At 39.3% G+C, this 144,179-nt stretch overlaps 5 protein-coding genes and 1 pseudogene across 10 annotated transcripts in view; 2 read left to right on the top strand and 4 right to left on the bottom strand.

The window, feature by feature from the left end:
* Positions 1 to 5,888: 5,888 nt before the first annotated feature.
* LOC128745743 (uncharacterized) lies at positions 5,889 to 10,497 on the bottom strand. Its single transcript, XM_053842820.1, has 4 exons — positions 10,393 to 10,497; positions 9,701 to 9,894; positions 8,215 to 9,544; positions 5,889 to 6,371 (listed from the first exon to the last, which is right to left on the bottom strand). Exons 1-4 carry the CDS (start codon positions 10,495 to 10,497, stop codon positions 5,889 to 5,891), a joined length of 2,112 nt encoding a protein of 703 aa, XP_053698795.1.
* Positions 10,498 to 29,265: 18,768 nt separating this feature from the next.
* LOC128736537 (3-hydroxy-3-methylglutaryl-coenzyme A reductase) lies at positions 29,266 to 99,370 on the bottom strand. 6 transcript variants are annotated; one of them, XM_053831038.1, is made up of 6 exons: positions 99,299 to 99,370; positions 71,240 to 71,923; positions 32,990 to 33,077; positions 31,828 to 32,400; positions 30,014 to 31,693; positions 29,266 to 29,929 (listed from the first exon to the last, which is right to left on the bottom strand). In XM_053831038.1, exons 2-6 carry the CDS (start codon positions 71,571 to 71,573, stop codon positions 29,842 to 29,844), a joined length of 2,763 nt encoding a protein of 920 aa, XP_053687013.1. In that variant the 5' UTR covers positions 71,574 to 71,923; positions 99,299 to 99,370; the 3' UTR covers positions 29,266 to 29,841. The 6 variants fall into 6 exon arrangements, with proteins under 6 accessions (XP_053687013.1, XP_053686999.1, XP_053687005.1 ...); XM_053831024.1 differs by having other exon boundaries at positions 99,019 to 99,347; XM_053831030.1 differs by having other exon boundaries at positions 99,219 to 99,347.
* A 4,936-nt stretch (positions 99,371 to 104,306) lies between these two features.
* Positions 104,307 to 105,853, top strand: LOC128745742 (putative nuclease HARBI1). The gene is made up of 3 exons (XM_053842819.1): positions 104,307 to 104,464; positions 104,527 to 104,797; positions 105,173 to 105,853. The coding sequence occupies exons 1-3, from the start codon at positions 104,307 to 104,309 to the stop codon at positions 105,851 to 105,853; spliced, it is 1,110 nt and encodes a 369-aa protein (XP_053698794.1).
* A 3,249-nt stretch (positions 105,854 to 109,102) lies between these two features.
* LOC128745741 (ATP synthase mitochondrial F1 complex assembly factor 2-like) lies at positions 109,103 to 109,726 on the bottom strand (annotated as a pseudogene).
* Positions 109,727 to 123,274: 13,548 nt separating this feature from the next.
* On the top strand, positions 123,275 to 132,148 carry LOC128736579 (T-complex protein 1 subunit alpha). Its single transcript, XM_053831072.1, has 3 exons — positions 123,275 to 123,465; positions 123,891 to 124,579; positions 131,003 to 132,148. Exons 1-3 carry the CDS (start codon positions 123,393 to 123,395, stop codon positions 131,912 to 131,914), a joined length of 1,674 nt encoding a protein of 557 aa, XP_053687047.1. The 5' UTR covers positions 123,275 to 123,392; the 3' UTR covers positions 131,915 to 132,148.
* A 7,905-nt stretch (positions 132,149 to 140,053) lies between these two features.
* LOC128736500 (structural maintenance of chromosomes protein 3) overlaps positions 140,054 to 144,179 on the bottom strand; it is a 4,446-nt gene continuing 320 nt past the window's right edge. Inside the window, exons 2-4 of the mRNA XM_053830988.1 lie at positions 144,050 to 144,179; positions 143,902 to 143,981; positions 140,054 to 143,849 (exon numbers count right to left, since the gene is read on the bottom strand). The exon at positions 144,050 to 144,179 is cut by the window's right edge and continues 149 nt beyond it. Coding sequence (XP_053686963.1) covers positions 140,168 to 143,773 — 3,606 coding nt within the window. The 5' untranslated portion in view covers positions 143,774 to 143,849; positions 143,902 to 143,981; positions 144,050 to 144,179 and the 3' untranslated portion in view covers positions 140,054 to 140,167. The remainder of the gene's footprint in view (positions 143,850 to 143,901; positions 143,982 to 144,049) is intronic.

Here is a 144,179-nt window from a genome sequence, read left to right as displayed (position 1 = left end):
TAATGGTTTTTCTACGAATTTAAACCAAATTTACTGTTGACACTCAAAAACCAAGATTTGTTCTCATAAAAGTGGTTCGTAAATTACCATTTTTACAAATTCAGCGATTTAAAAACATAGAGAATGTTGCCAAAGGCTATCAGAACACATTGAGTACATAATATGCTAAAACGATATTGTTAGAAAAGCAAAAACAATATTTTTCGTTGGTGGCAATATAGTTGCCACTGCCTTATAAAGGGTTAACTGATCGAATCGAACACAAGCAAACAAAATGGCAAGCAGTTCCTTCTCTATCTGGGCGTAATTCTTCTCCGTAGCAGTTAGTGTTCGGGAAGCGTATCCGATTACTCCGTCTTCTTGAAAAACAGCAGCTCCCAAACCGAAACAACTGGCATCACACTCAATGGTAATCGGTAAGTTCATATTGTAGTAGCGAAGCGTGCCAATGTCCGATACTAAATTCTTGACGCGTTTGAATTCCTCCTCCTCTGTCTCTGTCCACTGCCAAGGAACGGAAGTAGAAATCAATCTTCGCAAGTTTGTAATGTTCATGCTAAGATTTGGGATGAAGCGACTCAAGTAATTGATCATACCGACAAAGCGATGAACTTCTTTTCGATCCGATGGAGTAGGAAAGTTTCGTATCGTAGAAATTTTACTTTCATCTGGCTTCAATCCCTGGTCAGTGAGCACGTGTCCGTAAAAATCAACTGAAGTTTGGCATAATTTTAGTTTGGAACGGTTCAGTTTAACATTCCGTTCTTCGAGTCTGGATAGCAGGTTTTCTAGATTAGTATTGTGATCGATCAATGCTTCTTCAAATGTACCGCCTTTTCCATATAGCAAGAGATCGTCGGCAATACATTCTACCCCTTTAAGGCCTTGGATTACTTCCTGTAACTTCATTTGGAAGATTTCAGGCGCAGATGAAATACCAAAAGGAAGACGGGTCCATCTATAACGACCGTAGGGGGTCCAAAAGGTTATCAACTTACTAACCCTTATTCTGCGAGGCGAGTGACGTGACTATGTTGCAGTCACCACGAATCAGGTGACAATTGTCACCTAGGTGACTCGCCTTGTCACTTAGGTGACAAGGGTTTCTTACCTAGGTGACACGATTGTCACTTAGGTGACTCGACTCGCCGTGGCGAGTCACCTAAGTGACAATTGTCGTATTGAGTCATGTGACTCGCAGAATAAGGGTAACTGCTGGCTTCGTCCAATTCGACATGCCAAAAGCCCTTCTTGGCATCCACTGTCGAAAATATCTTCGCATCACCCAGTTCAGGGAGTATCTCATCAAGACTAGCGAATTGTAAATGGGGTCTTTTGAGCGCCTTATTTAGTGGAATAGGATCTAAACAGATTCGAATGTCTTTCGTTTCAGAGTTACCCCGTTGAACCAAAACAAGGTTGCTAACCCATTCTGTGTGTTGTGGTTCCTTGACAATAATGCCGTCCTTTTCGAGAGAGACCAATTCATTTTTCAACTTACCTCGCAAAGCGATGGGTACCCGACGAGGCTGTTGAATCAATGGAGGGATGTTTTCGTCACACTCTAGAGAGACCTTTCCAGCGAATTTTCCATAACCATTGAAGAGTTCCTTGTGTGCGTCGACAATCTGTTCTGCTTTGACGCGGTATATATTAAGTAACTTTGCAGATTTGGGTTCTGTTACAGAAACTGTTTTACAAAACGACGAGCTTCAGCACACGACACATATTTGCGGATAGCAGCGGACGGTGATTAACGTCAACTACTTGAAGCACTAAAGAATACTTCTTTCCCGCTCGGCGACAAGGTATTTTCACTTGACCCAAAACATTGATCGGGTTTCCGCCGAAACTCTGCAAACGGAACTGAGAAGGCAATAATGGTGGACTAGCGTTACCTGTAAGCTTTGACAAGCAAGCATGACCAATCAGGCTCGTGTTCGCTCCAGTATCCAATTCACACACAACGGGTTTCCATGAACTACCAATTTTCAAATCTAACTGGGCCGACACACCTCCACCTCGGGCACTGTTGTCAAAAATTCTACCGATCTCATATTCTGGTTCTGTTTCTTCCCCCGATCCGTCTGTTGAGGAACTTACGTCAGTTTCACTGTTTTCTTCGTCAACTTTCTTCACTCTTCGGGGCTTCTGGTTACGTGACTTCCGACTCGATTTGCATACTTTCTCGAAATGGTTTTTGCCATTGCAGCGACGACACTTTTTTCCGAATGCTGGACAGACACCTTTAACAAATTCATGACGATCACCACAGAACTTGCAGCGCGATAGTTTCGATTTTGCCCTCTGCACTTTGTTCACCTCTACATCTGGAGTCGAGACACCTAGCTCAGAGGAATGCTTCGTTGTTATCTCCTCCGCTCGGCACATATCAATTGCTTTCATGGTATCAATATCAGGCATAGCTATCATTTTAGAGCGAAGGCTAGGCCATTTATTGGCAGTCACAAGCTTAAATGTGACAAATTCTGCTTGTAACTCACCCAGCTTAGCTGTTTTGGCTAGAATCTTAAGCCGTGTAGCAAACTCATCGATAGACTCTCTCGGACGCTGAGCTGCTGAGAAATAATCCAGCCGGTCTATGATGATGTTTCGCTTTGTAACCACTTTTTGCCTAATAGCACACAATGCCGCTTCAAGGTTCAATTGCTCTTCCGCAGTAAGCTCGAAATTGAAATATTTTTTCCTAGCTGGCTCACCGATAACGGACAAAAGAAAACTCACTTTCTGCGGATCGTCGGCTGCTGGCCACCGGTCCATACCAATGGCTTTTGCGTAGTCTCGCCAGCTTTTTTCGAAAAAGTCGAAATTTTCTTGCATGTCTCCTTCCAAAGCGAGTGGAGACGGCTGCGGAACTGTTACACTTGCAGCACACGGCTGACGACTAGCCGACGTGTTAGCGGTATTCGTTTGACTCACTGCGGTTGTCAATCCACGACATAGTTCAGCAAACATTCTGGTTTGGTGATCCAGAAGCTGCTGGAACTGAATATTATCCATCTTTATGGCACAACGTAAAACACGTGACAAGGACACGAAAACAAAATGGCCGCCAACAAACTGCGACTTAACGATTCACACGTTCTACTGTGTTACCTGACTCACTGCGAATATGCGTTGTGTTCGCGGGATCGTGTTGGTTCGAAAGGTTTCGAAAAATATCGCCTTTGTATCGAAAATATCGTTAATTTTGATCACTAAAAATAACGTACTTAAACGTTATATTTCAAGTGCGAGTAGTACGCAATAATTGTATTGTGAAACTGAATTGTTATTTATGCAACTTTTTACAAATTAAATACTATAACAAAAGCACAACTTATAAAAAATCGTTTATTATCGATATTAACTGCACATGCGTTATAAACGAATAAAACGTATGGTTACGTTTTATTTCAATAATACGCATATTCGCAGTGAGTCAGGTAAAACAGTAGTTTTCGTCCTTGCTTCTATAGTCTTGTTTGTTTAACACTGAATTTTCCCGCGATATCACAAATGACGCCGAAACACTTTCAGAAACAAACTTTTACTTCTGACACCATGTTCTATTAAAGGAAATACGGTTTGAAATTTTCCACCTTCTTTTATTCGACTGTACTCTACTACAAGCGGATACGGAATGAACGATCTTAAAACTAAATACAAAGTACATAAGGATATGGGTCTAAAGCTAAACGCAAAGAGATAAAAGTAAAGAGCTAAACACGAGGGGTACATAGCTACCGCAACAACTGGCACATGAAATATAACGTTTAAGTACGTTATTTTTAGTGATCAAAATTTACGATATTTTCGATACAAGGGCGATATTTTTCGAAACCTTTCGAACCAACACGATCCCGCGAATACAACGCATATTCGCAGTGAGTCAGGTAACAGTAGTCAGTAAACCTACTGTTTTACCTGACTCACTGCGAATATGCGTGTTATTGAAATAAAACGTCACCATGCGTTTTATTCGTTTATAACGCATATGCAGCTAATATCGATAACAACCGATTTTTTATAAGTTGGCAGTTGAGTGAAACGCCGTGCTGACATGCTATCTCATTTTCGCACGCACGAGATGTTGGCAGCGAAAACATGGTTGCCTGCCGATGGGGTGATTATAACCGTCGCGGGCGAAACCGTCGCCAGAATCGTCGCGGGGGAGAATATCGTTTATTACACCCCATCGGCAGACAACCATGTTTTCGCCACCAACATCTCGTGTGTGCGAAAATGAGATAGCATGTCAGCACTGCGTTTCACTCAACTGCCAGCAGTCTGATTTGGGCCCGCTGTCAAATTTTGAGCCCCGGACATGCTGTCGCTGACGTTTACTGCAGTTCGATATAGAGATGTCGATGGGTTGGTTTATTATGTCAAGTAAATCAATAGCTTACGTGCTAGATAAGCATAATATATGCTTATAACTTACATACAGCCAAGCAAATTCTTTTTGCGACGATTGCGCAAAAAGTTGCGCGTATTTCCATAGCTACGTAGCGACCGTGCTCAGAACCGTGCGTCCGCTGCTTCAGAAGCTGAAGTTTATGAGCCTCGAAGCGATGATCTCGCTCTAAACTAAACGGGGTCAACCCTATTCAATTCTGTGGACTTCTTTACACAAAATAATTAGGTTTTTCATGTTTTGTTTTTTCAAAACCTGGCTTGGTATAGTCCAAAAAGGGTAAAAATGTTAAAAATAGGGGAAAATGAGCAAAATGGGGCACTTCCCGATGACAAACAGGAAAGCGGTAGGCATCATGCGATTTTCCGGAAAATTTTACATAAGATCACCTACATTTTATCAGCCTGCAGGCCATATCTTAATTGCATCCGTTTTTTCGGCTCGTTTTTGCCCATAGTGCAATGGTATAAGATAAGGCCGAACCCGCACAATTGTGTAGGTTGCTAAATTTAGCAAACATTTATTGCAATGTGTAGAATACACTGGTTTTGGTATCTCGAGCGATAAAAAAAATTTATATTGATCCAAAAACCAAAAATATCGTAACTAAAACCCTCCGTGCTTAAAGGGATATACAAGGGATGTAATAGAAAACTTGATTTTATGTATTGATTTAACATCATTTGTACATCATGACATTGCCCAAGTAACAACGGTAGCTGAATTGCAAGAGCAATGGCTGTTGACGGGTTGGTTTAAGGCGATCAAAGCTGCATAAAGTAAGCACTAAAATGGTGTTTCAATAAGCGATGTTTAAGCTACTTTAAGTTTTTCAAATCAGTTCTCTCCCAAAAGCTAATAAAAAAGCTTAATAGCGGATTTTTCTGCTAAACAATCTGCTTCTAAAAAGCCATAAACATCAAACCGGTGAGTGCTTATGAATCAAAAGATGGCGTGTTAAATTCCCGGAAAAAAGACATGCATTTTAGCTACTTACGAATTAAAGATATTCGAAATTAAAAATATCGAAACATGTTCACAGCAAAATAAAAAAGGCCGCGTTCCATTTTTTAAATTTAAACATAGATTTTTTTTGGCTGCATAAAGGTTGACGAAGCGACTGGAAAAGCAGATTGCAAAACTATTTCTCGTTCTAAAAATAGAATTGACAGCATTGCGCAAATTGGCAATTTAAAAGCGCAAAAAAGTTTCTGTTAGGCTTCATTGCAGCTTCGAAAGCAGCTATTAATTAGCCTGAAGCTTGATAAAATCACCAGATTTAGATGTTTAAGAGCCGAAAAAAGGTTTTTATTTCTGAACCTAAACCATAGATCAGCCACAGGTTGAATAAAATCAGCTATAAAAGCGTTTGATCAGCCTGAAATTGTTACTTGGGTGACACTTCTCTCTAGGCTAGACGATCCTCCGAACAGGCACAGGGCGTGGATGGGTTTGGCTTTCGACGACGAATTTAGGTAGCGTGTGAGGTTGAACGGGCTCGTACAGTAGCGCAATCAACACTCCCCCCCGTAATGGGCTTCGGGTCCTCCTGAGGTGCATTGCTACCAACGCCTACATCGAGCACGGCAAGCTTCACTGTTGGTTGCTCGTAGAAACCACTGGAGGTTTGCACGGTGGCGCTCCGCACCTGTCCATCCGATCCTTTCTTGATTCTAATAACTCGTCCCTTAGGCCAAGTGTTTCGAGGAAAATTTGGATCTACGATGATCACGATGTCATTGATGCTGATGGGCTTCGTCTCCTTAAACCATTTTGTACGGCGCGTGATTGACGGAAGATAGTCTCGGAGCCACAGCTTCCAAAATCGATTGGCTAGTATTTGCGACAGTTTCCAGCGGTTCTTAAGTACTTCCGAGCTAACGCCAAATGGAACCCACGGGCGTATTCCGTTGCTTGATCCCAGCAGAAAATGGTTGGGAGTTAGTACTGGTGACTGATCGTTATCGAGAGGGATAGTAGTTAACGGGCGGGAGTTAACAATGTTCTCCGCTCCTGCTAGCATATTTTCAAGAAGATATTTTATCTATTGTTTTTAACTTTTATTTATTTTCAACAACGTTTTATCGAATTTCAGCTTTCCAAGGTTTTACTTGACAGTTCGCACGAGACGCTCCCATGCTCCGCCCATATGCGGTGAGGCAGGAGGGTTGAAATTCCACGAAGTATGAGACGAGCTGAACTCTGCTGCAAGACGCTGGGAATCCAAATTTGCTATAGCTTCTTTGAGTTCTTTGCTTGCTCCTCTAAAGTTCGTACCTCTGTCGCTAAATATGACAGCTGGTTCCCCCCTCCTAGCCATAACGTTTCTAAGTGTCATTATACAGGAATCGGTAGTCATAGAGTGAACAATTGGCAAGTGGATGGCGCGAGTGGTTAAACAAGTGGCAAGAAGTACCCAGCGCTTTTCGAGGCGACGTCCAAGAGCAATCATATATGGCCCAAAATAGTCCACCCCCATATAAGTGAATGGACGAGCGTAAGCCGCCAAGTGAGGCAGAGGCAGATCACTCATAGTCGGTGGTTGTGGTAGTGCTCGATCGTTTTTGCATTGCTGACAACATCGCCGGATTTTATTGTGAGTAGCTTTCAAACGAGGGATGCTAAATCGCTGCCGCAGCTCGTTATAACTACTGTATTATGGTTCTTATGATGGTATTGGACGTGGTAGTGAAATACGATTAAACGGGTAATGTGGTGATCTCGAGGAAGGATGATGGTTTTTTTTACATGTGTGGACTCATTACTGCGACCAGTATAGTTGATCCATTGTATTATCGCCCGGGTGTTTGCTATATGACCTGCACTGCATTTCTTTTAGCTATAATCGCTATTGAATGAGCGATATGCTTATTAAGTTTTATGCGTGCTTGTGTGTATTGGGGTTTACCCTTCCTTCAAAGCTTGATCTACCCACTTATTCTTCGTTGCCAGCACTATCCCATATTATTGCCGTCCCTGGCGAGGACTCATTCGTACCTCTGACCAGTATACTTAACTATAGGAGGGACATTTGCACTGTCAAGAGGCGTCAGACGGTAAATATAGAATTCAGCATGAAGGAAGGGTAAATGGTAGGGCCTGAGAATAAACCCAGGCTAAAGTCACGACACCGAATGGCTTGATTCTACTAAGATTCAAACCCACGACCACTCGCTTGTCAAAGCAGACTCGATAACTTTGCGGCTACGGAGCCCCCCGGAGGGGTTTACTGCATCATTATTAATAAAGGCACAAGCGCTGGTTCTACCACGTACGCGAAGTACATCATGTTCATCTAGGAACGGACAGAGATGATAGATTGAGCTACTTCTTGGAATAGACATTGCGGGTTTTTCGGACGCTCGCATATTGGATAGCAGTGCAATCTCATCTGCATAATAACTACCTTGAGTAAGCCGGTAAAGGTAATTTTCTGCGGTACATAACTCACACTTGGATAAGATTCCTAAGCTTCTCTCGTCGGGTCGAGGTATTCTCACGTTTTTGATGAATCGAAAAACATATGCGATCCGCCGTAGGAGCGGAGTCCATGTAGAGTAGTTTTGCGGATCGATGATTGACTCTGGACGCATTTCCTCTGTAGTAGCGACATCTGTATGTAATTCCGCTGGCCAATTTTCTGTGGGTTCTTTGAGGAAATCGGGTTCATTAAACCACCGACTATTTCTGGTCAAGTCGGGCACTCTCGCCCATTTTGTTCCCTCATCGGCGACGTTCTGTTTCGTTTGGATCCATTTCCATTCGGAGACTTCTGAAGCGTCGAGGATCTCGCTCACATGGACGGCGACAAATGGGCTGTATCTGCGATGATCAGATTTGAGCCAACTGATGACATCGCTTGAATCTGTCCAGAAAAACCGCCGATTCACTATAATAGCCAGGGACTGCATAATGGTACTCGCCAATCTGACTCCGATGACGCAGGCTTGAAGTTCCAAACTCGGAATGGACAGAAATTTGATCGGTGCTACACGAGTTTTTGATCCAACTAACGCAGTTTCGATGATTGATCCTTCCTCAAAACGTAAATACGCCACCGCTGCAAAACCTTTCTCACTGGCGTCAACAAAAATATGCATTTGCACCTCATTCAAACCTCCAACAGATGTAGCCGTCCTATAGCCTCGAGGAATTTCCACCTGCGCTGCTTCAGGAAGAACCTTTAGCCATTGCATCCACATCTTGAATTGCTGTTCTTCGATGGGTTCATCCCAGCCTACGGAAGATCTCCAGATTTCTTGCAGTACCACTTTTAGAAACATTAAAAAATGACCAATGAGCCCTAATGGGTCGAAGATCATCATTAAGGTCCTAAGAACTTCCCGTTTCGTTGGTTTCCGCTGCCCTGACATAAGTTCGGGATCGTACCGCGGAGAGACCTTGAAGGTGAAACAGTCTGTGGTTGTATTCCACCACATCCCAAGTACCTTCTTAGTTGATAACCCTTCAGTCATATTCAGATCTTTCTCTTCCGTTGTTCGTTCATGTAATACTTCCAGGACAGCCGGACAGTTTGAAATCCAGTGTCTCATTTCAAACCCAGTCCTCGCGTGAATTTTCTTCACATCCTGTGCGATCTTTACCGCTTCTTGTGCGCTTTCCACGCTTACAAGCATGTCATCAACGTAATGTTGATCTACGATGGCGCGAACTGCTGCCGGGTAATCCTTTTCAAATTGGCGAGCGTTGGCAATTTTGACATACTGCGCAATGCTTGGAGCGCACGATACGCCGAACTGTAAACCCAACATGCAAAACACACCAGGATTCGCGTTCTTCTGCTCGTCATTCCAGAAAAAGCACAGTTGGACGTCTTGCTTCAGTAGAATCTGCAAATACATTTCCCGGATGTCTCCACAAATTGCGATCTGGAACTCTCGAAATTTAATGGGGACGACTAGCAGTGACGTGAGAAGGACAGGGCCCTTGAGTAAAAGCGAATTAAGTGAAACACCGTACGCAGGGGCCACTGCATCCCATACAAGCCGCGCCTTTCCTGGTTTGTTGGGATTGACCACAGGGAATACAGACAAATACCATTCCTTCGACGTACTCGTTTTGAGTTCAAGCTCTGTTAGCTTCCGGACATATCCCTTTTCCAGATATCTGCCATTTTCATCTTTACTATTTCACTGAGCTGCTTATCGTGCTTCATTCGTCGATCTAGACACTGCCATCTTTTAAAAGCAATTCCTTTGCTATTTGGAAGACGAAATCCGTCGTATCGCCAAAGGAGTCCTGAAATCAGTATCTCTTAGCCACCTTCGCACTTTAGAGGCCTCTTCGGATCCCATTCCATCATCACTAAGGATTGTTTCATCGCCGTCCTCTTCGTTCAAAATACGGTACTTTTCGTCCAAATATTTTTGCTCTAACTGCTTCTGCTCTTCCAGCTTCTGAAGCATCTGTTCGACTTTCCGGTTGCTCCGATTACTGCTTGACTTTCCAGTGGACCTCTATGAGCCGACATGATTAGGGGGTGGAGTTGGGTGGTGTGCCTGCTGTGACAACAGCGTCTGATGAGTTTGGTTACTCGTTTTAGAATTCAAATGCGGACATTTTGGGCAGATCCAAGAGTGATTTTCTATACCACTAGTCACTTCAACGCAAGAAAAATGGTACCACTTATCGCAACCATCGCACTGCACCATTCTACTAGTATCACGTTCACTACATAATTCACAATGACTGTACCGAGTTACGTACACGCAGTTTCGCATTGATCTTCGCTTTGGCGACGTTTTTAGCCGATTGGGCAGGATTGGGAAGAAGAGAGATTATCTTCATCACAGCCGAATCGCTATTAGAGGTTGTTATCCGATTAGCTTCGCATTTCGCGTTGTGCCTTTCTATATTTGACTATTGATTAGAATTTACATTGGTACCATCAGCTTTATTTTAAATTTGGTTCCTTTCTCTCGGGACTGACTATGGTTGGTAACGTTAACAATTACCTGCGAACTAGGAGGGGGAGAAATTTCTGTTACCGCAGCTGCATCGCTCTTAGCGTCTGTTACCGTTGTCATCAAGCTCTTGGCTCTGCCTTCCGCGTGAGTCATGATAGCAAGATTATTAATTCTGGTAACTAAATCTGCATCGGTAATCAGAGTTCATGCGTTCCTGTCTGCTTCGTCACCTACGTTTCCCGTATCGGAGAGTTGAATCACAGAACCCCCTTTAGCTGTGGAACCAGCTCTCGACCTCTTGTCCGTCATTTTACGATGCACCGAACAAGAATTTTGTAAGATGTTGTGCGGTATCAAAACATCGTAATTTTGTTAATTTATTTCCACGGATCGAGAAGAGAAAATTACAAAATTTCTGGCAAAAGAATATTTTATAACGATTGGGTAAACATTATAATATGAACTGTCTTACTCGTTGTGATTCTATACCGCCTGCAATGGATTTACTCTACGAATTATTTGCAGTTTGAACTATTTAACTGTCAATAGAATCTTAATGTATTATTTAGCTACTCTAATTTAACAAAATATGTTACCTTCAGTATGAACTTTAACTGTGAAAAATTATACAGTTTGCGAACTGTTTATATCAATTATTAAGGGGGCATAGTACTTTTTCAGTTTAAAAAAATCGAAATTTTTTTTATTGATTATTTCGAAAGATTAACATTTTGACCATACGTGCTTCAAGTCATTTCGATGAATTCCAAAAATTGACATAGTTACAGCTATTTGTACCGCGCATGTCTGGAGCGATTACACAGCGAATAAAAACTTCAACGTCGTTTATCTCGAAACCAGGTTTTGAAAGTCGGTACCATAAATATCTCAAGAACGGCTCAAGCAATTCTCATGATTCTTTTTTTGTTTTAAAGCCAACAAAATTATCTAGTGTTTGACCCATCCTTTTTTTGATATTACAATTTTTGTATTTTTTAGAAATGTTTGAAGTCAATTTTTTCGACTAAAAACGTTACTTTTATGTTTGAATGTCCGCCATTTTGTTATGCGTTCGAATTTTAAAAAAAGGATGGGTCAAACACGAGATAATTTAATATAGTTGCATGTCGTTTTGGAATTTTTCAAATCGGATAAGCCCCCCAGCGCCAATCCATGGTACCGTAAATCATGTTTTTTTCGAATGATCATGTTCAAGGAGCCGTAGGGGAGAGGGGAAGAGGTTCACATTTGCAAACAAAATTGTAAATATTAGTATAAAGTACAATGTTTTGAATGCAAAAAACCCGAATCGATTCGCTTTTCGCGTTATCGAGAAAAAAATATTTGAAATAAGGCAAAAAATATGGTGTAAAAAGTACTATGCCCCCTTAAGCAATAAATCTCCAGCGCCTCTGTGGTTCAAAGGTACACGGGTACCAGTGAGCGACACGCCCTGGCAGGTGTTGTGGGTTCAAATCCGGTTATAATCTCTGATTACAGCTTGGTTCGACCCATGCACCTTCCAGCATTGGACAAGAGATAGGAGTCACAACGACAACTTGTTAACCATAGCTACCTATTACCCCCCCCCCCCCCCAGTGTTGCCACATGTACAGATTTATCTGGAAAAGTACAGATTTTTTCGAATTTTTTAGTACAGATTCTGTACGGTACAGATTACAGATTTTTGCAAAAAGGTACAGATAGGTACAGATTTTTCTGAATGTCAAAAACTCATACTTTTTTCTCAGTGCTGTTTCTTGAAATCGATAGAGAAACAATTCTTAGTATGAATGAAATTAATAAAAACCTGAATTAATCCACCTAGCGGCGTGACCTAGCCTTTCTACTGCCACAATAATCATTTAATTTCTCAGAAACATCTGAACAGAACAGAAAAATAATGTTAACACAAAAGATAATTTTTGCAGACTTGAATGAATATATATATATATATAGAAAATTAGAAATTAACCCTCTAACGGGTCTACAGACGGCCTTAACTTTCGGGCTTCAGAGCCACATACGAAACTTGTTTTGAATTGATAAAAAAGAAGAAAAACAAAAAGTTATTTATATTCTTTAATTCTACTACTGTGTTTTATTGATTTCGGTCTCGACGTGTGACCTTCATCAGTATCTAACTAACTTAGACTGTTTTGTTTTGAATTGACAATATGAAATATGTGTTCATAGCAGATGTTTTGATATTTTGATATTAATACCATGTGTTCAAAAGTTAGCATCTTTGAAAAACAAGAATTCAGAAAAATTATTGTTATACTTCACTTTTGAAGAAAAAGGATATCTACAACAAAATGATTAATCTGAAAATTTTACTATTAGTTTGTTTGGCTTCAATTTTGCAACATATCTGAATTAGAAAAAATAACTGATTAGAGCATTAGATATGAAAAAGAGAAATTTCTTAGCTGGTGCTCCTTCAGATAATTATTTTTGCATAAAAATCAAAACTTGAGCCTCTTTTGAATGTACTTTCATGAAAAGATAGTCATTAGCCTGATCGCATCGTTTTTATAATGTTAGAGGGTTAGGAAAACAAGAAGAAGTCGAAAAATAGTGCAAAAGCTGCGCCATAAACATGCTTGAGAATGAAAAATATGTTCGACATGATTTCCAGCTAGGGCTGTCGGTATTGGGCACTTTTGGTGAAAACCGGTATTTCGGTATTGGAGTAGAAAATACCGGTAATACCGGTAAAATACCGGTATTGGCAGATTATTTGAAATCAATAGATATGTCGATGTTTTTCAGTAAATCTTTTTATTTTGAAACTTTAACTCCAGTATTGTTGCTTAGCAAAGTAGAATTTGAGCATCTATAATACTCTTAGCGATTTAATTCCCTTACTAGAACGAATTTTATTGCTAACACTTCCAACAATTGGGTATTTTAGCGGTATATAAATTTTCACATATTATGGTAACATATGATGTCACTGTATCGTCACATGAAGACTTTTTCAAATTTGACGAGTGAAAGTAATAGAAAAAGCATTTTTTTAATTTAAAAATTTTTTTTGGGATAAGACGATAGCTGAAAAGTAACCCACTTTTCTTCTCAGCTCACCTCAGACAACACAGTGCATAGATAAACTATGGTCATCGGACGATACAGATTTCATACGGGAGCTGTCAAAAGCTCGGTCAAAATGAAGAGCTCTATCAGAAAGATAGAAGGGAGGGAGAGAACTTCTGATATCATTTCAATCAATCAGCTTTGTTGATATCTGTCAAACAGCAAATCATTCTATTTTTGATTTTTATTAATTTTTTCATTAAATATTGACCTAGTTGAAATAAAAAAAGAACTGTTAGATGCAGAAAACGACGAGCTATCAAATAAGGTGAAAAAATCCACTTTTTTGGGGAAATTAAAATACCCAATTGAAAAACACATCAGGAATTTTCCATTCATTTCTTCAAATTTATAGTAGGGAAAGCCGCCTTTAATTATTTACAAACTATCTTGTATTGTAACTTCCAGCATAATTAATGCCCCGGTTTCCTACAGCCTCTCAACAATTTTTTCTCCATCCCCAAATCAGAACTCCTGCATCTCGTCATCCTCTTCATCATCTTTCTCAAATACCTTTTCTTCTCTGTTATCAATCACACTATTCGAAGATTGTGGGATGCAGATTTCATCTCCTTGTTTAATCAATGTATCACACGAAAGACTTGAAAAATATTCCAAATTCTTTCCTGGCAGATCCTTTGATGGTAAGAATGCTCAAAAAGCGCAAAGATCCCCGTGTTGTGATCAGAGCCCGGCATCGTCGAAACAAAGAAATGAAGCTAACTTTCCCTTACCTTCGCGTCATACATGAAGCGACTTGTTTCATTTGTTGAACAGAACGTTTCAAGCCAGTTTCAGCTGAAGCTACTGACTGTGTCGAATGACGACGATTGACAATCAAGCACGATTTGTCGATGTTGAGTAGATTAATCATAATATGCGTTAAATTGTAGGAAATCAATTCAATTGCATTCAAAGTCTAGGCTGACTTTTTTCTGAATATTTGATAGAGAAATACAAATGAAACTTTAAAACCGGTCGTCATGATGAAGTGAAAAACGTCATTGAAACGCTGATTGAAGCCAGTTTTGAAACGAAACTGCGCTGCTTCTGTTGAGTCTAAAGCTTCATTACTTCATTCTTGAATAACAATTTACTATTGTAAGTGACGTTTCTGGGCCCTAATCTTGTTTCCTAAATTCGTTTTTTGAGAGCTTCGAATAATTTGGTGGTTTTTGAACATCAAGTTGTTCAAAAATAAATTGAAACGCGACGTCTGGCTCATACAATGAAACATTTTTACAACAAAGTTACTCTACTGTGCATTAAACGGGTTCAAGAGCTACAATTATTTAATCCACAATTTCACTCTCTTCTCTTTTATCAAATTTAGTTCTTATTCGAATAAAGAGTTGTAAAAAACAAGTAGATTAGAAAATACCGGAAATACCGGTTTTTTGCCTATCCAAAACCGGTATTTCGGTATCCAAAAATTGGCCGGTATTACCGGTTTCGGTACTACCGGTACTACCGGTTAGACAGCCCTATTTCCAGCGCTTGTCATTTTGGATTTATTTATTAAAACATGATACATGACATAAGACATCTGTCCTTTAAAATGTCACTAACGAAAACAAATCGTACAAAATTACTACCGTGCACCATTTACTTCCTATTTTTCAAATAACATTTCTAATCTCTAATATTTAATGATTGAAAAGAGCATCTATTGATGCGGAAAATTTGTTTGAAATTAGTATAAATTTATTTGGAAAAATCAACTCATTAGTATTTTTAATCCTATACACCACTTTACCGACATGCTTAAATTAACTGCTTTTTTCGCTTTTTGCTTTTCTTGTACAATTGTGAGTAACAGCAAGTGAAGAAAATGACAATTGAAATCTTAAATCAAAGAAAGAAAAAACTTTTCGATTGAATTCCACTATTTAATATTTATTAGCAACAGATACGTAGTTCGCCTACGACGTGCAGGCTTCATCAGTGTCTTATTTCGAAGCGTATACGTATCTGTCGCGTATGAATATTAAATAGTGGAATTTAGTCGGTAAAAGTTTTTTCTTTTCTTTAATTTCAGAGTTCGTATTCCACTAAGAGGTTTCAAAAACTTCAGACAATTGAAATGTTTCTCACTTTTCTTGAATTTCAATGCAAATTAGAAAATTGCAAATTGTCATCACATACACACGTACATACATACATACATACATACATACATACATAGATACATACATACATACATACATACATACATACATACATACATACATACATACATACATACATACATCTAGGCAGTTTCAGTGTTAGTACACCGTCGTACATAGCATTCCAGAGCGATGGGCCGAGAAGTGAGCCTTGTGGAACCCCCGCGGTAACCCTGAACGCCTTCTGGCCGATGTTCGTTTCATAAACCAGAAAGCGGTTCTGGAAATAGCTATTGAGGATCCTACACAGATAGGCAGGGACCCTCATTGCGTACAGCGCTGCAGCGATAGCTTGCCAACTGACGCTATTGAAAGCGTTCTTAACGTCAATCGTGATTACGGCGCAGTGTCGATTTCCTCTTCTTTTCTGGTTGGTTGCCTTCTCAGCTTTTTCGATCACTGTACGTATGGCGTCTACTGTACACTTTCCTTTCCTGAATCCGAATTGCCTCGCTGACAGTCCATGTTCGCTCTCCGTGTATTTTGTAAGCCTGTTGAGAATAATTCTCTCCAAGAGTTTACCGAGTGTGTCCAGCAGACAGATGGGTCTGTAAGCACCTGGATCTCCTGAGGACTTTCCTGGTTTCGGTAGGAGTACTAACTTCTGTGTCTTCCATGGATCTGGAAAGCAGCCTTCCTGCAGGCATTTTTGTAAAACCGGTCTAAACATGTCTGGAAATGCCTGCAGTGCCGCTTTCAGCGCTACGTTGGGGATTCCATCTGGGCCAGGCGCTTTCCTAACTTTCATACTTTTCGCGGCAGCTACGAGTTCCTCGTTGGAGACACGTCTTTCATCGGCGTCAACCTCCTCAACTTCACCGTATGGACAAGGTGGCCAGATCGTTGTATCGTGCTCCGGGAAAAGCTCTTCGATGATGATCTTTAGCCTCTCTGGACACGTTTCTGTGGGCGTCGTCGGACCTCTTATCCTTGCCATTGCAACTCGATATGCGTCACCCCAGGGGTTAGCATCAGCATCTCGACAAAGTTCCTTAAAGCAGTTGGATTTACTTTGAATTATTGCCCGTTTCAATGCTGCCTTGGCCACCCGGTGCACTATTCTCCGTGCCTCTCTCTCAGAGGTGTTCTTTGCCCGTTGAAAGCTTCTTCTGGTCCTAAGGCATTCAGCACGAAGTTCCCCGAGTGCGTCATTCCACCAGTAAGCAGGTGCCCGTCTGTTTCTAGGCTCCCGTTTTCTAGGCATTGTGACATCGCATGCCTTTGCTAGCGTTTCTGTCAGTTCATCCGCTGTCAGGTCCAGGGAGTCACTATCGACACGTAGAGCCTCGACAAAAAGTTCTCTGTCAAATACTTTCGTTTTCCACTTCCGTCCGCAGTCCCTAATTCTTCGTGGTACCACGGGATTCTTGCGACCAATGGTATATCGAATCGCCTGGTGGTCGCTGTACGTGAAGTCCTCACTGACTCTCCAGTTCATGCTTACTGCTAGCGGCGGGCTGCAGAAAGTAACATCGACAATGGATTCATGCCCATTCCTTCTAAATGTGCTAGTGTTACCTACGTTACACTGTGTAACTTCTAGCTTCGTAAGAGCTTCTAGCAGACTGTACCCTCTTGCGTTTGTACATCTACTTCCCCATTCCGCTGCCCAGGCATTGAAGTCACCTCCGATGATGATTGGCCTCCGTCCGATAAGCTCTTCGGTTAGCTCATTTAGCATATAATTAAACTGATCCATAGTCCATCTTGGTGGAGCGTAACAGCTGCATATATAGATTCCATTGACTTTGGCAACCACGAACCCCTCATGCGATCTGTCTATTACCTCCTGGATCGGGAATTTCCCCATTACATGAATTGCAGTGGTAGCTGCTTTGTCCGCCACCCAGTTGCCGTTATCGGGAGGAACACGATATGGCTCCGCAATAATTGCAACATCGCACTTTGCTTCTGTCGTCGACTGCCACAACAGTTGCTGCGCAGTGTCACAATGATTGAGGTTAATTTGGACTACCTCTATCATTTCTGGCACGCCGCCGCCTTCTTAAACTCTGGGCATCTGAACCCTCCCGTCGCGTGGTCTTTTTCTGTTTTGCAGAGCAAACACCTTGGTGGGTTTTTGCAATTCAGAGCAAAGTGTCCCTCTTGACCGCATTTCCTGCATAACTTGGATCTATCAGGTCCATCGCAGCTGCTCGCTAAGTGGCCAAAGCCCATGCATTTGAAGCATCTCTCCGTTTCTTTACTCGGGCGAGGAATGGCTTTGAGTGGGCACACAGACCATCCCACTTTCACTTTACCCAGCTTCAGGACCCTTTCAGCTGCCATCACCGAGAGTCGTATCGTTGCCGTCTGCGTGCGGCCATACGTTTCCTTTAATCGGATTGTCATTGGTACACCCTGAAGGTCACATTTTTCCGTCAGCACCTTCCTTAGCTCTTCTTCTGTTGTAACCTCGTCTAAGTTCCTACATAGGACTACTGACTCCTGAGACAAGGCTCTCACGTTCGCCTCTTCGCCGAGAGCCTTTTCAATGAGCTCTTTGAAGGCTGTACTCTTGACCGTAGGGTCTTTCTTTAATTCGAACAGCATTTCACCGTTCTGAGTGCGCCTAGTCTTCATCACCTTCTCCCCAAGCTCCTTCAGGTCAGGGTCGGCTCTTACTTTCCGGAGGATGTCGGCATATGTCAATTTACCCGTTGCACCAACGATTAGGGCATCGCCTCTTTTTTTCTCACGACGCTTCTCCTTTTCCTTTTCCTTTCGCTCTTTTTCTTTCGCTTTTTTCTCCATCTCTTTCTTTTTTCTCTTTTCGACGGTCTGCCAGTCGCTGTCCTCCTTCTCTTCTGCTGGGTTTTCGGGTTCGTCAAGGTCTTCCTGTACGTTATCTCCCTCCTGGTCGTCCTTACGTTTCTTGTCCGCTGGGGATTCCTTGTCCCCTGGTGAGTCACGATCTCGTTTCTCGGTACGCAAGTTACGAAATGCCCGAGGTGTAACCTGTACTCCGACCTCTACCATCTCGGCTTGTTCTGACAGCGCTAATTCAGCAGTTGCGGCTCTGTTTATCAGCGCTAAGTACTCCCTTTTGGCGGCATTCAGAACAGTTTGAATACCAATCACTTGCTGCTTAATCTCATTGTGGACGTTGCTTCTCGCTTTAACGAACTCGTAGAGGTTAGTGACCCTATCCATAGCCTGTGCCAACCTCGTGTTTTTGAAATCATCTCCTGGAAGTCCTCTACTAGACTTCGGTGTAAGCATCTCGGTAAAGTCGCTACCGTTTATGTGCGCATCTTGCTGCTCAGCATTAACACCGCTATTGGTGAACATTGTTGACACCGCACGTTCCAACACTGGCGATCGCAATAATTTTCCGCTTTTTGCAAACACATTTGCATCACTGTCGGTCGTGTCCATCTCACCTTCGTCGTCATCTCTCTGATATTTTCGATTATTTTCCATATTGTTGGGTCCCCCCTTCGGGCCGCTATCTCCGCTCGTTGTACATAGTCGCCTGAATGTGATCCCATGGTTATCTATGCAAGCAGGGAGGCCATGCTAGGGTTGACATGGTCCTTTATGGGAAACCATGTTCAGAGCCAGATCGGCGCAATCAGGAATGTTTCATCTGATCCTAGTACTACCAAAGCACCACTTTGGAAACGAGTTTTGAACGTACCCGAAGGCCTGCCAAGGTTTTACCGGGACTGAGGCAACCAAGTCATTAGCCCACTCGCCATTTCAGGGAGGTATCACCCTTCCTTACTCAGAGAGTAGAATGGCTCAGAAGCCAGCTTCTTAGCGTCAAATCCAATCGTGCATTCCAGTAACCAGTATACCATAATTAGGATCTTACTGGCGTTAATCCTAATGTGCTCACCGTACGTAATTGATTAACGTCACAAGCACTATCAGGACGGGGCAAGACACTTATAGCGGTGTCAGATCGCATTGACGAGCTGGTTTCGGAATTTTGTGGCATTTTTTAGGAGACTCGCCATGCCCAGGGCTCGCCCCACCACACCTATCCAACTCACCGGGTGGATCAACCGGTAACGCCATGGCGCTGGATGGGGTTCCCATTCCCCTACCATAGGGGAATACCATAGGGGAATACGAAATCGTCGGTTTCGCGGACGATATCGTAACGACGGTAATAGGCGAGACTTTGGAGGAGGTTGAAATGCTGGCATCCCAGACAATAGACGCGATCGAAACCTGGATGAAAGGAGTAAAGTTGCAAATAGCCCACCACAAAATAGAGGTACTATTAGTTAGCAACTGTAGAGCGGTGCAACGGTTGGTACTCAACGTTGGTGAGCACACTATAGCCTCTAAGCGTGTGCTGAAATACTTGGGTGTGATGGCCGACGATCGGCTGAATTTCAACAGCCACGTTGACTATGCCTGCAATAAGGCTGCCAAGGCATTCAACGCGATCTCCAGAATCATGCCAAACAGTGCTGGTCCAAGCAGCAGCAAGAGGCGTCTTCTGGCTAGCGTATCCTGCTCAATCCTAAGATACGCGGGTCCAGCATGGAACGCAGCGCTGGAAACCCACCGGAATAGGACAAAGCTGAACCGTACCTTTCGGTTGATAGCTATACGAGTTGCTACTGCCTACCGAACCATCTCGTCGGAAGCAGCTTGTGTTATCGCCGGAATGATCCCTATTTGCATTACGCTGGCCGAAGACAGTGAATGTTATAGGCGGAAAGGTACTAGAGGAATACGTAAACGGATGAGAGCGGAGTCGATAGCCAAGTGGCAACAAGAGTGGAACACTGCTACGAATGGAAGATGGACACACAGGCTGATACCGAACTTGGTCAGTTGGGTTAACAGGAAGCACGGAGAAGTGAACTTCTACTTGACGCAATTCCTATCAGGGCACGGCTGCTTCAGGCAGTACCTGCATCGGTTCGGGCATGCAAGGTCCCCCCTATGCCCCGAGTGTGATAATGAAGAGGAAACTCCAGAGCATGTAGTTTTCGTCTGCCCAAGATTTGAGTCTGCGCGACGCGAGCTGCCATCTCTTAACGTAGATAATATTGTCAGGGAAATGTGTAGAGATGAGAACATATGGAATGTTGCCAACAGGGTGATAACACACATCTTGTCCGATCTGCAGCGAACATGGAGAGCCGAACAGCGCTCCAGCGGCACCAGCTAGCGTCAGAAATCCAGCAGTGCTAACATCCAGTCGGGGTGGATAATGATGACGATGCAGCCAATCGAACAAACGCCCTTGGGCCGCAAATGACATCTTAATCCAAAGCAACGCGATTCTGGGCGCGGTAAAACCCTTGACCGGACTCATATGTGTGGGGATGGGCTTCGTACCCTAAATAATCCCGGTACCCATTTTGTGCAAATGTTCATAACTGGCGGAGATCCCTGCGAGGGTGGCTGTGACGGAGTGCGCGTCGTGATGGAGGGCACTTACCAATCAGTACACGTCTCGAAGGGAGTAAAGCACCACGAGGGTGGCCGTGACGGGGTGCACGTTATGAACGTAGGCACTTTCCAATCGGTACACGTCTCGATGGGTGAAAGCATCCATCATTAATGAGAAATCCTGCGAGGGTGGCTGTGACGGAGTGCGAGTTATGGTGAAGAGCACTTCCCAATCAGTACACGTCTCGACGGGTAGCAATACCCCGCGAGGGTGGCCGTGATGGGGTGCACGTTATGATGACAGGCTCTCCCAAATCGGTTCACGTCTCGATGGGTAGCAGGTGCGTCGTTATTGGAGCAGTGCATAAGCACAGCCTCTCCCCGAAGTAGTCGCCTTGTAGCGGTCCCGGGGGGATTTTGAGCTAGGAGCAGTGAGGTTTTTAGTGGGTTAGAGTCCCACACCGTGCCACGTGATGAATACCATCATTAGTGTGCCAGGCATAGAGCGTTTCCTCACTTAAAAAAAAAAAAAAAAAAAAAACATACATACATACATACATACATGCATACATACATACACACATACATACATACATACATACATACATACATACATACATACATACATACATGCATACATACATACATACATACATACATACATTCATTCATTCATACATACATACATACATACATACATACATACATACATACATACATACATACATACATACATACATACATACATACATACATACATACATACATACATACATACATACATACATACATACATACATACATACATACATACATACATACATACATACATACATACATACATACATACATACATTGAATACAATCAACATTTGATTGATATGTTTTGATTTCACACGTTTTAACGGTTTAATATACGGTGCTCAAGTGTTAAAGTTTGAATAACTTTTGAATGAACCGTCCGATTTTAAATAACTCGGTTTCGTTTGATAGATCTCAGCAGTAATTTTCAAATAATAATAAAATGTGTGATGTTTTTCATTGAATTAATGATTATATGTTTCAAAAATATGTTTTAAATACTATTTTTTCACATTTCTTTATGTAACTTTCAAACTACAAGGCCAATCGTCATGAAATTTGGAAGTTAAGGGTTTGCAAGACTCCTCTTTCATATGCAATCAATTTTGTTCAAATCGGTTAAGGGACCTGTGAGATAATGAAGTCCCATATTTTTCGTATTTTTATACATAACTTTTGAACTAAAAGTCCGATCAAAATGAAATTCAATAGCAACCAATGGGACACCTAGACCTTTCATTTGACACTAAGAACATTAAAATCGGTCCAGCCATCTCCGAGAAAAGTGAGTGAGATTGAAAGCGTTACATACCCACACACACGCACACACACACACACATACATACACACACACAGAAAATGCTCAGTTTTCGAAACTGAGTCGAATGGTATATGACATTCGGCCCGCAGGACCTTCTTTCCTTTTCCGGTTTTCCAAGTGATTTCTATACCTTTATACTATATATTTATATAGTAGAAAGGCAAAACGTATTTATATCTAAGTTTAGCAGAGATATGTGCAAACATCATCAAACAAATAAATGATTTGAGACTCGTGCATTTTTTTAATGCTAACAAACCAAATTTTTCTATGCAATAATTATTTTTAATGGTACAGATTTTGGTACAGATTTTTGGAAGAAAAGGTACAGATTAAAAAGATTTTTGCCGCTTGCAGTACAGATGAATATGTGGCAACACTGCCCCCCCTTCCTTTCCACCCTTCCCCTTCATTCCCGAAAAAATCCTTCTTCATTACTTTCCCTTACCGTCCCTTCATCAATTGTAGAATCATCGTTTCAAAAAAATATTAATATATGCCTGACCGCATTTCAAGGTCATGACTAAAGTCACGAGTTTGGTCAATAAATCTCCTTATATAAATGAATCGCACTTAAAGAGCCGAACTTCTAAAAATTATGTAATAGAAAATTGATGTTATGTAGGTATATTAAATTTTATATAATTTACTTTAAGCCTCAAGCAGCATCCTATCCACGTTTCTAAGTAACAATGATTGATTCGGTCACAACAGTTTGGTTAACTTGTACATCGTGACATTGACACTTCTCCCTAGGCTAGACGATCCTCCGAACAGGCACAGGGCGTGGATGGGTTTGGCTTTCGACGTCGAATTTAGATAGCGTGTGAGGTTGAACCGGCTCGTACAGTAGCGCAATCAACATGTCACCGATAACGATTTTCACGTCCCGTCGCGGACAGCCATCATACACCTGCTCCAGCTGCGCGTAGAACGCCTCCTTCTCGTCATCGGGTCTCCCTTCGTGTGGGCAGTGCACATTGATGACATTGATGAAGTTTCGTGTCCTTCAAGGTTGGCATTCCCTTGAAATACAAAGCTGCGGCTTTGGCCCCCGACTGTTGGCCACAAGGAATCGCTTTTAGGGAATTCGACGGCGCTCGCTCGAATCCAGCGGTATGGCTTCCCCCTATCCCCACTGTTCCACCTGCAACTCCAGCCGTTAGACCACCTGGTAACCCTGCTGTTGACACCTTATCCGTGACTCCGATGGAGCTGGACCCTTGATGGTTACTATCCGTCAATAAATACGTCTTGGACGTGACTAGTGCATCACCGATCGTTTACTATGATTTCGCCCGTGCGGACTTCAGGGAAATCCAAAGAACCCTGACTAGCATCAATTGGGATGCAGTTTTGGACAAGGATGATGTTAACTCTGCCGCAATGACATTCTCCAATATCCCGAACTACGCTATCGATAGACATGTCCCAAAAAGCACCATGCCCGCTCTGAAGCAGATACCCTGGGTAAACGCTATGTTACGACGTCTGAAATCCGAGAGAAAGACCGCTCTCAAGAAATTTTCAAAATATCGAACGTTGCCACTCCGTAACCACTACTTGTCGATCAACACGTGTTACAAACGATTGAGTCGCTCCTGCTTCCGGAACTACCTGAGCAACATCGAACGTAGACTGAAAAGGAATCCCAAATCCTTTTGGAAGCACGTCAACGAACAGCGGAAGGACAACGGGCTTCCTTCGGTAATGTTCCTGGGTAGTGAAACTGCCAGTAACACAGAACAGATTTCCCAACTATTCGCGCGGAAATTCTCCAGTGTATTTACTGACGAACAGTTAACAAGAGAAGAAATTTCCGCAGCCATCCAGTGCGTCCCCGTATTTTAGCAATTGTTTAACTCACGTTTCCATCGACGACACGGTGGTCATATCAGCTGCCGCGAAGCCAAAATCCTCTCGTTCTTCTGGACCGGATGGTATTCCGTCTCTTCTGCTGAAACAGTGTATCAACGCCTTGGCTGCTCCGATGAGCCACCTGTTCAGTTTATCAATCAGTACAGGTGTCTTCCCAACAGTATGGGAATCGGTTTACATGTTTCCATGTTACTGATTATAGCAAAATGGTGCACAGTTAACCGCATGCTGCTAAATTCCGACAAATGTGAAATAATTACATTCTCAAGGAAATTGAACCCTCTCGTTTTCGACTACATGCTATCAGACGTGCCTTTACACCGCGAAAACTGTGTCAAGGACTTGGGAATACTGCTTGACTCCAAGCTTGACTTCAAACAGCACATCGCATATATTGTCGATAAGGCCTGCAGGAATCTGGGATTTATCATGCGGATCGCCAAGAATTTCAACGACATCTACTGCCTCAGAGCTCTCTACTGTGCTCTTGTCCTGTCCAACCTTGAGTACTGCGCTCCTGTGTGGAGTCCTTACTACCAAAATGGAGTTGACCGAATCGAGTCAGTGCAGCGCCGATTCATACGTTTTGCACTTCGTAGATTGCCCTGGGTATGAAATGGAGAGAGTTACCTGGAAGGAGCGTCAAACATAGCTCTGGCTCTCTCAAGCTCCCACCTGGCGCCTCCACGCAGATCTAAATCAAATGATGACGGTCGATGGCCTTACCCGGAAATGCTTCATGTACTTAGTGAAGCAGCTAAACTAGGAGGTGCGAACTAGAGCGCCTGTTCTCCAGATGAGGGGCGGCTCACACTGCGTCTGTCTCGTAACGGGCGGCTGAATATGAAATGCTGTATCCCGCAAGCTATACCTAAGATTGCAGACCCATCAGCGGGATGCAGGTATCGCGACCCCGATGAGGTAGTATACCGAAAACTCAATCACCACGAACAACGAACAAAGAAAATCAGGACGGAACAATCGGTATAGGACACGGCAAGGGACAAGGAAACGATTAAGGGATAACGATTGGAAACTTGGTACCTGGAATGTCCGAACTCTCCACGAACCGGCACGGGCTGGCTTGCTTGCTCGAGAGCTGCATCAACTCGGAATGGGGATCGCTGCTATTCAGGAAGTTCGGTGGCCAAATTCCGGAGAAAGGGAGTTCCGTGCAGTAGACCCTATTGCAGGCACTTCTTTCAAGTACCACATCTACTACAGAGGCGGTAAGAAAGCTGAACACGGAGTCGGTTTCGTAGTTTTGGGAAAACAAAACCAACGAGTTATCCGGTGGAGGCCCGTAGATGACCGTATATGCGTGTTTAGGATTAAGGGCAAATTCTTCAACTATAGCCTAATCAACTTATACGCACCGACAAATGATAAATCCGATGATGCTAAAGACGAGTTTTACGACAGACTTGAGAGGACCTATGGAGAGTGCCCAAAACACGACGTGAAAATCATCATCGGAGATGGAAACGCGCAGATCGGGAGGGAAGAATTCTTCCGTCCAGTTATTGGAAGACATAGCCTCCATCTGTCGACCAATGATAACGCTCTGAGGCTCATAAATTTTGCCGCGGCCAGAGGGATGGCCATCTGTAGCACCTACTTTCCGCGTTTGAATATTCGGAAACAACCCTGGAGGCATCCAAATAGAGACTCTAGCTCTCAGATCGATCATGTCTTGATTGACGGTCGACACTTTTCGGATGTTATCGATGTACGGTCTTTTCGTGGACCAAATATCGACTCTGACCACTATCTCGTAGTGAGTAAGATTCGCGCAAGGCTGTCGAACACGGCGAAAGCTCACACTGAGACGACGCTGCGGTTCAACATTCAGCGGTTAACGGCAGACGGCGTAGCAGTGGAGTACGCTAGGAAGCTTGACCAGCGAATCGCAGAACAGCAGGTAGAAGAAGATATAAATGGGCTGTGGAGGAACATCCATGGTGCCATCCAAACAGTCGCGAGAGAGGTGGTAGGCACGAAGCGTGGAAGACAGCGTAACAGCTGGTTTGATGCCGGATGCCAGAGAGTGACAGACGAAAAGAACCAGGCCAGGAGTCGCATGCTCACTGCAGCAACGCGCCAAAACAGAGAGAGATACAGAGAGACTAGAGCTGCGGAAAAAAGAATCCATCGTCTAAAGAAACGCGAGTACGAGGAGCACGTGCTCGCCGGCGCAGAGGAGCGACACACGGAGTTTCTATAAAACGGTGAGATGCAGGAATTTTGCCATGCCTGTGATGTGCAATGATAATGCTGGCAACCTGCTTACCGACAAAACAGCGGTAGCAGCCAGGTGGAAGGAGCACTTTCAGACGCTATTGAATGGAGAGGTAAATGCGGAGATCAGCAGGGACAGAATAGAAATTGTAAGCGATGGTCAAGCTATGGAGCCACCAACACAGGAGGAGGTTAAGAAGGCAATCAGTGAGCTGAAAAACGGTAAGGCTGCTGGAAAGGACGGTATCCCGGCTGAACTTCTAAAAGCGGGGAGCGAGCGGCTGTACGAAGCAATCCACCGGATCATTGTCAGGATCTGGGAGGAAGAACAAATGCCGGAGGAGTGGTTGGATGGCCTCATTTGCCCAATTTTCAAAAAGGGACATCGAATGGAGTGTAAAAACTATCGAGGAATTACATTGCTCAATTTTGCCTACAAGGTGCTTTCCCGTATCCTATTCTGCAGACTGAGACCGTTAGCGGAGTCATACGTCGGCGAGTACCAAGCGGGTTTTCGTGAGGGTTGCTCCACGATGGATCAGATGTTTACCCTGCGTCAGTTGCTAGACAAGTTCCGGGAGTACAACTTGCGGACACACCATCTGTTTGTGGACTTTAAAGCGGCGTACGATTCAGTTAAACGAAATGAGTTGTGGCAGATAATGCTAGAACATGGTTTTCCGACGAAACTAGTTACGCTGATTCGTGCGACGCTGGACGGATCCAAATCATGCGTTAGAATAGCGGGTGAGACCTCAGCTGCTTTCGTGACGTTGGATGGACTGAAGCAAGGGGATGCACTCTCTAACCTGCTATTCAACATTGCCTTGGAAGGTGCATTACGAAGGGCAAACGTGGAAAGGAATGGAACTATCATCACGAAATCTCACATGCTTCTTGGTTTTGCGAATGACGTCGATATCATCGGAATCAACCGTAGAGCAGTGGAAGAGGCCTTCAGGCCCTTTAAAAGGGAAGCTGCGAGATTGGGACTTACCATAAATACCGCCAAAACGAAGTACATGGTTGCTGGTAGGGAACGTGGGAGCCCAAGTGGTGTTGGTGCCGAGGTGGAGTTAGATGGGGAACGATATGAAGTAGTGGAGGAATTTATATACCTTGGTACACTCGTGACATGTGACAACGATGTAAGCCGCGAAGTGAAACGACGAGTTGCAGCCACAAATCGGGCTTTCTACGGATTACGTAGCCAGCTGAAGCCCCGTAGTTTGCAAATTCGCACAAAACTGGCGCTCTACAGAACACCAATCCTCCCGGTGACTCTTTCCCGGACACGAATCATGGACGTTAAAGGAAGCTGATCGGCGAGTGCTTGGGGTTTTTGAGCGTAAAATTCTGCGATCTATACTTGGTGGCAAAATAGAAAATGGAGTGTGGCGCAGACGCATGAATCACGAGCTGTACCAAGTATTCAAAACTATTTTCAGCAGAGAACCAAGAAGAGGCCGTAGACTCCGAGGCAGACACCGCACCCGGTGGGTGTGTGCTGTCGAAGACGATGCACGTTCAGCTGGTGTTCGTGGGGATTGGAGAACGGCAGCCCAAGACCGACGGTACGGAAGGACCATAATTCGTTCGGCGCAGGATCGGTAACGGACCGTTGCCACTAAAGTAAAGTAAGTAAGATTGCCCTGGAACGACCCCTTTCAGCTGCCCTGCTATGAACAATGCTGCAGACTCATGAATCTTGACCTGTTGAACACTCGTCGCGACGTGATCAGAGCAATGGCTGTCGCCGACATGCTGACCTCGAGAGTGAATTGCTCATGTCTACTCGCGAACCTCAACATATACGCCCAAAGTCGTGTTCTACGCAACGGTCCATTTCTGCGTGTACCGCATCGGCGAACCAACTATAGCACATTTCGCACAATCATCGGTCTGCAACGCCATTTCAATCGATTTATACATAGCGTCGATTTAAACGTCAGCCGCGAGGTACTGAAAACTCGTTTCCTGGCACTAGCGCGTAGATTCTAGTTTAAGTGTATCAGTAGAGCCAGTAGGCCTGTTGATATTTTTATACAAATAAACAAAAAACAATACTGTAATTGAAGAAACGGCCCTTAATCCTCAACTTGCAAATCCTTGCGTTGATCGGTTGCCAACCAATCACAAGCTGGCGCATCTTTATAGTACGCCAGTACTATAAAGCCGGTTCCCAGCTTGTTAGTGGTGCCACAGCTCTGGTAGAAAGTAGCCGCTCGATGCACGCTTTTCCATACCTTCTGTCCTGTCCAGCAAAGTTCCTGCAGTGCTACGACTTCGAAGTTTCGGGGATGTAGTTCATCATATATTATCCAATCGCAACCCGGGAAGCCGAGCGATTTGCAATTCCATGTCCCGAGTTTCCAATCGTAGTCCTTATTTCGTCGCGTAGGTCGACACCGATTGTTTCGATCCCTATTTTCTTCTTCATTGTTGGTAACGTTTTGATTTACCAGGGCGGCTTTTTGGGCCTGCCCCTAACCCCCTGTCTCGCCGGAGGACCATCGTGCACAGCACTGTTTAGAGTCCCTGCTGGCACGAGGACGAGTATAATAATCAGCCGCCCCTAACATGGAGAACAGACGCTGCTTGGGCCGCACCTCCTTGGTGAACAGACGCTCGTGTTTGACGAAGCATTTCCTCTAACGCCATGCTATGGTTACCGCGCCAGTATTCGCGTAATTTTGTCATATAACATTTGATAATTAGGAATTTTCTCTTTTTTTTAAGTAAGTCAAGTCTTCCATCCTACTATTCTTAGTTAGCACCATATATTCATTCAAGTAAAATTATAAATAATTTATTTTAAAATCATAAAATGCTCAGCAAAGCATACTTGTCTCGTATGTGTATAGGTTCGCACATTTTATCGCTCTCGGCAATTCCTTTTTTGAAATAAACATTGCATGCATCATATTCAACAAAAATTTACTGCTAATTTTGCGCAAAAGAATTTTGATTTGTCATAAAAGATCAGCTATTTGAAATGAAGTGATGTTTCAATTTCGTAATTATATACATTAGAGTGAATGGTAAGTGTATGCTCCTAGCTGCTTCTGTTCTAAACGTTTGCCTCATTTTATGAAAGAATCTTAGTATTTCGAGAACGTTTGCATTGCATTATGCATTACACGCTTCTACCTTCCTTTCGCCAGAAGACACTATTTTGTTTACACAATCAATCATCGACATTTTTATACTCTCAATGTTATTGGTACAGTATTGTTACAAAATCACTTGGTTTGCAAACAACAAATCTACATGATTTTAAGATTCTAGACTTTGTTGGCATTTCTATCTTTTTCTTCCGCGCATCGCTGAGGTAGATTGCATAAAAAGTAAACATCAGTGGTTTGGTGAGCTCGCCGCGGCCGATTGGCTAAAGTTATTTGGGATGGATCCCGTCACACCAGGGTTTATCACTACCGAGGATCTGTAAATAAAAAAAGGGTTAGAAATTTGAAAAAAAAAACAGGAATTGATCTACCGCTAGAAAACGAAAACATGTCAATCGTACCTGTTATGACGCATATGGCTCTTGACTAGATCGCTATTGACTAAGGCAGCCATCAAACTGAGCTCTCCGGCCATAACGGTAGCGCAAATTACACGAGCTAGTTGTTTTGAATTTTCAGCTGGATGCGTTGGATGCGCTCCTCTTACACCAAGCATATCAAGACAAGCACTTTGTCCAGGTAATCCTGTACCACCTCCAACAGTGCCAACTTCCAGTGACGGCATAGTACAAGTCATGTATAAATCCTCGCCACTTTCTCCATACAATTCCATGTTCGTAGAGCAATTACTACTCGTTACATTTTGAGCCGGATCTTGACCAGTGGCTATATAAATAGCAGTTACCATGTTTGCTGCATGTGCATTGTTTCCACCGATACTTCCGGCTGCTGCTGATCCGGTCATATTCTTTAATTTATTACACTGTACAAGAGTGCGAGCATTTGTTTTTAAAATATTACGCAATTTGTCAGCTGGAATAATTGCCTCACAAATAACCCGTTTTCCACGGCCTTTGATCCAATTTATAGCTGCTGGTTTCTTATCTGAGCAAAAGTTTCCACTTAATGAAATAATCTGCATATCTGGAAAATATCTTTGAACCTCACGAAGAGCCATTTCCGACCCTTTGGAAACCATATTCATTCCCATTGCATCACCCGTTAAAGCACGAAATCGGGTATATAACACTGGACCATCCATAGCTATGTGGCACTCCTGTAAACGAGCGAACCTACTGGTAGAATCGAAAGCCTTCTTAATGATAGCAAAGTTCTCTGCTGTCTCTATCCATCGTTTAGCCTGAGCGGCTCTCAGAACATTGGGGAATTTGATACATGGAGCACGTGTCATACCAATATCCTCGACAAAGCTAGTTACACCTCGACATGAAATGGCTTTACAACCCCGATTAGTGCTTGCAACTAATGCACCCTCTGTTGTTGCCATTGGAACATAATAACGAACTCCATCCAAAATCAATGGTCCTGCATAACCCACAGGAATTTGCACATAACCAAGCACGTTCTCACAGCATACGTTCATGACTTTAGAGTAGTCATAGTTTTTATAAGACAAATGTTTAAACGCATTTGCTGGGAGACCGGCCTCTTTCTGAATCAAATCTCTTCGAATTTTAATGCCCCGTTCAGCATCATTGATGATACTCTCAATCTTATACAATGGGCAATATCCATTGCCAGCTTTTACAATTAATTTTATTTCTTCATCAGTCAAGGTAACTGCCCCTTCTTCAATATCGTTCAAAATGCTTAAACAGGTCTCCAACGGCCTGGGTTCTCGTTCTACCAATTCATCCTCTAGATCGTCGAATTCAAGTTCATCATCTGCCCCCATACTTTTGACTCTCAATCGCCGGTTTGGCATTAAGCTGAGCTCGCTCTGAGTGGCCTTTTCAACTACAGGGATAACTTCTGCTAGAGTGAAAGTAACTGCGGGAGTGTATTCCTCGTATTTGGAAATAACAGTTGGTTCCAATTGTTGTACAACGGAAAGTTGCTTCTGGCGTTGCGCTGCTGCAGCAGCGGCGGCGGCGGCTTCGTTCGCTACCGATAGCAAAATCTGATCAGACAGATTGTGACGGTCGAAGAAAACAAACTTAATGCCCAATGCAAAGATCAGGATGTACATCACGATCTGCTCAGTACTGATCGAGAGCCACCTGTAATTAGGAAAAATGCTTACAGATAGAGTATATTTTCATTTGATCTGATATGAACCTAAGTTCTTGTTTAAGTCAAGTCACTGTTTTTTAAAGAAAAGTAAATGCGAAGAAAATATGACTATTGATCTTACCTCATAATAAATTCAGAAATGTCGTTTGGTTCAGTCTTGTTTAGTGCCGCTAAGTGTTCCCGACTATGAGAAGCAATGATCTGTTCAGCTGTGTCGGCATCTTTTTCGGAAATCGTTAATCTGCTAAGTACATGTACAATCATAAGTCCGCTAGACATAATTAGTTTAACTCTCTGTACAACTGGATTCGGTTTCTGGTCTTCTTCAGTTAGCACACGAGCCAAAAGATTTTCTTTCTTATTTTTCTGAATGAGATTTCCTGCATTTCGTGAAAGATCCAGTATAAGTGATAAACATGCAGGATAGAATGTCATGAAGACGATATAATTCACTATAGCGGATAAAACAGCAAAACCACTCAGTAGTTCAAGACGTTGAACACCAGACAGTGTGCCAACTCCGATGACTAATGTTTCGACTAGCGTATCTAGAGATATAGCAGGTCCAAGAATTTCCATACCTCTCGCAATGTTTGTTGTAACTTCTGACTGACTTGATCCGCATAATGCCAACTGTGCCAAAATACCGGCTTTCGATAAATCGATTAGAAGTAGGAAGAAAAATAAGGCATCCCTAAAATAAATAATTAAGTTTTAATTCAAATCAAATAATTTTTAATGTTTATGTATTTTAACATTATTTTGCCAATTACTCGAACGATAGAGGGTAGATTATTAATTTATGAAAAATCGAGAAAAATGAATTCTGTTTATATTGTTGGTAAAATATTTATATAAAATAAGAAATAGGTAGGTACATCAAAGAAACGTTTATACACAAACCAAGCAATAATATATCAAACTAACACGTGTGTAATTTGTCGAAATGTTTAAATTACATACCAATAAAATGAGATTGATCTTGACCCTGTGCTTCTAACTTATGCTTAAACCACTCCACTGCAATCAAAGCCATTGAAATTTGGAACCGGAAATGACAACTCAGGTTGTTAACCACTACCTATTGTGAACAGTTTACTCAACGAAATTCATTGCAATCAAGTACATAACAGCTATTGGCTTTAATTGGATACGGTATAAAAAACTTCCTGCGCTTGAGCCAGTCACACAAACTTAATACCTTGATGAAGGTCGCCGAATAGCCAATATCTAAGCGTTGTAAAACATGCATTCGAATAATTGACGGTGGCAATTATACTTACTTAAGATCGGAAACTTCACTGCCAAGGAAGTTGATCACTGTCGAGGTGAAAATGAAGCTAGAGAACACCGTAAAAAGTCCGGCGATACCTAGAAAAAGAAACAAGACGTAATGTTAAATTATCGTTTTACAGCTTTGTTTCATCTGTACACATTGCAAAAACTGAATATTTTATATGAATAATTCAATCGCTGTATGTGTTTCGTTGCTTCCCCAATTGTTTACATTTTCAAGCAGGAAAAAAATGTAGAATATACCTAGGTATATGAGCGCCAAAGTGACTTCCGGAATTTCAACAAATATTTTTAGATGATTCTATTTGCTTGTAGTTAACCAATCTGCATCAGAGCAGTTTAACAAAAATGTTATAAAATTGAAGTAAATTTAGTTGAAATCAATATAGACTCAACTCTCTTTATACATGTTTTTTATGATTTTTGAAATAACGCGGTTTTTCATGACGATTTTTGAAATAACACAGTTTTTTTACATCATTTTTTAAATAAGCGCAGTTTTTTTAAGCAGTAGTTTCACGCGCCACGCATCCCCTGTGTAAAAAAAGACTTAAGTGTAATAAGTTACAATATAGTGTTATGTAAAAACGCAGTGAATGTATGAATTTAATGTATTAGGCCGTATGAATAAAACAGTTTGCTTTGCTATTCCCGTGTAAATCTTATGGGAGAGTTTGCTCTAACTCTTTTATTCATACGGCCTATTGTATTGCAATATATTTATTACACGTAAATTATGGATATAGTTGACCACAACATATGACAAACACTTATTACTGAGTTTTTTAATAAGTTGCACCTGCTACCTACAACACAAACACATTACATAACAACATCTTCCAAGGCAACAAAAATGGTAAATAGCAAGAATATTCCTTATTCTTACATGTGGCGATTTCAATGAAGGGGTTGTTTACCAAACGACAAACACGGCAACGGCGCTGTTAGAAATCGAATGTGATATCGGCCGATCATCGTAGCAGCCATTGACGTGGCGTTTGTGACGCATATCGAATTTTATATGGAAAACTTATTTTTCGGTAGTGAAAACGAACACAATCAAATAGAACAGCTTCTCTTTGAAACTGGTTTTGCCATAAATAAACCAGACAATGATGTTTTGCATTAACGGGAAACTAGCAGTCATTAGCTTTTCGTCGAAGAGTCCAATTTCGGAAGCAGTTTTTGGAGCCAAAAGCAGGAGATTGTTTATAAAAAAGTAAATACTACATTCTTCTTACCAATCTGAACACAGCGAATATATTTTCATGAAAAGAATTTTTGTTTCGAACAAAAAAACTGCTTTTGATATTGTCAGAATCGATAACGACTAATTTCACCTTAATACACTATATACTATTAATGATGACGCTGGCTAGGCTGCAAGGAATTACTTTCTTATCCTGGTGCGGTGTCCCTCAGGATTTAATATGCATAATAATTTTCCGCTAACAAACTCGGTCCATGGCTGTCTGTCCATATTTTCTCGATTGTCGCACACTTTCCACGTCAGGCTCAACTTGGTGTAACCATCGAGCACTCCATCGTGCCCTACATGTTAAAACCCGCCCGTTTTATAACACCTTCTAGCGCGATGTTGAACAGGAAACAAGAAATACCATCGCCTTGTCGAAGTCCCCTGTGTGTTTCAAACGAGCTTGATAACACTCCCGATATCCCCACACGGCACTGAACACCATCCATCTTGGCCTTAATCAGTATTGCCAACCTCCCGAGAAGACCATTTTCGTCTAGTATTTTTCATAGCTCTTCACGGTTGATAGTATAGTAGGCGACCTTAAAATCTATGAATAGGTGGTGCGTAGGGACTTGGTATTCGCGACACTTTTAGAGGATCTATCACAGCACAAAGATTTAGGACGATTTCGATCGCCGGTCCATAAAACCGGCTTTATAACTTTCCACGAATCTACTTGCTAGCAGCGATAGACGGCGAAAGATGATCTGAGAAAACGCTTTATACGTGGTGATCGCTCGATAATTCTCAGCTCACATTCCAACTGATCGCCCTTCTTCCGTTGTAGGCATTATTCCTGCTGCCTTCGTATTCCGTCCCTATGCCATTCAGGTGTTCATTGTAGTACTGCTTCCACCTTTCGATCACCTCACATTCATTCGACAAGAACCCTCCGTCTTTATCTCGACATGTTGTGGCTCGCAGCACAAAGCCTTTGCGGGATACATTCAGTTTCTTTTAGAGTTTACGCGTTTGCGTTTCCAGAGAACGATACAGCTTTTTCATGTCCTCGCACTCTATTTCTTCCAGCGCAACCTCATGGCATTGCGTGTAAGACCTGCACCTATCCCCTGTGTCGCCGGAGGAGCATCGTGACAGTACTACTGTTTAGCATCCCACACTGATACGAGGACGAGGACTCCCCTTTTACTGTCAACATACGACCTTAGTTTTCACCGGGGCTGGTTACCCGACCTGCGCTAAGATTGCTCGTATTCCGGCTGGTACCACGAGGAGGTAGGGATAGGAGTTAAAAGCTGGATAAAAGACTGAGAACCACTATGGGGTTTGTTGTATATTCCATACGTTGTACGTTTACTAACCAGGCTGATAGTAGAGCTGCTATATGCCGTTTATGGTACTGGCTGCTAGTGACGCTACTGAAGACACTGGAATATCGAGAATCAATAAAATGGAATGCTTCGAAAATAAGCTGCATTGTTTGGAATTTTCCTAGTGTATAGTAGTGGAATTCAATGGAACTAATCTTCCTTTTTCCTTTTTTCGCTGCAGATGGTGTTTTGATAACCAGCTACCACAATTACGCAGATCCTCTTTAAGCTCCAATTTTCAGAAAAACTTTTTGACCTGAAACGAGTTTTGTGGTTGAAAGTACAGACGGTATATAAAGTACAGACGCGCAAAGAGCGTGGCACAAAACACCAATCAAACCGTCAAATCGAGGCTCCAAACGAGCAAAGTAAACAAACTGGTTCGTCGTTATGTTTCGTGTAGACAGGGAAGACTATGTTTCGTAATCCACCTAAAATGTTAAAACTTAAACTCTATCAACATATGGATCAGTTACCCTTAATATACCATATAATGCTTTAAAAACTTCAATAGGATTATTTGCGATGCAAAGTATGCGTCATAGTTTGCTAAGTGCCATGGAACATATCTCGCGATTTACGAAAGCTACTGCTGATCATAGAGAGATCGATCTAATTCTGACTGGTTGCCAGAACTGTTTAAATAAAATAAACAAAAAAAAGTGTTGCCGTATTAAGTAGTTTTTCCCTTTGCGCGTCTGTACTTTTTCTACCGTCTGTAGTTGAAAGTTAGTGTCTCGCCAATGCCCATGTCTATAAGGTATTGAACATATATAGGGGAAACAAGGAAGACTTGATCCCCATTTTGTTTTATGTATATTTCTCAAAAGTCTACTAGAAAAAAAACCTGGGTTTTTAATTTTTCGGCAGTTTACAATACAGCTGACTACCTACAATTTATCAGTTAGTGATACGTAGCGCTAAACAAAAGATATGAGATATTTTGGAAAGTACAGAAAATTGTACATATTCAAAATATGCGGGAGGCTTGATCCCCCGCTTAGGCACAATTGATCCATTTGCAAATATATATTTTTAAAGCTCAACTTTCATTTGGAAGTTTTATTAAAATATGCCTAATTCATATAGCGTCATTATTTAGTGTACAACAGTTTAATTCAAAAATATAAAAAGTATTTAGAAATCGTTAAGTGCATCGATCTGTAAAAGTATAGCTTTGGACATCTTTTATAATTTGCGACGAGAACTTTTTCATTGGGTTTTAATTTTTGAAGCATTATATTTTTCCTGTTTAATAATCAGAGCGGCCTCCAGCTTCAATTTCGTTGGTGCATCTATAAGGATGTGTATCTCCTCGTTTTCTTACTTTTCGCATATTTTTACGTGGTGATGCTTTTGGAAATGGTTTTATATTTTCAGGTGTTTTGATAATTGTATTGTACGGAATTATCGATTTTGGTATTTGATTAATATAATTCTTCAAAGAAGATGAGTTGTTGTTCAGATGAATTCTTTGTCCGAGCAGTCTTTCTTCATCCTTGGAAAATGCACAGGTGGCTCCTCCGTAGTCCGGTTGGTAGATGAACTTTTCAGAAGCATTTTTTCGCTCTCTCACATATCGCTTAAGTGTCATTACATTCAAATTGAACATTTTTGCGGTCGTTCTGACCGGATTTCCAGACTATTCGTGATTTTTACATAACGAATGTTTACGATATGGAGAATTGTTCATTTTATTATTTACGACATAACGGCCTCCAAGCACTTCATTTCCTAACAAAAGGATCAAGTGTCACTGAAATTATGTGGATCAAGTGTACCTGTCGTAGTAAGTTTTACTGAAAATTAATTTTGTAAAATATATACAAGTTTTATTGTAAAATGTATACAGCATCAATGAATAAACATGTTTAGCTAATTTTTTGTTTGAAAAGTAATTCAAAAATTTCAAGGCAGTTTTCCCTAGCCAAAAAGTTGGACTTCACTAAAAAAAGAAGTATAGAGAATTATTCCGTTGCAAATCTTATTATATTATATTTTCCTTGCAATGTAAAAATTCATTACATTTTTGTTTTGCAATTTTGTTAGTTGAATGAAATGTACAACTTTGTTTTTTTCTCCATAAAAACAACGTTGTATTTACTGAGAAACAATGAATGGATCAAGTGTCCCAAGGGATCAAGTCTACCTGGTCTCCCCTATGCCTTAATAATTTAATTAAGAATGTGCAATACAAGGTTTACAAGGGTATTCAAAAAACAAATTTAATGACATTACAATTTTCGTAAATAAAAAAATTAACGGAAGCTATTAACAAATATATTAAATTAAAAGGAATTTTTAACCTTTGATATACTTGTTAACAGTTTTCGAGCGATAGCCTTTTTGCTTTTGGTTACATGTAATGATGTCATGAAATTTCAAGAATTCGAGAATTCTACTAGGACCCTCAATAATAATATATAATTACATATAATTAGCTGTTGTAGATAACTCAATGTTACAGCTTACGCAGGTTATTATAACAACCCAGATTGCTGGCGAAGGTAACATTAATAAATATTTTCACATATGTTATTCGTTTAATTTCTAAATTATATAGGTAAATGTATTTTATAGCAGTAGAACCGAAACCAATACTTTTCTCTCTTTCTACTCTTCGGTATTTATGACTTGAGCGATATGTTTCTCACATTTATTGCAAAGATTTTTTCTCTACCTACTCTATTGAATTCATTATTATTTAGCTTCCTATTTCCCCCCTGATGTTCTAAGACAATGCGGTATATAAATTTTTGTCACTAATTTGGAAGTCAACATAACGATTGCATGTAAAGCACTGAAGCATTTGTACTCCTGACGATGAGTATGCAGAAGGCAAGGCTCGTGAAGTAAAAACAATCACGTGCAATATTACACGTTATGCAATCTATTACTAAACAGATAATGCAACTGACTCGTTCGGTTACTAGTACATATAACATTTATTTTGCGGTTGCCACCGGCTTGCATATACGTTGCCACAATCGAGGCTTTAAAGCTTGCCTCGAAAACTGTTAGTGGCAATGATCATTGAACATGTATGTGTATGAAGTAAGCATTGTTTTCTTTACCTAATAATTGTTCCGTTGCTATTTAGCTGTTGTGTCACAGAAAGTCCACTTTACGAATGGGTTGTTAAATGTTACGCCTACTTATGATCAGAGAATACTGACCATGATAATGATCATTGAGTTATTATTTCTGTTACACTGAAGATTAGCACAAGAAATGATAACTGACCAAATGATTAATGCACAGAAGATTAGACGTTCCACTCCGCATGTTTGCCGTACACGTTTTACTGTTACAAGTCAAGTTACAAGTGCTAACACTGAATAACGAACTAACAAAAACTGATTGTGCTTGTAACATATTATGATTCAAACATCATATTTAAAATGTATAGCTTTACCGACGCACAATGACGTTACAACAAGACTTGTAGGGTAGGGCACAGAAAGTTGATCGTACGAATGAATTGATCAGAGTCAATCACCGCTATTCTATATTTCAAACGGATTGGTTTTTCGAACGAACGTTTTTTTGAACGAAATTTCCGCCAGAAAAATCAAATGAGCAAAACATCTCGCTCGAAATAAGTCGAACGAAATAAAGATTCGTTCGAAATACGAATAGGGGTGAATATTGTCCGCACGGGAGAAGTAGTAATCGAATTAGGTGCGGTATAACTGAATTATCCATTCTAGTCACTTCCTGAAAAATAATTTTTAAATATTCTTTTTGGAATACTTTTTTAGTAAAGGTACCTTTTTTTTAGGTACCTAAAGTCATCGATTGCTGGTGGAAGTGTTCAATGCTTCAATCAAAATAGGCAGTTACAACATCGAGCACAAACAGTTCTTTGGTCAAACACACATTTTTGAGAGCAGAGGATTCCAAAGGCATGATGACAGGGGATTTTGCATGCCTGAAATGCACCTCCGAATGCTATGAAAAGTCGAATAATCATTATTTGAAAATTGAAGAACTAACAAAAGGGCGATTGTCGCAAGCGTAAAGAAACCGAGTGAGGGTTGATTTTCCTATGCTGGTCCAGCAAAAAATAACTCTCACTCGTTTTGTTCACATTTGCGACATTTTTAATTCTATCTAGAATTGTCGTTGGCGACTAAACATAGATTCTTTTTGTCAACCCAAAACCCAAGAAATCGTATAAGAAACCCTGCTAACCAGAATCACCGACAGCAAAACCAAATATGGTCCAGAATATGTAACTAGGTATAAGTTCGTGATTTTTCATCAAGACAATATTCAGTCACGTGTTGCCTGGTTAAAATAGTTAAGAAAATATAGTCGCTGTGTACACACAGTAGGATACCATATTATATCGCTAATGACATTTTTACCTTTGTTATACTATATAACAAAGGTTTAGAAATTGGTCGAAAAACACGAAATTGATCCGAGGCCCGGAGGGCCGAATCACATATACCAATCGATAGAGCTCGACGAACTGAGCAATGTCTGTGTGTGTGTGTGTATGTGTGTATGTGTGTATGTGTGTATGTGCAGCTCATTTTCTATCGCCTGTTTCTCGAAGGTGGCTGAACCGATTTGACCGCTGTTACTTTTGTTTGAAAGGTATTATTGCCTAGTATATCACTATTGAATTGCTTTGCGGTCCGACGTTTCTTTTAAAAGTTATAAGTAATAATATGAAAACTACGTGACACGCGTTTCTCCGGAACTACGCAACCAATTTTAACGATCTTACTACCAAATGAAAGCTCTTGCTATTACTAAACTTTTTACCAAATTTTATTGGAAACGGACAAGCAGTTTAAAACTTAGCCTTAAAAAACCACTTTGAATAAGGTTCAAATGATCGCCTGTTTCTCAGAGATGGCCAAACCGATTTATGCGCTATTAGTTTTATTTGGCAGGTAATATAGCCGGATAGATCACTATTGAATGGTTTTTTGATTGGTCGTTTAATTTGAAAGTTATGAGCAATCGTATACACCACACCAAAATTAACAATAATTTATAATGATTTTACCCAGATAATTTACCTGATTTCAATTATTTTAATATCAAACGAGAGATTTTGACACTGCGAATATATATGCAAAATTTCATAACAATTGGTTTTACCGGTAAAAAGATATTATTCCTCGAACGCTCGCGCCAACTTTTGCAACAGTTACTCGCGCGCACAATAGCCCAAAACCAAAGAAAACGTGCGCACTAGAGTTTTGACTAGGAAAACTTGGTTTTAAGTTTATCGAACCTTTAAAAGAGTTTCTTGAAATTGAATGCTCTGTCATTTGGTAGAATTTAAATTTTGATTAATCCCCCTAAAAGTGAAATAAAAAAATTATTTTTCTTCAGTTTCAATATAACACATTGATGTGTTCTGCAAAGTTTTAGAGCATATTATTACAAGAAATTTTGCTGAAGACTGTAACCTTCTATCTCTTCAGCGAAGACAGAGAAATCTTATTTATTGTTTCTGAATTTGTAAAATCAGTTTTTCTAGTTTAGCTCTTTTTGTAATTGTTGTATGACTTTTTCATGTATTACAAAGTTATACAAATAGTAAAAATACACAACTTTGCTGAAAATAGTATACCTCTATGTTTGCTTGTTTAGGAACTGTAGAACTTTGATTATAAAAATACCCTGATTTTAACCCCGAATTACTCGACTATTAACTGACGGATACATTTTAAACATTTTACATTTGCTGATAGTTTTGCTACATACAGACGGCATTTTGCCATATGAAGTAACGTGAAAAATTTCCAGTTGGGGCCAATAGCGATACACCTCACATGCTGCTTGCTTCGTTTCTGTGCTGTCGGCTTATGCTGATCTATAAGTATTATTACTTTGAATAATTCAGACATTTTGCTCATAACAAGTTTATTGAAGAATACACGTTAGTTAAACAACGATTGGTAAATATGGCATTCAAAAACCTACACATGTTGTTCAGAATACAACAGCGTGAGTAACCGAAGGTTAATAAAAATTGATGAAATTTTTTCAAGAAAACTTTATTGATGTGAATCGAATAGAATGGCATTACAGGAAATTATGCATAGTTCAAAAACCTATAAACTAGACCTTTACTACGCAATGTATATGTTAAAGAATAACATTTCTACTTACAACTTACTTTTACTTGCACTTACCCACATTAGTAACAACTTACTCAGCAATTTCATGAGAAAAAGAACTATCAAAATTTGTAAGTGCTTCTATTTTGTTCAAATTTTGTAAGCTTTTCAATTTCCAAAATTTTTATGTAAACCAACGCACAATGCAACGTTAACTAATAGATGAATTATGTTCCGAAGACATGTCGATTTCTATCTCATATAGCAAGTAAGACCGTATAACAAAGGTTCCTTTCGCCACTAGGTGGATTAAATCAGGTTTTTTCTTATTCATACTAGTCTTCGAAATTTCGTACAGACAGTTGTTAGTGATTACTTATTCTAAGTTTGAAAGTAGTCCAAGTAACATTAAAATCATAATCGTCAGAAACAGTATTAAATACGTCAAATTGCACACTGTTTTGAGCACACTGAGTACGGTGCAATGGAAGCCTTAAAAAACAGCTTGTCGAGTATGCCTTCGGATCGGATTGGTTAAATCGGACTCGACGTAGGAGCTCCGGGCTGTCGATATTACCTCCTAGCAGATCATAGATGAATAGTCGTTGTAGCAAAGCCCTCCTATTCGCCAACGTTGGTAGACTTAGTAAAGCGCATCGATGTTCGTAAGGAGGCAGTCGAATTGAATCATCCCAGGGCAGCAACCGCAGAGCGTACCGAACGAAGTGACGCTGGATTCGTTCGATCGATATAGGACACTGCCTCTAACTTATGATAATAAATAACAGAAGTTGGCGCAAGTGTTTCATCATGCGCCATGCGTGGGAGTATGCTTGAAACTATCAATGTTTCCCTGTTGAATACAACAGATGTCGTTATTTCGTAGCGCATAGTGTGCATTTCCATAACAGCTGAATTTTGCGCGACAATAAGTTTACTGAACACAACACCCTTACTCTCTCATGCATCGCAATATAACGTTTGACACCTGAATTAATAAATAGTTGGTAAACATTGTTTTTATTTATTGCGTTCATGCTGCGAAATTTAATTTTTTCGAATTGAAATGTCGCAAACAGGGCTTTTCATAAAGCCCTATAAATGTACCTTTATAGGGCTTTAGCTTTTTAGGGCTCTCGGATGACTGGTAGTATAAGATGCTATGGAGAGTAGAATCAATATATATAGAATGCCAGTGTCGCTGCAGTGCTCGTGGTAAACATCACACATTTGAAAATTACGTATTTACACTGTATGCGCTTATGTGTGAGTGATCGATTCGAAACGGGAATCTGATTGTCAAACTAAAAAGGCAACCCAATAAAAAATCCTGCTTTTCCGTAAATCACGTAGGATAAATCACCCGATTTGGTTGTTTTGGGGTATTTTCGGGGAAAATTTTCTATTGGGCAATTTGACAATGTAGTTCCCGTATCCAAGACACGAACCAGCAACATGTTTGCCACCAAAATATCCATGAAACACAAGCGACACTGGCATTCTATATATATTGATTATACTCTATGGAGAGGTATAGGAAATGTTTGTTTTTTATCAAAATTAGGCAGAAATCATGAAAATTAAGTATAACAGAGTAACTGTACCTCAAATAAAATATGATTAGTGATTGTTTTTCAGGTAGGTAAACATGAATAGGTGAGAAATTTTGATTTTACTACCACTAGCAAAGCGCCATGTCTTGAAAAGCAACGGTTCGTATGGTGTCCTATTCCAGCGTTACGGGACAAAATTAGCCACCATTTTTACACTGAGGATCGGTTCCTGTTTCACCAATTTTTGGCAAATAACTTGCAAAATAGGCGATTGAAGGGGACCTTACTATATGTCTGGGATTCAACGAAATCATTTCCAATGCTTTGCGCAGTGGGGATGGTGGCCCGTAATACTGGAATTTTCTAATTCATTTTCGGTGCTGTTCAAAATTATAGCAACGAATCACAAAAAAAATAAAAAAGTTATGTTTATACCTTCCAACTGTGTTCGGTTTATTTGACTTTCAACAATGTATTACCTACCAATTTTATTATTGACATTTCATATTTCATTGACATTTCAATGAAATAATTCTTTATCACAAAAGCCTTTTAGCTTACCGGCTTGGGTCGTCTTGGTCGGTCTCCTGGTAAAAATTCTAAAAATGGCGGACTTACAACCCACACCAACACCGATGATCACTGAGCTGAACAAAACTATAGCGAGCGAACTTTAGAAACAAGCATAAAGAAGTGCAAATTGAAATACATTTACAGCTTGAGCATTTACTAGACCATACATTAATTTTTTTAAAACAAGAGTTAGTAATTCACTTTTACTTGCACTTTTACTCGTTGGTCGACTTGATGAACGGGCAACGGGGAATGCGAGGGGTGCTCCAGAGGTTGAATCTCGATGTTGTACAAACGGACGCAGCGGTGTCCCGCTATGATGACAGGGTGCACACAACAAATAATCACTGCCGCAAATAACTTTTTGCCAAGCTGGTCAAGAACTGTCGCATCTGACGGCCAATAATTCACAGACGGTGGCACTGTATTGTATCTAGGCCTAATAACGTACGGCCGAATCCCAACCCGGAGGCACGGCGTACAAACAAAGCTGCGGATTAGCGTCCAGAATGGAGCTGGACGAATGTCACTGCAGTATACTTTAGTTCAAACCGCACACTAGTCCCCTTTAGGATTTCATAGCTTTCACTCGCTTAGCGGAACAACCGTACTCTATGGGCGGGTTAACGTTGCAAACTATCACTCACAGTACTTGGCTCAATTTTGATTCATTTGACACTACCGTCTCAGCCGAGCAAAATTTGACAAAGTTATATAGTAAGTTATAAGTTATAGAACTCGCTATTATTTACAATTTTGCTGAATAAAGTGTTGCTGTAACTTTTGTAGTTACGGCGCTACAATGCTAGTACCTCTTTAGTAACTAAATGAACGTTCATTTAGTTACTAATGAGGTACTAGCATTGTAGCACCGTAACTACAAAAGATACAGCAACACTTTATTCAGCAAAATTGTAGATCTAGTTATTATATACAAATGTCCCATACATCAATTTTTCAAATTTTGCTCGATTAGGACGCTACTGTCAAATGAATCAAAATTGAGTCAAAGTGATCGAACCTGCCCTGCTTGGTAGTACACGCGCACGATATACCTCCGGGTTCATCATTTCTTAATCTCCCACGCCGGCAGTTGCGGGCACTTTTAACTATCTTCGGTCCGCTTTCCGCCCTGAACCTCCCTTGCATTTCATCTCACTGCCCGTTGTTTTTCCTACGGCTGCTGATGGTACTAAATCTATGACAATTTTTATCGTTTTATGTTGGTGTCCCGATCAAACTTTCACTGTATAGTAATTTTAAAGTAACATTGCATGTAAAACGTTTGGTTTGTATTATTCTAATCCTAAGTTTATTTTAATCATTCCACAAGAAATTTTACATGCAATAAATAATGACTAGAAAAATGAAAATAATTTAAATAAACAGAACAGAAAAACAAATAATTTTTAAGGCGATACCGAAAGTGGCTCACGTTATTGTGTTAGTGCGACAAACACTGTACTGTACATCTCATGTGTTCGTTAAAAACCTAAACGTTTATTAGAATATTGCGTTAGTATTGGTAACATATGTCAAAGAACGGAGCTTGCAAACATAAACACACCTGATCAGCAGCCAACCGCACCGACTACAAACATCCCGAAATATGGTTTGTTTTCTTTATCAAGGCATTCCGATTCAATCAAGGTTAACAGCAGCAACTGAATAATGCGTAGGATCACTAGGATGTTTAATTAATCCGTTTGCATCGGAGGCCAGTTTTTGATTTCTGCGCTTGCGTTTTGTTTGTTTATATCAATCTAAGCTTATCGATGCGGCGAGAGTTGAAAGCTCTTTAAAAGCTCATTGATGTGACGAAAGTTTGATACTGTGTTGCTGCTTTTTCGGAAACCGCTAGTACGATGAGATATGTGCGCAACAAAGTATCTATTAACTAATTCAAAATTATACCTTGGTCGCTTTTATGAACACGTAATGATCGATATGATCAGTTAAATTTATTTTCCATTAGCAATTATGTTTTGCTGAGCGTTTGTTGATATATAGCAGATCGATGAATGGATTGACAAGTTTTAGGAAATTATAACAGCACTGGAAGCACTGATTCCGTGGCGAAAGCGTGCTCTGCCAATACAGATGCATTTTTAAGGTGCAAAACAATACATGCTTCGAACGGTAGCCATTTATCCAGCCATCTTTGAGCCACTTTCGGTTTCCCCTTAATAAACAATATTCGATGACAGCGACTTGGGCTATTAAACATAAAATAAACGTCTGTCAAACATGCAAGCACAGAGAACTGACATTTGTTTTACATTTAAACATTTACTTACAATATTTACAAAAAAAAATTAACAATATAAATAACGGTAATTATCATGCTGGCCCAGTGACCAAAGGGTTTTATTGTGACCGTGGCAAAATGTGGTCACAAATTTGGCTTTGAAATTCTATACTCAATTCAGTTTTCAATTTGCATTGCTCTGTAACTAAAAAAATAAGAAAAAAGCTTACGTAAAATCAAGCTAAACTAGGCATGTTATCTAGTTCTAGTTCTTCTATCCTTGCTAATCTTGTCCACTGCAAAAAAAGATGGAATACAGGAAAGCCCGTTCTAGCTTGATCTTTACTTGAAGATTCATCTGCTTCATCCCCTGTCCAACCAGAGTATCTTAGCTTGGTCGACTTTAACACATCACAAGACCTCTCCGTTGTGGTTCGTAAAGTTTTAAGAAAGGGAGTTATTTTACAAATTCGTTGTCTATGAATTTTCTTTTTCGTAGCGAGCTGCATTGGATTGTAAGGCAAAATAGAATGCACATTCTGTGCAATCGTGACTTATTATTATTATTCTATATTTGAGAGGTTTTCAACCGACCCAAACGATAAATGAGCCATGTGAATAGTGAATGTTTGTTGGTTTGATTCTCCGTGAAAATATTCATACTGTGCGACACCTCTTAGAGTGAGATTAAATGTTTCCGGTATACTTTCGTTAGCTTTGTCATTTACAAAAGGATGCAAAGAGTTGTAATATAGTAATAAATTGGATTACTACAACATTTAGGTTGGACAATCAACATCTTTGATTACTAACGAAGACTTAGTCCTTACAAGAAATATGTAAAATTTTCGCTATGGTAGTTCTCGGTACATATGTCTTTGTCTAAACACTGAACACTGTACTGAACAATGGTTTATATTGATATGTTTAATTAAATCTACAGGCACAAATGAAAGTTCTATTTATTTCAAAAAATTTCAAACTTTCAGACAATAAAATATAACCCTTATAAATTAAAGCTTACTAATCTTTTGGCATATTTATTTCATTCAACTTTAATACCATAACCGGTGCGAGTACCTTACGTCTAACTCCACTCATCTGTACAACATCTGGGCGCAGCTCCTTCTGTACGGAAACCCACTTTTTCTTCATGTCTTTTCCTCAGTTTTGACCTCCTTAGGATGCTTCCGTAGTGCCTGTTTCATAATAATAGTATTTTTTGATGGGTTTTAGTTCCGGTGCATTGGGGGAGTTCATGTCCTTGGGTACGAAAGTGACCCCGTTGGCTTCGTACCACTCCAGGACATCCTTTGAATAATGGCACGAAGCTAGATCGTAGGGCCCTCATGTTGCTTCAACGGAGGAAGCAGACGCTTCTGTAAACACTCCTTGATAGATCTGCCCGTTTACAGTCCCGGTAGTCACGAACGGCGCACTCCGTTTGCCACATGAGCAGATTGCCTGCCAAATCATGCATTTTTTGGCAAACTTTGAAAGTTTCTGCTTCCTTCCGGAACATCAAACCTGTGCTGGGCAGTAAAGAGCAGTAGCCTCGAAAGCTGCCGGAAGTGCGCCTTGACGTAAATCTGGGTATACAGTTTCCGGGCTTGTGACTTTACCACCGCATTTTGCCGTTCGTCACGATTTAGACATTTAGAGCTGACCGAAGCATTGGGATTTCGCTTAACCGCGACGTGCAAATTAAAAATGGCTCAAATGTCATCCTCAACATGACATCATTTGCTTATGAAAACAATGCACAATAACGCGTATTGTTTGTACTGATCTAGTGTCTTTAATATGTTGCACATTCCGTTTTCCCAACGATTATGACAGAAATCCGATCACAGAATGAAATATTCGCTGCTTGCAATTGCCAACTAAATCAAATCATTAAAACAATAACAAAGAGCAGAGCAGCCAGTTCATACAAGTTTCAACATATTTAGGGTTGTCAGATGTTCAAAATAAAAACTAATCCGTTAGTTTGCATGGGGAATTGTTCAAACAAACGGGGGTCTACGGTATTTGTCCATGGCCCTTCCGTGATATTTAATAAAATTTTTGGATTTCATGTCAAACTGCATTTTAGAAACTAAACTAAAGCAGTTGACGTAAATAACACCCATCGAAGAGCAGTATTCGACCGAATTGATCACCCTCTATGCTGCTCACGGTTGCTAGCTTCACAATCACAGCGGTTTGTCATGTGACGTTTTTTGACGCACATCTTTTCATTATATTTTACAATGACGCAATTCATGCTATACAGTCAACCAAAAAAGTATTCGGACAGCAGCGCATCAAATTTTCTTTTGGTAATTTTGCACAGTATTTTTGCAAAGAATGGTAACACATATTTTTTAAAACAATGTTTAACTAAAGCATATTTAGACGCACAACAAAAATTCGGGGAAAAGCTTTTCGTTTTGAAGATAGGGTACATATAGTTTGAATTGCTCAAAAATGCAGCCAGAAAAGTATTCGGACAGTTAACTATTAGTTGAAACAAATGTCCTTTCTCGCTCAACTACTACCTTGTAGGACCATTTACATTCTTGATGACCTGTTTTAATCTGTTTGGGATAAAATTACCAATTTTTCAAATATCCCTCTGTGAATTGCTGACCATTTTTTTTACAAGAGCTCGGTTTTTAGTCATTGTGATAAGAAATCGAATGATTTCTCATTTAGAAACGAAATTATCTAAATGTACGTATGTACCACACAATTACAATTTTGCTTCAATTTCACCTAGAATTGTTCAGATAGTTGAGTTTACATTTAGTTCTATCCAAAAATATATATCTTTGCTGCCTCGAAGCTTTCCATGCACCCCAACAAGGTATGACATCAACAACCCTTATGCAAGAATAACTAAAAGAGAAGGGTTACAAGACAAAAATCACTCGTCAGCAAGTAAACAAGCAAGAAAAACACTGACGGACGCCTTGATGCAGCATTCTGTTTGACCCTTCAGACCAAGCTTAAGACGCTCAAAAACAAGCTTTAGTCAATTTAGCGCATTTTTGTTACAATATTTTGTCATACGGCAAATGCGATATTAATAGAAAATTATCACCAGCATAAGAAAGCTGTGGTGGAATTTCCATTACTCAAGCATCTCTCTTGAAAATACAGTAATCAAAATTATCAAGCAATAGATAGAGAGGTAAAGGAGCGATTCACCGATTCACGGACGTAGCAAAGGCATTTTTGCATTGTACTATAGTACAAACGGAAGGCCTGCACAATTGTTGTTAAATATGTGGGACAAAAATATTATTTGATACCTGAATAGAATAAGAATGGTTATTTCAGATTATTCACTATTAAATGCGCAGATATTGGGCTGTTGCACCAAAATAAATGCATTCAATTATTGTGCTTCTTTATATCTCACGAAATATGAAGCAAACTTCGAAAGTCGCATTAGTGCCCCGCTTTACTCTATATGCAATAGTGATGCATGGTGCTGTTTTGACTGCAAGGAATCGTATCATGTAAAAATAATTAGCTGTATACAAAAAACCCGATTTAATCCACCTAGTGGTGAAAGAAACCTTTGTTATACGGTCTTACATGCTATTTGAGATAGAAGGAGACACGTCTTCGGAACATAATTCATCTATTGGTTAACGTTGCGTAGTGCGTTGGTTTCCAAATTTTTTTGAAAATTGAATAAGTTTACAATAAAATAAGAGCACTTATAAATTTTCATAGATTCTTGGTTTCATGAAATTGCTGAGTAAGGATAAGTAAATTGTTAATTTGAGTAAGTGCCAGTAAAAGTAAGTTGTAAGAGGAAATATTATTCTTTAACATATACATTGCCTAGTAAAGGAATAGTTTATAGGTTTTTGAACTATGCGTAATTTCCTGTAATGCCATTCTATTTGATTCACATCAATAAAGTTTTCTTGAACAAAGTTCATCAATTTATATTAACCTTCGGTTACTCACTCACGGAGAGGCTGTTAGAGTCAATAGGATCGTAGCACTGACCCCGCATTGTCCTGTATTCTAACAGCTGGTTGCGAAGTCTGTCGTATAAAAAAAACAGAAGGTCAAATTTCGATAACGGAATTAGACCCAGGCTTTGTTTGTTTCGGTTACTCACGCTGTTGTATTTCGTATTTTGAACGCCATATTGTTATAAAGTTACAAATCGTTGTTTATATAAGAACGTATATTCTTCAATACACTTATTTCGAGCAAAATGTCATAATTATTCAATGTATTAATACTTTAAATTCTGAGGTTAATAGTGGCATAAACTGCCATCACAGAAACGAAGCAATCAGCATGTGAGCTGTACCAGAATTGGCCCCAACTGGAATTTTCTCTTGTTCCTTCATATGGAAAAATGGTGTCTGTATGCAGCAAAACAATCAGCAAATGTAAAATGTTTAAAATTCAATGCCCTTTACGCCTATTGTTTAGTTAAGTTTATTCCATTCTATCATTGTTTTGCTTGTCTTTTTACGATTGGAAAAAAATTTTACTTTCAGAGTAGGAAAAACGGATGTGCAAAGTTGTGTCAGTTCATTGACTTGAAATTATTTCTTATCTTTTGGTTTCTGTACATTATTAGTGCATCATATAAGCTACCAAATAGCCAATTTGAGCTTTGTTTATATTTTGAACTTGGAGAAGAAACGATGAATTCGTGTTGTTACTTCCAATATGGCGCGGCTTGCAGCACTTGTAAAATATATAATTATCGTAATAGAGAGTATGTACAAAGTAAGTTTGCATCTGTACGATGTTATTTTGTCTACTGCCATCTCCAGAAACATTGAAATTGCACAAAATTCCACGTATCTTGAAGCGGCAATTTGGAGTTCGCTGACATTCTGCATTTTGACCGAATATCTTTCAAAAAGCGATAGACGAAATTGGGAAACAAAATATTCCTCCAGTATCTCTTGTTTTACTATAAATACACTCAAAATATCTAACCCTCTCTGTCCCATGGTAGCACAGGTGCTCCATGACTTCCGATACTAAAATTGGCCGATAAAATTTTTGAGGCATTCAAATACGGATATTTTGATTTTATAACGTAGTAAAAACATTGTTTTACAAGCAGTATAGTTGCGTTTGACGAATTGCTAATTAATAGCTTTTTTACATGATCAAAAACTGTAAACCACCAAAATACCCCTGGGACAGAGAGGGCTAAACATAGTCATTCACGGTTTGGAATCAAATTTAAAATCATAAGAAACGCAAAATCAGAAAAGTGTTGCAAGTAACCCCGTTTACTGAGTAACTTGCAACACCCCTATTTTCGGTTCATTTTACAGATTTATTTAGTTGATATTTTTTTCTCATAGTCATAAATTAAAAGTACTAATCAGTATACAAGTTTTGGATACTTGCACTTGGACCTAAACGGTACACTTCGAATGTTATACCAAATCAAAGTTCAAAAGTGTTGCAAGTTTCCCCGGATGACGGTAGTTCAAAAACCTATAAACTATTCCTTTACTAGGCAATGTTTATGTTGAAGAATAATATTTCCTCTTACAACTTACTTTTACTGGCACTTACTCAAATGACTAACAACTTACTTATCCTTACTCAGCAATTTCGTGAAAAAAGGATCTATCAAAATTCATAAGGCCATTACAAATATCTTAAAAAGTTTTTGTCCCTCCGGTGTTGGGACACTGAAGGGGGGGGGGGGCGAAAAAAAACAAAGAGACTTTTTTAATCGAGCAAAAAGAAATGAATTTTAGGCATTTTTACTTAAAGTTTAAACGTGAAAACCAAATCTATTCTTACTTTTAATATATAGGGTAAAGAACCGGTTTTAAGCAGTCTAAGCGCCTACTAATCGGCATCTGATGCGTAATCGGCATAGCGTATCGGCATAGATGCGTGAAATGCCATCTGTCTAAATTGTTTATCGGGGCATACACTCACCGCACCGTTCGGCAAACGGTATTCGTCGTCTCTTTTATTCTCTAGTGTTCTTATGGGAAACTGCGAGTTTGACGTCTCACTCGCTGTTCATAAGAATGGTGGGAGAACAAAAGAGGTAAACATAGCAGTACGCACGGTCCGACTCAGAACCGTGTTGTCAAAGCAAAGAACATTGAAACACATCGTTGCTTCATTAAATCACTGAGAAAATCTTCGAAAAGCATTGAAAAAGCTGTCTTTTCTGTTGTTTTTAATAAAGAAAAATTAATTAAGAACATACATTTCTCTTGAAAGTATTGACCCACGTTGTCACCATTGGAGGTTTCAGTTAATTTCAAACCTATAATTCTTATTTCCAGAACCGAAACAGTGTCTTGGCAACACGATAGTTTATCAGTTTTGCTGCAGCTGCGGCTACTGGTGAACAGGTTCCGTCAATTCAGAATTTGTTTTCAGTTTTGTTATAAAATAATAAAACTTTCGGCTAATGACAAAGCCTTAGATAATAGAAAAAAAGAGAGTGAATAATATGGTATGTGACATTTGAGTGCTTGACTTTTAGAGTGGTTGTAATCAGTGCTGAAAAATGTGATGGATTCGTTAGTAGCGAGGTGGCGATTGCTTTCAGCAGCTGAAAAATGTACGTTTTTGGACAACAATTTTTAATTCATCATATTTCTTGTCGGAAACCCAGTAAATTGTGTTTGTGTGAATCAATAGTATGGTTAAATAAATTGTGAAGATGATCCTATCAAAAGATTTTGAAAATATGAATAAAAAAGTGCATTTTAGGCTCATTTATTTTCAATTGATTAAAATAGGTGACACTGCTTGCTTAACTCGTTCCTTACCCTACGTTATTATTTTCCATGCAGGAATCTACGAAAAAAAGACAACAACGAAAGAAAATTTTTTGGTCGATTTTCGGAAATTCCACTGTTTGAATTCCCATTTCTATTTCGTGCTAGAAGAGTTTTTCAGGCTATAGAGCCCACAGACAATTGATTTTATAAAAAAAATTAACTCATATCCTGCGAATTATTTTTTTGCCCCCCGATTTGCAAGCCAATTTCCGAGGGGGGGGGGAGGGTGACAAAAACTTTAAAAATAATTTGCAATGGCCTAAGTACTCCTATCTTGTTAAAATTTTGTAAACTTATTCAATTTTCAAAAATTTTATGTAAACCAACGCACTACGCAACGTTACCAATAGATGAATTATTCTCAAATCTCTATCTCAAATAGCAAGTAAGACCTATAACAAAAGTTCCTTTTACCACAAGGTAGATTAAATTGGGTTTTTCCTTTTTAGTTTTTAAATACGTGTAAACAATTCACCTGCTTATCCGCTAGCTAAGTTCTCATTGCTTGTTGATCTGCGTGACTAAAATGAGAAGTTGCTGAAAGCAATCAAATATGCAATGCCATATACGAGTATCTGGAAACCGGTTTGACATATCCTCAACATCGTATAGACTAGCATGATAACCAGAAAGCAAATCCAAAATCGATTACGTCAATAGATATCCACTTTATTTACGCACAATAAAACTTCAAAAATCACATGGAGTTTGTAATCTTAAAAAATCTTGAAAAATATGTAAAATAATAACATCTATCTAGTTATGTATTTAGATTTGTAAATTGACCACTTCCTTTGCCGTACATAAACGATGCGATTGCCGGTTTACGAACTCTATCGCATTTTCTTCGTCTTCATATTCAAGTTTTTCAAGTTTCTCTCAGAACATACATACGAAACGAGAAACAAGTCTCAAGGAGCACTTTATTGCCTTGGTCCTTGGTTTCCTTGGATCAATATTTTTGTAAGATTTCTGCATCCCGTATAGAAATATGAGCAAAAAGCGGTCCAGTTATAAATGACAGATTAACAATAAATCCGACACAAAAATATATTCATTTAAATCTACATAATATTCCATCAATATGTATGTTTTGATTACTATTTGTAACTTACTCCGGTTCGGATATGTAGCGTAAATAGCATGACAAAAGACTTTTTTATTTCCCAAATATTCGACGATTAGATATAAGTTTAGGAAATGCCTGTCTTCCGATGAATATTATTGATAATCGAAGCATGGTTGCGCAAATGTTGCGCTTACCTATTGTCAACTGAAAGTGTGTACACTCATTTTAAGCATGTTGAAACGAGATTAACCTTATACATAGAACTGGACTTATTAAAAATACAAGAAATAAACATGTAATGAAAAGTGTTCACGTTTTGCATGCTTATAACTCAGTCATTTATAATGAGTACTAGCTGACCCGACAAACTTCGTATTGCCACAAATTAACCTGTGTTGTACATAAATCATGAATCTCGAATGATCTTTGTCATGATCTAGTGTTACTATAGATAGTTTTTGTGGTCTTGTATTGATTAATGTCTAAAACCACTTACATGTCAAATTTGGTTCCATTTGCTTGATTAGTTCTAGAGTTATGAGGAAATTTGTATTTCGTTTGTATGAGAGCCCCCCCTCTTAAAAAGGTAAGGGGTCCTAACTCATCATAGAAAAAATGGTTACCTCCAAAAACACCCACATGCCAAATATGGTTCCATTTGCTTGATTAGTTCTCGAATTATGAGGAAATTTGTATTTCATTTGTGTAGAAGCACCCCCTCTTAAAGTTGGGAGGGGTCCTAATTCACCATAGAAAATATTTTTGCCTCCAGAAACCTCCACATGCCAAATTTGGTTCTATTTGCTTGATTAGTTTTCGAGTTATGAGGAAATTTGAATTTCATTTGTATAGGAGCCCCCCCTCCTAAAGTGGGTAGGGGTCCCAATTCATCATAGAAAAAATTTTTGTCTCCAAAAACACCCACATGCCAAATTTGGTTCCATTTGCTTGATTAGTTCTCGAGTTATGAGGAAATTTGTATTTCGTTTGTATAGGAGCCCCCATCTTAAAATTGGGAGGGGTCCCAATTCACCATAGAAAATATTCTTGCCCTCGAAAACTTTCACATGCCAAATTTGGTTCCATTTGCTTGATTAGCTCTCGAGTTATGAGGAAATTTGTATTTCATTTGTATAGGAGCCCCCCCTCCTAAAGTGAGGAGGGGTCCCAGTTCACCATAGAAAAAAATTTTGTCTCCAAAACCACCCACATGTCAAATTTTGTTCCATTTTCTTGATTAGTTCTCGAGTTATGAGGAAATTTATATTTCGTTTGTATAGGAGCCCCCCCTCTTAAAGTGGGGAGGGGTTCTAATTCACCATAGAAAATATTCACGCCCTAGAAAACTTTCACATGCCGAATTTGGTTCCATTTTCTTGATTAATTCTCGAGTTATGAGGAAATTTGCATTTCATTTGTATAGGAGCCCCCCTTCCTAAAGTGGGGAGGGTTCCTAATTCATCATAGAAAAAAATTTTGTCTCCAAAAACACCCACGTGTCAAATTTTGCTCCATTTGCTTGATTAGTTCTCGAGTTATGAGGAAATTTGTATTTCATTTGTATAGGAGCCCCCCCTCTTAAAGTGGGGAGGGGTCCTTAATTACCATAGAAAATATTCTTGCCCTCGAAAACTTTCACATGCCAAATTTTGTTCCATTTGCTTGATTAGTTCTTCAGTTATGAGGAAATTTGTATTTCATGTGTATAGGATCTCCCCCTCCTAAAACGGGGAGGGGTCCCAATTCATCATAGAAAAAATTGTTGTCTCCAAAAACACCCACATGCCAAATTGGTTCCATTTGCTTGATCACTTTTCGAGTTATGAGGAAAATTTTGTTTCTTTGGTACAGGAGCCCCCCCTCTTAAAGTGGGGAGGGGTCCTAATTTACTATAGAAAATATTCTTGCCCTCGAAAACCTTTATATGCCAAATTTGGTTCCATTTGCTTGATTAGTTCTCGATTTATGAGGAAATTTGTATAGAAGCCCCCCCTTTTAAAGAGGAGAGGAGTTATAATTCCCCTTATAAAGAGGGGAGGGGTCTCAATTTACCATAGAATAAATTCTTGTCACCGAAAACACCCACATGCCAAATTTTGTTCTATTTGTTTAATTAGTTGTCGAGTTATGCAGAAATTTGTGTTTCATTTGTATGGGAGCCCCCCCTCTTAGTGGGGGAAGGGGTTTCTAACCATCACTAAAACCTTTCCTGGCCCCAGAAAACCTCTACAAGCATATTTTCATGCCGATTGGTTCAGTAGTTTTCGATTCTATAAGGAACATACGGACAGACAGACAGACAGACAGACAGACAGACAGACAGAAATCCTTCTTTATAGGTATAGATAGATTAGAGATATTTGCATCAATCGATCAGAAGTATTTAAGGGGACATGAACGACCAAAAATTTTGAAAAAATCATATTTTTTTTATTCCACATTTTGATTCTGCTATCTTTTCCGCTTATTTTGATACTAAATTTGTAATGATCCGACCACGGGAAGTGGCCGAAAAACGATCATACACATAAGCATTCCAGTGCGGCGTGGAACAACTTCGGCGGAATAAAACGCCGCTCCTGAAAAACCATGATTTTTAAACTTTATGTACCTTTTTCTCAGAAACTACACAACGTATTGGAACAAACTTTTTTTTGTTTTGTTGGTAGTAGCTTGGCAAAGACTTTTATAACTTTTCAGTTTCGTAAACTAAACACAACTTGAGAAAAACTAAAAAGAAGAAAAATAGATGCTTGAAAAAATAAAATATTGTCTTCTTTTTCTTTTCGATTTTGAAAATCGTGGTTTTCTAGGAGCGGCGTTTTATTCCGCCGAAGTTGTTTCACGCCGCACTAGAATGCTTACGTGTATGATCGTTTTTTCGACGAATAAGCGGAAAAGATTGCAGAATCAAAATGTGAAATAAAAAAATAATGATTTTTTCAAAATTTTTAGTCGTTCATGTCCCCTTAACTTTTCAATCGATTTCTAAGCATTTAACTTTGCAAGCTCTTGTTTTCTGTGAAGATTTACAGTCCGAAGTAGGTTAGAGGGCATCCATAAAGTACGTCACGCTTATAGGGGGGAGTAGGAGTTGATCTAATCGTGACGATTTGTGACGAGGGGGAAGGGGGGTATGAAGTTATGTGACGTCACATGAAAAAAAAATCGAATGAAAAATTTATTCGGGAAATTATAATTTAGTCTTCATTTTAAGATACAACTATGGTTGAAGGCTTCTATAAAATTAACATACTGATAGATTTTAAAACAAATAGTTAAATCAAGTAGACTCTGTCCGTTAAAGTTAAATAAAGAAAATAAATAAATAAATAAATTTGTTGAATGAAAACTTTTTTTATATGTGTGAACATTATATATGTGTGAACATTATATATGTGTGAACAGGAGTCATTTATTCGTTTATGTAGTATGAACTCTCCATTAAGGCTTTACAGAATATGCACCGCTGAAGAGCTGGTTTAGGCACATCCTGCCTAAAAGATGTTTGCAACCGCAAATAGCAGTCGCACAAACTCCTGAGGGGCTACTGGGTGTTACCATCGATCCATGGCAATGTTTTCGCTTGATATTCGTGCTGAACTCAATCGATAAACATAAACTCATACCAACATTCTATGGCTGCTTTTAACCCATTATGACCCAGCGTATGATATATCATACCTCGTCTTCAAAACCTGTTTACTGCTGAATTTCAATAGTTAGCATTGTTAATATATCACTACAAGAGAGATAAGACATCAATCTGATGTGTGTGTGATATAATTTGACAGTTTTTGTCATTTCATCTGTATTTTCAACAGTGCAAAGTTGTGACAAATGGCGGAAAAAAAGTTGAAAAAATAGCGAAAAAATTTTTGTCTCCAAAACGCATGAAAAAGTCTACATTTAGTGACGAAACATTACCTGACATGTAAATTAGTATTTATATGTAAAGTCTATCACAAAATTCGATATGAAATCTGTAAAAAACTTTGTAATTTGTTTGTTTGAAACTGAGCCTATAAAATATTTAACCTACGATATTTTGGCCTTGAAAGCGTTCCAAATGACGATTTTGCGTTTCCCGACACATTCGAGCCATAATATAATAGATTACAGAGTTTCACTTCATTTGGTCCAAATTTAGGTATACCCGGGTCATAATGGGTTAAGGTTTTTCGGTATAATTTATACTGCCCCTCACTCGAAAGCTTTCTGAAAGATAGAGTATATGCCACTTGCGGATTAAATTTCGCATCTAAGGTAGTGTTGAATGATTGCACGATTGAACGAATACACAAAATGACAAAATCCGTCAGAAAAGTTCTTCCAAGGCGTGTTGCTGCAAGAAGTCACCAGGAAGTCCTGATTCTTCCAACTAGATCAGACGAATTTGAGTGGATGGATGTACAGGACGTGGATGCGCGCGAAACATTAATCGACGACTCACCAGCGACTTCTGAAGCATATCCGATCGCAGCAATTCCGCAGCAAAATCCGTGAATCGATGACTTATAAGCTCGAAAATTTTCATTTTTTTATTTGCTGAAATTCATTGGATGGCTTTAAATAGAAAGGTTGGAATGAATATTTAATTTTTTTGTTGTGAAGGCTGGGAGGGGGGGGGGGGTTCGCCGTGACGTGACGTACTATCTCAGGGGGGTCACGAATATGTAACGAAATGTGACAAGGGGGGGAGGGGGGCTTGATTTTGATGAAAATTTGCGTGACGTACTAACTGGATGTCGCCTTACTGCACCTCCGGTGTGCCACAAGGTTTCGTTATTGGTCCACTACTGTTTTGTTGCCACATGAATGATTTGCCAACAATACCTCGGCACTGTTCCATTCCATTTTTGCGGACGATGTACAGTTATATGTTAGCCGCCCTGGAGTTTGTTCACGAGATCTTACCAGATCCTTGTTTGTGTACAGATCTTACCAGAATTGCAGAGTGGTAACTAAGAAATCAGTTACACATTAACCAAGCTAAAAGAAAAACTATGTTTATTCAAGGACGACGCAGGATACTACGCAAATGGATTTGCTGCCGCCTGTTATATTGGACGACGAAGCCATTGACTGGACGGATCAAACGATGAACCTTGGTTTTTTGTTTCAAGCAGATGTCCAGTAGGATGGTCTTATCAACCTACAATGTGGAAAAATCTACGCATACCTTCGTTCGCTTCATAGCTGTGCACATGCTGCTCCCATCGACATACGGCTCAAGCTGTTCAAGGCCTTGATACTGCATCACTTCCTTTTCGGGGATATATTGCATGTCAATCCAAGTGCTAGTTCCATGAGCCGATTACGTGTTGCCCTTAACTGTTGTGTACGCTTCGTGTATGAACTTAGCCACTATGCTCATGTGACTCATCTGCAGAGAAATTTGATTGGCTCCCCACTTGATTCTCTATATGCCTACCGTTCCTGCCTGTTCCTGCGTAAGATGATCACATCGCGTTCGCCGCTAATACTTTTCCAGAAACTGATACCAACTCAAGGACGTCGCCTCCAAAACCTGATTATTCCACGCAATAACACGAACAGCTACTACAATTCACTGTCCGTATGAAGTGTTGCAATTTGCAATTCTTTACCCACTGTGATTAAACAATCGACAACGGAAGCAGATTTTAAGAGGGGCTGCCTAGGGTTTTTTAACCGTCATTAAATTAAATGTTTAGTACCGTCAAATGGGGTAACTTGCAACAGTTGTCAACTATGAGTGCGAGTAAAAACTTATCTGTAGTACATTTGAGGACATTTAATTAATACAAAGTTATTAGGTCTAGGATATAACAATTTCACATATTGAGAAAAAATATGCGATCAATTTTGGCTGTTGTAGAATTTTTTAACCAATGTGTTACTAGTCTCCTTAAACGGGGTAACATGCAACAAGCAATAATTCTTGGAAATGAATACATTTAATGATTTGTATGAGTTTCTTCCATATGCAAATGATGATCCAACTTGCAATTTTTAATGCTTTTGTTATGAATATACGCATAAATGTCCTATGTCACGTTGGTGAAAATGATTTATGAGCCCCATAACGGAAATTACGAATTAAACTTTTTATATTATTCATGCAGTTGATATTCCTTGTCTGGATCCGCGGGCAAAGAATCTTCGACCTTTGGGACAGGGAGATTTCGTCACTTTTTTCTAAAAATACGTTAAAACTATGATGGCGCCTTTGGAAACCAATCACGAAGCGAGGATTTACAGTTGGACAATGCTTCATTATTTTCAATAGTTCAACACCAAGAATCCATACTTTTCTTCATTTGGGTCAATTCTTAGAAGATTTTCCGATCAATTGGTGTAAGAATACTGTAAATCGATCAAGAAACTGCTAAGCTATTAGCGTTAAAAACCTTAATATTTTTTTGAAACGATGGTTCTACAATTGATGAAGGGATGGTAGGGGAAAGAAATGAAAATCTTTGGAGAAGGAGGGGAAGAGTGGAAAGGAAAGGAGGGGGGGGGTTGGAATATTGGTAGCTACGCTTGACAAGTAGTCATTTTGACTCCTACCTTTTGTCCAATGCTGGAAGGTGCATGAGTCGAACCAAGCTATAATCTGAGATTATAACCGGATTTGAACACACAACACCCGCCAGGGCATGTGGTTCGCTGGTACTTGTACCTTTGAATCATAGAGGCGCTGGACAAAAGGAGACTGCAAAATCTACTTATCAAGATAGCGACGCGTTTGGTTTGGTTATCGACACATATTGTGCCTCTTCCTACATCAATTGCAGATTACCACCGAGCGAGAAGTTTAAATCTAACCGGTTTTTATTGGCAGGACGACGACACTACGCCAGCCCTTACGACTTGCAAGGTACTGCACGTGACGTTGTTCGTCTGTCAGCGTGTGTTAGCCGCGTTTCTCGGCGCGGGTTTTCGAGGGAAGGCCCCGTTCCTATGCAGGAGACTAATCTCAAGTTTTTAGTCTTGAACTTGAACTGCGGTCATACATATATATTAATTTTGTAGAACCATCGTTTCAAAATCGTTCATGAAAAAAGGAAATATTGTAACCAGGGGTGGCACAATCATTTTGACTCAATTCACATTGTACCGACAGTACCGACAGTACCGTCTGAGTCAAGCCGAATTTGAAAAAATTATATATATGGGACGATTGAAGAACTAGTTATTATCTACAACTTTTCTGAATAAAACGGGGTTATATCTTTTGTATTTATGGTGCTACAATGCTACTACATAGCTCATTAGAAGCTAAATGAACGTTCATTTAGCTACTAATGAGCTATGTACTAGCATTGTAGCACCGTAACTACAAAAGAAACAGCAAAACTTTATTCTGTAAAATTGTAGACAATAACTAATTCTACAAATGTCCCGTATAAAACTTTGTCAAATTTGGTTTGGCTGAGACGGTACTGTCAAATGAATGTAAATTGAGTCAAAGTGATCGTGTCATCCCTGATTGTAACCTTGGATATTTTCAGAAAATTTTACACCCACTTTTTTTTCGTTTGGCGTTTGGGATGCCTCTTTCTGAGATAGGGTGTCCCCGAAAATCGACATTTTGCCAAACTTTTTGTTCAGTCATATTACTTTCATGATTCGATTTTCATGATTTTGAAACCGACTGATAGGGACTGTTGATTTATTATGTTTCAAAGGCATGCCAATGTCTGTCTCGAATAACAAATAAGATGGTACAACAAAGGTTTCTTTCACCACCAGGTGGATTAACCCATTTCCTCCCAGCGTAACCATTCTAGAAAAGGCTAGGTTTGAGATATCAACTTGGACCCTAAGAAATAAAGAAAGATTGGGAAAAAATCTAATCGACCTGTTTTTGCACAAAGCTTAGATGTTACATATAACAAAATTACAGCCGTGTAAACATAACAGGTCTCAGCCAGCTTAAATTTATTAGTAACTTTGCCCGGCGAAACCCGTGAAAGCGGAAACGTCAATGACATCTAATGGTCAATGACGTCAATGACAATGTATCTAATGTTCTAACCTTTCCTGATTGACAAAGCTATGGAAAAACTGCATTACAACCCCCCCCTCTCACCTCCTGTAAGCCTCAGCATTTGCATTTTTTCAGCGTACTGTTGCGGCACATAGGGAAAAACATCATAAAAATAGGGTAGAGGATCCACATTTCGCCAGTTTTTTTGCATATTTTTGGTCGACTTAAAAGAAGTAATCTTAAGGGCATGTACCACCATAAATAATAAATACCTTTGACACAGAACAGAAGTAGAAGTAGATATCCAAACACGTACATGCTACTTTGTACAGATACTAGCGAACCTGTCGGTAGCGAGTCACTTTTTTCCACGAAAACACACGAACGCATACGAGTGCACACGAAATCATGTGAAAGCTGCTATGCGATTGGCAGCGAGCGTTCTGCTTATATTGTTGTTATTTGCTTTTATGCGAAAATCTTCCCAAAGAAAAATAAAAACAAAAAAGACTCTGTTACCAGTTTTGATCGCCGAATCGTTCGGACTTCCACTTCTGTTCTGTGCCTTTGGCTTGTTATTAATTTATCATGTATTACTTACAATTTGAAAATACCATCTCATACTATATATATTTTTTTACAAAATCAAAACGAGAGGCAAAAATTCTATTGGGGAAAAATGTAATCAAACTTTTTCATTATTCAATTATTCTTGACTAATATAATTCAATGCACAAGCACAATATTTCAACTAATTTTATACCGATTTCACTTTAAACTTTGGATAATTTTGAAATATTCATCAAAATTAAAGTGGCGAAATATTTTTTGTCATAGATCCAAATTTCGCCACTTGAAAAAAAATGATAAAAATATTTGGAAAGAATGGAACAATAGTACTTAAACGGTTTCTTGTTTTTAAGAAATCGCTAGTGTTTGGGCATAGAGGCCTGTTCGGCCGTACAGGACTTCCCTCTAATACAATTTGACAGAAAATATGCTTAAAAGTTATGCTTAAGTAGATTCAAGGTATATATCATTTTTAGCATCGCAAAATTCACTAAAATGGTCGGAACTTTTATATCTTTCAATATTTTTTCACCAAATTTGTGGGATTTTCCGAAAATCTTTTCTATTTTTATGATATCTGTAGATAATGGGCATATGTCTTATGGCCCCGGCTTTATTCCGGAGTTCGGTGGGGTACCGTGACATAACTTTTTTAGATAAAGTTGCCAAATATTTGATTTTTTTGAAATCTGTTGATTTTTATAATGTAACATATAAGTTATTTTGCCGCAGTTACGAGCCATGGTGCGCACCATCCGGATCCGGGGGACACTGTAAATCCGGAACCGGTTCCTATAAAGGGAATTTTCAGCATCAGTAATATATGTCGTGTCGCATGTCAAAAAACATCAGCACTCGACAAAATAGCGATTGGCAATCATCTCATGTCTCTCAGAAGCCATATGGTCGATTCCAGGTCCCGGACAAGTTCCTTCGAAATTCGTTCCGCGCTTGAATCAGAAAAGAAACCATCCCCGGGGCCGGAACCGGTCATTGGCCATTGACCTCTGAGAGACATGAGATGACCGCCAACCACTATTTTGTCGAATACTGATGTTTTTTGATATGCGACACGACATGCTTTACTGACGCAGAAATGTCCCTTTATGGGAACCGGTTCCGGATTTATATTGTCCCCCCAGATCTAGACGGCGCGCACCACGGCTCGTAAGTGCGGCAAAGTAACTGATATGTTTAAATTTTAAATATTTGGCAACTTTATTTAAATGAGCCGTGTCACGGTATCCCAGGGAACTCCGGAATGACGCTGGGGCCATAAGAAATATGGCCATTATTTATAGATATTATGAAAATAGAAAAAATTAAAGTAAAATAAATTTAGTGAAAAAATATTGAAAGATAAAAATTTACGACCTTTTTAGTGGATTTTGCGATGCTGTAAATGATGTAGAAGGGTGACCCTAGAATGGGTTAATACAGAAGAAAATATTTTGAATTCTTTTTCATGGCTTGAATAAAATGCCGTCGCTTTGCTTAGAGTTTTCTATGGCCTATATGATACAATTGGTATTTGACCGGAATTTCGATTTGCATATATTTACCGGAGACAGAGAAAATTAAGTTATTTTATGAGTGAATCTTAATCAATATGTAAATAATCAATATAACGAGAAAAATTCACAATTTAGTATGAATGTGATGATTGAATCATTAAAAGAAATGTCCGAAGTATAATATTATCATGTTATCAAATATCTGAACTTATAGAACCTTGATCTGTTTCGTTTCATGTAAATTTTTTGGATCAAGGTGGCGAAATATGGATCCGTCACCCTACATCTCTGCGGTTTTTTGTTAGTTGATCTAAAACAAAACAAAACTCTGCTGGAAAAAGTGTAGGGCTTAACTCGGGTTTTTTTATTTAATTTTGCTAGGTATTTGTTTCATTTCTTTCCATTGTTATGTCGATTTATATGGTCTGGTATTTCACTCCTGAAATTGATCGAAACCATCAAATTACATTGTACAACGATTTGTTTCGACAATAAAATTCAGCTATTTGAAATTATATATAGAATTTGTATATTGAAACAAAATCGCGCATTTTTGAGAAATTATGCAACGGCCTTCTGAAGGGCGTCAAAATACCTCTATTACCCTATGTGTTCCATAAGGAATTTTATAATAACCAATTAATTGAATATAAGTTGGTCGGTGTTAAGTCAGACCGAACGAAGTGACACAAGCCTGATTTCGAGAAAACGCGCTCAAAGTTTGCTGCTTTGTATAGTTTATAGCTATCAATCTTTCGAAATCATCTTATAACTCTGGCTGTTTACAACATTTATGTAGTTTGATTAGAGTAAAATGTAGCTTAGAAAATTCATGATCGCTTGTTGTCATTAACTTTTTTTGTTAGATTATAGTTACTTTAACTAGCTTGGGTCATTCGTGACTTAACTATTTTTTTTAAATTTTGCGACTTAGTCCGGTCTGATTTAACACCGACCAGTTAATACAGAGAATTCAATCGAGGCGATGTAAATTAAAAATTTGCTAGAATTTTTATTATATACTAGCTGACTTGACAAACTTCGTATTGCCACAAATTAAACTGTGTTGTACATAAATCGTGAATCTCGGATGACCTTTGTCACAATCTCGAGTTTTGCAAGTTTCTGAGGAATTCATGGGTGTTTTAAAATACAAATTTTTCTCACAGTAAAGTAGAAAACAACTACCCCCATTGCTTAGCCTGATAGGGGCCGTACACTAATTACGTAAGGCATAATGGGGGAGGGGGGGTTCCGCGAAATCTTACAAAATCTTATTTGGGGGGAAGGGGGGTTTAATCATTTCTTACGTAAGATTTTCACTCACGAAAAAATTCATATTTTTAATAGCAACTCATGTTATTTGTAACGAAAATTTTTAAATTGATGAGTTAAGTTGTAAAGTGTCGAAATCCTCCATGATGCAAGGAAATGCGTATCAACCTGCTGAGTATTTTAGCTTTGCCCACTCAGGGAAACAGCAGTTGGCCTACTTGTTCCAGAGCCATCTGATGTCATCGGTTTAAGCTATTATTCCAACATATTTCGTTGCAATTGCCTATCTCAATTCCGCAAGGCAGCCGTAAAATCCTTTATGATATCTCAAGAAACATTTTTGTTTAAAAGTAGCTTATTCAACTAATGTATATCTGTACCAATGGAACTAGTGCTTGATAAGCTACTATACAACAAAAATGTTTCTTGGGATGTATTGTTCTTCTGTTCCCAAAGATCATGCCTGCCGCCAGAACATGTGACCAGAGTGGGGTCAGTATTTCGCGTTAAAGAACACCGCGGATGGTCATTATAGATCTGCACATTAGACGCAACGCTGTGCCAATTCTAACTTAAGACCATGTCGCGTGTCATCTAGAAGAGGCAAAGAAGTTCTTTGTACGCTACTTGACGAGGACACGTGTTCAGACGATTTAGATGGGATCAATGCAAATTAAGTGAACGCTAGTGAGTTTCTGATCATACACCAACATTTATTGATTGATGATATTGATCATACACCAACAGATAATTGATTCTTCTTCTTCAGCAGCATAGAGCCGGGGTGGCTCGCGCTGTTTCAAGCACTCGTCTCCATTCAACTCGGTCTTGGGCCACTCGTTGCCAATTTCCTAGTCGTCTCAGAAGTCGCAAATCGCTTTCGACCTGGTCGAGCCATCGTGCACGTTGGGCCCCCTGTTCCTGGTGCCGGTGGGGTTGTTGAAGAGGGCTGTTTTCGTCGCACTGTCGTCCGGCATCCTTACGACGTGTCCGGCCCACCGTAGCCTGCTAACTTTCGCTAGATGTACGATGGGAGTCTCCCCAAGCAGTGCCTGTAGCTCGTGATTCATATGCCTCCGCCACTCTCCGCTTTCGGTTTGTACTCCGCCAAATATCGTCCGCAGCACTTTCCGCTCAAACACGGCAAGGGCGCGTATGTCCTCCGTAAGCAGCGTCACGGCTTCAAGTCCATAAAGAACTACCGGTCTAATAATGGTTTTGTCCATGGCTAGCTTCGTGCGGCGGCGTATGCTTCCTGATCGTAGCGTTTTACGAAGGGCAAAGTAGGCCCGATTTCCCGCTTGGAGTCGCCGCTGGATCTCCTTACAAGTGTTGTTGTCCGCGGTCACCAGCGATCCCAAATACACGAACTCCTCTACCACTTCTAGTTCGTCGCCGTCAACGGTTACCGTCCGTGGGAGGCGCGCGTTTGTTTCCTTTGAGCCTCTTCCTTTCATGTATTTGGTCTTCGACGCATTTATTTGTAGCCCAATTCTCCTAGACTCCGCTTTCAGTCTGGTGTAGATTGCCTCCGCCGTCGCAAAGTTCCTGGCAATGATATCGAAGTCATCTGCAAAGCCTAGAAGTTGGCTACTCTTGGTAAAAATCGTGCCTCTCGTTTCGATGCCCGCTCGTCGGATCACCCCTCAAGAGCGATGTTGAACAGTATGCAGGATAGACCGTCACCTTGTCTCAACCCTCGTCGCGTCTCGAAGGGACTCGAGAGTGTCCCAGAGATGCGTACGAAACACATCACTCGATCCAATGTAGCTCTGATCAGTCGCGTCAGTTTGTTCGGAAAACCGTATTCGTGCATTATCTGCCATAGCTTGTCTCGATCGACTGTATCGTATGCTGCTTTGAAATCAATAAAGATGTGATGCGTGGGCACGTTGTACTCTCGACATTTCTACAAGATCTGTCGGATAGTAAAAATTTGGTCTGTAGTTGCGCGAGCCCAGATAGTTGATATTGTTTGTTTTTTATGAATTTGTTTGAACTTTGGTTTTTATGAATGTAGCAGCATCCTCACCTTCGCTATTAATTAACGCAACATCGGCTGGTGGGACAACCCTAGCACGATATCGACAAAAGTGATATATCGAAACCACACTCGAAATCAAATCTATTGTTATAGTATACCAATTTAAATTCCATTATTTCTATAACCTATTGTTACTACATACTTGACAAAATTAATTATATCGATGTTGAATAGAATAAAATTATTAGTCTTAGCTTGCAATTCAACCGGTGCACATCTTTTCATCTCCGAAAGACCTCACTCATATTGATAGCAGCTAAATGAACTTGTTGCGAAAAAACTGACACATATAGCGCTTTGCTATTAGACATTTACAATTACACTCAGGGTGCAGTTCATCTTGCAGGTGGAGGAGATTTCTGGCAGGTACAAGTTTTCGTTAATAGGGGGTGCATATTCGTTTGCCTCGGAATGACAGGACTGTCAATACATCTAAATAATATTTTGCCAACGAACGTTGGCGGTTGGCACGTAAATTCATAAATTCCCGATTTAGAGCAACTTTTTATAAATTCCCGATTTTTTGCCGCATTTCCCGAATCCGTGGCCACTCAATGTAACATATGTATGTATTATGATGATATGAAACATGGTTATGTTGGTTGAGAAATCCGAATTTTTGCAAGTGGATTTTTTTTGCAGGGTAATATTTATTTTTATAATTGAAAACTACTATATAAGCAAGTAAAACTTGTTTACAATAAGTTTTGTGCGTTTTAATGCTTTATACTGGATTGATAGTCAAATAAACATTGGCGTCCCTACCGGTCGCTCTTGTCTTGTCTTGCCCATTATTTTCGAAAAAAAAAAATTGATTTACAATTAATGTTTGATATTCGAAAACCACCATATGTACAAATAAAATGGATTTTGTTTTGAATATTGTAAAAACGAAATACATATTTCTCAATCTGCAGTAACATTTTTTTCCGCAAATTGTTAGGACCTTCACGGAAATGAGCATTATTTCTTCATTTTTCTAAAATCAAATATTTTGCAATTTTTTTCTGTATAGACAATAGAAATACCTTTCCAATGATGTATAACACTTATAATTAAAACATTCTGATAAAGTGTTATGGGTCGGAAACAAAGTTGATCTTGCAGCAGTCTGCCCTACATATTTAGAAGCAGGATTGACCTCAAGGTACCATCATTGTCGCCTGTTCTGGAAAAGCAACTGTTAGAATCGATAGGATCGCAGCACTACTCGCTCAATATTTCAGTGCTCTAACATTTGTCTGCGAAGTCTTTTGTATAAAAACAGAAGGCCAGTTTCCGAAAAAATCCTCGTCCAAGTAACTGGCAGATATCCATTTGTTCGATGACAACATGCGTTGGCGTAAATGAGATAGCATATCTTCGCTACGCTTCGTACGAGTTAGCTCCGCTACTGTCAGTGAGGCCCACAAGCTTGAGCCCACAGTAATTTTAGCTCTTATCTACGCACAGTAAATAAGATAAAGGTGCCAGTTAGCTAAGTTATGCCAATGATGGAAACCTCCACATTTCGCAAGCTAAAGAAAATAAACCGAATATATAGATAAAAGGACCTGTCTTGTTTTCTGGCGATAGGAAAAATGCCTGGGCTCAATATAATAACTTTCTTGCAAACTGATAGAAAGTGAATAAATACTTAATTATTGATTCATTTTAAGCATACAGTAAATGGCCTTGAAATAAAAAAAGTGTTGCTTTACTAAATATAACATCCCCGAATGTCAATTTGCACATTTGCTTGTAAACATGCAGTAGCAATTTCTGACGTTGAATGTAGTAACGTTTAGGTGCGAAGTTTATATGTAAAAGCTAGTGAGTAACTTCAGTTCAAAATCAAGGTCATGTGTGCTAAGATGCCAAAAAACGAATATTATTATAATGGGTCACGTGACCCATCATGGAGGCCCATTTCTCACTCGGTTGATTTTGATTCTCTGTATCCAGTTGTTTCGTATATAGATCCCATACAACAAATCTCGGCCAAAGCATAGGGCGCAAGCGGAGAAAGTTAAGCTAAATTGATTGGAACATTATGAGAAATCGGAGAGCTACATAACGCATGTTCCGCTAATGGCATTAAATTTTCAAATTCTCACCAAAAAGTGGTAAGTGTAAGACTAGATTGAAAATTTAATGTGCTACGATAATTTGGCTCGAATTGCATTTTGCATAATCTCTTAGCAACCTTATTGTCGTTGCTGTTAGAGACAGAAACATCAAATCTACAGAAGCATGTTCTAATAGAAGTTTGAACCCCTCCTTAGACAAGAAAGGGGAATGCTTGAGCTACTCTCCGTGCTACATTATGCACAAGAAGTTAATCTAAGGTTATGCAAGAGGAAATTACGTTCAAATTGACGATAAAATAAAATAATTTTTTTGTCTGAAATGCTTATACAGACAGAAAAAAGTGGTAGAAACTATCGATCCGATCCGATCCGATCAAATTAAAAACACACACCTAATTTCTCAAAAAAGTACAAAACTTAACTTATACTTTGAGTACATACGAAATTTATAATTTACGTCATTCAGCTCAATTTGTGGCAGTACGAAATTTGCCAGGATAGCTAGTTTTTAAATAAACGAGAAAAAAATGGATAAAATTCCATTAACTTCTTATAGCCTTCGTCACTGCGGAGCAAGTTTTTGTAATAATTCTAATTGTTTTTTAAAAAAAGTTTTGAAGCATTTATGCAAATTAAAAGTGGCAATTTTGCTCATTGTTTTAAACCATTAAAACCAAATCCTTTAAAATTTAAATCCTTTCCTGGCTAGTTCAGAACTTTTTGCATTACCTCATCAAAATTCAAAAAGGAGTGATTTTACGTTTGGACGCAAAACAGGAGCTATCTCAAAACAGGATCTACCCCACCAGCGGGGTAAAAGTGCGAAAACCGAGGGGCAAAAGTGCGAAGCTCGAATTCATGAAAATAGCACAGCAGTAGCTAACAAAGCATATTATCTTCAATCTGCGATATGTTTCGGTTATACGGCGATATGTTTCGGTTAAACGATATGTTATACGGCAAATACGATATAACGAGGAGGTTATTACTCGTAGGAAAGTTGTAGCAACGTTTCACATTACTCAATCAGCTGTGCGGTAAGAAAAATTGACCAAATGTATTTCTATTTCCCATAGTTTGATGAAACCCCGCTAAGCGCCTAGCGGGGCAAAAGTACGATTCTTGAATTGAGGAAAAATGTGAGATAATCATATGCAATTTTAAGCACATTATTACAGATACTAGAAATAGAGGATCTGGAGAAAACTGTGTTCTACAAATACTGGAAGAAACGAAACAGCGTCAGACCGCTGATGAAAGAAAAAAATGGTATGACGGAGGCTGCAGTACACTGTAGAAATTAAACAAAAACGCTAAAATTAAAAATGTTTTATCTGAAACTTGACACATCGTGGAAATGTTATGGGTTTTTTAATTACTACCTACTGTGCTAATTTCATGAAATCAAACTTCAAACTTTTGCCCCGCAGTAAGCAATTTGGCACCTGATCAGAAAAATTAAGAATGTATTTTACATAATACTATTAATCCAGATGATTTATAGTTAAATGTAAAGATATTGAGTTATTTGATCAATATATCATATATTTTATTGTTGTGATATATCTCAAGTAAATTGAAGAAAATTTCAAACGTTACACTTATGCCCCGCCTTACTCTATACCTATGAAGCCTTCTCCAAGTTTTTATAATACATACTGCTCCATAATAGACTAAATTTAGAAAAGCAAGCATGTGCCCACATTCACAAATAAATGCATTCATGCATGTTGTATACATACATACACAATTTACAAACATGTATAATCTTTTTTTTTAAATTAATAATTCATCAAACATTGTTTATGCAATAGGTTACGGGTTCGAAGGCGCAACACTGGTTGCTAGCACATATCTAGTAAAAAAAATACTCACCTAAAATGTACTTGGAACCCAATTTTTGAAGGTTACAAAAATGGTAGTAACAATAGAGGATCGCCGAGCACCTTACGATAGTCATCAATATCACATCGATTCCATTCTGCTCCAAGTCTTCGCACCGGAAACCATCATTAATGCCAACCGAACTGAAACGCCAACTGGGACAAGGTCTACCGGTGTTGGTGCGTGTAGTTTGATGGAACGGGTCCATGCTTCCTTTGTCGAATGTTATTATGCATGCTGTTAAAGTTACCAATGCCACTATCACTTCCCACGGGTGAGACGCACAAAATTCACCATGTGCTCTAAACAATCGACCAACCCTCATCTTTTATGCACTGCAGATTTTTTTACTTCGTTTTCTCACTAACAACCCAGGAAACACTTTTACATATAGTGCACACCAAATGATCCACCAAAACTTCGTTGACCAAAATTTACCACTCTCTTTGTAGGAGAACACTTGGCTTTGTTTCGCCACTGCTGAGTAGCACGAACACGACACTGAGGATCACCTCTGTACTGCAGCACTGCCCAGGTGATACTGATGAGCTAGTCACCGCCACGATTGCAGGCGTTCGGGGATCAGTTTCTTCACAATATGGTTCCGCGACTCTGCAGACCCCACCCACCTAGCAGAAGACGACGGAACAGCGATGGTTTTCAAGAAAAACCTGCCTGCAAATGAAAAAAGCAGAAGAGATTGGCTATGTATAGTCATTGAGTTACTAAGCTGTCTGCAAAAGTTTGAACAAATAAGACAGTCTGACGTAGTACTGGCGGATTGATTTCTTTGTTGATGTTACGTTAGTAAATAGTTCTTGATGGAGGATACAGAAAATGCGTCCAGTATATTGCAATATTGTTATTTTACTCAATTCTGCTTGTTTAAAATTCAGTTTTATAAACTTTTCAGTTGTACGTGTGAGTTTTAATACACATATTAAGTGAGTCTTGAGTGTATTTTAATACATATATTGTTACTAAACAACTAGCGTCAGTTAAATTTTGATTGTAAATTGCCGCATAAATTATTCTTAAAATAGTTTTTATTCTTCATGCCTCTCACTCTGCCATGATGCTGTAACGTGTCCTCTTTTGTGGACTGCAAGCAACTCTAGCATACAATATGCTAATTGATTTTAGTTCCGCCAGTTACTCACCTAGCAGGGGATTGGTGGTGATGTTTTTTGGAGAAGAAATGCGGATAAGCCATAGAAAATATATCTTGTATCTAAGGAAATTTTAATCATGTTCCTATGATTACAACTGAACTGTCATTTTTTATTAGCAATTGAAAAGAAAATCTACATCATCATGCAGTGGAACTTTACTTCAGCACATATATATGTAAAAATGCTATCATTTACATGCATTTTCTTCAGAATCTAGATAAGGCTGACTTAAACACACTGCTACATGAATGACCATATCGCAGAAGCTGATGCTGCTCATTTCTCTAGACATAAAAATAAGCCTGTTGCTAAGAGCGCTTACATAAGCTCTATTTCCCACAGTAAAAAATATATATTGAGATAACAAAATGATACTACATCTAATTGGTTACATTTACTACCTATCATTCATACTCAATCTAATAATATGAAACTCTATCTAGCTAGCACATAACATCACACATAACACGAGAGCTTTTTTGGTGCAGCATGTTAGAGAATTCTAAGAGTTCTGAAAATTTGCTTTATAAATATGCAAATTAGTATTAGTGTTGATTCGTTTGATAACGAACACCTGGGAATCTATAATGAACCAGAAAGATGTCAAATCACACTCAGTGATCAGTATAATAATCACTCTCAGTCTGCATTCTTCAGTGATCCTAATATTTATGATGATCAATAACTTAATTGCCCATATCCAATGCTGGTTAAAATTAAGGTAGGACAGGAATATTAGTCTCACACTTGCTGTTATTAGAAAACGAAGAATTCTCTGCATCATCCACAAGTGTACAGGAAGTAGCTTATGCTAATAGATAGGTACATGTACATGTACATACAGATGTACAGGAAGTAGCTTATGCTAAAAATATTGATTTGGTGAATCCCATTGTATTATTATTGGAGGACGACTATGATATGGTTTGTCATGTGGCCATCGCGAGACAATTGATAACAAGTGTATACTTCGGTTTTTGATATAAGTCACGTGCGAGAAATCCCTGAACTGCAACAAAACACACGAATTCGCACAGCACAGCTATGATGGACGAGAAGCGGGCGATCATATAGTGGCCGATCAATTCCTCAAAGTGCAGAATAAGGGCTGATTCTTCAATTTCAGTATTATTAACGTGCACAACCCTCACGCTGGATGATGACAAAGATGAATTTTATTTTACAGTTGGTGCGAAAATATGACCACTATCTATGACATGATATCAATATCATCAACAGGGACTACAATGCACCAGTTAGTCAGGAGGAGGAATTCAAACCGGTGCGGTGATGTAATTGGAATATGATCATACGTCACACCTTTTTCCTCTGCCATCGGCAGTCTTAGTCTAGGAGATCACCTCACCAGACGGAATTGATGTCGCTTGGTCGAGCAGCACTTTCGGAAATTTTGGACGTCAGAACCTATCGGTATGATAACATTAATTCGGACCATTACCACTAGGTGGTAATGGTCTACCTCAAAAACCATCAGTTGTATAATTATTTCTTTCTTTTGCGCTCATCGACTGATACTTGGCAAGTTTTCGAGCAACCGACTCAGAAACTTTTATCGACTTTTCAGTTCACTTGGCTTCGACGAATGAAATATGAGTTTTGTGTCATTTCTTATATTATTAGCTTCTTTAGCTCTGCCGGATGAGATCGAGTGTTGTAGCACCAACAAAAAACACCTTTACAGCACAGTGGAAAGCTTTTTAGACCGTGTGTTACCTAATAGCTGTAGCGACTGATTTGACGATGAGTGCCAGCACATGGTTATTGGATGATAAAGATGCAGCGCAGAGCCACTCATCACAATGTGGAGGCATACAAACAGCAGGAGGAGGCAGCAAACCCGACTCTTCCAGAAGAAGAAGAAGAAGAAGAATGAGTGCAATGAACATTGGCAGCTGTACCCGTCTCATGATACACGGAAGGTCTACCAAAAACTTAACGTATCTTGCAAGGGCTTTGTGCCATGGGCCGAAATGGACAGAGATAAGGATGGAAGAGTTTTGACAGACAACTGTGCGGTAAGGGACTATTCAAATATGACGTCCACCAAATTTCTGCTTTTTTAGACCCCCCCCCTCCCCCCTCTGTCCGATTGTGTCACAAAACTCAACCTCCCCCCCCTCTTTGGACGTCACACAAACTCAAAACAAAAATGAAAAGCGTTTTGAGAGTAAAAAGTGGTTTATAAAAATAGCTTAACCTTTTAAGAGTAAGTGTATGATTTAAAAAAATATATAAAATAACAATTAACAACAAATAACTTCGAACAACATTCAATTGAAAATTGTTACAAATCAATGAAGAAATGAAGCTTTGGTTTCAATTGAAGTAGCACGGCTCCGCTTCAAAACAAGCTTTAATCTGCGTCGGCGAAGCAGGTTTCACTACATCGTGACGATAGTATTTAGAGTTTATTATACTTTTCTATCCAACATTTAGTAAAAAGATAGAAACAATTAAAGCAAATGAACTGAAATTCATTTACATATATCCTTCAATGTAACGCGTGGTCTATCTAGTTAACATTGACAAATTGTGCCTGACTTTCAAGCGCCGTAAGCTGGAACAATAAGTTCGAAAATCGAAATAAATCGATGAGTGATGAATGACTGAGAAACATATTTTTGCTGCCTTTTGATGAAAATGCAATTTTTTTCGACGGATGTCACATTTACCTAATGTTCCGGATTTACCTAATGTTCCGGAATCGATGGTGAAGTGGCCATTTGGGTCCAAAGTGTCCCCATTGTACTTCAATTGGTCTTATTTTATCAAGCCAATCTGATTAGATGTGCCACAAAATGAATTATCTCAAAGTATACAAATGTCCCCCGGACCTGGTAGTGGATGTTCCGGAACCGACGCAGAAGTGGCCATTAGTCAACAAATATTCCCTAACATACCTTGGGTGCCAGTCTTTGGCCATAACTTTCAAACGAGGTAAAGAAAACGAAATTCGGATTGAAAATGGATGAATGAGAGCAATTTCAAAACTTGGGTCGGTTTCGACCCCAATGCATAATATGTAACTTTTTTCTAATGCATTCGTAAGGTTAAAGAAGGCAAAGGTCCTAATTCACCATAGAAAAAAATCCTGCCTTCAAAAACCCCCACATGCCAAATTTGGTTCCATTTGCTTGATTAGTTCTCGAGTTATGAGGAAATTTGTATTTCATTTGTACCCCTCTTTGAAGGGGAAGGGGTCTCAGTACACCATAGAAAAAAATCCTGCCTTCTGAAACCCCCACATGCTAAATTTGGTTCCATTTGCTTGATTAGTTCTCGAGTTTTGACGAAATTTGTGTTTCATTTGTATAGGAGCCCCCCTCCTACGCCCTCTGTAAAATTGTTCTGACCCCCCCCCTAAAATTGCTGGTCATTTTATATATCCAACTACATATAAGTTGTTCAGTTTCGTTCAGTAGTTTAGTAGTTATTAGCATTTGAAATCTTTCATTCAAACGTTACACTTCTATTTTCGTTTTCATAAAATGCAACCCAGTCCCAGTATAGTAAACAAAGACGTAGTCCTACGTCAAAACACGATTTAATCCACCTGGTGATGAAAGGAACCTTTGTTATGCCGCCTTACTTATTATTTCTTGAGATAGAAATCGATACGTCTTCGGAACGTAATTCAACTGTTAGTTGGTTCATATCACTTTTACTGGCAGACAGGAATGGCAAGATCACTTCCACTCAATTTTGTTTCAATTGACAGTACCATCTCAGCCAAGCAGAATTTGAGTACGTTATATATGAAACATGTGTAAACTAGTTATTATCTACAATGTTGCTGAATACAGTTTTACTGTATCTTTTGTATTTATGGTACTACAATGCTGCTGCTCCGTTGGTAACCAAGTGTATGTTCATTTGGTTACCAACGGGGCAGCAGCAGTATAACACCATAAATACAAAAGATGCAGCCTAGCTTTATTCAGCAAAATTATAGATAATAACCAGATCCACAAATGCTCCATATAGGATAGTTGATCCAATAGTTGTGGTAGTACCAATAGTTGCGCTACTACATATTCATTATTAATGAATATTTTCGTCACCGTAGCATTTTAAATGAAACAATTACGTTCATTAAAGAAAACAAGTTCTTAGGAGTATTGGTAGTTAGACTACACTATTTAAAATTAAAGCATTATTTGTTAAAAAGCCGTTTTTCTAAAATCTAACACAACTATAGGCGCATTTGAAGCGCACAACTATAGGCGCTCATTTCTATAGTTGCGCTACAATGTTTTTTCACGTAGCAACCTAGCAATGTATATGGAATAACACAATTAAAGGAACATCAAACTTAATTAAGGGAATATTAGTGCAACTATTGGTACAATGTAATTGTATCGGAAAATTCATTTTGACCTTTGTTATAGTATATAACAAATTGTATAATATATAACAAATATAGAAATTGGTCAAAAAACACGAAGTTGATCCGAGGCCCGGAGGGCCGAATCACGTATACCAATCGATAGAGCTCGACGAACTGAGCGATGTCTGTGTGTGTGTATGTGTGTGTGCAGCTCATTTTTTATCGCCTGTTTTTCGGATATGGCTGAACTGATTCATGCGCTATTAGTCTCATTTGAAAGGTATTATTGCCTAGTATATCACTATTGAGTTGTTTCGTGGTCCGATGTTTCGTTTAAAAGTTATAAGCAAAAACGTGAAAACTACGTGACACGATTTTCTCCGGAACCAGACAACTGATTACAATGATCTTAGTACCAAATGAAAGCTCTTGCTATTATAAAAATTTGGAAAAAAGTTTTTTTGAAAACAAACAAGCAGTTTAGAAGTTATGCTTATAAACGTATTTTGACAAGGTAATAATTATCGCCTGTTTCTCAGAGATGGCCAAACCGATTTATGCGCTATTAGTCTCATTTGAAAGGTAATATAGCCGGATAGACAACTATTGAATTGTTTTTTGATTGGACTTTTAGTTTGAAAGTTATGAACAATTGAAGTTACACGTTAAAATTTACAAACTTTATAGCGATTTTAACCCAGATAATCTATCTAGTTTCAATTGTTTTAGTATTAAACGAGAGGTCTTAACACTGCAAATGTATTTGCCAAATTAAGGAAAATAAGGATTGGTGCTACTGGTCAAAAGATATTTAAAAATGATTGATTAAATTTATTCAAGAAAACCTTAATGACCAAACCTTTAATGGGACCAAACCTCAAAAACAGAATAATATAGTAAAAATGTGTAATTTTTCAACGGGTGTTTCTTTGCAGCAGTTAATTAATAAAATATAGCACATTTTCTTACACTTTTAGGGTGACCGTGAATCCGCTTAAAAGGGTGACACAAATTTTTATTTTTGAAACGCGTCCAAAAAAATAGCGTCTTCACAAAGATTGTAGAACACACTAAAATAAACAACTTTGTTGCAAATTTTTTTTTTTTTTTCCATGTTGGGTATTTTTATCACTGCGACCATTTGTTTGATCTATTGTGATATATCCCCCGTTTTATTATAGCTATGTTGTAAAGATGACGTACCACTATCAGAAGTGATCGTCATTGTTTGACTAATAGCATTTGTCCAGCCCGGTGATGCACTTCGGATGAAGTGCACTACTGCGCTGGGAGTTGTTCTCCAAATATCAGAGGGTTCTAACAGCCCTCTTTCAAAGAACCTTAATCTTTTATTGAGAATTGCCGGACATCGGCATAACAGGTGTTCCAAGTCTTCTTTTTCTATGCCACAGAAGCGACATATATCATCTTGAAGTCAAATCATCTTGTTGCAAATAGTAACTATCTATCTCTTACTGGTTGCGAAATTTAATGATTTGTTTAAAGAAACCAGTTTAAAATCAAGCAAAGCAAAGCCATGGGTGTAAACGTCCTTCAGAACTTGACCCTTCTTTATCGACAGACTTTGCAGCCGGTTATTAGAGTACAGGAAAATTACGGGCTAGGGCAAAGATCCTATTAACTCTGTAACGGCACCGATCAGTCGAGATTCGAACATACAACGCTTGGCTTGTTAGGCTAGCAATGTACCCCGAGGCTAACAGCCACTTTAAAATCAGTTCTGCTCAAAAATTCTGTACACGCTGTTTTCATTGTTTTCATATGTTCTATAAAGTTATTTAGTAAGTTAAAATACACACTGAAGATTGTTTATCGCTAGGATGCATATGGATGATAACTAGCACAGCATTAACAAACATTAACATTAAGCATTAACAAGTTGAATTAAGTTCCGAAGACGTGTCGATTTCTGTATGATCATTTCCAGCTCAAAACGCTAAAAAAAAGGCTTTTTTTACTCGACTATTTTCGATTGGAATTGGAATTTGAATGTGAAAATAGTTTCTTTCTAAACCTAATATTTGACGAACAACATTTCAAAAGGTCCAACGTGCAAATGAAAGATTGTCTTTGCATCTCGTCTCTTACGCTTATTACGGCGGCATAAATGCACTTGAATGCGTCTATTATGCATGAAACGGTTACTAGTGTTATTGGAAAGCTTATCCTTTAGAATAATTGGGTTGAAATGTATTTATGCCACCGTAATAAGCATAAGAGAGGAAACGCAAAGAGAATCTCTCATTTGCACATTGGACCTTTTGACATGTTGGTCGAGATTTCCATGTTTATCTGTAAGTAAAAAATAAAAAGGTTTGACAAAACGGATCTCTTTTTAAAAAGAGGGTTCTACCACTAATCGTATCAATCGGCACCACATTTAAGATGTTTGCTTTCTGACCTAAAATGAACAATCTGACGAAATTTGGTTCAAATCCGATTACACGGTTATCGGATACTTTGCATGTGTTGACTCTAATAGATAATTTTTAGATTTCACATCTGAATAACTTGAGAACGGCTGGGCCTAAGAAACAGTTTATATAAGAATTTAGTTCAAAGTGATGCGTATAGAATTTGACTCTCTCAATTTTATAAAAATTACAAATTCAAATACAAATCAAAAATAATATTTGAGCCGGAAATGCCCATATCAAATGACATATAAGATGGTATAACAAAGGTTCCTTTCACCACTAGGTGGATTAAATCGGGTTTTTCTTTATAAAGCTTCTCGTACAACGAAAGCAATTGTCTTGCCTTGTGACAAATACCTGATTCGACTTCGTATTTTTCGACCAATTTCTAAATCTTTGTTATGGTGTATAACAAAGATAAAAATGTAACATTTATAAATATTTCGATGGGCGAATTCCACCGAGCACACGCATAAAATCGAAATTAGGGCTTCGTTCATATAAAAGAATATTATTCGCAATTTCAAGTCATGATATGTACTAAACAAAATGTCCATTTAAAATAGGTAGTTTTTTATTTTCATAGCGCGAAATATCGATATCTTTGTTAAATAGATTCGCATTTGACAATTGGACTTTTTTTTCGTTTCTATGAATAGCACAGTATTGGTACCCCTTCCCAGCCAATTATGGAGTCAATTATATATTCAACTCGTTTATCGCATGTTCTGCGTGGCTCACGGCTCTCTTTTCAAAAGAACGTGATAATATCTTACTGCCAACCGGCATGTTTCTTCTCACTTTAAACTATAACCGTCAATTCCGGGTGACTGTTATCTGACAATCTTTGACGTGATGAACGGCAAAAAAATACGTCGAGAACGCCAAAGGTATTGTAGTTAGTTTTAAAAATAACCAGAAAATACAAAAATAAATCTTTCCATTGTAATGGTAATTTTGTTTGTGTTGTCTTGTTTTCCGAATAACACTGCTAACGCGATAGCTAAGGGCGTATACTGCGTAATGCTGATATATGGTTGAAACGAACAAAGTTTGAAACTTATACATTCATACCTAAAACAAAAAAGATCCCTTTTTTGGTCGGTATTTTGGTTATATGCTGCTATACTATGCTATGCTGCTACATGTAGATCAAATTATTACTAAGTTACTTAAAGCCTATGCGGAAGATCGGCAAATAGAAGTTTTGGATAAAAAATATAATCCGTTTTTTCATCATTTCGGTGTAGGTACAACTGTAAAGAACAAACTATTAAATGTGTAGGTCAGTGATGGCCAAACTGCGGCCCTTCAAGACGACTCGTGCCTCGTGCAGGTCGCGGACTGACCTGAGAGATGACGGACTTATGACTAATTTTTTGATGACACAGTCCAAGTAGCAATTTCAAGTTCTATTGCTTTCGTATCGTTGTTTTCGTGATCAATTTCATAAAACCGCTAGTAAAACTAGGAGTCCCACCAGAACTTTCTGATGACCGCTATAAAACGGCTTTCTGATGAAGTGGCCCACTCCTCAAAATCTTTTCATAACCTTTATAAGAATCAGGTTATAAGCTCAAGTAATCGCATCACGCTCTGCTAAAAGCAGCAATAAAACCGATTAAGCTTCCCTGCTTGACAACCACCGCCATAATTTAATAAAGCTTTTCGCTCTGGTAAAAGCTAAATCAGTTCGCCAGCTTTGTCAACTTGAAAGTACATCCGTGAACAGAAAATTTAAAGTTTTACTGTCAGATCATTTTGAATGATTTGGTTTATGGCGACCATAATAAAATATCCCATAGAATAAATAATGAACTTTGAGCAATCTTAGTTCGTTTGCAGCATGTGCGCATTAAATTTTATCACCCATATTAATATGATAGGTAGATAAAATCGACGCGCCACTGAAATTTTGCAATTTTCGATAACTGGTTGTTTTAACACAATAAATATATTCAATTAGTCAATCTCAATTTCTAGCAAAATCATTTTAGTTGCTCCCTGACAGGAAAACCGACGGACAATAACTTTCTTTCTGCAAAACACTTTGCTTTGATGAATTATTGTTTGGGAGCTCAAACAAAATACTAGAATATGGCGATATGGCCTCGCATAAAAAAACTGATTTTGGTGTTAAACTTTAGTTTAGAACTTTCTTTATAATGACAGCAAAAAACTGTTTGGTCAAGGTGTTACCTTTTTAATCTATACCTATAAAAATGGATTTCTGTCTGTCCCTATGTTCCTTATAGAATCGAAAACTACTGAACCGATCGACGTGAAAATTTGCATGTAGGGGGTTTTGGGGCCAGGGAAGGTTCTCTCGATGGCAAAAGATCCCTCCCCCACTCAGAGGGGGGGCTCCCATACAAATCTATGCCTATAAAAATGGATTTCTGTCTGTCCTATGTTCCTTATAGAATCGAAAACTACTGAACCGATCGGCGTGAAAATTTGCATGTAGGGGTCTTTGGTGCCAGGGAAGGTTCTTATGATGGTTGGAGATCCCTCCCCCCACTAAGATGGGGGCTCCCATACAAATCTATATCTATAAAAATGGGTTTCCGTCTGTCTACCCGAATGTTCCTTGTAGAGTCGAAAACTACTGAACCGATCGGCGCGAAAATTTGCATATAGGGGTTTCTGGAGCCAGGAAAGGTTCTTATGATAGTTAGAGACCCCTTCCTTCACTAAAAGGGGGCTCCCATACAAATGAAACACAAATTTCTGCATAACTCGAGAACTAATCAAGCAAATGGAACAAAATTTGGCATGTGCGTGGTTTTGAAGGCAAGAATTTTTTCTATGATGAATTAGGACCCCTTACCTTTTTTGGAGGGGGGATCCCATACAAATGAATTACAAATATTCTCATAACTCGAGAACTAATCAAGCAAATGGAACGAAATTTGGCATGTGAGGGGTTTTGGAGGCAGGCATTTTTTATGGTAGTTTGAGACCCCTCACCCCTGTGGTAGGGGGATATGGACTCTCATACAAATAAAACAGAAATTTTTGCGTAACTCAAAAACTACTCAAACTCGAGAAATTTTAGACTCTTCCATAAAACATTATTCAATAACAAGGCCACCAAAAACTATCAATAGTAACATTAGATGATTCAGGGCGAGACGGCCACAGGCCGCGAGTGTTGCCGGCAACCTACCGTCGGAAGCGCCGGCCACTGTGGGGAGCCAGCCTACCGTAGAGATCACCTCTATCTACGTTTACTTATTTTCCTAGAACTACTGACCTCTAATACTTTCCTTCAGTTGGGTCACCCCTGCGAAATGGTACTTTCTACGAAAAGATTTTCCGTAAAATGGTACATCCCGCGTGTAGTTATCTTTAACTCAATAAAACACTTGTTTATCGGACCACTGGTTAGCAACGAATGAATATTTATTCTCTATAACTTAACACGGACCACTTGGATAATGACTACATCTCTCTTCCTTTCCAAATTAATTATAAATTTTATATAATGTAGGGTAAAGAACTAGTTTTAAGCAGTCTAAGCGGGTCACTGATTGTTTTACCTTATTACAAGCGATGGGTTGACTAAGTGGGGGATATCAGCATACCAATCTTCTTGCTATCTTTAGTTCTTCAAGCTGTTACCATTGGAAGACACTATTGTTGAGCTAAACTTTTGATTTTTCGCTTTAAAAGTTGGAGCGGCGGAACTAATTTTGAACACACCGAACCCATTTTCACCCGCAAGGTGCTATTTTAAGCAATCCTGAAATCTGAATTTTTTACGTCCCATTAAAAAATCCCTCGAACTTTTCCCCCTATTCAGTAAGTTCGCGTTCCTATCCGCGACCTACTAATCGGCATCTGATGCGTAATCGGCATAGCGTATCGGCATAGATGCGTGAAATGCCATCTGTCTAAATTGTTTATCGGGGCATACACTCACCGCACCGTTCGGCAAACGGTATTCGTCGTCTCTTTTATTCTCTGGTGTTCTTATGGGAAACTGCGAGTTTGACGTCTCACTCGCTGTTCATAAGGATGGTGGGAGAACAAAAGAGGTAAACATATAGCAGTACAAACGATCCGAGTACAAACGATCAGAACAGTGTTGTCAAAGCAAATAACATTGGAACACATCGTTGCTTTATTAAATCACTGAGAAAATCTTCGAAAATTATTGAAAAAGCTGTCTTTTGTGTTGTAAAGAAAAATAAATTATGAACATACATTTCTCTTGAAAGTATTGAACCACGTTTTCACCATAGGAGGTTTCAGGTAATTTCAAACTTAAAATTCTTATTTCCAGAACCGAAACAGTGTCTTGGCAACACGATAGTTCATCAGTTGTGCTGCAGCTGCTGCTAGTGGTGAACAGGTTCCGTCAATTCAGAATTTGTTTTCAGTTTTGTTAGAAAATAATAAAACTTTTGGCTAGTGACAAAGCCTTAGATAATAGAAAAAAAGAGACTGAATAATATGGTATGTGACAATTGAGTGCTTGACTTTCAGAGTGGTTGTAATCAGTGCTGAAAATTTGATGAATTCGTTAGTAGCGAGGTGGAGATTGCTGAAGAGCAACTGAAAAATGTACGTTTTTGGACAACAATTTTTAATTCATCATATTTCTTGTCGGAAACCCAGTAAATTGTGTTTGTGTGAATCAAATGTATGGTTAAGTGATTTGTGAAGATAATCCTATCAAAAGATTTTGAAAATATGAATAAAAAAGTGCATTTTCGGATCATTTATGTTCAACTGATTAAAATAGGTAACACTGCTTAACTCGTTCCTTACCCTATAATCCTGTAAATATTTCGGCTTGCGGGTTCATCTTCGGTTTTTTATTTTCGGCATTTATTTATCGGCAATATTATTTGCATGGCATAACACATCGTCAAAAGATGCATTAGATGTATTTAATGGATTACTGGAAATTAAACGTTTAGTATGATTAATGTGACGATCAAATTCGACTCCTGTTGCTAAATTTTTCAATGTGACTCTAGTTCCACTTCTTTTAACTACATGGGGTTGTGGGTTGAAATTAGTTTCTAGCTTATTCCGCTTAACGACTACATGATCACCTATATCAATTCGTGATTCGTTTGCTCGTCGTTTTTTATCTCCATACTTCTTACCCTTTTCTTTTCTTTCTTTATCGCAATTTCGTGCTTTACTATATGTTTTACAATTGCCTTTGAAATCAAACATAGGAATTTTATCTCTGAGGTTTCTTCCAATTAAAAGTTTAGCGGGAGTTACATTTGTTACTGAATGTGGCGTATTCCTGTAACCCAATAAGAAATCATGTAGATCATTTTTCCAGTTTCTCCCCATTGCTATACTTATTTTAATAGTCTTTAATAATGTTCTGTTGTGCCGTTCAACTAAACCGTTTTGAAATGGGGAATATGGAATTGAGTGGTTGATGGTTATTCCACTGTTATTGCAGAATTGTTTAAATTCTTCTGGCGCAAAAGGAGGGCCGTTATCACAAATAATTTCCTTAGGGTATCCAAATCTCGCGAAAATGAGTCTTAGTTTGAAGATTGTTGCAGTTGCTGTAGTCGTAGTCATAATTTCGACTTCAGGATATCTTGAAAAATAGTCTACCACTACTAACAAATGAATCCCATGTATCAATGTTACATACAACGCATGTAGCATGTATACATGTTGCATGAAGAATCGAATGATTACAAGCATGAATACATGCCACTATCACTACAAAGAGACTTACGTAGTCCTGCGTCACCTATATATGCGGTCGTGTCTTGTACACAACCCCTCTGATTTTTTCCAAAAGAGGTGTTTTTTCATCAAAAATCGCCAATTAAAAGCTCATAAAAAATTGAGATATCAAAAAACGGTTTCGTAACAATTTAGATAATAAATTTTTATATGCTGAAAAAAATTTTTAGTCAAATCGGTCCACTAGATTCTGAGATACACGTACCATCAGCTAAAGAAATATGGTTTTGGGGAGAACGCGTTCAAAGTTTCGTACAGCAATGAACTTCCCTTGATGTGACTCCACAATATTTACCGTAAGTTTTCAACGAGATCAGATATTAAAAAATCCTTTTGGCATGACATTTTTTAAGGTGTAAGCGTCTCGAAAATGCAAAAAAATAAAATTCGATTTTTCCGACTTTTCATAGTAGGGTCCCCCCTTAAACGTCGAATAATCTAGTTTCGATGCAATTCTATTGGTAATTAAGCATTAGGAAAGAAAGCAATCGTAGCAACGCGTCTGCATTATTATTTTACCGGCTTCAAAAGCAAACAATTCAAAACGATGTATGTAGTTTATAGACATTAAACAGACGAGAAACACTCAGCCGAATTCACGCTGTGAATCAAACGTAGAAGTTCAATAAAGCACTATTTTTAGAACGATTGGATGCATCACTTAACCTCCGAAATCGTTGAAAAGAAAATAATTTGTGAATAACCGATATTGACCTGGTATATTGAAATCGGAGATTGTTCGTAATCATGTTGACCTTAAATTTCATTAAAGTTTCAAAACTTCAACTAAAATTTCTGATTACTGATTCAGATCAAATCAATTAAAAAAAGTTGTTGCTCCGTTAAACGTAACTTTACAATATTTTTATGATTTTGTCGATAATACATAGCAAGGGACGGATTTCAGGTCAACTCGTCTATGGGGTTGGCAGCACCCCTGTCAGAATTTAATGATACTTTTTGTGTGTAAAAAGTGCAAGTAAATAAGCAACTTTGCATATTTGGGTTTTCCAAAATGTGTCTAAACTAATTTTTGGAAAGAGCTCAATTTTTCTTCTTTTTATAAAAAAATTAAATCGAAAACTATATCCTACGAAAAAAAAATTATCTATGGGTGACTTTTGGGAAATATTGAAATATGAATTTTCATAAAAAACGAAGCAAAACTATGGGTACAAACGTCCTTCAGAACTTGGCCCTTCTTTATCGACAGACTTCGCAGCCTGTTATCAGAGCACAAGAAAATTACGGGGCTAGTGCAAAGATCCTACTAACTCGGTAGCGGCACCGCCCAGTCGAGAATCGAACATACGACTAGCTTATTATACCAGCGTCGTACCCCAGAGTTAAAAGGGCGGGTCATAAAAAAATACGGAAAAAATTAAAAATAAATTTCTACACTGAAAAAAGAAGCATTTTTAAAACTAAAAATCGATTTCTCAAAAAAGGCTCAGAAATTGATAAAAAACTACAAGGTATACAGCCCGGAGGGTTGTACGAAAGGGTGTCGTAGGACTATGTCCGATCATTTAATCAAAGACTAATGTAAACTGTTTTTCTGGCATATGTATGTTTATAAGAATCTGTGAGTGCCATTGTTTAAGTGAATGCTAAAAAGAGAAGAGCGAAGTATTCAGATTCAATTCTTCATTGAATGCAATGGTGGATTTGAAAATACGTGGACGTGGGTTCATAAGTACAACGCCTGCAATGATTGAGACATAGAGATTTCTTATAAATATCAATTGTGTGCATCATAAAGTTTGAAATAGTAATGAATAACCAGTCCACAGATTATTGTATTAAATATGATTATGCGAAGCTTGACATATTTCAATAATCTTGCTTTAACTCGCTTGTGGCCTTTAAAAAGGCCATTGGTTACAAATAAAATTAAAGCCAAATCACGTTTATGGCAATTAAGACTTGCCAATCGAATGTCCTTCTCTTTTGATATGAATAGCAACAGGCACGTAGGCATTGGCAACTCTTGGGGGCTTAAACCCAAATACATACACTGGTTGTACACGGTCCTTGTCAGACCAATACTGGCGTATGGTTGTCTTGTATGGTGGCAGAGAGGGGAAGTTGTGACTGTCCAGACAAAGCTAAACCATCTTCAAAGGATGTGTTTAATGGCAATGTCTGGTGCATTTACTACAACTCCTACTGCCGCCCTAGAAGCTATTTTCAATATTAAACCTCTACACTTCCACCTGAAGCAAGAGGCACAAATATGTGCTTATCGACTACACGCGATTGGCCTTTGGCAGTCTGTGAACGGTTCCACTGGTCATACTCGATTGTGGTCGCAAATTGTTGCTGAGGACAAGTTTGCCCTTGCTCCTAGCGATGTAACGCTCATGCGTACTTTCCCGTATAGGACTTTCTCAAGTGACTTTCCTCCTAGAGAGGATTGGATATCAAGCTACATGGAAAGGAAAATTTCCGACTATGTGGTCTGTTATACCGATGGTTCCTTGTACGAAGGTCGCGCGGGTGCTGGTGTTTACTGCCGTGAGCTGGAATTGGAGGAATCCTATTCGTTGGGTAGTTACTGCACCGTTTTTCAAGCTGAAATCTTTGCAATTATGTGCTGAGCTCAGTTTGCACTTCAGAAAGAACTGATAGACAAGATTATCTACTTCCGTTCTGACAGTCAAGCCGCTATAAAAGCCCTTTGTGCGGCTAATTCTAAATCTAAAACAGTCATCACCTGCCACACCCAATTAGAAGAACTAAGCATTCTAAATGCCGTTCATCTGATTTGGGTTCCTGGCCATTCTGGTATAACCGGAAATGAATGGGCTGATGAACTAGCAAGATCTGGAGCAGAAAAGTCGGTTTTTGGACCGGAACCTGCTTTACCAATTGCGGCATGTTGGATAAAACAAAAGATTCGATCTTGGTTTTCATCTGAACATGTACGTTATTGGGAAAATCTTGAAACTTGTCGTCAAACGAAAAGTTTCATTGTTAAGCCTTGTGAGAAGGTTGCGAAATTTCTTTTGCAACACTCAAAGGTAAACTGCAGTATTCTTGTCAGATCACTGACTGGTCACTGCAGACTGAATTATCATATGGCTACGATTCAGCGAGCTGAATCGTTTCATTGTAATTTATGTGAATCCGACTACGGTACACCATATCACGTAATTTGAAACTGTCCTGCAGTAGCACAATTGCGTCATAGGATCTTTGGATCCTACGTCTTAAATGAATCGGATTTTAGGAAATTAAAATTTCGAGACATTTTGATGTTCCTTACCGAAAGCGGTATTGAGCTATAAGCTCTTATTTATCATGAGTATACCCCCAGGGGGTGTACTTTTGATAAGTTAACTACCAAGGATTGCAGTATCCCCTCGGGGGTATAAAAATCTCCCGGTATATGTATGTTTGTGTTTGTCCAAATTCCTCATCCACCCCTTCCTATTCCTCCTGTTTTCCTTCCCGTCCTCATCAGGTAAATGATGATACGGGCAAGATGGGCAAGGCACAAATCTTCCACATGATTGTGAGGAACGTGCTGCTCGAGCCAAAGATGCTGATACCTGAACAGGCACGCAAATTAGCGGGGTCGATTCACTGACTGTTACTCCGAAAAGGTTTCACTAGTTTACTTTCACAGCTTACCGCTTGTTATACATAGCAAAAAATATGACACGTACGCAAAAATTTCTGTTTTTATTTGTATGAGAGTCCTTATTCTACTACCACAGGAGTGAGGGTGCTCAAACCATCATAAAATAAATTCATGCCTTCGAAAACCTCCACATACCAAATTTGGTTCCATTAGCTTGATTAGTTCTCGAGTTTTGAGGAAATTTGTATTTTATTTGCATGGGAGCCCCCCCCCCTCTTAGAAGGGGAAGGGCTCTCAGTACACCATAGAAAAAATTCTTACCTCCAAAAACCCCAACATACCAAGTTTGGTTCTCTTTGCTTAATTAGTTCTCGAGGTGTGAGGAAATTTGTATTTCATTTGTATAGGAGCCCCCCTCCTAAAGAGGGGAGGGGTCTCAATTCACCATACAGAAAATTCTTGCCTTCTGAAACCATCACATGCCAAATTTGGTTCCATTTGCTTGATTCTAGAGTTATGAGGAAATTCGTATTTGATTTGTATAGGAGCCCCCCCCCCCCTCTTAGAAGGGCAACGGGTCTCAGTCCACCATAGAAAAAATTCCTGGCTTCTAAAACCCCCACATGCCAAATTTGGCTCCATTTGCTTGATTAGTTCTCGAGTTTTGAGGAAATTTGTGTCATTAGTATAGGAGCCCCCCCCCCTTTTACGCCCTCCATGAAATCTACTCTCTAACTCTCTAAATTGCTGGTCATTTTATCTATCCAACGACACATAAATTGTTCAGTTTCGTTCAGTAGTTAAGTAGTTATTACCATTTGAAATCTTTCATTCAAACGTTACACTTCTATTTTCGTTTTCACAAAGTGTTACTCAGTCCCAGTATAGTAAACAAAGACGTAGTCCTACGTCAAAAAATTGAAGATAGATAATTATATGGCCTAAAAGTCATTTACACGAACTCCTTTCATTGAATTCTGAGCGGGTGCCCTTTGGTCGAGTTGGTGTGAAATCCGTCAAGTATCAAACAGTTCATTTCGACGAAAATAAATAAACAAACTTATACGAAATATTCGATATTTTGTTTCCACAGTAATTGTGTTACAATAAGCAACATACGCAACAGGCACATCATGCTTGATTATGTGGTTCAACAAACATGCTAAACATAAATCAACAAGTTGTTTCCTTTCGTTTCATTTTTCTACTTGTTACGGAGTAATCAACAACTGTTTGGGTCCCATTACAACGTTTGTTTTTCACCTTCATGTGTATCTTTCTAATAACCAGTGTATCATGGATAATTTAACACTAAAACGACTGTGAGGGGGTCATTTGACCCCTTGCTTGTGTGACCCATTTTCACAGCGTTATAACGCTATTCGGTTTAACTATTTTTAATAGAAAATATATTTAAAATATAAGGTAAACCTTGCTGTTTAACAATTTATCATTTTATCAAGAATACTGTTAACGCTTATCTACCGATTGAAATTAAACTTTTTTCACGATTGAATTCCACTATTAACGCTCTAACGGGTAACATCGCAAAAACGATGCAATAAGCCAATCACTATTTTATCATGAAAGTAGACTCAAAAGAGCCATAAGATCTGATTTTCATGTAAAAATAATTATCTGGAGGAGCGCCAGGTAAGAAAAAGTCCAATTTCTCTTGTTCGTTTTTCATGTCTAACGCTCTGCCCAGATATATTTTCAATTCAGATATATTACAAAATCGAAATAAAGCATAAAATTTACTCATAGAAAAAAATTTAGGTCAATTATTTTATTATAGATGTCCTTTATCTCCAAAAGTAAAAAAGAGAATATTCGCGCATTATTTTCGAAATTTTAGTATTTGAAAGATGATAATTTTTGAATGCGTAGTCTGAATATTGTGATATTGATATCAAAATGTCAAGAAATTTGTTCTGAATTTTGGTCATAAGGCCTGTCGCGTAACTTAACTGAGTCGACCGTCAAAACCCTGGTGACTACTGTCAACAAATGGGGAGTGAGTTTATTTTGTTTTAATCGTGCATCAAAGTGTTGTCCGTTTTCCCCGCACTCGATACTCGACAGTGACTAAGTCGAGTCGAGTAGCTCAATGTGAAGCACATAATAGGACCCATGGTAACAAAAGTAGACTATAGTTGGGTAAAGTGACACCGACGTAACTTGTATAATAGGGCTCCGCGCATACTGCGGCGTCCCAGTTGGCCTCGAGGTAAGACGCTGGTCTGATAAGCCAGTCGTCGTATGTTCGAATCTCGGCTGGGAGAGGCTGTTAGAGTCAATAGGATCGTAGCACTGACCCCGCACTGTCCTGTATTCTAATAGCTGATGGCGTAGTCTGTCGTATAAACACAGAAGGTCAAATTTTGATAACGGAATTAGCACCCAGGCTTTGCTTTGCTTGCATACTCGGCAATATTGTATATAATAGCTGACTCTACAAGTGCTGCACACATACCTTTTAAAAATGGTGAAAGAGCCTGACCACGACTTAGATATACGAGACTAGCTCACTAGATTTATAAACGACCAACGTTATCAAATTCGTCGTCGGCGTAAACGTAAACAATTTGTTTTGCACGGGGTAAATGCTTTGCGTTTGTTATACTATACAAAGGTGCAAAAATTGGTAGAAAAATACGAAATAGAACCAAAGTCCGGAGGGACAAGTGTCATATACCAATCGATAGGATTCGATGCATTGAGCAATCTCTGTGAGTCTGTGTGCGCTAGTATGTGTGTGCGTGTGTGTATGTTACGCTTGACTTTAGTCGTTTGTTTCTCGGAGATGGCAGAGCCGATTCGGGCACTATTACTTTTGTTTGAACGCCTTAAGTTCTTTTAAAAGTTATAAGCAAAATAGTAAAAGTCACATGGCACGATTTATTCCAGAACCGCTCAACCGAGTTCAAAAGTCTTAGTATCAAATGAAATTGTGTTATGAAATTTTTTGCAAAGTTTTATTAGAATCGAACAAGCCGTTCCAAAGTTATTCTTAGAAATGTGTTTTGAATAGGTTTCAATTAAAACTTTTTTTGACGTAGAACTACGTCTTACCACAGGATGGCAATCCAAAATTTGGAATGAAAGGAATGAAAGATTTTGAACGCTAACAGCTCTGCCGATTAGGCTTATACAAATTTGAAAAGAAGTTTATGCCCTGGTCTCAAAATATTGTTGAAGGGGGGGGGGGTCAAGAAAAAATAATAACATGAAACCTTAACTAAACACCAGCGAAACCAGTGTTTATTTATCCATATTGATATTAAAAATTTAATACAAACATTTATACTGTACTTAAATTTCAGTCTATCACCAATTGCGAATAGATTTGTGGGAACTTATCAAGCCGGCTTCGTCGAAGGTCGGTCTACAACGGATCAAATATTTACACTGCGGCAAATCCTCCAAAAGGGCCGTGAATACAGAGTTCCCACGCATCATTTATTCGTTGACTTCAAAGCCGCATATGATACCATCGACCGGAAAGAGCTATGGAAAATCATGGACGAGAACAGCTTCCCTAGGAAGCTCATCAAACTGATTAAATCTACGATGGATGGTACACAGTGCTGTGTTCGGATTTCGGGTGGATTGTCAAGTTCATTCGAATCACACAGAGGGCTTCGTCAAGGTGATGGTCTTTCATGCCTGCTGTTCAACATAGCGCTACAAGGTGTTATGAAACGAGCGGATATCAACACGCGGGGCACGATATTCAACAAATCTAGTCAATTCGTCTGCTTTGCCGATGACATGGATATTATCGGCAGAACATCTATGGCGGTGGCTGAACAGTACACCAGACTAAAGCGCGAAGCAGAAAAGATTGGATTGGAAATACGTCTAAAACAAAGTACATGCTGGCCAGCGGAACCGAGGCAGAACGACACCGCTTGGGCAGTAGAATATTGATCGACGGCGATGAGTTTGAGGTAGTCGATGAATTTGTTTACCTTGGCTCACTGGTAACGGCGGACAATGATACCAGCCGTGAGATTCGGAGGCGTATTATCAGCGGAAGTCGTGCTTACTATGGGCTCCACAAGCAATTGCGGTCGAGCAGACTAAGTCCCCGTACAAAGTGCACCCTGTACAAGACGCTTATTAGTCCGGTTGTTCTCTACGGGCATGAAACATGGACAGTGCTTGAGGAGGACCTGCGAGTGCTCGGAGTCTTCGAACGACGAGTGCTAAGAACGATCTTCGGCGGCGTACAGGAGAACGGAGTATGGAGGCAGATGATGAACCATGAACTCGCACAGCTCTATGGCGAACCCAGTATCCAGAAGGTAGCTAAAGCTGGACGGATACGATGGGCAGGGCATGTTGCAAGAATGCCGGACAACCACCCTGCAAAGATGGTGTTCGCCTCAAATCCGGTAGGAACAAAACGACCAGGAGCGCAGCGAGCAAGATGGTTAGACCAGGTGGAGCGAGATCTGGCGGAGAGTACTCGGTGTCCGAGGAATTGGAGAGCGGTAGCCCTCAACCGAGCTACATGGAGAAATTTTGTTCAACAGGCTTTGTCTTAGGACGGCAAGCCACCTAACAACAACAAATTTCAGTTCAAGCGTAACCAAACTTCAAAATTTTGCAACGCAAGCACACATAAAGTAAAATTTTGCTTTGAAGTTGCGTGTCAGTCGGTTACCTTGTTTTTTTTAATAATCCAAATCCGTGTCATTTACTAGTTCAAAACTCGGTAACCACGAAATAGTATCGCAATCTAATCTTAGTGTGAAAATGGGAGTTTAGGCCCTATAACTTTTTTACATGGAATGCTGTGCTACCGCCATGTTTTAAGAGGACATATCTCTGAAACTATTCACGTTTGAAACCGCTTGTTTCTTGGTCAATCTTTTAGTCATGAATATCAGGCCATAAACTTTTTTTCAAATTTGGTTAAGCCTTATGAATGGATGTTCATGGTTTAGATATCGATCGACTCATAAAAGATGTAGCAATTATGTGATTTCTATTGTAACATTCTTTTTCAATCACTAATTCGTAAAAATTACAGTTTCAAGGTCAAATTATTCCATACATTTTCTTTGTGATCGCTCCACAGGCAGGGACGACAGTTAAATACACCCTCTGTTTACTGTGATTTCGATTACTTTATGTTTAAAAAAGCAACGAAACCTTCTCGTCCCAATAGGTCGAAGATTGTTTACGACGTTTAGATTTATACTAATTTGATATCTGTGATTGGGAAGTATGCCAGAAAGAGTGATAAAGTCCTAACAAGATTTCTTAGGACTGCGACAAACCTAGTTCAGTTTGATGTCCTGAAAGTAAACAATTTTGTTAAAGCATACAACCACCCCTTCCATTCAACCTAGATTATTTTTAAACATTGAATCTAGTCCAAATTGATGTCCTGAAGGTGAAACGTCACAGAAAAGCGAGCAGCAATTCTTTCTTTTTGCCAGATTGTATCCACATTCGCGACTACGAAGTTGCTAATATTTGTTTGATTTTTGCATAAGATAAAAGTGAAGGAAGTATTTTTGCTTTTGTTTTCTCGCAAGTTTTGACAATGGGTTTTCGTGTAAGTGCGAACAGGATTAAAAATCTTTTTAGCTTTCGCAGTCACGAATAGGTGCTGCAAATGCATGATTTTTTCGGAACTGTTGGCTTACAAGGAAACACGGCTGAAGGAATATTTGTGCATGTGAAGTAACGCAGCAATTCTCAAAGTGAGGAAAATCAGCGACTTCTTTATCCGAGAATAGCTTTGAATGAAGCTTTCAATTGCTGCTTTGCGTCAGTTAGTTGCCTGCAATTCAAGCATTAATTTCTTTCGAAAATGATGGATAAGACAAGGCAGAAGGGATCCGTAGTGGTGCTAATGTTTATTTGACCGTCAACTCAGTATAAGGCAGTAAGGTGCAAAACATTTTGCAAACCACTTTAACTTACTTAGTAGCCTTCAATCATTAAAATGAATAAAACGATCTGAAAAATTATCGACTTGCAAAAATTTGGATATCTCAACCTGTAGCACAGTCAAGCCATTTTAACATAACAATTTTTAGCTGGGTGCGTGAGGGAGATACAGTTCGTTAATTGGGTGTTCGTTAGTTGGGCCATGCTCCAACTTGAAAAATTCTGTTGAACTTCAGAGTTTTAAAATTTCAAGTAACTATCAGTCGGCCCAATTAGCGAATCAGCTGAAGTGCAGTTCTTTGACATCACAAATTATACAAAATACATACCAAAAAGACGATACAATTATTTAGCACTATTATTTACTTAACGCTATTTTACGCCACACATATGTCAATATGGTGTGAAAGACAAGACAAGTCAAGGTTTCTTCGCAAAAACCCGCCTAACGTAGTTTTACGCCAGCTACGCGGTTGTGTCTGGAATACAATCTTTCTGATTTTTATCATTTTTGATTGACTTATACAGGTCAAGTTAATTTGTACTTCTTACTAGGGAGTAAATGTGTTTTTTGTGAAGAACGAATATTGGAAGAACTGGGAAAAATGATATACAAATTGTGAAAAATAATTAACTGTGCAGGTAGGACTTGAACCCACAACTCTCAATCTCACGTCGACTGCGATACCATTACACAACCGGTCAATTTAATAAATAGCCAACTCGATTTATGTGCCGTTAGTCTTATTCGATAGGTAAAATCTCCTGATAGTTCACTTTTGAATTGTTTTTGATTGAACTTCCAATTTTAAAGTTATGAGCAATTGAGTACAACACATTAAAATTTACAATTTTTATTTTAGCCATGATAATTTAACTGGTTTCAATTATATTATTATTAAACGGAATGTTTTGAAGCTCCGAATATATCTGCAAATTTCATAAGAATTGCTTTTACCAGCCAAAAGTTATTTGATAAAAAATTGATAAAAATATTTAAGAAAACTTTGTTGATATGAATCAAATAGAATGGAAACACAGGAAATTTCAATACATTCAATACATATTACTGAAAGCCAATGAACTAGAGAAACATAGCAGGAAATTTTTCGACGGTGGAAACAACTACGTGGAAATGAATGAGAAGAAAACTGTTTGTTTATTTCAACGAATGTACTGACGTCACAAAAAACAGATTGTATATTTTATACCGTTTTTGTTGTTTAACCTGGGTTAGTTCCAATCCGACCACTGAATAAACAAACGTTTTCGGGTTATCAGTTTATTGCTAATAGCGGGGTTGAAACTGTAGAAAGACCCAGAGCGAACCCAACGTCTAAAAAGTTCAACCTAGAGCGAAACTAATAGCGTTTTTGTTTTTTAACCTGGGTTTATTCCAACCACTGAATAAACAAACATTTTCACGAGCATAAACAAACGTTTTCGGGTTGTCAGTGTATTGCTCATTGCGAGGTTCAAACTGTGAAAAATCTCAGTGCGAACCCGTCGTCGAAAAAGTGCAACCCAGAGCGAAACTAAGTTCAACCTGAGTGAAAAAACAAAGGTTTTGACAGCCGTTCGATTGGAACTAGAGCGAACCTAGATTGGACCTAAGCAAAAACAAAAACGGTATAAGTCCAACCTGAGTGGAAAAACAAACGTTTTGGCAGCTGCTCGATTGAAACTAGGGCGAACCTAGATTGGACCTGAGCAAAAACAAAAACGTTATTATTAGTTGATGAGGCTGCATAGAGAAAGGGTGACCAGTCTGCGCAACTAGAGCCTCACGCTGTTTCAAGCAGTCATCTCCATTCAACTCGTTCTTGGGCCTTTTTCGTCTCAGAAGTCGCAAATCACTTACGACGTGGTCGAGCCATCTTGCATGTTGAGCCTCTCTGTTCTTGGTGCCGAACTGCTTTTGTGACACTATCGCCTGGCATTCTTACGACATAGCCTACCAACTTTCATCAGATGTACGATGGGAATCTCTCCAAGTAGTGCAAGTAGTTCGTGATTCATATGCCTCCGCCATTCTCCGCTTTCATTTTGTACTCTGCCATTTGTCATTCGCTTGAACACGGCATGTACTCCGTGAGCAGCGTCTTTATTTATAAAACCATGTTCCTGCATCATCTGCCTCAGCTAGTCTCTAGTCTGGAGCTAGCATTCCTGGAAAACCTAGTGCACAGGATCTGGGAAAGTACCTTGTAGGTGGCGTTTACCAGCGTTATTCAGCAGCAGCGCGATTGTTACAGCAGTCGAGCTGATCACACTTTTTCAGAGGTGGGCACCGCCACCCGAAATTTTAGCTTCGCTAACAGCTAATCCGCTAATTCAAAACGCTAATGCTAACCGCTAAATTGGTCAGAAACCAGTGCAAATTTAGCAATATTTTGGAAACTTTTGTAAAAGATTTTTTAAATAATATATTTTCTGGTTCGCCAAAAAACATTACATTTTCGTTTAAAAATATTTGCTCTGCTACATGCTTGGTTCCTGAGATATGAATTATCAAAGTGGTACAGGAATTCTCCAAATAAGGCAATGGGTGGTGCTGTACGCCCACCGCGATTTCTCAGCGATCTATCGATCAACAAAACTGACTTTTGGTATATTGTTAGAGCCCGTTATAAGCTTGTTAACTATCAAACACCAACTAAATTGATTACGATGAAACTGGGAAAATGCAGTGGGCGTGTAGCTCCACTCACCGCCTTATTCTGTTTATGAATATTTTAGGAATTTTTTTGTCATCACTCAGAAATATAAAATAACACTATCGTGAAATCCCTAATCCCTAACAAGCACACATTTGTCAGTATGTGAAACAAGAAAAATATATTAGGGAAATTTTTCATAAGGTAGTGCATAGTTTTTCTAAGCTTACTTTTGAATTTTTCGCTTCCATGGTAAATTTTGTGAAAAACTTTGTTCCAGATAACAATTCTGCTGGATTGTTGAGAAAACTTTGTTACATTTTTATAATATTTTTTCAATGATGCTTGGTTTAAGACTTATGAATTTTTGAAGTAATTTATGTGATGTAAGTGAAGTGAATAAATCGAAGAATTTCTCTTGATGTTTTCCGAGAATATAGGTGATCTTGAATTTTTTAAATATTGATTTAGTTCGAGAGTATATTAACCATGCTCGCGTACAAAAGTTTATGAAGTTTTGGGATATTTCGATCCAGATTGCAGATTAAAAAAGTTAGCGGTCTATTTAGCGACACATAAATTTAGCGGAGGCTAACAAAAACGCTAAAGGTTTTAAATATTGGCGAAAACGCTAACCGCTAACCAAAATGTTAGCTGAGCTAATTATCTGTTAGTGGATTAGCGGAATTTTGCCCACCTCTGCACTTTTTGTAGATGGGACAAATCACTCCTTTCGTCCATTCCTTTGGTAGCTTCTCCTCCTTTCAAACCATGAAAATAACTCTGGGTAGAGCCGGGGTCATATTTAAGAAGCCCTGCCGGTAGGCGGATCTTAACAGCAACTTTGTTGGTTTTCAGCAACCCGATTTCTTGTTTGACTTCTTGGAGATCAGGTGCGCGAACATTACTATCTTCCATGGGCACTGCGAGGTTAACTGCAGATCCGTCCTGCAACTTCGCCATTGAAGCGTTCATCGAAAAACTGCTTCCACCTGTCAACCACCTCGCGCTCGTTTGTGACTAGATTCCCTCCCTCGTTCTTACACATGTGTTCCAGACCAATCATTTTTACTATTAAGGTATAACCTAACAATACGCATATCGAAGTCGGCTGCACTGAGAGAAGAATCACAGAAAACCATATATGTTTTCTGCAATAACAAAAAAACAGCCTAAATTAAAATATCACTGTTACTTAATAATAGTTCTGTTTATAAACCAATAACCTGTTTATATTAGAGAAATTACACGCAATCGAAAGTTGAAACTTTATTTAGCCTTAAGGTATGAACAGGTTCAACCACATTGCTTAGTCAACTTATGGCGGAAGGAGAAAGCGCAAATATTCATGTACATCCCGAGACACGAAAGATGCATTGGACTGCGGCGAGCAACTTTGAATAATCTGAGGAAACCACAAAAAGCTTACGCAAAGCGATATGCAATACAACCTTATGAAAGTTTTGCACTTTTTCACAAACACATACTTACAGGTGAAACGTAGTGTAAATTATAAAACGGGATTTGTTTCAAATAATTTTGGCTGGAAGAATAAAAACAGAATTGCCTAACACACGGGCTAGATGTACAATTGTGTTGAATTCATATTTTAGGATATATGAAACATCACTATAGATAATTAAGTTATGACATAATATCCTTGAAAAACTACACTTTCTCTTCATTTTTTAAGGCTTATACCTAATGTTAGTGCCGAGGGAATGACAGGATTTTTAAATGACATTGAAAAATATTTTTTCAAAAACTGATTTAAGCACAACTTTCTTTTATGCTTATGCATATGCTTTACCGTCATTATCCACAAGTATAGTACCTACTAAAAACTATGACTCGAATCTACAAAATTGTCAAATACACTTAGTGTTTGATAGGAAATTATTGGCTTTTCGATCTAAATCCACTTACACTCGTGTTCACTAGTAAAATCGATTGGAAGCATTGGAGCACAAACTATTCAATGCCATAAAGTAAAATAAAACATCACGTTTCTTTGGAAAGCATTTGTTAAATAGTCTACACATTCACTCATGTAACATTTGGTAATTATCAGCCAGAGCACCAAAATTAGAACAAAGCTGTAACATATATGTATTGAATTGTGTTACCCTGATTTACGTAAAACGTGAATGTAAACACTTTTAGTAATATTTTTAAACACGATTACTCAATTTGCCACAATAATTACCGAAAATCAACACTCACGAACCGTCAACAGCTCAACAGCAGACTGGAGATCGAAAGTCGAAGCACAAACCTTGCACAAACCACAAACGCTATGCACGGCCAAAGTAAATTGATATATACCAGGTATGTGACAATGCGAGCTGTCATATACACTTTGCACTAACACATCTACACTAGAAATACTCACAGTAAGAGCAGAGATGCCAGAAGTGAAGGAATGTCTTCATTTTGAAGACATTTTTGCAGGCGTATGAAACTGAAGGGTAAAGGTGCGGCTAACATCTTTTTACGCTTCCTACACGTCCGATACAAAAAGAAAAAAAGTAAAACACCAACTTTGTTCGGGCGCTTACCAATACACATTTATCCGAGGCTGAAGTTAGAGCGGGCTACTCATAAACACATTGCATCCGAAGCGAAGTTTGTTGTGGGCTAGATGAGATGTTGGCTACACGGAAAATGTATGGGAATGACATTTGTGAGAGTGGGTGCATTTTTGTTACAAAAAAGTGAAATGTCTTCACTTGAAGACATGTGAAGACATGTCTTCACCATGCAGTTTAAATAGGCGGAAAGCCGAAGGAAGACAAATGAAGACATTTTTCCTTGATTCGTGAAGATTCTTCAAAAAATCACCTGGCATTCCTGAGAGAGCTACGCGGAAACTAAAGCCAACGATTTGGCATCAGTGTACAAAAACTGCCAGCATTTGTTGCGGAGCAAAATGCTGTAGCAGTGTGACCACAGAGAACAGATTAAAAGACTCGAAGGAAGCAATCGATTTTTTGTGTGTAAAATCTGTCGGTGGCGCCCTCCAGAAATAGTTTGCCAAACGCATCAAAAAATATCCATGTACCTTTATCAATATTTCTTTGTGCTGGAGTTACATAGCAGCGATGGCAGCGACATCAAGATTTAGTTTGCCACTTACTGCTCGAGGGGTGCTCTATTGAAGGATTACTCGTAGATTACATAAAAACCTTTTACACACTTTTTGTCGATTACCTGGTAGTCTGTTCTCTGTGGTGTGACTTCAAGTCACACTGACTTGATTGTTTTCAACATGATCCGCTTCTGTTTTGTTTACATCAATTTTGCACAATATCCAGCTTTTTACGAGCCATAATGGCGGACGTGTTCGTAATACAGCCTGAATTCGTTAATTGGGCCACGACTGCACTCCAGCTGATTCGCTAATTGGGCCGACTGACAGTTGTTAGAAAATTCTAAACTCGAAAATTCCATACAATTTTGACATTCAAGTTGTCACATAGCCCAATTAGCGAACGCCCAATTAACGAACCGCCCAATTAACGAACCACCAATTAACGAAACTTTGCTGTATTTAAACAGCATTTTTGACATTTCCTTAAAACATCGCACGTTTTCTTTCCGTGCATTCCTGTAGTTTTATCGTGAACGCGCGGAAAGAAAACGTGCGATGTAAGGGAACTGTCAAAAATGCTGTTCAAATATTACGAACACGTCCGCCATTATGGCTCGTAAAAAGCTGGATAGCGATATATCTTTCAACTTAACCAGTGTAAAATGCATTGCAAAGCTTTATCCAGCTTTTTACGCGCTATAATGGTGGACGCTATAAATTGTGTCCGTAATATGCGAACAATCTTTTTGACAACTCTGCATACATCAAATCTGGCACTTTTCTCTTGCAACACTACCATGCTCTTTCTTTCGTTTACACCAAAGAACACGGAGAATAAAAATGTAGTTTCAACCATATTTATGGTTGTTTTACGCACAAACAAAAATTTCGTTTTGTTTCAAACTAAAATATATGATTGAAATGAAAATATTTATTGTCATATTGTCAATTGCAAGGAAAATTGTACCATCCAAAGTGCGATATCGCTCATAAAAGTGCTATTTTGCATTAGATCGTTTCGATATCTTCGGCGCACTTATTGCTTGGACGATAACGAAAAAGTGCGCCGAAGATACCGAAACGATTTAATGCAAAATAGCACTTTTATGAGCGATATCGCACTTTGGATGGTACAATTTTCCTTGCAATTGACAATCAATCTTAACTTCAAATTTGAAAATACTTTACTTTCAATTCAAAACTGTTATTTTCTTGATTCAAACAGAATCTCGTTTTGAAACAACAATATTTTCAGGTTGTTATAAAAATATTTTATTGAGGCTTAAAGCAACAATCATTTTGTTTGAAACAAACTGGAGCTTTTTCGCTCCGTGAAGGAAAGCAAAAATGTGCGAAATGTAAACAAAACTATTGCTCTCCTTCTTTTGCGTAAACGAAAGAAAGAGCAACACTGTCGTACAGGAGAAGAGTGCCCAGTTTTGATGTATGCAGAGTTGTCAAAAAGATTGGTCGCATATTACGAACACAATTTATAGCGTCCGCCATTATAGCGCGTAAAAAACTGGATAATATTCAAGGTAAGTGACAATAGCTAAAGTAGATTTCATAACTATTTCAATACTTGTTAATCAAACATTTAAGCAAAGAGTATGCGTGTTCGATGAAGTAATTTGCGATTTCATCACTAACGAGAATGACATTAGCTGCGGCTCGTTTATGAACGAGTGAGAAGGGAGCGAAGAGTGGAGGAGAGGATCCGGGAGTTTGATATTTGATGTTTTTGATATTATTCCTATTGCAAACAGCCTCAGCGAGGGCCCCAACTAGTGTTAAAAAATCTTTATATGTCTGCGTGGTGGAATACTTCATTGGCTCCCTTTTGACAATTCTCGCTGGTCGATTTGTTTTAATCATCAAGCATTTGTAGACTACATACAATACAGTATCACCCCGCTAATCCGACAAATTCATGGCCGGATTAACGAATTTAAACTCGATAATCCGGCAGTCAAACTAATGTCAGTGGGGGTTTGAAATGTCGTGTTGTTTACATCCAGACGTAAACAGCTCCGGAAATTTTCGAAAAAAATTGTAAATACGCAATCAAGTTGTGTTATGTTAAGCAATGCACCATTAAACTATAAAATACTTTTCAATTCATGGTTAGCTTCGAAATAAGCACAAGAACGTTAATCTATTGATAAGAGTGATGAATAAATAGAGCTCTTGGCAAAACTGAAGGCAGTTATAAGGAGCACCATTTACCATTTCAATTTAGTTGGAATGAGTAACATCTTGACTCAAATGTCCACCCCCAATGAAGGTAATGTTCGACTGAATGGAGCTAAGTACTCTGCTTTTTAATTCGGAATTTTCCGGATTAGCGAGATCCGGACTATCGTGTCGTCGGATTATTGAGTATCGGATTAGCGGGGGGATACTGTAATATTATTACAATGTTTACTTACATACTATATACATTATTCCTATGGCTAAGTCGTGGTTTAATTTGGATTCTGGACAGAGTGATGTCAATTCTTTCGCAATTTTGATCATGTTATCATGTTGTTGACTGGTCCATTTTTCGCATACCCATAAGTAACCATAAAGCTTTATATCAATTCAATTGTAATGCTTTATAGTGCACTACAAAACATATATGTAATCACTGACGAACTGACATGACACATAGAAGAAAATCCTTTAAAAATTATCGTCCTACACATTTTGCTGGCACACTAGCACCCTCTGTTATGCATGTCGCGGAGTAGCTTGCATTTGCACGGTTTCATGCTGTAGGGTTTTTACATTTGTATGGTTTTATACTGAAATCTCGAAGCAACACTCGCGCGCCGCGGTATGGTCATGTTGCGAAACATGCTTTTTTGAAAAATGAGTGGTTTTTGATTGGACGATGGAATTTACGCGAGTGTCTCGTCTGTTTGTCTGTGATATAATATAATGTATAATTTTCTTACATGTACAATTAATGCCGTAATAAAGTGGAAAAGGGCCCCACTATTGTCAAATTAAAGCTGCATTGTAACAGCAATTGCTAAAGCACCATTACGGCGTGTATTAAACATCGTTTCGCCTGCATTATCGACATATCGTTATTTTAGCTTGTTTGTGAAAAAATATAAAAACATCATTTTGCCCGGCATGTCAAAAGACAAAAATGAATATATTTTCATATTTATTTTTCAAATCCGCAGTTTCTAATACAGCTTGTCAAGCTATGCGTTCCGTTATTTACGATGAATGAAACACATTTTATTTCGCATTTCAAATGTGTCCTTTAATTAGAATCGAACCTTGGTGCGTTTATCCCTGCATCATTCATTTGCTGGCGCTTTTGACATCTCAACCACAGCTACTGTAGATGAGTGGGTTGTAATCAGTCATACTTAAATCGTCGTTCGTAGTTCGTTTTAGAATTCAATTGGTTGAAAAAAGACAGCAGCAGTTAGGTGAAACAGAGCATGAGCAGTGGCCGTAAATAAGCAAAAACGAAGTCAGGTATAAGCATTTTATTAACATTTACAGCTTAGTATCCACCTGAAAAGAAATCGGGCCAAGAAAAAAACTTAATTTTTACCAAAGAAATTTTGACAGTTACGCTTACAAAAATATTTCATAGGGTGCGCTCTTTCACTAATGTTGGCGTAAAAGTGTTGCTGATGTTTTTATGTTTTTGTGAGAAAAAACGAGAGAATATTTTTACTTTTGTCATCACGCACAAGTTAACAGTTCGTTACGAGGTTTCCCATATGTGTGAACATATTCTTCGAACTCTTTTTTACCTTTTTTACCAACAACGCCAATATAGTGTTGATCTGAAACTGAGAGTGTTGATAACGTCAGAAATAAATTTAAACTCACACGACTCGTGTTTTTTTCTTTGGATTTTTGAATCAATATTGGATTTTTAATTGCTATGTCGAATCATTTTTAGTGCACAGTGATCGCGGCATCAACCGTCGTGTTGCTCAAAAAAATGCAGAAAACCAAACGTAGAAAACCAGTTATTTGGGTACATCCGTACTTAGCAGAACGGCATATAAAAGGAAGATATGTTACAGACGTAAGTTTTCATGTCTATTTCAAATTTGAACAATCTTGTTGATGCTTTGATTTTATGTTTTGGTTTTAGTTTGAGGACATGATGGCAAACGAATGTTTTTTTCGAGAAAATTTTCATATGTCGAAGGAAAATTTCGATTTGCTTTTCAATCTGGTGAAAGATGAGTTGGTACCCAAAAGAAACACACGACCGAAAGACGCTCTACCCCCAAAGTTGAAACTAGCACTAGTAATAGAGTGAGTACTGCTTCCGATCAATTTCGTACTGGAAAACGTTTATAGTTTTCTTATTGTTTTAGATTCCTGGCTTGTGGCGATTTACAACGGCATATTGCATCCTGCTATCGAGTCAGTAAGCAGTATACGGGAATTATAATCGACCTAGTGTGTGAAGCAATTTGTCGTGCACTGAAACCCACGGTTCCAGAGCACTCGGAAAGTATGTTTCTCAATGTCGCTAATGGCTTCAATAGAAAATGGAATTTTCCCAATTGTATTGGAGCAATTGATGGAAAGCATGTCGCCATTAAAGCTCCCCCGAAATCTGGAAGCATATTCTATAATTACAAGGTAATATGTTGACCAGCATTTGAAAAGGGCCAATAAGTCAAACGTCAAACAAAACGAGTGAGAGTTTATTTTCCTATACTGTTCCAGCAAAAAATTACTCACCCGGTTTGTTTGACTTTTGGCTTATTGGTCCTTTTCTAATTTTGGTCGACTTATATGTCTCCTGGAAGTGATAGACTGCTAGGGTCAGTAAGATCGTTCGTAACGCTAGTTCCAACTCACTAACTTGGGTAGAAAGTCTGTTTTATAAAAAACGACAGATAATATTTTGAAACCTAGCAGCTAAGTAAAACAAACTTGATTTGATAGATGTTACTCCAATACACACTATTTAAGCACGTATAAGCTCATGTATTGTTTTTTATTTTATTACAGGGTTTTCATTCTCTTTCTCTTTTGGCTATATGCGATGCCTCGTACAAATTCACGTATCTTGATATAGGGGCATACGGCAGCGAAGGAGATTGCAGCTTCTTTAGAAATTCGAAGTTCGGCAGCGATGTGTTAAATGATCGTTTATGTTTCCCTGATAACGCTACTGTAAATGGTGTAAAATTGCCATTTTGCTTTGTTGCAGATGACGCGTTTCCGCTATGCAAACGTATCATGAAACCATACAGTGGAAAAAATTTGTCGGATGAAGAGATCATATTCAACTATCGTCTTAGCCGAGCTCGACGATGCATTGAAAATGCTTTTGGAATTCTTTGTGTTAAATGGGCTTGTTTGAAAAAATTAATGTTTTGTAATCCCGATAGAGCACAGAGAATAATTGTAGCATGTTGTTTGCTGCACAATTTCTTAATACAGCAATGTTCTGTGACATATTGCCCACCGAGCTATATAGACAGAATAGACAACCATGGAAATCTAATTGAAGGAGAGTGGCGCAATCGAATTTTGGATAGTCAGTCTTCGTTATATCATACTTCGTTTTCAGTCAATGCAGGAAGATCAACGGATTATGCCAAATATGTTCGAAATACCCTAAAGGTTTATGTGAACTCTGAAATAGGAAGCGTGCCTTGGCAGCGGCGAGCCGCGTTTATTGAGTAATATTCTAGTGAATACTATATCTATTCGCATTCAAAGCAATAAAACAAGTAATAAAACAACATTATAGTACAATAACAAATAAACATTTGTATTAAAATTAATTCTGAACAAAACAAAAATTTGATAAAAGAAAATCTAATAGCGTTTTTATTTATCCTTAGGTCCAGCCTAGGTTCGCCTTAGTCCCAATCGAACAACTATCAAAGCGTTTGTTTTGTCACTTAGGTTAAACTTAGCTTTGCTCTAGGTCACGGGCGTAGCTAGAAATGTTTCCTGGGAGGTGGGTGGGGGTTTACACAAAAAATCTGACTAACTAACCTTAAGGGATTTATTCAGGAAATGGAAAATTATTTTCAGTTGAAAGTTAAAAAAGCAAAGCCAAGGGTAGAAACGTGGCTGGCAAATGGCTATAACAGTGCAACCCGACCACTTTCAGTTATAGCAACTCTTATCCCTTTGCCTACCCTACCTCCTGGTGCTGCTGGTGGTGCTAGCTGGTAATACAACCAAGTCTCTGGAAAAACCAGAAACTCCTCTCTGAAATCTCGCTTTAGAACATTAGCTAGTAGTTTTTATTAATCATTAGGATCCAGAAATCTATTGACTTTTTTAACAAATAAACTTCGGTAAACTGGCGGCTATGTTATTGGATATGATTCAGACACGATATACAACATGACTTATAGGGCTGGCATTTGCGACGAGCTCCCTTAGTAAAGTCGCGTGGTAGCGACTTGAAACGGCGAGGTGGCAAACGTTGCATGTGTCTCTCGCATGGCTTTCAAGTACGTTCCAAATCCACCGACCGGCGACCACTGGGTGAGAGTAGGTTCAGCTTTTGACGTAGGACTACGTCTTACAGCAAGTTTTGAGATAGGGTGTCATTCTAAAAAATCGCAAAAATGCGAGCGTCACAAAAAATGATAGGTTTTGAGCGCTAATAGCTCAGCGGTTTTCCGGTCGATTTTCAATATTCTTACACCAATCGATCGGAAAATCTTCTAAGAATTGACCCAAATGAAGAAAAGTATGGATTCTTGATGTTGAACTATTGAAAAATTGAAAATAATGAACCTATGTTTTACTAGAATTCTCGCTTCGTGATTGGTTGTTGGAAACGCGTTTTCACGCTTCGGCTTATAATTCAGTCAATTTTCAATAGATTTCGATATTTACACCAATTGATCGGAAAATCAATTTGGAAAATATTGAAAATAACTCTAACTCGGTCGTACTAGAAATTGTCGCTTTGTGATTGGTTGGAATAATTTCCAATTATTATCGAACAAGTCTTGGTACAATTCAGCATGCGCCGAGAAAGTTGATGGAAAGTCCCATTTAATTCTACTATAACAAAGTTACAAGAGAATTAAATGGAATCCTACCCTTTCTCGTTGATTGCTAATTGGCTTGAAATTCCTTATTGAGACGTACCACCAACGGCAACGAGAGCGGTGACGCAGTCGTGCTCGTCTGAAGTTCCCGATCGGTCGTATTCATCGGCTGCTGAGGAAAGGAAAGTATGCTGAGCGTGTGCTAGTGTTGGAGCACTCGTTTCGCTGCCGTGATGAAATATCTGGCTGCTGAAGTTCTGGAATTGGCAGGAAATATGCTGCTCACGACAACAAAACGACTAGAATCATCCCACGTCACTTGCAGCTGGCCACTTGGAGTGGTATCACTGACGAACTGACATCCAAGCTAGGGTGCTCAACCTGTGTAAATTTTTGTAACGGCCGTTCTTCATTCACGTTCAAATAACTACTCGATTTCGGTAGTTTTGGCGATTCGTTAGTCAGCGGCGCCACTTGCATTCACATTTGTGTTGATGGATATAAAAAAAGATTTCCAAGTCTTCTCGCACTTATAGGAAATTCCATTATGACTTATCAAAATACTGGTAAAACACAATCGAAAATATTGCTCTCTCTCTTTTCCTAGCACAAAGCCGGCGTAAGTGTCAGCAGCAACGTCAACGAGAATACGCGGTTGCCAGATTATCCATTTTAGTGTGGCGATTCATGGACTAGGCGGCGCTGAAAATTGCTCGAATTTTACACGCAAAACAAAAAAAATACACACAAAAAATAGAAAAATTTACACAGAAAATCGCGATAAATTTGTTCTAGCCTGGATGTCTGTTCTCTGTGGTGGTATTTCATCGTGACTCAATGCCATACACGAACGGCTTTGTTAATCGCATAGCTGCTGAAGCTTTCCCTGCCGTGCCTGGTTTGCGGTTATCGGTACCCCAATTTACCGAACAGAGAATTGCGTTAAGTGCGTTAGTGTAAGTTTATTTGCAAGCTGGAGTTATGATAATCAAACAATCGGTCCTTTTAAGGGCCACAAAACGATTGAAGAGTTTATTATATTTTCTTAGCCAGTTAATACCATCAGAGATGCCATATTTTCTAAAAAAAACGTCTGGAACTGCTCGAAAATCGAAAAAATTGAGCAGTTTTCCGGCTGCTCGAATTTTCTGGTATGAAAATAATCTGCGAAAATCTGCACACTTTTTTAGGAAGTCTGTGAAAGTTTAAAGAGTTTCGAACAAAAATCTGCACCACAACAATAAAAGTCATAAAAACTGCAAATATCTGCAAATTTATAATGATCTGCAAGACCGTTCCAAAAATCTGGAATTTGCAGACAAATCGGCAAGTCTGGTATCCCTGAATACCATAATACCACATGCAACGAGGGAAATCGGATCTCGGCGGGGAGAGGCTTTTCGAATCCATAGTAGTCTTTTCGAGGTGCGACGAGGGTCGACACAAGCTTACTGATCATCCACAGATGCTAATTAACATCGTTTAGACTGGCAACATGTGGCATGCAACTTGTTCCAAACTGTTGCCCGATGTATCCATGCAACTATAGCAACGTAACACAAATGTTCTGGCGTTGACAGGAGCAACGTTGAACAACAACGAGAAACATGTCGTATTCCACATGTTGGCAACATTGCCCAGTCTAAACGCACCTAAGATATCACTTTCAACCCGCACAGTCTCCACAGTCCACACTACAAAAAACCGAGAATGAAGCAGCTTCGTATAAGTCCTGTTGCTCACCACGATATTTAGTTAGGAAAACAACTGGATATCGCCGAAAGCGAAACAGTATCAAATTTTTGGAGTCAAATATGACACAATCCTAAAAAATAAAAAAAAACATGCTAAATTGTACTTTCTGTGATTTTTTTTTCCGAAAGTCCTAAATGCATTTTTGCTTTTTATGGAATCATTAGGTACTAAAATTAAAGTGAATCATGAGAATAGCGGCCGAGAGACGAGCCTGCAAGTCTAGCTGTTGCACGACATGAGCCCATTCGGCACGTTTCCAGTGTGCCGGTGGTATCCCTTCTCTACAAAACTGCCCCCTTTGGCAATAGGAAGGGATCCACGGGTGCACAAGCTAATATTAGTGATTTGGTACTATCGACGACAAACATGAAACGTGCCACCGTGTACGACTAATTTTCAGCAAAGTTAGGTACATCCAGACCATCAATGGCAACCAGTTGCATTAAAAAACGTTTGTTGAACTAATCTTACACCGGACTCCACTCCGCCGGCTACAGGCTTCTGCAAATTGTTGAGATTGTCAATGACTGTGTTACTCAGGACTGTCTGTTAAAAGAAAAGTAGTTTGACCAAAAGTAGACAGGATTGATTTTGTACACTCTAACCAAGTGCAAACTGGATCGATCCACCGCTTCCCTCTGTGAGTCCAACTCGGTTGCAATTGCGATAGCTAGCGGTTCACTGTCCACGAAGAACAGAGGGGGATTTTAAGCTTCCGTTGGTCCATTGTTATTTCATACAGTTCATTACTGGATATACCACCGGTTTTACGATAGAATTGCTTTCATGGAGGAACTAGAAGAGCAATGTTGGAATGTCTTCAGTGCTAACTCTCTCAGGTGGTTGTTGTAATCTCAAGGGTGGTCAGAGTAGTTGTGATAAAGCAGCAATTGTTCAATCATGCCTCCACCGGTTAAAAACGGAACTGTCGTTTTCCTGCGCGAGCAGTTTCAGGTTGTTTTTCAACAAAAACGGAAATATCCACTACCTCTTCCTGCTCAGATCCGTAGTCTTTATTGTCGTCCAACTTTCCGTACATTTGGTCCGCATACTCATTCAGCAGTCGGTAACTGTCTTTCTCCTGCTACTGCTAGCTACAGATGACCATAAAACGGACGAATAAAACCAATAAAACGCACTAGTAGCTGTGACTGTAATGAACAATGGAACGTAATTTGCGTTCAATTTTTTTTTATTTTCTTCACCCGTTTCGGCGCTGCTTTTCTCGGTTCACTTGTTTCGAAGCAATCTGAATCTGGGTTCAGCTGCTTTTCCTCCAAGAATTCTGCAAACATGTGCATGTCTGTCACGAAAAAAAACTTCATAAACAATGTAAATAATATACACCACTTTTTCTTACGGAAAAATTGATCTGATAATTATTCCGCAAGAAAAAGTGACGTTTAGTTCACGTTCATATAAAGCTGCGCCATCTGAACGAAAATCAAGGAAGCTGTATTTCCATTTCATTATTTCTTGTGAGGTGCGTACTGGTAAAGAAATCGCAAACGGAAAATCTTTTCTTTAGCATTTCTTGGCCTATCTTTTTGCCCATTTCTTTTCAGGTCGATACTAGGCTTACGGTACGTTTTAAAGATTTGTCCTAAAGCTTGTAAGCAACATATTGTTACATTATATACGCAAATAGTGTTTTTAATAATGCTAATTTACGATAATGCTTAAACGCATTAGCAATGTTTATACAAAAGTTTTAACCATGCGAATTGCTGATATACCGCTGTCTGGTATTAGCGATGCCGAGCTACAGCCAATATGGGGTTATGCGTTAATGCTTGTGGTTACTTGGGTAATTGGTCTTATATGATTTTTCCATAAATATTTTTCTAGTTCTAAGGTTACGACTCGGCGCATAAAAGTTTAATTGAGCAAGCAAATCTGCGGACTGGATGCGTTGAGAAATAATGTCATTGATAAAGTAAAGCATTACTTGTTCGCGACGTTCTTTAAGTGTTTGTATATGGATGAGCATGCAGCGCGCTTCATAAGATGGTAATGGAAATACTGTCCAGTTGATTTTTCGAAGCGCGTATAGTAGAAATTGTTTCTGAACAGATTCAATGCGTCCTTCGTGTAACGCAGTGTGTGGGTACCATACAATATTGCAATATTCCAGAATAGGTCTCACATATGTAATGTATAAAAATTTTATTGTGTACGGGTCTTTGAAATTATGACTGAAGCGTTTGATAAAGCCCAGCATTCTATTTGCTTTGTTAATAATGGCATTGTAATGTTCTGTAAATGTTAGTTTTGAGTCTAAGATTACTCCTAGATCCCTTACAATTTTACATTTTGGTACAATATTGTAGATAAGTAGCTGGCAGGCAGCCGTGTTTTCGATGCCAACATGTTAGCGTTAGCGTAAACGAGAAATCATATATTCGCCACCAGGCTTGGCATACACTTTACGCTTCGATTTTGCTCTTTTGATTACTGCATCTCAGCCAAGCAAAATTTGAAAAAGTGATGTATGGGGCGTTTGTAGAATTTGTTATTATCTACAATATTGCTGAAGTAAGCATTACTGTGAATTTTGTATCTATGGCGCTATAAGGCTGCTACTCTCTTGGTAGCAAAAAGAGCGCTCTTTTTGCTACCAACGGCAGTACTGCGCTATAGCGCCGCAAATACTGAAAATAAAACTTCACTTTCTTCGGCAATATTACAGATAATTACTAGCTCTACAAATGCCCCATACACCACTTTTTCAAATTATGCTTGACTGAGGAGCAGTAATCAAAAGAGCCAAATCAAAGCGAAAAGTGTATGCTAAGCCTGTTCGCCACTCTTCACACAAGTTAGCTCTTCAGCTGTCAGTGGGGCCCACGACTCCTGAGCCCGCCTGATGTTAGCTCTCGTCAACGCAAAGCAAACGAGATAAAGGCACAGAGAACAGACAATTATGTTCATATACAATATCACGCAAATGGTGTGTAAGCTTTTAAACAAGACAGTAGCGACATCTCTCTTAGGGTGCGCCAGTTGTCCGACATCCGCGTTGCCAAATTTATTTTATAATCTTGTCATTTTCTACATATTCGAAATACTGGCAACTCTAATGTTAGTTACTGTACTTACTGTAGCAACGAATCGATTTTGTTTATGTTATTTGTTGAACACGGCTAAACATGGAAAACCGAAACCAAATTGCAGTTCAATTTTTCCTTTATTTTGATAAGTATGGCTAATAGGCATCGTATTTAGTGTTTTTCCGCATTAGATTGTACCATTTCATCGTTACACGCAGCATGACCCCACCGCGGTGGTACTACAAGCACTGACGAACTGACATCCAAGCTAGGGTGCTCAACCTGTGTAAATTTTTGTAACGGCCGTTCTTCATTCACGTTCAAATAACTACTCGATTTCGGTCGTTTTGGCGATTCGTTAGTCAGCGGCGCTACTTGCATTCACATTTGTGTTGATGGATATAAAAAAAGATTTCCAAGTCTTCTCGCACTTATAGGAAATTCCATTATGACCACCCCGTAGGCAGGCAACCATGTTTTCGCTGCCAACATCTCGTGTGTGCGAAAATGAGATACCATGTCAGCACTGCGTTTCACTCAACTGCCAGCAGTCTGATTTGGGCCCGCTGTCAAATTTTGAGCCCCGAACATGCTGTCGCTGACGTTCACTGCAGCTCGATATAGAGATGTCAATGGGGTGATTATGACTTATCAAAATACTGGTAAAACACAATCGAAAATATTGCTCTCTCTCTTTTCCTAGCACAAAGCCGGCGTAAGTGTCAGCAGCAACGTCAACGAGAATACGCGGTTGCCAGATTATCCATTTTAGTGTGGCGATTCATGGACTAGGCAGCGCTGAAAATTGCTCGAATTTTACACGCAAAACAAAAAAAATACACAAAAAATAGAAAAATTTACACAGAAAATCGCGATAAATTTGTTCTAGCCTGGATGTCTGTTCTCTGTGCTACAAGTGAACTTTTCATCTTTGAGCACCACAAAACTTTTACCACTTCATCGAAGGCCGCCGGTGGTGGAACGTTTGGCTTTGATTCATTGATCTAGGAGATGGTGGCCACTAAAATCGCGGCCTGTATGCCAATGGATCGTTCATTGTTCAAATTCGTAATCAAAATCCAGGATTTAAATTGAATTAGTCAAATATTGCTATTTTTGATAAATGTTCACCTTTATTTTAAGTGCGATGGATTGGGTAAACAATACGTCAGTTGCTGTAGCAACTATCCAGCTTTTTACGCGCTATAATGATGGCCGCTATAAATTGTGTTCGTAATATGCGAACAATCTTTTTGACAACTCTGCATACATCAAATCTGGCACTTTTCTCTTGCAACACTTCCGTGCTCTTTCTTTCGTTTACGCCAAAGAAGGAGAGCAAAAATGTGCGAAATGTAAACAAAACTATTGCTCTCCTTCTTTTGCGTAAACGAAAGAAAGAGCAACACTGCCGTACAGGAGAAGAGTGCCCAGTTTTGATGGATGCAGAGTTGTCAAAAAGATTGTTCGAATATTACGAACACAATTTATAGCGTCCGCCATTATAGCGCGTAACAAGCTGGATATGAAATGTTTTGGTGAAAATCCGACGAAAGCTTTGATGTGGGTTGACAGACATTATTAAGCAAAGCCCATTCTGTTAGTGATGTGAGCGCCACGTAACGGCAGCATTACCACATACTTTCAAAATGGCCGCAGAGCTTTTACACACGTTGCGGGTTCAAGATGAATGTCTGTTCTCTGTGATAAAGGTGCCAGTTAGCTGATGTATGCAGAGTTGTCAAAAAGATTGTACGCATATTACGAACACAATTGCAGATAGAATTAACAAAAGGGCGAATGTCGCAAGCGTAAACAAACCGAGTGAGGGTTGATTTTCCTATGCTGGTCCAGCAAAAAATAACTCACTCGTTTTGTTTACATTTGCGACATTCGCCCTTTTGTTAATTCTGTCTAGAATTTATAGCGTCCGCCCAGCCCATCGACATCTCTATAACGAGCTGCAGTGAACGTCAGCGACAACATGTCCTGGGCTCAAAATTTGACAGCGGACCCAAATCAGACTGCTGGCAGTTGAGTGAAACGCCGTGCTGACATGCTATCTCATTTTCGCACGCACGAGATGTTGGCAGCGAAAACATGGTTGCCTGCCGATGGGGTGCGTCCGCCCAAGCGTCCGCCACATGGGGTTTCCAACAGCAATGATTACTACGCACCTTTGAAAAAAGTTACTTTTGATTACTTTACTGATTACCTATGATTACCAGTAATCAATCTCTTGTGATTACTATAAATTAATTATGATTACCAATGATTACTTAAGATTATCATTGATTATATTTCTGATTACCATTGATGACCTAATAATTTCGTAAATGATTACAAAAGTAATCTCTGATTACTACGCACTTTTACGCCTTACTGGAAACCCCTTGTCCGCCATTACAGCCGTAAAATTCAAGGGCATGGTGTGTTGCTATCTCTTTCTCATGTAGGAGTGAAGAGAGCAACTTTCAAATGGTCCTCGGTAAAAGGGAGCAGCAAATTTTTTGGTTCCTGTCAAAATTAACATTTTGGTACCTATGCGTGGGACATCGAAAATGTATGAATTTGACAAGTTGAATCAATATATATAGAATGCCAGTGTCGCTGCAGTGCTCGTGGAAAACGTCATACATTTGATAATTACGTATTTACACTGTATGCGCATATGTGTGAGTGATCGATTCGAAACGGGAATCTGATTGTCAAACTAAAAAGGTAACCCAACAAAAAATCCTTCTGCTTTTCCCACCCCATCGGCAGGCAACCATGTTTTCGCTGCCAACATCTCGTGCGTGCGAAAATGAGATAGCATGTCAGCACGGCGTTTCACTCAACTGCCAGCAGTCTGATTTGGGCCCGCTGTCAAATTTTGAGCCCAGGACATGTTGTCGCTGACGTTCACTGCAGCTCGTTATAGAGATGTCGATGGGCTGGCTTTTCCGTAAATCACCCGATTTGGTCGTTTTGGGGTATTTCGTCGACAGGAAAATTTTCTATTGGGCAATTTGACAATGTAGTTCCCGTATCCAAGACACGAACCACCCAATAGAAAATTTTGACAGATGCTGTTTTACGCATCTATCGACGACATAGGATGCCGAAAAAATCAACCTATTGGGTGCTTTGCCCAAAGTTAAACGCGGTCTAAGGGAAACACCGCGCTTGAAGCAAACACCGCGCTAGGACTGTTGCCAGAATGCTGTAAACAGGCATGTTGTTCACCTAACTGGGTCGTCAAAAGTAACTAAAACTTTATGATTTCTATGTAATTTCTTCCAAGAATTTCAAAATCGACCCGGCAACTATGAAAGAGCATTTCATTTTTGAGTTGCGCGGTGGATAATTTTCAATGAAACTCACAATATTAATCAACCGACTTCGTCGGATCGCATTGGGTGGTTGTCTCCGTCACCCGACGCATTGGTATATTTAATCTGTTACCGTCGGGTAACGATTAAATCAGATGATGATCGGTTTACTCTGTACAGAATGATGTTTTGACAGCTAAGTCTGATTGATTTTTGAACAAGGCCAGTTTACTTCTAATTTACTTGTTCTTTATTTGAATAGCTAGGTAAGTATCCTTTACATAAAAAGACAGCTGCATTAAATTTGGTACTTATTATCGCTATTTTAGTTGGAATTTCGCACTGAAAATTATCGTGCGACTATTTTTTCCTATCGGCCACACAACGGAGATAGAGGTTAGGTCCAGTAACAAGCTGCTCTTGACTCGGTTTATATCTTCCTTAAAGGAACTCCGTCAGGATCTGCGTCGCCGTCAATGAGGCATGGAATCGAAAAGGTCCTGCGACAAGTTCATCTCCTTTGTCACGATGGGAACGGATTGGTTCTGCGGAGGAAATTGATCGATTGGCTTCATGAAGGATGAGCAGGTTAGTGAACTTAAACTATAGGAGTCAATATAAGTGTTCGTGTATGTTCCGCAGAAGAGAGAAATTTCTTCAATGAACAGCTTTTTTCGATTTCAATTAATTACCTTCTGATCGTTACAGGTTGTCATCGCGCCGACGTCGCTCGTGCTATTTCAAGCAGTCTTCTTCGTTCAACTCGGTCTTGGGCCGCTGGTCGCCAATTCTCAGAAGTCGAAAGTCGCTTTTAAACTGGTCGAGCGATCCCGCACGGTGGGCATCTCTGTTCCTGAGGCAGGAGGAGTTGTTGAAGAGGGCCACTTTCGGGGCATTATTAGGAGCATTTTTATTAGAATTAGGTTTGGTTCTATAGACTTCAATATAATGCTCAAATTGATCCACCTATTTTGTCTGTATTGATAAATTTTATGTCCCGAATAATCGACCTATTTCGTATGATTCCGTAGGTTACAAAATTTTCTCTATCGATTAATCCACCTATTTCGTATGATTTACGTATTTCGTCATCTGATTCCTCCACCGATTTGATCGGCTTTGGTAGGCAAGTTAACTACATACACCAATTAATCCACCTATTTCGTCGGTATATTGACAAATTTTATCTCCCGATTAATCAACCTATTTCGTTTGGTTCCATCAGACACCTTTATTTCATCACCCGACTAAACAGCCAATTTAGTCGGTCTTAGAGCATCCGTAACGGTGCGCTGGTATTTTAGTTGCGCTGGTGACTTTGAACAGCGCTGCTATATTTTTAGTCACTCGTTTTCGTACCGGCCGTTGCTATCGCGGCTGTTATTTTAGTTGCCGTATTCCGTACCGGTAAAAACCAAACAGTTGTTATGGAGCCAACTTGTAAACCAATGAAATTTAATCATAAATTTAAATAATTGACTATTTAGACATAATGAGATGGATGTTGTTCCAGGCACAAGTAACAGGTATGGAAGCGGCGGAAATGGTACGTACGCGAGGGAACGAACTGAAAGACAGCCGAATATCGATCGGTCGGCACAAAAAGAACCAGAGCATTTGAAGGACGATTACTTCTCGAACAATCCAGTGCAGAGTAATTCCGCGAACTCTTTCGGACTCTTGCATTATTCATGCGCACTGTGAAGGACGTAGAGAAGCTGCCAACCAAGCTGCCAACGTTTATTTCGTTTAGCGGCCGAACTCAAACAGATGGTTATTGGAAAAAGGATGAATGCCCGAGCTCCCAGAGATGTCGGGATCGTTGAATTGCGGCTACTAGGAATGAAAAAATTGTCACCTTATGTGTCCGGTTCGGTAGAATAAAAGGATGAAATCAGAGATCTCCACTCTCGACCAACCCTCTAGACTGTCCTTGCGCATTCCAGTCAGGTGCTTCTCTGCAGATTTCGTTGACTCCTTTCTTCATGGTGTCCGATCCACTTTCCCATACTTCCCCGAACCTTTGTTACTATCGGCCGTTGATGACATATACGATGGAATTCTTCGTGGGATATCTAGTTGTCAGGCCACCTGACACGAATGGTATATTGTAGGTAACGACTAATAAACAACTACAGGTTTTGTGGTGTCTCTGCTGAGATGCACCACGTTCCGCAGGCATACAGCTAGTAGTACGGATTTATTATTTGGGTTGAAAATTCGGGTTTTCAAATGTAGAGCGATTTGTACAACAAACGTTGGCGGTAGCGGTTTCTCGTTGTTCGGCTAGAGAGTTAAGCTCCAAACACAAGGGATACGGATTTTACTACGTTGCGGCAATTTGGCAGTTTTTACATGGGGTTTCTGTCAAATTTCCGCAACGTAGTAAAATCCGTATGCATTGTGTTTGGGCCTTTAGTCCAGGCATCTCTTTCTAGTTCGGTGTATCGTTGACGGATCACTATCTTTCCTGATCAGGTTCACGCTCGCTCTTCCTTTACGTTTCATCCGAAATCCACTCCCTCCGAACGCTGCGCACTTTACCAAGGGTTTCGTAACTGGTGCCTGGTGGTGATAATGGCGTTCTTGATGCCGTGATGTGTTTTATTTGTATGATAGCCCCCTCTTCCAGATGGGGGAGGGGTCTCGAGCCACCATAGAAACATTTCTTGCCTTCAAAAACATCCACATGTCAAATTTGGTTTCATATGCTTGATCAGTTCTGGAGTTTTGCAGAAATTTCAGTTTCACTTGTATCAAAGCCCCTCCCCCCCTTGCAGAAGGTGGAGACATCTCTAACCACCTTAGAAAATAATCCTGCCTCCAAAAACTCCCACGTGCCAGGTTTGGTTTTATTTACTTGATTAGTTCTCAAGTTATGCAGAAATTTATGTTTCATTGTACGAGAGCCCTCCCCCCTTTCAGAAGAGAGAGGGGTCACGAACCATCATAGAAAAAAAATCTGCCTCCAAAAATTTGCACATGCTAAATTTGGTTCCATTTGCTTGATCAATTCCCAAGTTATGCAGAAATGTCTGTTTCATTTGTATGAGAACCGCCCCCCTTTCCCTTCCAGGGGAAGGGTTCTCAAACCATCATAAGAACCTTTCCCGGCCACAAATGCATGCAAATTTTCACGCCGATCCGTTCAGTAGTTTCTGAGTCTATAAGGTTCAAACATACAGACAAACAGATTGCTATCCGAAAGCAATACTTGCATTCACAACAACAACAATATACTCCGAACCGCAATATTCAATAATAATTCTCATTTGATCCACAATTTTCAATAATAATCCCCATTTGATAATTCTTTGGGTTAGATAGCAGCCTTCTCCAGCGCTGTTATCGGGTTGCTTAATTTGTACACGCGCTGCTTCCCGAAAGCCCGGTTGCTATTTTAGCAGCGCGTTTAGCAGCGACCGGTACGGTACAGAGTGATGACAGAGAGCTGCTAAATTGGGTTTAGCAGCGCACCGTTACGACTCGAGACTCGGTTGTGTTGCCCCAGTACGGCTACACACCTAAACAACACAAACTAACAACATTCAAGCATATTCGGAGCGGAATATTCGGCATCGACCTAGGCGACGAAATAAGGACGACGAATGGAGACTCGGGACTTGGAACTGCAGATCGCTAAATTTCGCAGGTTGCGAGCGGGTGCTGATTGAACAGCTGGAACCCCGCAAACTCGGCATCGTAGCTCTGCAGGAAATCTGTCGCAAAGGAGAGAAGGTATGGAAGATACGTGGCGGAAAGGCCCAGTTTTACCAGAGCGGTGGCGCTACCAACGAACTGGGAACGGGCTTTGTAGTGCTGGGCGGAATGCAGGATCGCGTGATAGATTGGAAGGCGATCAACGAGAGAATGTGTGTATTGAGGATAAAGGGCCGTTTCTTCAATTATAGCATCATTAACGTGCACTGCCCGCACGAAGGTAGACCCGACGATGAGAAAGAAGCGTTCTACGCGAGGCTGGAGGCTACGTACGACAGCTGCTCGTCACGGGACATCAAGATCGTCATCGGGGATATGAACGCCCAGGTCGGTAGGGAAGAAATGTATAGACCGGTGGTAGGACCCCATAGCCTGCACACCGACACAAACGATAACGGCCAACGATGTATAAACTTCGCAGCTTCCCGAGGCCTGGTGATCCGAAGTACCTTTTTCCCGCGCAAGGATATCCACAAAGCCACCTGGAGATCACCTGACCAACGTACAATGAACCAAATTGACCACGTTCTCATAGAGGGCCGGTTCTTCTCTAACATCACGAACGTACGCTCATGTCGGGGTGCGGATATTGATTCTGACCATTACCTAGTAGCAGTACATGTGCGCTCAAAGCTGTCCACCGTATACCGGACACGTCAAAGCCGCCCTCCTCGGCTGAACATCAGGCAGCTAGATAACCCACAAGCTGCCGAGAACTACGCGCGAGTACTGAATGAGGCACTGCCTTCTTCCGAGGAGTTAGATGCTTCAAACCTCGAAGACGGTTGGGGCAGAATACGCTCGGCCATCGGAGAGGCCGCTACCGCGGCACTAGGTATTGAGCCTCGGAGTACACAAAATGATTGGTTTGATGGGGATTGCCAACAAGCGGTGGAGGAGAAAAAAAACGCTTGGAAAAATTATCTAAGTATTGCCACTAGAGAGAACCTGGCCAAGTACCGACGAGCTAGGAACCAGTTGACCACGATCCTGAGGAGAAAAAAGCGCCAAAAGGAGGACAGAGATCGTGAAGAATTAGAACAACTATTCCGAGCTAATGACACGCGCAAGTTTTATGAGAAGGTGAACCAAACTCGGAAGGGCTACACACCGAAACCTGACATGTGTAGGGACGAGGGAGGGAATCTAATTACAAACGAGCGCGAGGTGGTCGACAGGTGGAAGCAGTTCTTCGATGAACACCTCAATGGCGAAGTCGCAGAAGGAGGCGGAACGGAAATTAACCTAGGAGCGCCCATGGAAGATAGTGATGTCCTAGCACCTGATCTCCAAGAAGTCAAACGAGAAATCAGGTTGCTGAAGACCAATAAAGCCGCTGGGAAGGACCGCCTACCGGCAGAGCTTTATAAACATGGCGGGGAAACGCTAGCAAAGGCTCTACACTGGGTTATTTCGAGGATTTGGGAGGAGGAAAAGCTACCGGAGGAATGGATGGAAGGAGTGGTTTGTCCCATCTACAAAAAGGGTGATCGGCTAGACTGCTGCAACTATCGTGGTATTACGTTGGTAAACGCCGCCTACAAGGTACTCTCCCAGATCCTGTTACGCCGGCTGTCACCGATAGCACAAGGTTTCGTAGGGAATTATCAGGCGGGTTTCATGGGGGCTCGCGCAACTACGGACCAAATGTTTACTATCCGACAGATCTTGCAGAAATGTCGGGAGTACAACGTGCCCACGCATCACATCTTTATCGATTTCAAAGCAGCATACGATACAGTCGATCGAGACAAGCTATGGCAGATAATGCACGAATACGGTTTTCCGGACAAACTGACGCGACTGATCAGAGCTACATTGGATCGAGTGATGTGTTTCGTACGCATCTCTGGGACACTCTCGAGTCCCTTCGAGACGCGACGAGGGTTGAGACAAGGTGACGGTCTATCCTGCATGCTGTTCAACATCGCTCTTGAGGGGGTGATCCGACGAGCGGGCATTGAAACGAGAGGCACGATTTTTACCAAGAGTAGCCAACTTCTAGGCTTTGCAGATGACTTCGATATCATAGCCAGGAACTTTGCGACGGCGGAGGCAATCTACGCCAGACTGAAAGCGGAGTCTAGGAGAATTGGGCTAAAAATAAATGCGTCGAAGACCAAATACATGAAAGGAAGAGGCTCAAAGGAAACAAATGTGCGCCTCCCACGGACGGTAACCGTTGACGGCGACGAACTAGAAGTGGTAGAAGAGTTCGTGTATTTGGGATCGCTGGTGACCGCGGACAACAACACTAGTAAGGAGATCCAGCGGCGCATCCAAGCGGGAAATCGGGCCTACTTTGCCCTTCGTAAAACGCTACGATCAGGAAGCATACGCCGCCGCACGAAGCTAACAATGTACAAAACCATTATTAGACCGGTAGTTCTTTATGGACTTGAAGCCGTGACGCTGCTTACGGAAGACATACGCGCCCTTGCCGTGTTTGAGCGGAAAGTGCTGCGGACGATATTTGGCGGAGTACAAACTGAAAGCGGAGAGTGGCGGAGGCGTATGAACCACGAGCTACAGGCACTGCTTGGGGAGATTCCCATCGTACATCTAGCGAAAGTTAGCAGGCTACGGTGGGCCGGACACGTCGTAAGGATGCCGGACGACAGTGCGACGAAAACGGTCCTCTTCAACAACCCCACCGGCACCAGGAACAGGGGGGCCCAACGTGCACGATGGCTCGACCAGGTCGAAAGCGATTTGCGACTTCTGAGACGACTAGGAAATTGGCGACGAGTGGCCCAAGACCGAGTTGAATGGAGACGAGTGCTTGAAACAGCACGAGCCACCCCGGCTCTATGCTGCTGAAGAAGAAGAAGAAGCGCACCGTTACGGATGCTCTTAGTCGATCGATTAAACATACCGACGAAACGGTAGATCGCCCTGTTAAACTCCCATAAGCGTCGTTGCAACAATCGGCCGATTCGTCGGGTCCAAAATCGGGCGATTCAGCCGACGCGAACCTACTAAATCGGGGGAAAAGTAGGGGGGATTTTTTATCGGGCAGCAACATGTTTGCCACCAAAATATCCATGAAACACCAGCGACACTGGCATTCTATATATATTGATTATATTGCGGTTATTTACATAAATTTTCATCCTGTTGCGGCGGTAACCCGCATCGTCAATCACCGCAAAGAGAACAAGGAAAGGTGGCCAAATATTTTTTGGTTTATATGTGCAATTGTTACTGATGCTTTAGCAACTAAAAATACATAAAAAAACGTCTTTAACCTTTTACATTCAAAAATATGTATTATATAAATTCATTGAATATCATAAGTATAAAAATATGTGTAAATAGTAACACAATTTAAGAAGTACGGAAAGGGGTTGCAAATATCTAAACAATAGAAATTAATCTATTTGTATGGCAGCTTTGGACAAAAGCACATCCTTCAATATTTGGCGAGGTCAGCATTGGGCGATAATGTATCGATATAACTGGTATCGATATTCGTGGACGAAATCTCGATATAGTTTTTTTTCGAAATAGTTAATTTCGGCATGCATATAACAGCTTTGTAAATGTTAACACGTTATACGGAGTGTTAAAAATAAATGTAAAATGCAGATCGTCACGTGATGCGAGCAATTTTGCTGATTATGCTTTCAGCTGAGTATACGTATCGATATGTGAAAAATATCGATATTCAATTAACGAAAATTCGTCAGCTTCGCTCAATACAGAATTATTTTGACAGCTTGCTATGAACTTTCCGAGAATGAAAAGATTTCTTGCAATGCACAATACTATTTGACAGCCACTTCACCCCGTAGGTAAAATTACAGCGACTACAGCGCGTAAAAAGCTGGATAGAAAAATCTGGCATCTCTGTCGATGTCTGCTGTCAATTAGAGTGACTATATACAGAGTGGCGACATGTCATCCCAAAAGTATATGCAATGCGTATTTTCTTTCTCTTTCCTGCATTCGCGTTGGATTGGTATCGTTTCTGCTCGATTGGAATGACACTGACAGATAATTCTAGATAGAATTAACAAAAGGGCGAATGTCGCAAATGTAAACAAAACGGATGAGAGTTATTTTTTGCTGGACCAGCATAGGAATATCAACCCTCACTCGGTTTGTTTACGCTTGCGACATTCGCCTTTTTGTTAATTCTATCTTCAATTATCATTCCAATTTTGACATTGTCGCCAGTCGCCACTCTATATATAGTCACTCTACTGTCAATGTAAATTAAATCTTAAATTGTTACTGCCCTCTGCTTAGCTCACCGTGTGTTCTCCATACGCAAGTTGCCGGATTCCGTTCAAAATTGCATTTTTGAAACAATCTCCGTTTGAATTGCTACTCTGCTACTTTTGAATTTCAATAAAAAATAGCCATGTCTACAGTTGCGAGTGCGCTTTCTTTGGCCGGGACGCGAACGTCTGGAGCACCAGTCCGTACCCAAAATGGTAATGATAACACTAACTATTGTACAAAATAGTTATGAGAAAACGTGATATTCGCGAAGAAGCACCTTAAGAAAAAATATGTATATACATACCTATATGTTCAGGTTTTGTAATTTACTTAAAAATAAGTTATGTGACGAGAGTAAATTCTAAAATTTATCAATGTGCATGGACATGAAATAAGTCAAAAAGTAACTAGAAGAATGTTCAGAAATTATAGAATACAAGGAATATATAGAAATTATAGAACATATGGAAGATACTACTAATTCAAGATACATTTTTCGCTCTTAAAGGAATTTTGAGAATATTGCTCTGTGAATTTGATTGATATATGAATCATTCAATATTTGAGGTTAAGCCACAATGGTAGTACACCTGTTTTGAAAAACATATTTTATTTACGGAAATTTTTTCAATTGCAGTAATGGCGGCTTCGTCTATTGCCAATATTGTAAAATCGTCGCTTGGACCAGTCGGATTGGATAAGATGCTCGTGGATGATATCGGGGATGTTACTGTTACCAATGATGGTGCTACTATACTACGATTATTAGAAGTGGAGCATCCAGCTGCAAAAGTACTTTGTGAATTAGCACAGTTACAAGATGAGGAAGTAGGTGACGGAACGACCTCAGTGGTGATCATTGCTGCGGAACTACTCAAAAATGCTGACGAATTAGTGAAACAAAAAATCCATCCAACCTCAATTATTGCTGGTTATCGTTTAGCATGCAAAGAAGCTTGCAAGTACATATCTGAACATTTGACCGCTCCTGTTGATGAGTTGGGTCGCGAAACACTGATCAACGTAGCTAAGACTTCAATGAGCTCTAAAATCATTGGTGCAGATGCCGATTACTTTTCGGCCATGGTAGTGGATGCCGCTCAGGCGGTAAAGATAACTGATACAAAAGGAAATCCGCTGTATCCAATAAAAGCAGTAAATGTACTTAAAGCGCATGGGAAATCAGCACGCGAGAGCGTATTGGTGCAAGGATATGCATTGAATTGCACTATTGCTTCCCAGCAGATGCCCAAAAAGGTTACCAACGCTAAGATAGCATGTCTGGATTTTTCTCTACAGAAGACTAAAATGAAAATGGGAGTGCAGGTATGATGTTTAAATATATGTCATCAACTCAGGACCTTCCTGATTTTATCAACATCTTTATCTAGTTTTGGGTTTGGGAGGTCACCTTTCACATTAATCGCGGGGTTATCCTGCTCTTGGTGCTTAGATGTTACATATCTTTGCTTATTTTGTTGTGCTTCCTCAGCCAAGGCTGGAGACTCGAGTAGGGTTTTAGTGGGTCGTTAGAATTACAGCTAGTGTAGTAATATTATTAGAGCTACTGATATTCGGCCTAGTGGTGCCTAGAAGTGGCTCATTCTGGGACAATTTTTTCTAGGGAAGTGGCTTTCTGGGGAATGGTGTTTTCGGGATGACTTTCTGGGGAACGGTATATTCTGGGAAACAGTTTTCTGCGAATGGGTCATTCTGGGGTTTGGAATTCTGGCGAATGGATTTCGGGGGAATGGTATACAATCGAAAAAGTTATGTATGGGGCACTATAGAGCTTATTATTATCAACATAATGGTTGAATTAAGCATTGCTCTTTTTTATAGTTACGGCTCACCTCTTAGTACGAACTACATATATTACATTCTGATCGCTTTTAGAACATTTCGCACTCCCTTCTACCTCTCTGTGGACATTTGTCATCTTTTCACAGCTCAGGTCCTAAAGATACCAAAACACGCGTTTTTTTAATTGCGCCAAAATGGCTAATTATATTGGTTAACTATGTTCAGAGAAATTTTTCAGCGTAAAAAGCTCTTTCCTATGGTATGAACGATTCTTTGATTAATCCCCCTAAAAGTAAGTTAGAAAATTTATTTTTTAGGCAGTAAGAGATAGAGCAAAACAACGTTCTTCAAAATTTTTGAAATCTAAGCAGGAAAACAGTTCATTTTGATAAATCGAACAAAATCGGTTAAAAAACGTGACAAAATTGGGTTACCACTGTATTGAATTTTCATGACGGAAAAAGATACAAGCGATGAAGCAAATCACAACCCAAAATATCTCCAGTATCCACTGACTACTGCGAATCTTGCAATATTTTAGAAGAAATAGAAAAATCGCTTTGGTGATCTGTGTCTTAGCCGTAAATAATTTTTATGTATCCAATATATCATTCCGCAATTGAAAATTTAAATTAAAAAGTTAGGTAGGTTTACCTAAACAAATCAGCGGATTCTGTGGAAAGGTGATCCGTCCCATGTCGTGCTAGGTTTGGAACAAACTTGAAGAGCCATAAAAAATTATTTCCTGCGTTAAGGAGCGAGAAGGATCTTGTTTATATATTTTCAGACTCTCAGCAACATCCAACTTCCGCGGTGCATTAATTGGGCTGAGTTTTCAGCAGTTAATGGATGGATATTCTCCAATATATGTTCCACTACTTCAGACTTAAAATGGAAAGGTATTCGTTTTCCCGTGTCTTTGTTTGCCTTGGTAACTTCAGCCGTGTGTTCCTTAAAGTGAATACGCAAGTTCCTTTTAGTTTGTCCACTCCAATGTAAATTTTTTCACAGAGGCTACAAGGCCTGTTGATGTACAAATAAATAAACAAATACAAGCAGTTTTGAAAACTCCTGCTCTATTCAACAATTCAATATTATCTTTACTAGACCCCAATCTATTTTTGATTTGGTTGTTTCTACTGGTATAAACAATATCTAAACCAAATCTATTTAATTCTGGATGAAGGTGATGTGTTAAGGCCAAGCCAGCGCACTAGAGAGAGAAAAAAGATGAAGCAAAATTTTCAATGAGAGTGCGCTTTTATTAGATGGTTTTGAATACTCAACTGTAGTAACATATCATATCAGGTACGGGTTTTACACACAATGATGTATTCGAAAAACTATGTTGTAGCGTTATTTAAGAAATATTTAAGATTTTTAAAATGCTATCTTTATCGATCGCACCAACGCTGTTTGATGCTTGCACTGCTTCGGCCTTAACACCGTATCATATTCCACAGCTGCATTAGATCTTCTGTTATCAGAGTGAACATGGTAAAAGGGTCCTTATATTGGATCTTACGTTTCTTGTCAATAATAGCTTGAATGGTGTTTCTATCATAACCATTATATGGTTATAAGAGGTTAAATTTTAGCCTGAGCCCTTAAAAATGTAGTCTATTTCAATCTTTCTCGCTTCTCTACTGAGGAGCGGCAATTCCATTCGACGGACCATGTGATGGAAAGAAGCTATCTTATGTTGAAAAGAGTAATTTGAAGTGCTAGGTTTTGCCCTTTTAGTAGACGTGGGTTTCTTATGCATTTCAAATTCGAAATTTTCAAATTTTCTTATCACAATAACATTTAATAACGGGAGTCTGCCGTTTTATTTTATTTCGAATGTGAATTCAATGTCATTGTGAATATTATTAATATCTAAAAACAATTACAATTTCTTCTTCCCTCCCATGGGTAGGTGGTTTGACGCGTACTTCGGCCAAACGACCTAAAAATTCTTAGTTCCGCATGTAGAATGTTTATAGTTTAAGTTGGATATATGTGTAGTATGTAGTATTGCATAATTTAGCTTTATGTGTAGCATGTGTCTCGTAAAGCGGAATGGAGCGAAATCGAACGGATTTGATTTTAAATTCAATCCGTTTGGGCCGAAGCACCGGGAGGGCTTACTCGGTTCCCTAGATGAATTGCTGGTATGCACAGAAATTTCTCTAGAAAACTGAAACCAAATCCTACCCACCATTCATGAGATTTTGACTTACTCATGAAAATTAAAATGTATCGCTAGTTAGAACGAACGAGTGTTCAAAAATGATGTGATGTCTTTATTTGCGTAATCGAGACATTTTCTATGAGATTGCCATAGAATTTGTGGCTGTTATGCGATTATGGACAGCACAGCACTGAAAAATATACACACACGTACATGTATACATGTGTATGCATGTATGAGTGTGCATGGGTGTATAGGTACGAATGAATATATGTTTGAGTGTTCTATGATGAGTCGGAAATTCTTATACCTATGCTGCCAAATTACAATTATTAATGGGCAGGAAGTTATAGTCAGTAGCTGTGTTTCCTGTATCAGTTTCCTATGCTATTACTATTATTACTAATATTGCTATCGTTGCTGTTACTGTCACCTCTATTGTATTGTTTTGGATGTAATTATAATTTTTTTTTTTTTATTAGAATGATTTGCATGTCTTGTGACTAACCGCGTTAACGGTATTCAACTAACAACATAAAATGATCATGTATGACGCTGTTTGTCTCCCAAGGGCCTTCCTAATGCTGATGAGCCTCTGTCGGAGAGTCCATCAAGTCGAACGGTGGCAACTCACCGGCGGCCTGCTCCTCTCCATTCTTGCGGCTGTCGTCGCGGTCGGACTTAGTGGATCACTCGAAAAGATTTATAGCCTCGATATATATCTTGTTCTGTCCATTGCCCAATGCTGGCAGACTTCAACTGAAATTCCATTTCTAACTAAATCTTTTTAGAGTTAAAACTTCTTCAAGTAAAAACAGGTATTCGATTCTCTGGTTGATTCAAGTGATAGCGAAGGGCTGTCCTCAATCATTTCCACTTCCTAAAATGGGGTCATAGTACATAATATATGGCCGTGGTATGAGGATTTATTTTTCGATTCAATACCATCCTCACAGAATTATCAACGTCGTTAACATCTTATTAAGTCTTGCTTTAGTGACAGCTTGCACTTAAGACCTAACACGGCATATATACATATCTCCAAGCGAAGTTCTTTTTGATCCACCTCATCCCTTCTTAGTTACAGAATCATTTCAATTGACCACGGTCTGAAGAGCATACCGACAAATCGGTTGACTACCGCTACAAATATGCAATTAATGCCACCGGGAATAATACGAGCGAGCACCAGTCCCCATTACATCGCATCTGCTCTATTTTTCGGAAGTTCAAGTAGTTTTTCGATAGTTCTGAGCGATAATATTGCTCTTGAATAATATTCCGCACAAAATATTCGAAAATTTACGCCATCAGCTACAATACTGCAAAGATGGGAGATAAAGAGGCGGCTGTGGTTTTTAATGAGCATAGGTTGTGGAACAGCGCTGGGTCAATCGTGATGACATGGGTATTTGGGAGATGAGTAGCGTCCAGCCTAGCGAGTAGTTAGTCGGTAGTAGCATAGGTGATGGACAGACATAGAATTCTCGTGATATTACTAACTTGAAAATTGCAATCAACATGTTGACTAAAAATTTCTTCTTTTCTTTTCTTTTCTGCCTGATCCCTATCGCTTCTTCTCACGGCAACAATAATGTTGCTGTGAGGGGAGGCAAGAGACCAGCCACAGATGACCACACTGGTGACAACGATGGAGAGGACGGCCGGCGTGGAGCCTGCTTCAGGTTCAATCAAGATTGACTACGAACAAGATGAGGAAACAAATAAAGGAAGGAGAAAACAAGATAAGTACAAGCCATCTTATGCTATATTGACCAAGCACACAATTATATCAAGCCAAGTTCTGTCACTCTTCTTCCGCCCATTAATCCATAATCACCAATACATTATGGAGCTAGCGTAATCCGCACGGATTCTTTTAACATTATCACAACCACCTTATCTCAGCCCTGGACAGACTTGGCTCTAACTGCCCCACCTTGTGCTGCAAACAGAAACAGAAACAGAAAAACAATTACAATTTCTTCTTCTTTGAAGATACAAAAAATATCGTCAACATATCGCCACCAACGATTCGGAAGGAGACTACCTACTTTCATTTAATTTATTCTTTGTGTTTGCCATGAAGAGCACGCATAGAAAAGATAAGAGGGGATTCCCCATTGGGGCCCCTTTCATCAGTTTGAAAAATTTTCTCCTGAATGTGAAATAATTTTCTTCCATACATAGTCTGGTTAATAATAAATATTTATTAATTTTGGTCTCCCAATTACCTACTATCACTGTATTGAGATAGTAACCAGTATTTCAAAATATTCCAGGTTTCATTAACTGGTACACATGGAAACGGTGCTGCCACGTCGAATTAAACCATTTTCTCCTGTATATCAATATGTCCAGAAGATCTTAACTTTTCAACAAAATTTCCTGTGGTCATAACCAGCGATGGCACAATCACTTTGACTCAAATCACATTCATTTGACAGTACCGTCTCAGCCAAGCAAAATTTGACAAAGTTTTATGTGGGACATTTGTAGAATTGCGTCAAAGTGATCGTGCCGTCCCTTCTGATAACCGATCGACTCGGAATCTTTCTTTAATATGGCTTGGAATTCTTTCACTAGCTATTTTGCTAGCTTTCTGTTGGCGCTCCCACTGCCAAAACAATTTTCCTCGTCTCATTCCAGATTTGTGAATTTTTGGCTAACCCTTTATCCTGGGTAAAATGCAGTTTGAACATCGAAGGTTCTCCTATGAAGGATTTGCAATCTTTCATTATACCTATTATCAACACGTTTCACCATATCTGCTAGGGGTTTTTTTTCTAAGTTGCCGTTATTAATTTTTTGAAGCATCTGTTCATCATAATCCGTCTTGTCCATGGTAACAATCTTATTGTCCTTATCTACTTTCAAATAGAAGATAGGTTTTTCGCATAATTCTTTCACCACCTGAATGTCAGAATTACTCTCGTACTCCCCCCTATTTACAACTGCTGATACCTGATTCAATGTCGATTATAGCCTGTCCGACATTCGGTTTCGGAGTAACTTTGTCTAACCCCTGTGTATAATATGTGATACTATACTGCCCATGGATGCATAGTCGACGTAACGACCAGCACCATGATTGTTGAGAAAACGCATTTTTATCGTGAAAAACGTTTAAAGCCATATAATCTTTGCTACAAACTTTTTCAATCGGATAATCTGTCAATTTAGTAGAGTTTATTAATCAAAATAGGGCTGATGGGATTTTATGATTCATTCCTCATTTATTGTGCTTAAAAATGCGAACGCTAGTTTATGCGAATAAACAGACTGTTTTTTTGAACGATTATTCACATAACTTGGCGAAAAACTGCAAAAACAAATAGGTTGCTATGCTGATTGATTATGCGGGGAATTATGTCAACCATTAGCATTACGTGAAACCAATAGCAGAGTAGCTCAATTTTCCTAAATTTCTCGAATATTTTCGAACAAACATATGTTGTTTGAGTATTGGGCATGTGAACAACATAGTTAAGAGTGCGTAGGACCGAAAAAGTACATTTTGGTCATTTTGGTTTTTACGTCAACTATGCATCCATGGGCAGTATAATGCTCAAACTAAACGAATCGCTAGCTTAATTGTTATGCAAGATATAATTTGTTTTATTTATCACATGTAATAATGTTTAGAGTTTTATTGCGTAAATCTCAGTTTATTCAACCGAATTTCCCGATTACTATGTTTTCATAATTCACGATTATGTTAGATTTTGCCGTGTATTAACTAGGTCATACCTTTTTTAAATTTTATTTCATAGGTACTAATAACCGATCCGGAAAAATTGGAAGGTATTCGCGCTCGCGAGCTGGATATTACTAAGGAAAAAATCGAGAAAATTCTCGCCACCGGAGTAAATGTAGTCTTGTGTAGTGGAGGAATCGATGATCTTTGTTTAAAGTATTTTGTTGAAGCCGGTGCAATGGCAGTGAGACGGGTGAAGAAGTCCGATCTGAAACGCATAGCCAAGGCGACTGGCGCAGCATACCTAACGTCGCTGACAAGTATGGATGGAGAGGAAAATTTCGAAGCCAGCTATGTGGGTGAAGCGATGGAAGTTTCACAGGAGTTTATATGTGACGACGAACTAATTTTGATTCGAGGTCCAAAAGCTCGTACCGCAGCATCCATAATACTTCGTGGTCCTAACGATTTTTATTGCGACGAAATGGAGCGCTCTATTCATGACGCATTATGTGTAGCGAAGAGAGTATTAGAAGGTAAAAAGGTGGTTGCAGGAGGAGGTTGTGTCGAAGCAGCTCTTTCCATATATTTGGAGAATTTCGCTACTTCGTTAAGCTCTCGCGAACAATTAGCTATTGCAGAATTTGCTAAATCATTGCTTATAATTCCAAAAACATTAGCGGTAAATGCCGCAAAAGATGCTACCGATTTGGTTGCGAAATTGCGTGCCTATCATAATTCAAGCCAAACTAAGCTCGATCATGCCCATCTCAAATGGTTTGGATTGGATCTGATTGAGGGTGTCGTCAAGGATAACAAAAAGGCAGGAGTTTTAGAACCAGCGATGTCTAAAATAAAATCACTCAAATTTGCCACCGAGGCGGCTATCACTATTTTACGTATTGACGATATGATTAAATTAAATCCGGAAGAGAAACCAGGAAAGAGCTATGGAGATGCATGTGCTGCTGGAGAACTTGATGGTTGATTTATCATTAAGAGCAATAATTTCCCCATTTTTTTCTCAGAATCAACTGTATTCTGTAATTTTATCTCGATCGTTCATATTTTCAAATCTATTTCAGCAGTTAATATAATTGTAAAATTTTCAATAAGCAACAATATGCACTGGGTGCACATTAAATTATATTCACTATGCTTCTAAGAGATTAGTTTTAACATCGCTTTTCTAGTTTTTCATAACATTCTTCATGAAGTAGAATTAATTGCTAATAAATGTATCCTAACTTCAATGAAATTCTATTATGACTCTTAAAGCATATCGAACAGATTTTATAGCGATTCCCCTATACCCGCCTCCCCAAAGGATATTTTCCCAAATGAACCACTTCTCCAGACTCTTTTTTTTTGCAAAAGAGATTTTTCCGAATGTATTATGATGATGTATGAGGTATCATGTATGGAATGTGGAGAAGATTAAGCACATATCCAAATTAGGATATAAATTTTGTTTTGTTATTTTGTTTTTTTGTAAGTTATTATAACACCAAAATTTTCCCAAAATCCAGAGGAAATAAGAAGCTATGTTTGAGTTTATTCAGAGACGGTTTGCATCACAAGATGGGGCGGTTAGACCATAAATCTGTCCAAATAATGATAGTGACTGCACAACTAATCTCTGCCGACCACTTGTTGTATTCCATGATAGTTATGATGAGAATGAGGTAGAGTAAATAGATAGATGTGATTTGCCTTGGACCGTTTCCCTTTTTGTCTGAAGGCTTCAAAAATTTTACTAAGGATTGTTTTTAACGACCGGTATATTATAATCGGTAGGAGCCCGGTCGGTAGCTTCTCTTTTTCTTGCTTTCGCGCCACCGTAAGAGCACCACAATAATAAAATTGGTGGACAAGACACAAACACGTATCACTCTTACAACATTTAAAGATAAAAACAATATTAACAAAAATTATTTTTACCTACGAGTCGACCGGTTTCAGGCATTCTATGCCTATCATCAGGACGATGCCGATGTCCAAAAGAAGACAAAACTTTGAAATTTGGCATCTACCGTAAACCAACTTCAACAGACCGTTTCATAACATCCGACTCCAACCATTTTGGAGCCCAAAAGCAAGCAGCATTCCACTCGATGGCCCACCGCCTTTTCAATATACCGTTAGAAGAAGAAGAGTTTAATGCGGAAAGGGAGAAAATACACAAAATCGCCGGACAGAATGGATATGACAGCAACTTTGTGAACAAAATCCTGCGGAAACATGAACGGAAAAGACACCGACAGAATGCAACAACTCTTCAACCAGACAGCGATGAGAAAGTTAGGATCAGCCTACCGTTTTATCCAATTATAACAAACTCGATCAAAAACATTCTTCACCAACATGGATTTGCGACAGCCTTCAAAAGCAGCTGCACTCTACGGGAAATGTTGTGCAACCTCAAAGACAAAATCCCGCTTGAGGAACAATCTGGAATATATCAAATTCCATGCCAAGATTGCCCCGCTATCTACATTGGACAAACACGTCGCAAATTTAAAATTAGACTAAGGGAACATAGGAAGGCCGTGGAGCACAGCCGATCATGTGACTCTAGTGTAGCAGCGCACAGTGAAGAATTACGGCATAAAATAAATTGGGAGAGTGCGAAATTAATCAAAACCATTAAGAAGGTTTCACTGCTAAATGCATGGGAATCAATGTATATCGCCAATGCAGAGAAACCTCTTATGAATGGAGATGATCCACCAATAATTTCCCCTCTCTTTGGATTGGCAAAAAAGTGAGATCAAGTTAACAATTTCTCCCGCTCTTCGACGTGGATACAACCAGATAAACAATGCGTAATCAGTTGGACATCGGCATCGTCCTGATGATAGGCATAGAATGCCTGAAACCGGTCGACTCGTAGGTAAAAATAATTTTTGTTAATATTGTTTTTATCTTTAAATGTTGTAAGAGTGATACGTGTTTGTGTCTTGTCCACCAATTTTATTACGGTAGCTTCTATTTATATTTAAATTTATTAATCTTCGACAATGCTGGCTAGCGCAACAATCCTACTGACTCTATCTGGCAGCACCGCCCAGCCGAGTTTCGAACATCCGACGACTGATTTATTAGACCAGCATTGTATCTCGAAGCTAACTGGGCGGTTCGCTGGCCTCAATTCTATGTTTGTCGTCTGGGTCAGATGGGGCAAGATAGGCAAGTTACGTTTTCAGGAGTAATTCAAGTTAATCATGCGTAATTATTGTTTATCTATATTTCTATAGTAGAATTACAATGTTTTTTGAAAACTTTTAAGGTCTAATTTTCGTCTGATAATTTTCTAAATGGAATATCACCCATGATTATGCAATAATACACAAAATAAGACTAACATGAAATATTCTATCATGAGCGTATAAAAGACGACTACGACGCGACGCGTATAGTAAAGACGACTGTACAGCATAAAGTGCCAAGAAAAATCCTTGCAAGGTGCTATAAGAGGCTTGCTGGGTAGAAACTCCAAAATTTGCGTAACTGTCAACATAAAGCGAGAAAACAGTACTTCCGACCCAAAACGTTAACCGCTAAACGCAGAGTGCGCGAAATGGAAGAGCAGTTCCGTTCTCTGCAAACAAGTCTAAAGGGCCAAACAGAATGCTGTGTCAACGCGTCCGTCAGCGTTATTCTGACAGTTTTCCCATGGGTTTACTGTCAGATTGCCGCTGACGGATGCGTTGACGCAGCATTCTGTTTGGGCCTTAAATGCCTACATCTAAATACTGTAATTGAAAATTTGTATAAACCGTTATGTGTACGGGAAATTCAACACCCATAAGTATTCGGATGGGTACCCGGGTACCCACCGAAATGAACTGCTTCTAACTTTATCAATTCTTGACCGATTTTAGATTTTGAACCGTCAAAAGATTGAAAAATTTGTCTATTTTTAGAGTGCGAGACATACCATGACATTTAGAATTCATGAAATCACTCCAGGAATTGATTTTTGTCCATTTTAAGTCGATTTGACGAGTTGTCCTAGGAATTACCATTCCGGAGTAAGTTCCCGAAGGGCCCGATATGGCTACTAGCTTGTTTGATATAAGAAGAAACCTCGGCAAGATGTATGTCCAACTTCATGCAATCACTCCAGAAGTTGATTTTTATCCATTTTGAGTCCATTCGATGAGTTGTCCTTGGAATGGCCGCTCCGGGGATAACTTGTCAGATGGAGTCAAAATGGATAAAAGTCAACTCCTGGCGTGATTTTGACATACATATTGCTACTGTGTTGCCTGACTCATAACGCAACCCTATTTCCGAATGAGATTTCAAAAATCTCATGCTTTTATTTTTGGAGTAAACATGTAATTTCTTATGGTATATAGTTGATATTTGTATGCTCTATTCGAATTTATGATCAATTACGAGACCATCCCCCGTATATAACGTATATTCGTTATGAGTCAGGTAACACAGTATGGTTTAATTCCAAACATGCTAGTGGCCTCATAGGACCCTACAGGAATCTGCTCCGGAGTGGCCATTCCAGAGACAACTCATCAAATGAACTCAAAGTGGATAAAAATCAACTCCTGGAATGATTTCATGAAGTTTGACATACATATTGCTGGGGTTTCTATCCAAACATGTTACTGGTCTCAATGGGCACCAGTGATTTTGATCATGAATTTTGATACCAATATTGTGTGGTTTTATTGACAATCGTACAAATTTGTCTTAGATCTGGAAAATGGTCCCGGAGACCCGGATTTACGGGAACCAGACATGATCCCAGGCCTGGTATGTCTCCTACTCTAAAAATACACAAATTTTCTAATCTTTTGACGGTTCAAGTTCCAAAATCGGTCAAGAATTGATAGAGTAAGAAGCACTTCATTTCTGTGGGTACCCGGGTCCGAACACTTATGGGGTAAGAAAATTTGAAGCTACCCCCCCCCCCCCCACCCTTCGAGTGTTACTACAGGTAATCTGTTAATAACAAATGATGTATTCCCACTAGTTAGGAGCATTCTATGAGTTTTAGCTGACTGAGTTCTGGAAAACCTTGTTTTTCTAGGCAATAAAGTCTGAAAAGGTACCCGGGTACCCAGCCGAACAAATAACGGTTAAAACACCCATGAACTCCTCAGAAACTTGCAAAACTCGAGATTGTGATAAAGGTTATCCGGCATTCAGGATTTATGTACAACACAGTTTAATTTGTACGGTTTTACATAAGTACTAGCTGACCCGACAATCTTCGTATTGCCACAAATTATATTGTTTTGTACATAAATCGTGAATCTCGGATGACCTTTGTCACAATCTCGAGTCTTGCAAGTTTCTGAAGAGTTCATGGGTGGTTTAATATACAAATTTTCCTCACAGTAAAGTTGAAAACAACCCCCCGCCCCCCCATTGCTTAGCCAGGCAAAATTGTAGGGTCGGGCCCCTCGGTGTGTGACATACCTGCAAGTGATATTACCTTGCTACGAACAAGGGTGCGAAAACATACGGCTACGTAGCTGAGGTGAGTTGTGAGTTAAACGCCAAAGCGAACGGACGTGATTTTGATAAATACAAGTGAACAATTACATAGCGAATATGATAAATAAAGTGATAATCTATGCTACAAACTGTGTTGTGATTTACCGAAGGCAATCCTAAAAAAAAGCGGATAGCATTTAAATATTCGCCATGATTATATAACATTTCACCGAATATCATTTTACAGAACGCCATTACTCGGTTGACCATAACGCGGAATATAGAGTTTCGTGGAATATCATTTCACGAAAAACCTTACGGGGGATGTACCATTTCACGAAAAATCTTTTCGTGGAAAGTACCATTTCGCAGGGGTGATCCTCTCCTTACTCGCTATCGCTCGTCCGGACCCAACTGAAGTCAAGTAATAGAGGTCAGTATACCTACCTAGGAAAATAAACCTAGATAGAGGTGATCTCTGTAAGGGGGCAGGACCCCGCAGTGGCCGGCGCTTCCGACGGCAGGTCGCCGGCAACACTCGCGGTCCGCAGCCGTCTCGCCCTGAATCGCCTAGTGTTACTATTCATAGTTTTAGGTGGTCTTGTTATTGACTAATGTTTTATGCAAGAGTCTAAAATTTCTCGAGTTAAATTAGTTTTTGAATTACGCAAAAATTTCTGTTTTATTTGTAAGAGAGTCCACAGAGGTGAGGGGTCTCAAACCATCATAAAAAATCCTGTCTCCAACACCCCCACATGACAAATTTGGTTCCATTTGCTTGGTTAGTTCTCGAGTTATGAGGGAATTTGTATTTCATTTGTATGGGAGCCACCCCTCTTTAAGGGGGGAGTGTCATAATTCCCCTCCTAAAGAGGAAAGGGGTCTCAATAGTATAATCAATATATATATATATATATATATATATATATATATATATATATATATATATATATATATATATATATATATATATATATATATATATATATATATATATAGAATGCCAGTGTCGCTGCAGTGCGCGTGGTAAACATCACACATGTTCAGATAATGTATTTACATTATATATGCAAATGTGTATGTGCCTGAGATTCATCAAAAGCTAGGACAGGACGTGCCAAGTGTCAACCGCGGCGTTGACCCAAAATTGACCCAATTTCTGATTGGCTGAGTGACGAGCAACCGTTGACTGGAAAATATAACGAGGTATCGCTTTCAGTGTTGCTGAAACTCATTAGTGGGAATACGACAATAAGTTATCATTTCCGAATTTTGATTTCTTTTGTATTCTGTAGTTCTATGCTTGGTTCTACATTAGTTTTGTTTGTACACGAATTTTAATTTTCAAAGTTAAATGCAAAACATGATTTAGGTCGCATAAACTGGCGTATTCGGGAGCTGTTGTTCGGCAAACGAAATTATTCTTAAAATAATATGTACAGGCAACAGTGGTGCAGAGTGTAACAAAAAATATTCAATCGGGATGGCGGTCATAATGAAAAGAAGAGTAAGAAGCCAGATGGCACGTCCTGTCCTAGATCAAAAGGGGAATCTCATTGTCAAACTTTGACAACCAGTTTAAAATTTCAACTATGGCTGCCAAGTAATGTGATTGGAATCTTCGCTTGCTTCAAATTTCTGAAAAAATCGGTGCAAAAGGGCGCAGTTTTGGGATTCTATTCATCCGGACGAAAAGAAAAAGAACGTTTAAAACCATTTCACTGCCATAAAAACACAGCGGAGAGCGCACTGATGACAGCACCAACCAGCGCAAGATAAAGAACAGATAAATAACAATGAGCAACTTTGACAATGAAGTTCCCGATGCACAGACTTGATACTGATTGTTTGCATCATGTTTACCACAATGAGCCCTGTAGAAAAACAGCGACACTGGCATTCTATATATATTGATTCTACTGTCTCAATTCACCATAGAAAAAAATCGTGTCTCCAAAAACACCCACGTGCCAAATTATGTTCCATTTACTTGATTAGTTCTGTAGTTACGAGGAAATTTGTATTTAATTGGCATGGGAGCCCCCCTCCTAAAACGGAGAGGGGTCCTAATACATCATAGAATAAATTCTTGCCTCCAGAAACACCCACATGCCAAATTTTGTTCCTTTTGATAGATTAGCTCTCGAGTTGAGAAAATTTGTATTTCATTTGTATAGGAGCCCCCCCTCGTAAAGTAGGAAGGGGTCCTGATTCATTAAAGAAAAAATTCTTGCCTCCAAAAACCCCCACATGCCAAATTTGGTTCCTTTTGATAGATTAGCTCTCGAGTTGAGGAAATTTATATTTCATTTGTATGGGAGCCCCCCCTCCTAAAGTAGGAATCCATTATAGAAAAAATTCTTGCCTCCAAAAGCCCCCACATGCCGAATTTTGTTCCATTTGCTTGATTAGTTCTAGAGTTATGAGGAAGTTTGTATTTCATTTGTATTGGAGCCCCTCTCTTAAAGGGAGAGGGGTCATAATTCTCCTCCTAAAGACTCACATGCCACATTTTGTTCCATTTAATTTGCGTGATTAGTTCTCGAGTTATGTAGAAATTTGTGTTTCATTTGTATAGGAGCCCCCTTCTTAGTGGAGGGAGCGGTCTCTAACCGTCATAAGAACCTTTCCCGGCTACAAAAGCCCCTGCTTGCAAATTTTCGCGCCGATCGGTTCAGTAGTTTTCGATTCTATAAGGAACATACAGACAGACAGACAGAAATCCATTTTTATAGGTATAGATTAGTGACAGATGATATACAGTCAAACGTGTACATATGAGAACGTTTTACGAACACTATTGACAAATTTATAGTAAACCTTCTTGAATGTCGCACGTCAATTATTACGATTTTCAACTGCAACAGCAATACATTTTTGACATTAGCTGGGGCCCTCGCTAAGCTATTTGCAGTAGGAATAATACCAACAATATCAAATTCCTAACTCTTGGATCCTCTGCTCCACTAGTCCTATATCCTGCTCCTATCTGAACCCTACACATACGAGCCCCAGCTAATGTCATTCTCGTTTAGTGACGTAACAGGACGAAACCACAAAATACTCTATTTTGCTGTGGGCAAGACAGGAATAATATCAACAATATCAAACGGTAACCCAGCCAACTGGCACCTTTATCTCATTTACTTTGCGTTGACAAGAGCTAACATCACTGCGGGCTCAGGAGTCGTGGGGACCCCCACACTACAGAACAGAAATGGAAGTAGAAATCCAAACACGTACATGCTACTTTCTACAGATATTAGCGAACCTGGCGGTAACGAGTCACTTTTTTCCACGAAAACACACGAACGCATACGAATGCACACGAAAGCATGTGAAAGCTGCTACGCGATTGGCAGCGAGCGTTCTGCTTATATTGCTGTTATTCGCTTCTATGCGAAAACCTTCCCAAAGAAAAATAAAAACAAAAAAGACTCTGTTACCAGTTTTGATCGCCGAATCGTTCGGACTTCCACTTCTGTTCTGTGCCCACACCCTTCTCGATTCTTCACTTGTTCTTCAGTCCTATTCCTATCATTAAGTATTTCACCATAAAAAACAGAAAATCAGGGATCCAAAAAAAGGAATGTAGCACCTAGTCTTTGCTTTAGGTTGATTAAACTTCAAACAGTTTTATCAGTTATGCTAGATACATTATTTATTTATCATATAATTGCAACTATTTTATTATCCAGCTTTTTGAATAAAATGATTCTTTGTGAATGTGAAGCCATGAAACGTAATATTTCGGTATTAGAATTTACAGGAAACTCTAACCGTGTGTGGTATCATCTTCTACAAAATCTCTAGCAATTTCACGTGTAACACAATCGACATGGCTTACTTTATTTCGGAAACGTACTCCATAAAATTTGTGTGCATTCTCCAACAACTCTGGTCGAAACGTGGTTGTGATAAACTGTGCTTTGTCACTTAATTCATGAATCATGTCTGCGACTGCTTTTCTGTGCTGAGCATCTAAAGCCTGGTCAATTTCATCGAAAAGATAGAAAGGAGCAGGGTCACACTTTTGAATAGCAAATATCAATGCGAGCGCCACCAAAGACTTTTGACCCCCAGAAAGTTGATTCATTTCACGCATTTCAGCGTCTACTCCGGTGAATGAAACTCTTATGCCAATACCAGTGAAATCATCAGAAGTTTCAACCTCCTTTTCCATATCATTACCTTCTGTATCATTATGAGTTCTAAGAATCAAATGGCCTGCCCCCTGTGGTACAAGCTTTTTAAAAACTTCAGTAAAATTGGCCGCGACCTGCCGGAAAGTAAACTGTATTGCTTCTACTTTACGCATTTCCAAATTTTGCATTAATTCTCGAATCTTTTCACCGCCAATATCAAGCTCTTCTTTTCTTTTATAAAGCTTCTCCTTCTGTTCAGAAAAACTAAGAAACTGGTCTAACGCTTTTTTGTTTACATGATTATACTTTTTCAAATGATGGTTTGCTTTCTCCAGTTCTTTGAATAGTTGTTTCAATGACATTCTTTGATATGACGGATCAACTTGCGGCAATGCACCAAGACTGGCAATTTTTTCAGTACATTCTTCGATCTTTTGATGCAACAAATTTTCTTTCGCTGCCCATTTTTCCATACGTTTCGAATCTTCTTCCATTTTCTCTTGCGCTTCTTTCTCTTTTTGCATCCAAACTTCCAATTCTTTTTGAAATGTTTTTTGTTGCTTGACTGCTTCAATAACTTTTTTATCTATTTCATCCAGATCTGTTAAAACTTTTTTAATACGTTTCTCCGTTGATGTTAACTCGTTACGACAATTATTAAGTTGACGTTTGCGATCTTCAACCGATATTTCTTGCAGCGCCTGAACCAACTCATCTTTGCGACGAAAGAGATTGTTTGTCAGCAAATTTTCCAGCTTATTTTTTGTAACTTCCAAACTCATACGGGAAGTAAATGCTTCTTTATTTTCCTGATTCAATTTACGAATTTCATCGTTCAATTGATCCACTTCGTGTTGATCTTGAACGGATAACTGAGACATCAGTTCTTGGTGTAATTCGTTTTCTAATCCATCTTTTGTGCTGTTCATTGCCTCCAAGTTTGCCTTACACTGAGCGAGCGAACGCTCCTTTGGATTTCGAAAACGTTCAATTCTTGTTAATTCATCCTTCATTAATCGAATATCCGCTTGTATTTTGTCAAATGCATCCTTGGATTTTCCTTGTTTTGTTTCTGTTTTCTGCATCTCTGATACAACACTGTTTATACTGGACTCTGTTTGTTTCAATTCAGTTTTGAATCCATTTAACTCCTTTTCCAGCTCTTCAATCATCTGTAGGTATTCTGATCTTTTTTTCTGCATCTCCAACCTTGATCGTGATGTATTAAAGTAACCGCCCGTTAAACATCCCTTAGACGACACTTGGTCGCCTTCCAATGTCACACAGTCTAATCCTGTACTTTTGGCTAATTCAGTAGCGCGTTCTAAATTTCGACATATCAAAGTTTTTCCAAATATATACCTCAACGCTTTGTCATACTGTTCTTCATATCTTAATTTGGAAATCATTGGAATCGAGTCAGGATCCTCTGGGTAGTCGTGGATTCGCACTTGTAAGCGATTCAAAGGCATAAACGTTACCTCTCCCGGGAGCTTTAATTTGTTCATTTCTTTGAGAATCTGGGTTCCCACCCGATCAGATTCAACAATGTGATGAAACAATCTATTACCTGCAGTGACCTCAACGGCAGTATAAATTGATTTATCGCAATTAAAATTTTCAATTACTGGACCAAAATATGCATTTGCTATATCAGCATACTGACCCCCACGTTGTTGGAAACTTTCTAGTACTTTTCGAACAGAATCGCGTCCGTTAAGGATAGGCTTTCCTGCCATTGATCGCAATGCTTGATCCGCCTTAGCAAGCTCTTCTTTGTTACCCGACAAAGTTTGTGTTACTTGAGTTTCCTTTTTCCAAATATCGTTTCGAATGCTCTGATAGTGATCCTTCTTCTTTTTCAACTCATAATAATGTTTGTTGTGTTCATCTATTTGGACTCTTAACTGTTCGAATGCTTCACTATGCTCTTCAATCTTTTTTTCCAACTCCTTTTGCTTGGTAGCATCTCGTTTCAAATCATCTTGCAACTTGCTTTGATGAGCAATCTTGTCTTTAATTTGCTTATTTAAAGACTTTAATTCTCCTTGTATCCACTTGTCTCTTTCTTCTTTTGAAGAAAATTGAGATCCCCGACCTTGTTTTGCGTAAAGTTCTTTGCGTTTTTGCTCTTTCAAATTAAGCTCGCGCGAGCATTCCTCTTCTTTTCTGCGCATAGCTTCATATCGGGGACGTACTGCTTCCAATTCTTTTTCCTTCTCGGCAATAGTGATTTTCAAGCGTTCTAATTCTTGTTCCGCTCGCTCTTTTGATTTATTGTCTCCTTGAACCTCATCGGTAAGATCAGAAATTGTTAAATCCAATTTAGTTTTTTCTCGGAGCAATTGCTGATGTTCAGTGGTTAGTACAGATTTTTCATCTTTAGTCGTAGAAACATCCTTCTTGGCATCTTTTAGTAATTTTTGAATATTTTTACTTTTTTCTTGAGCCTTTTGAATTTCTTGTGTGAACATCTTTTGTTTATCACCTGAGCTTTTCCTTTGTGATTCCAATTCATCTAGTAACTTTTTATTTTCTTTCAGCTCAGTTTCATGAATAATATATTCGAGTGTACGACGGGCTTTGTCCCATTTTTGATATTCTTTCAGCTCCTCCTTTTCTTCTTCTAGTGTTTTTAATCTGTCTTCAATAGTTCTCAAAAATTCGGTAATTTTATCAACTTTTCCTTCTGTTTCTTTCAAGATGTTCATAGATTCTTCTTTGCGCTCATCATACACTCTTGTTCCCGCAACCTCACGTAGTAACTTCAACCGGTGAGAATCTGGAGCTGTAGCCATTTGATTAATTTTACCTTGTTTAACAATATAGTAGGGGTTAGAGTTTGAAAAGCCTGCAGACTCCAAAAGATTAACTACTTCAGAGCGGGGAACGACTTTTTTGTTTAAAAAATACTGATCTTTCTTAGCTCCAATCACGCGACGTAAAAATATTTCCTCTTTGTCGATCGGAACACGATTATCCGAGTTGTCAAAAATGATTTCTACATAAGCAGACATCGCTCGAGCCCCAGTCCCTTCGTGCAGGAGAGCTTGGCGCTGTTCAGGTCGCAAATGCGTAAACTCATCGCTCAACACAAATTGGATCGCATAAAAGAAATTGCTTTTTCCCGATCCGTTTCGACCGACCACAACATTATGGCGCTTGTCAAATGGTTCTACAACTGTTTGTTCACGATAGCTTTTAAAGCCCTGGATAATGACTTGTTTTATATGCATGTTGGCTTCTTACTATGATGGCATCAATCGAGAAGTAGGTCCAAGTTTTGTAACTGAAGACAGCACCACTTTTAGGCTAAAAAAACACACCTTTATTTAAATGATACGATGTAACTGCTGGAAATTACCTTTTCAATATTCCAGAAAGCAGATAACCAGTTGCAGTATCCCCCACGCGTGATTCCTGATTAGTTTGCACTGAATCTTTCTACAATATTACATTTTTTAAATAATTAGCAAAATTTATACAGAACATAACAACATTTCGATAGTTACAGAATTGATTCTGAAATGTTGATTGCTGCGCTCAAGGTGAGTTAAAATAGGTGATCTAGTTTTCACAGTTTGTAGAGCAGAAGTGCGCGGAACGATTGGTTAGCAACCATCGACGTTGTTTATACATTCA

The sequence above is a fragment of the Sabethes cyaneus genome, chromosome 1 (genome assembly GCF_943734655.1).
Source record: "Sabethes cyaneus chromosome 1, idSabCyanKW18_F2, whole genome shotgun sequence".
Classification (NCBI taxonomy): domain Eukaryota; kingdom Metazoa; phylum Arthropoda; class Insecta; order Diptera; family Culicidae; genus Sabethes; species Sabethes cyaneus.
This window is presented reverse-complemented; position numbering and strand designations above follow the sequence as displayed.

Coding starts and splice junctions, on each gene's coding strand:
- LOC128745743 (XM_053842820.1), bottom strand. CDS start 10,497: ATGACTCACGCGGAAGGCAGAGCCAAGAGCTTGATGACAACGGTAACA. Junction 9,545..9,700: donor GAGGCCTCTAAAGTGCGAAG/GTGGCTAAGAGA, acceptor TGAAAATGGCAG/ATATCTGGAAAAGGGATATG. Junction 6,372..8,214: donor GCCCATTTGTCGCCGTCCAT/GTGAGCGAGATC, acceptor GATAACGATCAG/TCACCAGTACTAACTCCCAA.
- LOC128736537 (XM_053831038.1), bottom strand. CDS start 71,573: ATGAGGGTTGGTCGATTGTTTAGAGCACATGGTGAATTTTGTGCGTCT. Junction 33,078..71,239: donor GGGTTCCAAGTACATTTTAG/GTGAGTATTTTT, acceptor TTCTTTTTCTAG/GTATCGCCGGACTTTTTACG. Junction 31,694..31,827: donor ATTTCTGAATTTATTATGAG/GTAAGATCAATA, acceptor TCCTAATTACAG/GTGGCTCTCGATCAGTACTG.
- LOC128745742 (XM_053842819.1), top strand. CDS start 104,307: ATGATGGCAAACGAATGTTTTTTTCGAGAAAATTTTCATATGTCGAAG. Junction 104,465..104,526: donor AAACTAGCACTAGTAATAGA/GTGAGTACTGCT, acceptor TTATTGTTTTAG/ATTCCTGGCTTGTGGCGATT. Junction 104,798..105,172: donor GCATATTCTATAATTACAAG/GTAATATGTTGA, acceptor ATTTTATTACAG/GGTTTTCATTCTCTTTCTCT.
- LOC128736579 (XM_053831072.1), top strand. CDS start 123,393: ATGTCTACAGTTGCGAGTGCGCTTTCTTTGGCCGGGACGCGAACGTCT. Junction 123,466..123,890: donor ACCAGTCCGTACCCAAAATG/GTAATGATAACA, acceptor TTTCAATTGCAG/TAATGGCGGCTTCGTCTATT. Junction 124,580..131,002: donor AAATGAAAATGGGAGTGCAG/GTATGATGTTTA, acceptor TTTATTTCATAG/GTACTAATAACCGATCCGGA.